The 144,179-nt window shown below is 37.3% G+C and overlaps 3 protein-coding genes across 3 annotated transcripts; 1 reads left to right on the top strand and 2 right to left on the bottom strand.

The window, feature by feature from the left end:
- Window positions 1–13,160: 13,160 nt before the first annotated feature.
- Window positions 13,161–39,583, bottom strand: Epdr1 (ependymin related 1). Its single transcript, XM_026387611.2, has 3 exons — window positions 39,113–39,583; window positions 15,837–16,045; window positions 13,161–14,775 (listed from the first exon to the last, which is right to left on the bottom strand). Exons 1-3 carry the CDS (start codon window positions 39,385–39,387, stop codon window positions 14,579–14,581), a joined length of 681 nt encoding a protein of 226 aa, XP_026243396.1. The 5' UTR covers window positions 39,388–39,583; the 3' UTR covers window positions 13,161–14,578.
- A 3,356-nt stretch (window positions 39,584–42,939) lies between these two features.
- Sfrp4 (secreted frizzled related protein 4) lies at window positions 42,940–52,746 on the top strand. The gene is made up of 6 exons (XM_026387610.2): window positions 42,940–43,629; window positions 44,909–44,989; window positions 45,084–45,149; window positions 46,950–47,148; window positions 49,967–50,030; window positions 51,909–52,746. The coding sequence occupies exons 1-6, from the start codon at window positions 43,185–43,187 to the stop codon at window positions 52,092–52,094; spliced, it is 1,041 nt and encodes a 346-aa protein (XP_026243395.1). The 5' UTR covers window positions 42,940–43,184; the 3' UTR covers window positions 52,095–52,746.
- Window positions 52,747–65,606: 12,860 nt separating this feature from the next.
- On the bottom strand, window positions 65,607–130,557 carry Nme8 (NME/NM23 family member 8). Its single transcript, XM_026387641.2, has 15 exons — window positions 130,525–130,557; window positions 130,384–130,441; window positions 130,097–130,203; window positions 126,518–126,589; window positions 121,318–121,434; window positions 120,883–120,949; window positions 119,721–119,794; window positions 116,925–117,017; window positions 115,445–115,686; window positions 104,592–104,767; window positions 81,424–81,568; window positions 80,507–80,614; window positions 75,877–76,028; window positions 66,875–67,019; window positions 65,607–65,838 (listed from the first exon to the last, which is right to left on the bottom strand). The coding sequence occupies exons 1-15, from the start codon at window positions 130,555–130,557 to the stop codon at window positions 65,607–65,609; spliced, it is 1,821 nt and encodes a 606-aa protein (XP_026243426.2).
- Between the last annotated feature and the right edge of the window lie 13,622 nt (window positions 130,558–144,179).

Here is a 144,179-nt window from a genome sequence, read left to right as displayed (position 1 = left end):
TGTAAGCTTGGAGCCCTCACCAAGGCTTGTCTCACTTGCAGGTGGTGGTGGACTGGTAGAGACTCAGTCTAGAGACATGCATCTGGATCTTGACACCACATACTTCTTGTTTTTGCAGATTTTAATAAGCTTATAATATTTTGGTTTTTCCTCAGTGAGGCCTATCGAAAATAAGACAGTGCCTTGTTTTGAAGTATTATCGGTTGAGGGCTTCCCTCTTGTATCCTTCAGGTGCAATCTCACAGATTATTCCCCATGCTTGTGAGCATGAGTGACAGCTGTTCCACACTTGAAATGCCCTGGGACCTGGGAGATGTTCTTATCACCAGCCATCGTGTCTCTAAGAATGGAGATGAGTCTACAGATGAGAAAACATGCTCTTTTTGTTGTGAGGATTTCTTCCATTAAGTATAGAAACCCATGTGTGCTAGTTAAGCACCATGCTCAGGGAACTATTGTAGTTGTTAGTTCATGTGCTGACATTTTCCTTAAAAAGACCAGTGAAGTAATTAGTGAGATTTTCTTTTATCTAGCTATGAAAAATGGGACTTAGGTCTAAAGATGGGACCAAGATATCGCAGGTGAGCTTTGACTCAAAGCTCTGGTTTCTTGGGACATCCTTGCTATTCAGCTCCATTGATTTGCCCCCTCCACTCAGTATAATGATTACAACCTGTGTGAATCTCTAGACCACTTCCCAGTTCTGTGACCTTGGACAAGCTACTTAATCTTGATCCAGATTCCTTAACTATAAAATGGACACTAAGAGTATTTGCCTGATAATACTGTTATGAATTAAAAGGATGTACTTGTAAAACACTTCGGACATGGCAAGTGTAAGTGCTATAAACAAGTTAGCCTTTATTATTATCATTTGAAAGAAGAGTAAAGTCCCAATTTCATCAGGGGAATATAGGATATTGTCTAGGGTCTCTGGTATAAAAGGAGATATGTTTATAACCAAGTAAATAATTTTTAAAAGAGCAAAGCAAAAAATAAAATAAATAAAATTAAATTTAAAAAAGGAAAGATAGAAAAGAAATAAACTTCTGAGGCAGATACATGAGATATGTTGGTTTTAAAAAAACGTTTTCCAGTAAGAACTAATTGCTTTATTTTTGTCTCTGACACCCCTCCTATATCTCCATAATATCATTAAGGACCTGGATGGACTGAAGAATACTGTGTCTTTGTCCCATGATTACCTACCATCATTATTGGAATCCTGACACAGATCCCATCCAGAGACTGAGCTTGGCAGTCATTAAAATCTTCAACCTCAAAGTTTATTCAGCTTGTCCTTGGCTACAACTGGGATAATGGAAAGATATGGATTTCATGATATTCCTCAACCAGGCTGAGTACGAAATTCCCAAATTTTAGCTGTGCATCTGGGCCCAGAACTTTCTATATAGTCTCCCTCTTCTCAGACTATGTTTGTCTTATGCATTCAGTTTAACTAGCAAAACTACGCCGATCACTTACTTGTGCAGATAACCATGGGGAATGTAAGAAAGGTTTAAGGTGGGGACTTGCCCCTGAGGAAAACAAATTCTATTTGGGAAATCATGATCTAGTCTCACATTAACAAGTGGTAGGTGGTTGTTGGAATCTGGCTGTGATATTAAGTTGTCCCCAAATCTCTCTCCCTCCCACACCGGTTGAAATCTGATCAAAATCATACTATAGTATTCTCATTTTTTTTTTTAACTCAAGGTTTTGCCCTCTTCCCGCAAATCTCAAATGACTACTTCTCCTGCTCACCTTAGACATAATTTCTTCCAGGTGGAGGTTTTCCAACAGCATCCGTATCACCTAGGAGCTTGTTTAAAATGAGATGCTCAGGCTGACCCCATCTCTACTGAATCTGCTACTCCGGGGAAAGGGACCAGTCTCTTAACAACTCTTTCATGTGATTCTAGTTTATGCTACAGTTCAAGATGCTCTAAGAATTTTACTCTAACATCCACCTCAAATGGGGTTCAAAGCTTGCGCTTTTACCTATGTACATCTTGAAGGAAAGGGGATCCAAAATTCCATGGAGATTAAAAAGGAATTCTCAAGATTTTGTTAGCTCATCAGGTTGAATTAACAGCTTTGATGAAAGATTAAAAACTGTTGGAGAGAAGATTTCCCTAATTCTCAAAGATGAACCAAGGAAGGACCAGGAAATTCTTTAAAAGTTACATGGAATTGAGTTTGAGAAACGGTCAAATGAGGTCGGATGTAGTGGCGCACCACCATCTGTAATCTCTGTGGCTCCGGAGGCTGAGGCAAGAGGATATGGAGTTCAAAGCCAGCTCAGCAAAAGCGAGCCTCTAAGCAACTCAGTGAGGCCCTATATGTAAATAAAAAACAAAATAGGGCTGTGAATGTGGCTCAGTGGTCAATTGCCCCTGAGTTCAATCCCTGGTACCCTCCCCCCCCCAATAAAATGGCCAAATGATTCATTAAAACAAAATTTTCACAGCATACAGTCAGGCTGAAAGTATTTAGGTGGAAATATGTTTAGAGGTGATGATGCCAAATGCCCATTTCAATAATTTGATGACAATGGAGGGATGGTGGCATAAGAAATTTTATGACTCTCAGTTTCATATCACCAATGCTTTCCAGGACTCTTCCTAAGTATAGGCTGCAAGTTATTCATGAGAAGATTTATCAAACCTTTCACACTCTGGGGATTGTACACTTTCTAATATTTATAAATACCAGAAGTGAAAATGGCATTATATTATTGTTCAGCCTGTATTTTTAAAATTATTACTGAACTTGACGATTTAAAAAATGCCCTTCATCTAATTTTATGAATGTCTACTCACGTCCTTTATTTTTAATGAGCTGTAGAAATTTTTGATTAGTAAGATGTCATAGGAAATACACTGTAACACAGTTTTCTCCACTTGTCCTTTGTCTTTTAGTCTTCTTTATTACCTACATGATAATATGTATTATGTAGACAGCTTTATATAATCAGCTCTCTTTTTCCTGTGTGGTTTCTTTCAGTGATTTTGTTTTTCTGAAATGTTTTCAAACCAAGATCACGATGCTTGCTTATGTTTTATTTTTATAACCTTTAAAAAAATCCTAGAGAGGTTTTATACTGTTTTTAAGTTCCTTTCATTGTGTACTACAATTTATTCCAGTGCATAATATGGGTGAAATACCAATGAGGCTTTGCCTGTAACCGAAATGGCTGATTTCCTCAGTACTTTTTGATAAGAAATATCATCCCTTGCATACACTTTTTTTTTTTAATTAGTGTCTTGTGGATGTACATGATGGTGAGATGCACTGTGGTACATTCAGTTAGGTACCTAGGAATGTTAGATCAGATTTATTCCAATGTCTTTCCCTATCGCATCCCTCCTCCTCTCCTTCATTCCTTTTTTGTCTACTCCACCGACCTTTCTTCTATTCTTTTACTTCCTGATGCTTCATTATGAAATGCTAAATTTGTGTGTCTGTGTTTCAAGACTATTGTTCTCCACGGCTTATTTGTGAATCGAATTCCAGGGTCTGTCCAATTTTTTATTCAACACTTCATTTTACACCTTTTACAGATAAAATCCATAGCTATCATTTTCTTTTCTTCTTTAATCCCAACTGGTTATTTTCCAAGAAGGACTTTATTTTGTTAAATTTCAAAGGAAATCCTTTTGGGATTGGAATTAGATATTTATTTATTTATGTATTTGTTTGTTTATTTATTTATTTATTTATTTATTTTGGAATTATTCTAATCCTTACATTAACTTGAAAACTTAAATCTCTATGAAAGATCTACTAGCTAAATTGAGAAACTGATGAAAATAATGGTATACTGCTAATCATTTACGGAAGCTATGCATTTATTTTTTTTAAAAAACAGAGATTCCACAAAATTTTTTACAAAGATTCTTTCTAGAAGTTCCAGTTTTTCCAATGCTTAACATAATAATGTTCTTTCATTTTATTTCTGATTATTTCTAGTAGTTTGTAACTATTGATTTGTTAAATAGTTATCTTCAAATTCTCTTCTGCTTAAACAGATGTACAACTGAGTGACAAGATGCCCGTCTCCCCAGGAGGCAGAGATGTTCAGCTTGGGGAGAAGAGTAGAGACAGCAAGACACAGTTGTCATTCAGAACGGCAGGCTTTCAAGTGGGCTCCTCCCTCCGCAGTCCTTGGTTTAGATTGAGGAGGAGGAATTAATATGGGGCCCCACTGTTCATTAGTATGTCTCAGTCAAAGAAGGAGATGGCTGGGCTCTCTAAACTTTGTCTTCATCTTTGAACCTCAACATAGTTCTTTGAGAACAAGAAAAACTCTATTGATATCTCATTACACATTCTCTCCCTCTCTCTCTCTCTCTCTCTCTCTCTCTCTCTCTCTCACACACACACACACACACACACACACACAAACACAAACACACACACACACACACACACACACACAGAGTTGTTCTACTAGGTAATAGACTGAGGAAAGATTTCCCCCTGCTACCATTAGCTAATTCTCTGAATATGAGGTAAATTTCATAGTGACTAACCCTTGACTGAATTTCTTTGATTCCTCCTTCCTCCCTCACCTTCCAAAGAGAATCCATCAACACATCCCACTGACGACTTCCAAACCAACTCTGACCCTGTCCGCTTCTCCTCACTCCACGGCAGCCACCTCATGCAAGCCACCATCATCTCTGCCCTGGGCTACCTTAACAGCCTCCTCCCTGGTCTCCTTGCTTGCTTCTCACTTCTGCCCCACCCATTTCTAGGCAGCAGACAGAAGGATCTTGATAATAGAAATAAGATTTTGTGACTCATCTGCTGAAAATACTCCTACTTCCCCTGGGCCTTATCCTGAGCTCCAGCCTCCTTGCTCTGCCACTCCAGCATTAGGATCTGGCCTCACCTACCTCTTCAGCCTCATCTAGACTGACTCTTAGGGAAGACCTCACTCACAAAGCTCCATCTCCACAGGCCTGCATGTTGTTTCCACCAAAAGGGACTCACTGAGCTGAGGCCTTTGATTTAATTGTTCTCTCTATCTAGAGTGCTACCCTAGGATCTTCTCCTGCTCCACTTCTTGATGTTGGAATTTCTAGTTAAAAGGAAACTTCTCTGATCATCCTCATGTAGAGGAGCTATTTATTCACTCTATTCTATCATCTTCTTTCCAATCTCTGTGTAGTTCTTCTCATTCTCTGGCTTTTAAAACTATCCATGTATTGTTGACATCTCCTTCGCCAGAATGCCCCTGAGGTCAGGATCTTGTCCTTGACTGTATCCCCACTGCCTAGGTGAAAGTCCAATACAGAGAAGGGTACCATATTTTGGATATGGCTTATGTTCCCCAAGGTTCACATTGCTGGAAGCTTGGTCCCCCAGTGTGGCAGTGATGAGATAATGAAATCTTTAAGAGATGGGATCGTCTGTAGGGTAATAGGTCATGGGGGCACAACATATGGAAAGGATTAATGCCGTTTGCATGGAGTGAATTATTTCTCATGAGATTGGACTGTTATAAAACAATCCTACCCCATTTCCTTGGCCTCTTCTGCACATAGCCATCTCCCTTTATGTTTCTATCATGTTGTGATACATATGGGGGATGGCAGTTGTCAGTATTCTGGCACTGTATAATTGAACCTCAAGAACTGTGAACAAAATAATGCTTTTTTTCTTTATAAAGTATATATCTTCAGGTATTTTGTTACAGTGACACAAAATGACCTAAATCAGAGGGTTCAGTAAGGCTTAATGAGTAGAACAAGCAATAGAAAACTACAATCCCCAAGATCTTTTCTCTCTTTGAGGTAGTTCATGTGCTACTAATAATGGCCCATTACCTAACCTTATTTCTTGTTTGTTGCTAGGCATCATATTACCTGGAATTAATTCATGAAAAAATATTCTATTGGGGAAGAGTCGAATGTAATAAAGGATGAAAGGATAGCTTCCATTAGCACTGATACAGCTCTGTCCTAGTAAGGGAGATGGCTGTTGGCTTTCTGACTGGACCAGACTTTTGGAAGAAGTGGTAAGAGTGGATGGAAATATCTTCCTACTTTATTTCTGCTGCCCTGTCACTTTTCAAGCCTAGGAATGGAATGGCCATGATCTTTGCTGAGCAGGGAGCTCTGATGCCTAGTTTGTGATGACTCTCACACAGGCTGGCAAATGGCTAATGAATACTGCTTGTTTCCAGTGCCACTGTGACTTGGGACTTTTCACTGTGTGTTCAAACAGATATTTGACTATAAAGTCTGGGAAAAGATAAGAAAGTGTCACTACAACCCAGAAGTCCATAACTTCTGGCAATCAAAGCTGATTTAGAAATACCTGGTTTTCTTTTTAGATAATATTCAAAATCATCTGCATAGAATTGTGTTTGAATGTATCTGTTCAGTCTTTTTTTCACTTAATAAATATGACTTCTATAAGTAATGCATTAATAGCATTTAGTAAATAAAATCATACCTGAAAATAATCCATTAAATAATGGATGCCCAAGTCAAAGGCATTTGATAAAGCCTGCATTCTTCTAGTCTATGAGATAAACTTAATAATATTAGCATCTAAAAGTGTTTGAAGAGTTTAAGTGAAATATTTGTTATGAAACTCTTGAGAGCTGACACAAAACAAGTGCTCATTGTTTTTATCCAGGATTGAAGTTGATAATAATTTATTTTTCTGTTTTTATTACATCATATGCTCATGAGAGACACATTTATTAGTAGAAAGTTGCTGTTACTTTTTAAACTGGATATTTATTCTATGTGATGATGCTTGAGTGTGGCTAGGGGTTGGCGCACATTTTTGCATGGGAGTGTGAAGCAATGAAGGAGAGAGATACTCAGAGATACCTAGGGAGAGGCCAGCTGATAAATGAAGGTGAGCCCACGGAGGGCACTGTCTGTGTGGAACTCTGTAACCCAGATTTACTCCTTAGAATTTTTACAGTTGTAGAGGTTTGATATTATTGGTCCATGGAGGATAAGTCAAACTCTCAGGGGAAAGAAGTCAGGGAGGTGTCTAACATTTTGAGTGCCTATTATTTGCAAAGCCAGGCACTACACATTTTGTGAATGTTATCTCAATTAATCATAACCAAAAAAAATAAAAGTGTGTTTGTAGGCAGTGGAGAGTTCATAGAGAGTTTAAAAAAATTGTTCCCAGTCACACAGAGGGAATAAGTGAATCAGCATTGGAGCTCAGGCATGTGTGATTTCATATCCTTGACTTTCTTTTCTCTGCACAGTCTCCCTCAGTCAGTGACATATATATACTAAGAAACTTAGTTAAAAGATCGATATATAAACTAAGACAGCATCTTGTTATTTTATAATTGTGTTTTCAACTTTCCCAACTTAAATCTACCATTTTGGATATCCAATTGTGATTTTAAAATTACTTAAAATTCCTAATCAGAAGGGAATCCACCAAGGCTAGAGGAATCATTCTGAGTTTATCGAGTTCTGTCTCACCCCTAAACCTGGCCAGATCTGTTTTGGGTCTTTCTTTTCATGCACGTGGGCTATTGCTCTGAGCAGCCAGGGTCTGAGGAAGGCAGAATTAGGCAGTGAGGAAGACACTTTTTTCTTGTCCTTATTCATCTTTCTTTGTTGCACTGAGTCTACACTCCATGTACTTTTGTTGAACTGGGAATGGAAAGGCCCACTTGGTTGGAACTCTTGGTATGGACAAACCTGATAGTTTAGCCTGATTTGGGCAATGGCTGCTTTAATCTCTCCTTCTTCCACCTGGTCTAGTCTTATTCACCAGCATCTACAGAAGCACCTGGAGCCAAAACTCCAGCTAAGTAACAGGGACTCTTAGCTTGGCCCTGCCTTCTGAGCTTACTCCTCTATGGATCTTTGACAAGGAGAGTGAAGTAAAATCTGAATATTCCTGAATCATATCCAAACTAACAACACATGACTTTAATCTCATAATTGTCCCCAACGTTCTGTCTGTGTCTGCCAGATTCTGTATTTTTCTCTCCTGGATACAGTGAGATAAACACTGCCAAATCCTTGGTTTTAGATTCCCTAACTAAACGCCATGTAAACCAATCTCCTTCTGCTAAAACACTTTGTCTTCAGAAAAAAAAAAAAAAAAAAAAAGATGATAATGTCTCAGTATTCTTTCACATCAGCCCAATTCTGACTGAGCCTTGATGAGACTGCATTCCAGTGGCAATCATCTTTAATTGGACATCATGATTTCTCCAACTTTTAGATCTACACTTTCCATGATTTTCATCTCTAAATAGCTAGTCCAACCATTCGTTAGGCATTAGACCTCTGCTTTCAATCATGGAGAATAATCTTATTTCCAGGTTTGGAACATCTAAGCTCATCCTATTTATGGGTGGCTTTGTTAAGTAAATATACACTGACCACTCTTCAAGATACATATAGATTCATCTAAATAAAAAATACATGAGCAAACTTATTTTTAAATGGCTTCATTAAACTGAATGATAATTTATGGCAGGAATCTGAGGGTGGGGGTAGTTTGCTCATCTCCATTCCAGGAGCATCACTGGCAAACACCATAATACACTTGATTATTTGTTCCTTAGCTGAACTATTTGAATTATCTGAATAAGTCTGTTTCCCTCTATTCCTAGTCCTAAACCCAGGAAATATAGAGTTCACATGCCTATACAGAAGAAGCAATGTGTCTAGGAATAATGAGATGGACTAGGAAGTTCTAAAAAATCACATGGAAACCCATTATTGTCCAAGGACCAAGTGCATAATAATAAAATTTTCAGTTAAACTGAAAAGCATCCTTTAAGGTTCAATTTTTCACACTTGAACACCTCATAACACTGAACTTTAATTGTTGGCAGTAGTCAAAAATAAAAATCACTTTTAAATTATTGAACTAACAAAAGCAGGAACACTATGCCTGAAGCCAATATCATTGTTCTTGGAGGCGATGATTTTCCTTCCTTATTAAATGGCTACATCTACTGTGAGTTGCACAGACATACAGACATAGAACCAATTCTGAATTTCTAATAGAAGAGGCCTATGGGTCATGGAGATGATGATCAGTTTGGAAGTGTTCTTTGTTAGGGTAACTTAAGAGAGAAATATGTGAATTGAACATCTCTGAGTCCTGTTCCAGTGTGGCTTTTGCTAGTCTCATGCTTATTCATCAATATGCAGCAACCCCTTTGACCTGAGAAGTTATGGTGTTAATCCAAATGCCTCCTCCTGCTCCCTGTCTTCCTCCCCTCCACTTCCTCATTCTAATCTCTCACCTCTCTTAGCTGTTTGGGATACAGTTTGAGCCAGAATTCATGGGAGGACTATAACCATGGCATTTATTGATATTATTGAGGTAGGATACATAAAGATCTTAGTCAAATCTTTAGGGCCAAGACATCTGGAAACCTTTGCAGTGCTACTGGTTGCTTTTTATGTGGTATGAGTTATAGTGATGGAAGCACGCATGTGGTTGCTGAACTGGGAGAAAATTATGTTAAATGAAGAAAGTTTTAACCTATAAGAAACTTCATGAAGCATATGCCTTTCCTGGGCTTGGTCATCATTCTTAACTCGCATGATGTAAATGCGCATCATAAAAATCACTAAAATCTCCTAAGATCATGCAAAACAGACCAGGTTATGTCTTCACTTTATTATCCCCAAGTCCTCATGGAGGCCAGAACTATTGAAAGTGAACACTTAATGCTTTCAAATCAGAAAGTTCGGCAAAAGCAAAGTGCTTTCCTCAAAAGAGATTAAATTCCATATGGAATTTAATGAATGCCATCAACTATGGTGATCACAGAATGTTTTAGAAAATCACCTTTATTCTTGCCTTCAGGTTTACATTTTTAAAAATTTTTTCTAAAAATCAATCTTCTCAGTTTGTCATGGAATTTACTGGGAACCTGGCCTTTGTAAGGTTGTATTTATTTCATAAGATCAGATAAAGATACGCTGAGCAAACCATATATTTGTGTGTATGTATTATAGCACTGGAAGTGAAACAAAACCAAGAGATCCTAAATTACTGATATGTACATAATCACTCACTTGTCCAGCCCATTACTACACTGTTAATTAAGCATCTTTGTGTATGTACCTAGCTGGGAGCTTTCCAAGAGTGTTGGTAGTTGACTTTTTGTTAAGAAGCTCATGCCAGTGTTTTCCAATAACCACCTTCCTCCAGGCTGAGAAAATTAATTCACTGCTATAGTATGAGTAGGTTTGAGTGTTCCAAGGCTTTATGCATTAAAATTTAATCTCCACTGAGAGATAGTACAAGGGAGGAAACTCTGATGCTTAGAGGTGGTAATTTTGAGAAGTGATTAGTATTAGTATTAGATAGAGCCTCATTATTGAAGCCTGGTTACTTTAGAGGGACAGAGACCAAACAGATACACACTATACTTATACTCTCTGTCTCTTGCATCATGATACCATCTGAGGACTCTGTTAGCAAGAAGACCATCAGCAGATGTGGACCTTTGTCCTCATATCTCCAGAACTGTAAACCAAACAAAGTCTCTTTATTTATAAGAAGCTTGCCTCAGGTATTTTGTTATAGTAACAAAAGGTACTATTACACCAAATATGCCTGAGAAGTTATTAAATAGCACATTAGGTTTGAAAAACATTTCACACAATAACAGATAACGCTTGATTTATTATTTGTTTTTGTGATAATTCTCTTTATTGAAACTATGAGCTTAAATGAAAATTGCCATGATAGCTATCAAATTTTACTAAGAAGAGTGCTTTGTCATTAAATATTATCTTGATGGAGAAAAAGAACACTTAGCAATGTGATTTGAATAATGATATGTTAAATATGTAACATACCTTTGGGAATAATATAACTAAAACCACAGCATGGCACACACATACATAACTCAGATTACTTAAGTACCATGTATGTTGTATTCAATGAAAATTACTCCTAAGTTATAGGATAATTATGGTTCTCCTTAACTACTGGGGTTATCTTTTCCAACTTTAAATATGATATAGATATCGAAAATATTGTGTTAATTTTTGTTCTGATGAAAACAATATGTATTTTAGAACTGGAATGTCATAAGAGTAAACATCATTCTCCCTGCATAAAATACACAGTAAATTCTAGGTCAAACTTTTTCCATCCATGTAACGGAGCTAATAATTGAACTTTAAAACAAATAAAAAATCTATTCCTGTTGTTACTGCCCTGGCATAGTTCTTGAAAGAGATGATTATGAATACTAGGCTATCCATACAGTTAAATTTGTCTTTTTAAGAAGTGGTCATAAATTACTCCCAAGTCGTTGGCTGAGGAGTCCCATTTGCTCCAATTCGATGAGTTTTAAGTCATCAAGTTCTTTTGACCCAGTAAGAATGACAATAACAGCATTCCTGCATTTAAGGTGCTTTCTGTAGAGAGAGAAGGCGGAATCTATGTATCCGGAAAAGCTGGAAAACACCCTTATGGGGTTCAAGCCAATATGTGGGCACAATAATTGACAGCAACAGAAAGAACATTGAAGGTGGGGCTAGCAGGGGAGGTCTAGCAACAGGTGATTACTCATCTTTCAAGTGATGTAGAATTTAGCTTGGTAAGGGATTATGTATTTTTCATGAAAAGCCTTCTCAGAAACCTGAACTTTTTAACCTTCTTTAAATATTTAGATATCTTTAAAATATGTTCCAGTTTTCAGAAAGCTCAATTAGAAAATCTCCTGATAGGAAATTCATCCTGCAAGAGAGGAAATGAAGGCAGAAAGGCCAAGCCTCCTTGACTCTATATGGCCAAGTGGGAGAGGCAGTGAAAGCCATGCCCTAGAGCTGGGCCTTCTTCAGCCTGGCAGACTGAAAGTAGGAGAAGGGGTGAGCACTCCCCAGTGCTTGCATGGCTCCTGGCAGTTTGGAAGCAATAAGACTGCCTGGGAGAGGTGGAAGCAAATTTTTCCAATGTAGCATATGGAGTCAAAGATATAGGAGGCAAAGTATCCACAACATGGTAACTAACCCAAGTTCATGCCCATTGTCAGTAATGCCACATTAGCAGATGTGTCTAACCCTGGGATGCTCCTCTTCATTATGAGATGCCAATCCCTATTATATTTAATAGCCCTCTTCATTTCCACTATGATGGCCACTAGCAAGGTTTTACACAAGATTTCTGACTATGGAAATTCTCCTGCACTCAGGGGTAACCCAGCCATTATTTCTCAAAGAAGGAACTGTACCAGTGTCGGAGAACCACAGGTCTGATCAAAAGGACTTGCCCACTGTGTTCAGGGGGTTCTGCTTTACTTGAAGGCAGCAGAAAATCAAGGGACAGGGCATTATCAGATCCATATTGCGCTTCTCAGCAGATCTAAAATCCTTCTGGACTTTTTATTCATTTCTGTAAAGTGGCTTAACTACTAAGATAGAACAATTGGATAAAAAGGAGTCACCCACTTCATGTGCTCCTGAATAAAATAAAAGGGGTCTTCTTCCTTTCCCTTTTGAATAGGGATGTGGCCTTGGTGGGCAAAGACAGAGGCTCGGGGATAAGTGAAAATGTGTGGTTTGGAGAGGAAAGGGCCATTCTGTGGGTGGGGAGATGGGAAGTGGGGCAAACACAAAGGCTTTATAGGCTGACCCATGGAACACAGCTGTGACATTCTTCCTGGTCTGTGCGATCTGGATAACTACCTCAACTGAGCTTTGCCATTTTTTGTGACTCCAGGAAACAACATGGGCACTGGAGAGAGCAGATGCTCAGTATTGGCTGATGTGGATGGATGAGTGAAGTGTGAATGAGCATAGGATAGTTTCTAGAAGAAAAGACCAGGATGAGGACAGAGGGTGCAAGGATCCCCCAAAGGCCAAGGATGGTGAGATCCAAGACCTGGTGGTAGCTGAAGAGATGGATAAAAACAGTCGCTTTAAAAACTGTTTTGATGGGGACTCGGGTATTGATTGGTAGTGGGAACTGAAGCAGACATGGGTCAAAATTGACCCTGAAGCTTCTGACCTAAGCCACTTCAAACTAGACTTGAGAGGACTTGCAGGCTTTTGCAAGAGGATAAGCAATTTGGTTTTGATCACATTAAACTGTTTATTAGAGAAGAGTTTTAACTTTTTTTATAATCACATTCACCCATATTTATTAGAAAAGCAAATATATCAAAGAGTGCTTTGGGATCTGCTTAAATTAGTTTATTAATATAGATAAACTGTGAGTAGTACAGATTGTTTATGAACATAACATGGGTATCACACATTTATTTTGGTAACTAAAATTGATGGCCAAATGAAATACAAGAGGAAAATTATATAGAATAATAAATTGTATTACTGAAGGTCTACCCAGTGATCAGCAAACCCAACCCCACTTAAAAGATGAGGAAACTGAGAACCAGAGGCTAGTATTCTGAACTCTACAAATGTTGAGGGCACTGATCATGTGCCAGGCACTTGCTTGGTACTGGGATTAAAAAAAGTAAACAGAACAGTAATACCCGTACTCAAGGGACTCTTAGCCAGGACAGTGGGACATAGCATCCAGGAGGCAGGAAATTGTCACACAGCATAAGTATTGTCAGAAAAGCATGCTCAACCTGCAAGATGCAACTAATCCAGGCTTGGGAGCAGCTCTCAGAGAAGGTCATGTGTGAACTGACCTGGGAAGGATGAGCAGATGTCAGATAGACAACAGAGACTGTGAAACAGTCCCAGGAAGGCCAAGGCAAGGGCAAGTCTAGTTTAGTTAATAACCAAAGGAGCTGGAGTACAAAGGAGTTCTAATTCTGCATTTGGAGGATTAGAGGTATCAGTCTCCTGATAAGGGGTGCAGCACTGCTTTAGAACACCAGCTGTCCATTGAGAAGAATGTGAACATTCCGCACATAAATCAATACTCTTGCATAAAAAACAGGAAGCATACATGGCTCGTGCTTCATTAAGTATAAACATTATGATTGTCCAAACCCTCTTGCTTCAAACTTCTTTCTGTTTCTCTTTTTCTTTTCCCTTTCAAAGAATTAATACTTCATAATAATAGCCTTTCATTTCCTTCCAAATATTTCTGTCCATGGGTCATGTCAGAGAGCTCTTATGTCTGGAAGAAATTTAGGAGGTCATTTTGTGCATTGTAGCGGCAGGGTGGGGGTGAGCATCAGTGGGAACAGATGCCTCCTGGTACAGTGATGCAGGGGGTTTCCCTTGTAGGGAACTTAACAATAAACACTGACCAAAATCACCCTGCATTTTATTATCACCATCAGTTCTTAAAATATTCATCCCTGCCAAGGCAAACTGCTCCTGCTAACCTTTCACCCCTTCATATGCCACGACACTGAATAGACACCTATGCACACAGAAAACCAAGTATGCGTTAGCAATAACTGAAGTGGCCATGCTAGTGGTCATCTCAGAAGGCCACATGTTCTCCATTCAATTTCCTTCTGTATTCATAGCTGAGCAGTCAAAGTCAGACACAGGGAAAAATTTATATCAGTGTTTAGCATCCTAAAACTATCCCCAGTGTAGATTCTCATCCCCAGCAGTCTCCAATCTGTTTCCAGCTGATGTTCGAGGCAGTCACTTCTGCATTCACAGGCTCACCAGGTGCAGTCCTCACTCATCTTCTCGGGCTGGGCCGTCTGGCACGTGCTCGGAGGGGTAAACACGGAGGGGTCTTTAATGCCTAGTTGTACATCAAAAAATCGCGTGGACAGTATTACACTATAATTTCTAATGAAGGTTTCCTGGACGGGATAACAATCCTTGGCTGTATAAATGCCGATCCAGGTTTCGTCTATAGGAAGAAGAAAGTTGACTTTTAATAGAGAAGACAAGCAAAATGCTACACTTTTTCCTTATTGTAGTAAAATGCACACAAGATAAAAGGTGTTTTTAGCCATGATGAAGCACACAGTTGCACGCCTTCAGTACATTCATATCATCAGTACAACCATCATCACCATCCATCTCCATGTTTTCATCCTCCCCAACTGAAAACTCTGACCGGTTAAACAATAACTTCCCATTTTCTTTTTCTTCATAGTCCCTGCCAACATCCAGGCTGCTGGTTGCCTGCAGGAATTTGGGTACCTAACATAAGTGAAATCATGCAATGTTTGCCCCTTTTGACTGGTTTATTTCTCTTAATATAATATTCTCAAGGATTATTCATGTGGTAGCAGATATTTTTTTCCTTTTTAGGTCTAATGTTCTGCTGTATCGAACGCCCTATTTTGTTTATCCATTTATCTGCTGATGGACATCTGGGTTAGTTCTACCTTTTGACTATTGGGAATCATGCTTCTCTAGACCTGGGCATATACAGGTATGTGTAGTTCATGCCTTTATTTCTTTTAGGAATGCATTGAGAACTGTAATAGCTGAATCACATGAGTCTGTGTTTACTTCTTTGAAGAACTACCACATTGGTCCTCATGGCATGAATGCACTCAGTGTTTAAAACAAACTTGGAATTACAGTGAATACCTTCAAATAAAAGCAGGCCACTTGACACTCAGAATACTGGAGTAGGTATGGCCAGGCAACTTTAAGAAGTGATGAGAGGAAAGGAAAAGGAGGCACATGATTCGAGTGTGTGCCTTAGAAAAGCACCTCCATGTCACATACCTCTGGGTGCTCCCAAAACATCAAAAACCAATGTAGTTCATAAGAGCCAAAGTGGAAGAAAAGTGCATGTGGCTCTAGAAGGCCAACATGTTTCAAATGACATGCTTAGAACCTAGTGTCCCATAATTTGCAAAGTACATATGGGGACTTACATAGGCTTTAAACAACATAATTTGCCATACGTTTCCCTAACAGCTACCTTTATTAAGGGACCCTTTTAATTCTTACAGGATCGAGCTGACTTTCTGTTGGACCACTCCTGGACGGTGATCTGCTCCTGAGGCCCCCCAATGGAGTACTGGTCTTCAAAGGTGGAGTTCTGAGGTATGTCAAGAGGATCCCAGGGTTCTGTCAGGGTGATTTTTGAGCACTGCTTAGTGGCTTGATCAATCTGAAACATGACTCCATCCTTATAGAGCAAAATATATTCAAATAATCTGAAATATAAATGAAAAGAAAATAGAACTTTTATGCTTTTACAATCATCATATTTTATGAGTATAAAGTCCAAAGGCTTTCTTTGATATAAAGTACTTTCAACATAGAAAAAAAAATTTTTTTGCTTGCTAAGCCATCATTTCCTTATTTATAAACACTTTACACCAATCAGCCTGAATATTAAATCACTAAAATTTCAGGTCAAAATTGAATATTCACTGAACAAATTCTTATCAATGACTTCTTATATACCTGACCCTGATCCTACAAACACAGAGAAGATATGACCCTAGCTTACAGCTAGTTTGTGATTTAGCCCCAGGAGGGTTTGACCCTTGGCTTAGCTGGATTCTTACAACACTAAGCCAAGCAATTACAGGAGTATACTGAATGTAAAACAAGAACCTGCTGAGGACCAGATGGACCAAATACCCATATCTCACTGCCTCAAAGCCTATTTGTCACAAATAAAAGATTTAATTGAACAGAGCTGCATCAAACTTCAGCACTCCCACATACACTAAGACAGCAAGGACAAAAACTGAGGGGTCCCCAGCCAGAAAGTGTTCCCTAAACTGTCTTCTACATGCTCTTGACCTTCTCTCATGACTCTTTGTGGTAAGAGAGAGGGAAGTATTCCCAAGTGGTGCCAGAAGTTACGTGCATGCTATGTTGTATCTCCCTTAAATTTAAGCAATCTTGGTGATCTGTAAAGGCCACCATGTTTCCATACATTTCAGTATCAATCCAAAACTCTGACCACTGCAGCTAGTGGGGCAGAGTGGCACTCACTGCCGCCTACATCTGAGAAACTGAAATTCACATTTGAGTGCATTTCACGAGTAAATGAAGTTGGCAGAGATGCAGCTCAGTGGTAAAGCATTTGCTTAAACATGCACAGGCCCTAGTTTTAATCCCAGCACTGCAAAAAAGTAAAAATAAAAAAATAAAGGACACAGATCCAAGAATGGATCTGTGCTTTGTGTGACTCACACTACTAGAAGAACGCTCATGGAGGATATATGTTCTCTTCCAAAGTCTGAGCTCAAAGATTACTTTCTTTATTAAAAAAAATGCAAACAATAACTGCCTATGTGGTCAAAATGATGCTTTGAGCTAGTATGGAAATATGAACATAACCTCATTCTAAACATTTAGATATAACTTGCTTATTCCAGAGAAGATATGAAATGGCTTACCCGAATAAGACAAAAAAATAAAAATAAAATAACAAATTTTTAAAATTTTTTTATTCTACTTTGTTATAAACAAGAGCAGAATGCATTATGAGTCATAGTACACATATAGAGCACAATTTTTCATATCTCTGGTTGTATACAAAGTATATTCACATATCTTTAGAAGTGGGAGTAAATATAGAAAAATGTGGATTTTTGTGAGATAATGCTCCAAAATGAAGTAATATCTTATAATATGCATTTAGTGTCCACACAAAACCATTACCTCTTTGAAGAGCTGGGGGTTAAAAAGTAACTATTGCCTCACAACCAGTTAAGCACCATAAATATTCATATAAAAATATTAATATCAACTTTCAGAGCATAATCCATTTCTAAATATGTGAACCTCTGTCCAGATACAATCCAGTACTCAAACACTTTTAATGACCAGTGCACCACCCACAAAACCCCTACAATGTGCACCTTCAGGGGCATAAAGCTGCCTTTGTTGTTTTTCTCCTCACCTTAGCATCTCTATCCTGTGTTATCCCCAGTACAGGCTGAAAGTCATTCCTAGTTTTTGCTACTAGTCTTGTGTTTCTCAAATTCTGACAATTGCCCCTAAAGGATGTGTAGTATGATGCAAGAAAGAGTGTTCTTGAAACTACTGTTCTCATGTCCTAAAGGCACAGGATGTCAGAAGTACCCGCCTGAGCAGCACATTGGTCACATATGACCTTTCCATTCTCATCACAGCTTACAGAACCTGGGGTGGACCAGTGACCCAGGGCAACACAATCAGATCCCCCCACACCTGGACATGTGGAATTGTAGCCAGAGCCTACTATTCAACCTCTTTAGGCAAATGGGCATGTCATATGTAAACTCAGGAGCTGTGTTGGTGGCTATTTTCCAACATGTGAACTAAGAGTAAAGAAGAAGAAGGCAGCAGGAAGCACTAGCAAACTGCTATTCCAACAACTATTTCTTTCTTGGATGTGTTTTATTTTCTGAGATACTCCTGCAGAGTTATAAAAACCTCCTATTGTTCTCATAAAACTTCCTTTCCAGCTTGCAACTTTGGGTCCTTCTCATAACCAGGGTTCATGTCAGAAAGAGTTGAGGACTCCAGGCCTCCAAGAAGAAGAGCCCCTAGTAAGAGCTCTATGTTAGTCAGTTTCTGCCACTTGGACAAAATACTTGAGATAAATAATTCATAAGGAGAAAGCTTTATTTTGGCTAATGGTTTCAGAGATTTCAGCCCATGGTCATTTGACCTGTTTCTCTGGGGCCTGTGTTTGTCAGAATTTCATCTCTGTGACCAAAATAACTGACAAGAACAACTTAGAAGAAGAAAAATTTATTTTGGGCTCATGGTATCAGCAATTCATGGTCATCTGCAGAGAGAGCAGAGGAGCTAAGGAGAAGATGTATAATCCCCAATGACATACCCCCAGTGATCTATTTCCTCTAGCCATGCCCAACCTGCCTCCAGTTACCACCCAGGAATCTATTCAAATCCATCAAAAGGATTAACCCATCAAATGAATTAGTCTGCTGATTAGGTTACAGCTCTCCTAATCTAATCTTTTCACCTTTGAACATTTCTGCATTATATATCACATGAGTTTACTCAGGGACATCTTACAACCAAACCATAATAGGGCCTGTGGCAAGACAGCGCATCATGGCATGAGCACAAGGTTAAGTGGACTGCTCACCTCATTGCAGACAGAAAACAAAATGAGAGAAGAAGAGGGTGAGGTTCCAATATCCCTAACTTCTACCAACTAGACCCTATGTCTTAAACGTTCCACCACCTCCCAATGGTGGTGTGGCCTGGAAACCAAGTCTTTATTACATGAGCCTTTGGGGGACATTCATGACCCAAACCATAGCAAGCTGTCAGACAGCTATTCTGTGAGAGGCATGCAAGGCCTGATGTAGAATCAAGGGCCACCGGCATGTAGTCAGTCACATGTAACAGAAAGGACAAAGACGGCAAGAAAAGTTATCTGCAAATTTCCCTTTCCCCTAGGCCAGCTCTGCCCATACACAGAAGTATAATTTAACTTTAAACTCAAAATTCTGGGCCTGAAACTATCATTACAAAATATTAATGTGTTAAATCTGGGTAATCCACACACAGGTGTTATGATGTTCCCTGTAATTTTCTGTTTTTGAAATATTTATTTTTTTTAAACTGAGGGCACCATCAAGAGTGAATGTGACTTTGTTATGATGACTGTTCTTTAAGTAAAACTGAAAATAATCACATAATGGGAAACAAAGTAGAACTGTATAATTCATTGTATTTTTCAAAATCCCATGTGACTATGAATAATAATACTGTTCCATGATAAATTTTAGGAAAGAACATTTTAACGATGCTCCCACGTCGTTTAGGTGAATGTATTAACAGGTCAGATGTAAGTTTCTCCTTCAGACACAGGGCCTGAAGTTTGATAGGAAGGGACAGAAGGTCAAACGCAGCCATCAGCTCAGGTGGAAATGAGTCATCATTGTGGGGACCGCTGTGCGGGTTGTAACCCACAGACCGGTAGGACTGTCAGACTTCAACAGAAATTGCATCCCTGGAGGCAGGATCAAAGCCTGGCTCTGACAGGGAGGCCGTTGTGAGGATGGAAGTCATCAACTGCACCTCCAGGATACAGTCCAGGAAGGTAAGGTGCATGGAGGACAGACAGGCAGACAGCCCTGGGTCAACAACAGCAGGCAGACTTCACCTCCTTGCTGGCCAGACACCAAGCAAACCATGGTTCTCTGGGAGCAACTGTGAGAGTTCCCACAGAGGCCGGCCACCCACTGCTGGGCCTTAGCTGTAAGCAAGGTCATAGCTGGTCAGGCCCGGCCAAGGAGTAAGAAGGCCGAGCTTTCCAAGGCAGCCACAATGCAGAGGAGTGGCCTGCCACCTGTTTTGCCTCTCACCATATGGAACAAAAGATTTATGTTCCTTTAACAAAACTCTCAGGCTCACTAACAGTAACTTCCATTTCCTAAAAGTTCATTTTCCTAAATATTAGACCTCTATTCTCAAACTTCCAAAATACTGATAATATTCACAAGTTTTATTTCTTCTGGAAACTGGTTGATGGTTTTTGTAAAACTGATTCATGTTCATGTATAAAAAATTTCAAACAATACATAAATAAAAAGTAAAAGTTGCCTAGAAACTTGAACTTATAGACACAGTAACTCTGTGCATGTGCCTAAATATATGTTCTTCTAGATACATTTTTATACTTATATCTATTCTTTAAATTATAAGTATTTAGTTGTTATAAAATACCTATATATGCAAGATTTATCACCTCAACTGTTTCTAAGTGAATGGTTAAATAGTGTTAAGCACATTCACATTGTTGTGTAACCAGCCTCCAAATTGCAAAGTTGACACTATATTCTCATTAAAAAATTTTTTCCAATCTCCTATTCTCCTCTGACTCTGGCAACTACTGTTCTACTTTCTGTCTCTATGAATCTGTCTGCTCTAGGTACCCTCCCATAAGTGAATTCAGGCAGTATCTATGTTTTGTTGACTAGTATAGTTCACTTGGCATATAGTCCTCTAGGTTCTTCCATGTGGTAGCATGCATCCATCAGCTTTTCATTGCTGTAACCAAAATGCTTTCTAAGAACAACTGGAAAGAGTAAAACTTTATTTTAGCTCATGGTTTCAGAGGTTCAGACAATGGTCAGGCTATTCAACTCCATTGCCCTGGCTCCAGGGATGGCCGAACATCATAGCAGAAGAGAGTGGCAGAGGAAAGCTACTCAGCTCAAGGCATCTGAGAAGCAGAGGATATGGGAGAAGCCAGGGAAAATATAAGGTATATAATCCCCAAGGGCACACCCCCTGGAAACTATTTCTTCCAGCTATGCCTCCCACCAGCTTACAGTTATTACCCAGTAAACCAGTCAATAATTAACTTATTAAGTGGACTAGTTTACTGATTAGGTTACAGCTCTCCTAATCTAATAATTTCAACTCTGAGCATGCCTGCATTATCTATCACATGAGCTTAGTGGGGGACACCTTATATCTAAACCATAACAACATATGTCAGAATCTCATTTCTCTTTATGGCTGAATAGTAGCCCTTTGCACATATATACTGCATTTTGTTTATTCATTCATATTTGATAGATACTGGGGTTGTACTCACCCTTTGGCTATTATTAATGAATGTCACTATGAACATGGTTGTACAAATATCATGCTGACTCTGTCTGTGTATGAACATATACATTGGGATACCACTGCTTTGAGGTCCACTCAGTGGTCAGCAATTACTGAATGGTTATAAAATCATGAATTCATATTGATATTTCCAACAAAATTTAACATTATAGGTTTTCCACCATTATTTTTTCATACTTAAATAACTTTTCTCTTAAAATAAAAGTGATGCTTCCAAAAACATCAATAAAATTTCCTTATTTGCTTTATATTAAGTCAAATCTACTACACAAAAGTTGAGTTGCTAAATGACTTTAAAATTTCATGGTAGCTCTTATTATCCTCAAAGTATAACTCAGATTTAGAGTCAGTACTGTGCTAAAAGTTCACTTGGAATAAGCCTATTTGGTGTGTGGTTATGCTCATAGGTAGAATGTTAGGTTCATTTGTTTCAGTTTTTTCCCTCAGTTTAGTGATTTACACCTCCCCTCTTTGACTTAATTTTATTATCTGCATATGGAACATTTTTCACATTTCAAATGCAAAATAATATCAAAAGACACATTGAGAGAAGTCTCCCTCCCATCCCAATCCTCTCCCATCCCCACATGCCCTATATATAACACTATTCATCAGTGTTAATTGAACTTCTCCTGCATGTCTTTTTACCAAAATAAAAAAAATAAACAAATGCATGCATGGATTATTGTTTATCCTCCTTTCTGGGAGGGGGCAGGGTGGTACTGGGCATTGAACCTGGGGGAGCTGAGTCATATCCCCACACCTTTATTATTTTTTATTTTGAGGTCTCACTAAATTGTTTAGGGCCTCACTAAATTGCTGAGGCTGGTGTTGAACTTGAGATCCTCCTGCCTCAGCCATCCAAGCCACTGGGATTACAGGTGTACATATCTTCCTTTTTCATGGAAAAGGTGGCATGCTGTATATTTTTCTGCCCTTGTTATGTCTACTCTCTATTATAGATTTCTTTCTTCTTTATCACTGTGGAATAGGTTATTTATGTAAATACCATTGATTATTTAGGCAGAATCCTGCTAATGAACAGTGGATTGTTTCCATACTTCTGATATTAACAAAACACCACAATGAATGCCTATATGCTGTTTTATTTTGGAAGAATGTATTTAAGGTAATCCTAAATGGAACTGCTAGGTCAAAAAGGTGAAACATTTGTGATTGTGTTGAATATTACCAAATTTCTGTCCTTAGGACAGGACTATTTGGCACTCCTATCAAAATATATGAGAGTGCCTATTTTCTTTATAATACTGCCAATAGAGCATGTAGTCAAACTTGGATTTCAGCCCATCTGATAAGGAGGACCTGGAATTTGACTATCAAGGTTTTTATGTGTTTTTTGGAACTTTAAAAAATATGTATAACATCCTATAATAGACTGCACAAATATAAAGTTCAGAGCTTGAAAATTTTTGCAAAGTGAACAACCTGTGGATCCCCTACTTAGATCAAAATAAGGCATCCCAGAGGCCTTCCTCCTGATATCTCCCAGTCACTATCCTTCCAAAGAGAAGACTAGGGGTTTTTTTTGTTGTTGTTGTTTGTTTGTTTGTTTTGTTTTTTGTTTATTTGTTTTGAAACAGGGTCTCAGTAGGTTGTTTACAGTCTCAGTAAATTGCTGTTGCTGGTTTTGAACCTGCAATTCTCCTGCCTTAGCCTCCCAAACCACTGGGATTATAGATATGCTCCACTGCACCTGGCTTGACTAGTTTTAATTCTCCTTCACTCATGATAGTTGGTTGAGCAAATTTTCATATGTTGAGGCATTGATCTGGCCTCATTTTTCTATGAACTGACTCTTTATTCTCTGTACCTTAGGGTTTTTTTTTTCTTCCCAATTTTCTATACCTTGTAAATGAGTCTTTTGTGTCTGATAAAAGTTGCAAGTTTTTTTCCTCTGTCATTTTCTGACTACTAAAAATTTTCTACAATGCAAAGAATTTTACACTCTTCTTATATTACTTCTGAATTTTGTCATACTTAGAAAAAAATTCTTACTCTTGAGTTACAAAGACATGTACCCATATTTTCTGTTATGTCTGTGTGGCTTTGTTTTGTTTATATTTTGATCTTTAACTCATTTAGAGTTTATTATTATGCATGATGTGAGATGGAGCCAATTTTATCTTTTTTCCAGTTGTTCCAACACCATTTATTAAGAATTCCATCTCTCTCCAGTGATTTGAGATTCCACCCTTATCAGATACTGAATTTCCAGATGTATGTGGATCTCTTCCAGGACTCTATTTTATTCTATTGGATTGGCACTTCATGCACTGGTATCATATTGCTTTATTTAGAGAAACTTAATAGTGTGCTTCAATATCAGGCCAAATTTACTGGGACTCTGATTGTTTTCATCTTTTGTAAGGTTGATAGAATTAATACCTGCATTATGGTGAGTGATCATCCTGCCCTTCCTCCCAAAATCTGCCCATTTTTTTTTTTTGGTGTCATTTTGTATATTTTAGGAATATTTAAAATATTTTCTGTACAGTTTTGCACAGTTCTTTAAATTTACTCTTGAGTAGTTTATGTCTTTGTTGCTATTAGTATTTTTAATGGAAGTTTCCTTTCCATTACAGTTTCTTGTTTAAATGGAAGGTTCCTTGCACCGTAATGTCTAGCAGGTCATCATTTGTATATGTGAAGACTATAGGTTTTTCATGTCAATTTTATGTTCAACTATCTTACCTAATTCTTTTGTTTTAATTTTGTTTGATTTGGGGGTGTTTTGTGTCTTCAAGGCTCACTACATCCACACCATTGAAAAAGACAGTGATTGCTAAAAATTCAATGCAATATTAAGTACAGTAGAGGTAATGGATATCCTTCTCTTTTCCTGAGATTAACAGGAAGAGGATTCTGATTTCAATATAAACCTATAAAGTTTGCATCATGTTAAGTAGCACCTATCGGTTCCTATTAAGTCCTTTGATCAGTAATGTTTGTTGAATTTTGTAAACTGCCTTTCCAGCAGACTAAGGACATAATCATGTGATTATTTCCCTAGATGTTTTGGATTTCCTAAAATCAAACTATCCTTGCATTTCTGAAATAGACTTTCCTTGATCATAATGTATTATTATTTTTATTTATTTATTTTCAGTTTGCTGGTTGGGAGTATCAAAATTCCTAAGTGAGACTGCTTTATAATAATCCTACCAAATTCCCATATTGTACCCAAATACCATGATTTGCAATTCACTCATTACTTCCCTATTCATGACTGCTTAGATTATTCCTATTTTTGTTAATGTTAATGCTGACTATAATTTGGAGATTAAACTTTTTACCTTCCTGTGTTTATTATCCTATGAAATATTTATAGACTGGATTTTTGGATTAAAGAAATTCTCATTTAATATAAAATATTACTGTTTCCCATAAAGGGACACTAGAATTTTAAACTGGACTTGGAGCTTCATTAATATCTTTGCCTTAGAAAAAGTACTGAAAGATTGCTCTCTTAGGAGACAGGGATACGACATTTCTGTCTTGTTTTCAAACTTCAGCATAAGGTTTACAAACAATGTGAAAAGCATCATAAGGAAGTCTTAGGTCAAAGGACATGGTTTATTGCTTGTAGTCTGTATGCTTATAATTTTGATGTTCCAATTTCTCCAAATAAAGAGGGACCAAAATTCTGAAGCTCAGAGAATTTTTTGAAGAAAATAGAAATAAAATTTTTATAAAAATGCAATGCATCCTTTAGTATGATAGAAAAAATTTGACCCTTTTCATTTACCAAGGAAACTAATCATTTAACTTGTACACAAAAGACTTAATCTGATATATAACTAAGAAGCATTACTTCCTGCAAGTGGGATGGAGAGAGGAAAAAGAGCCTATTACTGATTACTGTGGTGGATACTTTCATACAAGACCCAAAGGCATTTTTGCCCCTTCCTCCTTGAATGCCTCTCAATATGTAGCTGAAAAAAAAAAAAGTCATATAACTCATTTTATTCATCTCCCTTAGAAGCAGGATTATAATTGGTTCTCTCCTTGGAAATCTAAAGGGTGGTCTGCAGGGAGAAGGAATCCTCTGGAGATTTCTCCTTTATCAAAAAGAAGAGCTTGTCTTTTGTCCCATTCTGCTTCCTTCAGTTGCTGCCTTTGAACGTTGTTGGGTAAGGGTAGAATGCCTGGAGCAGAGACAGCCATCTTGAAGCCATGAGGCAACAAGTCAACACACCATCTGCAACCCTGAGACAGCATCCTAAGAATGGCAGAACAAAGGGTAGAGAAAAGCCTGGAGCCTTGATGAAACTGTTGGGTGAAACCTGGAAATACGTATCATGGCAGTTCTGTAATAAACAACACAAATCCTAAACAACTGTTAGTGAGGTATTTTTGCATCTGTACATATAAGTATCCTTAATGAAATAAGTAAATACTACTTCTTTACAGGTATTATCTACCTGATTCCTTACAACCACACAATGAGGACCTTCTCTTCCAGAATGGGCAGGACCCAAGAACTTGGCTAATCTTGGAATTCCAAATATTGGTGCTTTGGCAGGGGTGTAGATGACCCCAATAGTCAACAAGCACTTGTTTTACTCTCCTAAATTGGGATAGTCAGGGAAAAAAAAAAGAAATAAAAAAAATCTAAGAGTTTGCTGCAGGCAAATTCAGCTGGATGACATGTTACCAGCAATTTTTTTTTTAACAGATGACTGTAAGGCTCCGAGCATAACTCAGTTGTAAATGATGAGGTTGGGATTGGACCCAAGATCTGATCTCTTACCAGAATCACTCTAATTCTCTAATACCATCCTATTCGCTGCCTCCACATAGGGAAGGAATGATTCTTCCCATCTATGTAGAACATTTGGCTCTCCAATATACACTAAATTACAGAAAAGGGAGTGGACAAATATTATATTGTGATTACAAAAGGACTTTAGCTTTAATGGAAGATACTGGTCAAATTTTGGATTTGTTTAATATGCAATATAATAGATTAGTAATGCATGCTGGTCCTCTGACTCTCAGGAGGAAAAATTGAGCTGCAGCTACTTGCCATTTCTGGCAACTGCTAAGTTTGAGTTACACCCTACAGTAATTATGAGACATAAAAAAGAAAAACACTTTCAGAATTGTGATGCTAGACACAAACTCATTGTGCATTTTCATGCCAATCATACATAACTAAAGGAAAATTAAATTACCTAAGAATGTAGCCTAAGGAAAAGGAAAAATTACGTGTGCAATTTAAGAAGCTGTAAGGTGATGGACCTCCAATACTTGGATTCTACTTCAAAACTTGAAAAGAGTGCTCAAGAAATTAAAGAAGTCCCCCCCCCCGCCTAAAAAAATATCTGGATGAATATTGGCAATGTGTAGGTATATCTTCTTTCTACTGATGAAAGATAATAATAAAAAACATATTTCATGAGACAGTAACTCAAACTGTCTTAATTTTCTGACTTAATTTTCCCCATTACTAAAAGGAACAGCCTCATCAGTACTGAGATACCCAGGAGGTTGCCATGGTGCACAATGGTTTCTAGACTACACATCAAGGGGCATTAAGGAGAATGAGTCAAGGAGTACATAGTCAGCACTACGCTTTTCAGTAGAAATGCTTCAATTCCCACCATACTGAAATATAAACTGTCACACCCTTCCAGCTAATGAAACTCTAACAAAGAAATCTGATCTTTCTACTTTCCCTGGGATTTAGGATAGACATTGTTCATGATAGAAGGAATAATGGTGAACACAAGAGTAGTTTTCTGATGAAAAAAAAACATGAGAATCAAAATAAGAAATGCAGTAGAGGCAGAATAAAATAAACCAAAAGTAAATAAATAAATTAATTAATGAAACCCAGAAGCTGGTGACTTGAGAGGTATTATTCTAGAACTCAATATTGGTGCTTTGGCAGGGTGTAGGTGAACCTGACCAGCCCCTGCCCCAATATGATTATTTTACTGAAATTGGATAGAAGATTTACTTTCCTGTCTATAATGGGTTAACCTAACATTAAAGAATTTTTCAACATGAAAAAAAAAAGAGAGAGACAAAAAAACCTTGAAGGACAGATGTAAGAGAACCAAATGTGTAAGTAGAAAGAGATCCACAAAGAAAGAAAGCAAAAAAAGAAAGTAAAAAAATTCCAGAAACAGTAGATGAAGAGTTGGGGATGTCACTCAGTGGTAAAGTGATTGCCTAGCTTATTCAAGGCTCTGGGTTTGATCCTGACACCAACAGAAAAACAAACAGTAGATGAAATTTCTTTAGAGGTAGACATACCCTAATAAAGTTCAAGGACAATAGAAATGACCTACAAAAACTTGCATTTACACACACACACACACACACACACACACACAAAGTAAACCAAACTTAGCTGAGTATCAGACCTCTGCTCTAGAGGTCTGAAAGATATAAAAATGTTTAAGCAAAAGGACTTTTTATACCCACTGAATTGTACATATCCCCCCCGCAAATAAACTATTATTAGGTAAAACAATAATAAGTAGATATCCACAGACATTAAAAATCTTTGAAAGTATACAACTCAGGTATCTTTTCTGATGAAGAGTGATTGCATAAGTTCTTTAGCTGACTAGAACATGAATCAAAAGAAAGAATTTAGGCAAGTGAGGAAAATTGTTCTAAAAAAGAAATTTCAGTGAAAGGAGGAAAATGGCTTATGTTTTGAATTTTTTTTAAATAGCAGACTGTGTGGCAAAGTTCCTCAGAAGTTTGTGCAAACACACACATTATAAAAATTCCTGTGTTATACCAAGAGAAGGAGCTGACCTTTCAAGGGTTTGAGTCAGGATAATAGAAAGAGGAAAGACTATAAACCACCAAAACACTTGAAATTCTTTTCAACATGCTATGTAGGACCTAAATAAACACTTGTGTGCAAAAGGTTTTGAGGTCAGGAATGTAGATTACTGGGCTTTATTTTTGAACACCTTAAGGAGAGTTGAGATTTCTCTCATCAGGGTGCCTTTTCTGGGGTCTCAAGCTTCAACCAAAACATACTTGGAGTTGGGCTGGGAGAATCATCAGTGTCCATAAGTACTGAGTGTGTGACAAAGGGGACAGGTAAAAGGCTTGATACTGAGATGGAGGAACTCCCTGGTCCTGCTGTGGCACTCTAGTGGATAATAAGTCTTTTCCCAGAATCCTTTGCTACCAAGGGTGCGGACTGGTGCAATGTCCACTGGTCCATTGCTCTCTTTCTCCTGTAGTGGGAGATTCCATCTTCTCATGTTTTCTCTACTTTCGCTGCCTCTGCCTCAACACTTCAAGTAGGAACCCTGTGCAAAAAGTTGTCCTAGGGACTCTGATAGCTTCAGTGTGACCTGGACAACTTCTTCAGAGGCACATATCTGCCTTTCTCAGTCTGAACATCCTGATTCATCAGCATCTTGGTGACGCACTCTCCCTAATGGGCCTTGAGACTCCAGAGGATCTGGAGGGGTTTCAGTAAGGGGCTTAAAGGGAATGTTTTGGAAGCTGTGGAGTCAATGAAGATAACTTGCCTCATTGCAGTCTTGCCTGCAAATGTTTTTGTTTTGGTTTGGTTTGGGTGCTAGGACTTAAACCCAGGGCCTCCAGCATGCTGGGTAAAAATTTTCCTACTCATCCAAACTCCTACTCCAAATATTTTAAAACAACTATGGAGGACCTTGCATTCACTATGCCACTTAGTTTGGGGTCCATGATGCTACATGTATATTCTTCATAAGTTATAGTATACCTATAACTTGCAATACTACATCCAGAACAAGAAGCTGGCATGTGCCTTGGCCCTGAGCCGCCTCCTCCTTCCCATCTGTCATCATTTTCCCTGGCAACTTCTGATATTCTCCAAAGCAGAGTGTTCTCTGGGAGAGTTTAGAAGGTTAATTTTTTTTGTCTTTTATGATGCAAAGTTTTAGGCTCTTACTCATCAGCAAAGCCCACATTCTGGAATGCTCACAGTAGACCTCACTTTAGCCACAACAAAAGCAGCCTTCTGTGAAGGGGCAGGGCTCATCCAACTTTTTTTTTTTCTTTTTCTTTTCTCCAGGGCAGCTGCCTTCTTCTTTTGGGGGCCATCTGTCACAAGATTTTCTCTTTCTTTGGTGGTATGAGGGTGACATAAGTACCCTGGTAGGGGACTAGTGCTTCTTTAGAAAGCTTCTCAGTTCAAAGATGCATTGCCTTTGAAGAAAACCAATGGTGCCTGGGAAACCTCCACATCCATATGGATGGAAAGTCTCCAAAAATTGAGGTGAAGGAAGAAAAGAGACATTGAGAACAGTGTTTGATGAGAGATGAGCTTGGGAGTGGCTCATGGATGAAATGAAAATGAGGAAATCCATTCCCCAAAGATTGGGATATGCCCTTCTGCTCGGGTTCCACTATAGACCTATGTAAAAACTTTTAAAAACATAGGTAAGGTAGACAATGCAATTTGATATAAAAGTTATCTTTCTTTAATCAAGCAGATATATGGTATAAAATACAATGAATAATAAGCTATAAAAACCTTTGCATAAATCTGTGAGTTTGTTGTTTTAGAAAACATAATCGTGAGAAAAAAAAGGATAGAAAAAGAAGCAAAGATGACTTAACACTTGGCAGTCTATTAGTACAATTTGCTAGGCTGATGAAGTTTCATCCATCTTAATTAAAATACATTCTTTATAAAATGAGATCAGAGATATATTTATTAGACCTGAAAGAGTATTGTGTTAAGCCAGCAACCTGTGAAAGGTAACTGGGAAACATTAGAGGTACTCACACTAGAAGAGGACTCTGATTGCCTTAATTTGGGTTAAGGAAGACAGGACAGATGAGGAAACAAATTTAGGATTATTAAATCATATGTTAGATAGTAGTGGGAGCCTGGAACATACAAAGCATTTGAGTTGGGCATGTGAGAGTGTTGAGAGGAGATCTAGCACAATTTGACAGTGGCCATACAGTTTCTCAGGGGAAAGGCTTTGTAGATAAAGAGAACCACAGCTAAGGCTGTGGGTTGGTGATGAGGTTGTGAAAATAAGATATGAAGAGGGGAGGGAGCAGATCCCATAAGTTCAGTAGGCTCTTGTAAGGACATTTTACAAGAAAGGACATTTACTCCAAGATAGATAGAAAGCACTGGACTATTTTGAGCCAAGGAATAACATGATACAATGTTTTTTGACAGAATTACCTGGTCTACTCTGTTGAGAATAGACTAAAGGAGGCCAGGGCAGAAGTAGAGGGCAGGGGGGCAAAGAAATAGATGATAGCAGACTGTTACAAAACTCCAGGCCAAGAGATAGTGAAGGTGGGACCAGAATAATATTGGAAGCATGATCAGATTCTGGGTATCTATTCAAAATTAGAATCAACTGGATTGGTTTATAGAATATTTTTTGGCAAATGGGAGAAAAAGAAATCAAGGATGAGTCCAAGAGTTTCACGCTGAGCAAGTGGATTTGCTAGTGCCAAAGAAAAAGAAAACTGCACGAGGAGTAAGTTTGGTTAGTTTGGTTAGATTCTGGCTTTTATTTGTTGTTTGTTTGTTTATATGCAGGGGAAACATTTTGGTCATGCTGAGTTCCACGTGACTATTGGATTCCAAAATGAAGATATCAACTAAGCAGCTGGATCCATGAGTGCAAAGGTCAGGGGAGATCTACGGCTTGGAGAGGGACAGGCGAGAGTCTTCCACTGGGGAGAGGGCACTCCGAGCCATGACCTAGATGAGATCATCAAGACAGCAGGTTTAGACAAAAAGTAAAGAAATGGAAAGTCTGAGCCCTTGGACGGTCCATCACCAACAGCCCTGAGAAGAGGAGGAAGGGCAAAGGAGACTAAGAAGAAAAGGAAAAGAGGCAGAAGGAAGGAAAGGAGAGAGTGGCATGTGGAAAATCAAAGGAGAAAATGTGTCAAGATGGAGAAGAGCAAAGTAAAACCAGGATTGATAAAAGATCAGCTGATTAGTAATGTGCTGCTTAGTGCCCTTGCCCAGAGCATTCTCAACAGAGTTGTGGTGATGAAAGTTTTATTGGAGGGGGTTCAAGAGAGCCTGGGAGTACAGAAATTGGAGTTAGCCTGAGATTTGCTTTAAACAGAAGGGAAAAATGAGGTTTCAGCTAGTAGCCTTCAAGAAAAGTTTTTTTTTTTTTTTAACTGTAAAAGACGGGTAAAATAAAAGAAATTTTAAAGGGGAAAATAGAAGATTTTTACTGGAATAGGGAATATAAGACTATCACATTTTTTCCAGGAAAAATAAACCACTAATTGGTGGAATATTTTCAGATCTTTGGGCACTCTGCCTCTGACCACCTTCTTTAAGGTCAGAATCAGGAAGAAATAGCTCAAAGTTATGGGAGAGAAAAAAAAAAAAAGATCTTTCCAGAACAGTATGGTGACCACCTCTGGCTTCCATTTATAAGACAGTCTTATCTTCTACCAGCTTTCTTATCTTTTTTGGCTGTAGTTTCTCCTCCCTCCCTCCCTCACTGCCCAGTCCTCCCTCCTTATCCTGAAAGCCAATGGGAAACAGTCCTGCTGAATTAAGCCCCTTAAAGCATGTTCTTCCATGAAAATCTCTTTGGAGAAAGAAATCTCTTCTGAAGAAAAAACTGTGCAAATAGCACAGTTTATTCTTTGAGGAGCAAGAGGCCATGAACAGTCAGACTCCCTGAGCTAATAAAAGAAAATATTGTCTCCTGCCATCAGAGATCAAGAGGAGTGAGTAACAGCCAAAAGAGAAGTCATTATTCTGAAATTCTCAAAGTCATAACTTCTTAAAACTCAAAAGTCCAGTCCATGCAAAACAGAGTTCATGATCAAATAAATTTGTTGAACACTTTATACTAATCTACCTCTTCCAGACACAGACACCCTCTGAGGATTTGCAATGGTGATATGATATGCTGAGAAACACAAAAGAAAACAAACATACGTTTAAAAAAAGTAACCTAACCTTCCCCTTCTTGTTGTTGAACAGTTTAGACTAAATAAAACCATTAGGTAAGACCAAGCAAAGTAGGTTTCTACAGGGACTTGGCTGGGGGTGCAGAGTCCATTGTGGGGTGAGGTGGGTGTTCATGTGCAGAGGACCTATCCTAAGAATGCATGATTGGTTATACTTCAACTAAATATAGGGTACAGTTTTCTCACTGAGAAGGTAACCTCAAAAGTGATATTGAGAAGCTGGGTTCAGTGCTGCATGCCTGTAATCCCAGTGGTCAGGAGACGGAGGCAGGAAAATCGTGAGTTCAAAGCCAGCCTCAGCAAAAGTGAGGTGCTAAGCAACTTAGTGGGACCCTGTCTCTAAATAAAATAAAAAACTAGGCCGGGGATGTGGCTCAGTGGTCGAGTGTCCCTGAGTTCAATTCCCATTACCAAAAAAAAAAAAAAAAAAAAGTGATACACAGAAAACTAGAAAGAACCATGAAGTATTAGAATAGGAGGTATTGGTGTAAATAGCCCTATGCATTAGAATTGGAGGCCTACAGATAAATACAGGCTTACCTGTGTGTAATCTACATATGAGTATATGTAAGTGTGTGTGTGAATTTAAACCTACACACCCTTGTTTAATCCACCATGAAGGACTGGGAACAGGGCCACACAGTAGCAATGACCACAAACAGAGTTTGACTTCCAAGTATTCTTCTCTAGCAGGCTTCTTGAGAAATGGCTTCTCAAGGTGGAAACAAGGGAAATACAGATGATCTTGAAATATCTTGTTTTGCCAAAAAGAAAGGGAATGCTCAAAGAATAAGAAGATATGTCTAAAGGACATTGAAGCCAATGAGAGCTAATAAAAGAAAATATTATTTTCTGCCATCAGAGATCAAGAGGAGTGAGTGATCTCTGGGCAACCTAGTGAGAAACTCTCTCTCAAAAAAAAAAAAAAAAAAAAAAAGAGCTGGTTGGTGATATAATTCAGTGTGGTAGAGCAACCCTGGGTTCAATCTCTAGTGCCATTTCGGGGGGAAGGGGGGGGAGAAAAAAAAAAGAGGCTCCCACAGGCCAAATCCAGGAAAGCCAAATAAACAATGAGAGCAGTGGAATAAAAGGAGATCCTTGAGTCCATATTGAGACAAATACATGAACGGGTTGAAAGTTTAATGAAGAAGGAGATATGTACACGGTTTAAAAATACCTCCCTACAAAATAGGTATTAATGCAAAGGAAAGAATTATCACTTTGCAGTGAAGAAGAAACCTGGAAGAGAACAGTCAACCAAATGATCCGAGTGAACATCAGGATGCCAAAAATACGGAGTATTACCTCTGAGCTATTCCTGCCAAAGGTAAGCAACTTGAATCTAATATGAGGAAACACAAGACAAACCCAGGTGGAGGGACAATCTACAAAACAACTGGTTTGCAATCTTTAAAAGTACTAAAGTGCAAAAAAGATCTTAGGAACTGTTTGAGATCATGAGAGACTACAGAGACACAACCCCTAAATATTATGCTGGAATTTAAACTGTGTCCCTTTCCTACGAAGAACACATAAGGAAAACTAGTAAAACCTGAATGACAACTGAATTTCAGATGAGAGAAATAAAACATTGTTAACTTCCTGATTTTTAAGTTTGAAGTTATACAGGAGAATGCCCTTTCTTGTTGGAAATACACCCTAGGTATTGGGGGATCATCGGTATATGAGGTTGGAAACTCCCTCTCAAATGGTTCAAAGATTTAAGGGAGAAAGAAGCCCTTTGCATTATATTTGCAACTTTTCTATAAGTGTGAGATAGTTTTTCAAAACAAAATAAAATCACGCATTTGAAAAGAATCTTAGCCAGGTATGGTGGTGCATTCCTGTAATCCCAGCTACTCAGGAGGTTGAGGCAGAAAGGATCACAAGTATGAGGCCAGCCTGGGCAACCTAGTGAGAAACTCTCTCAAAAAAAAAAAAAATTAAAAAGGGCTGGTGATATAATTCAGTGGTAAAGCAACCCTGGGTTCAATTTCTAGTGCCATAGAGAGGAAAAGAAAAAAAAAAAAAAAACACAGGAAAAGGATCCTTATCTTCATTCACAAACACATTAGATCATTGAAGTTACTTAACATAATTGCATATGCTGGAACTAATCTTCTATAGCAGACACTTGGATGAAACTTCCTGTAGGATCCTTTTTGATTCTTAGTATAAAGGGATGCTCAGGAGAGATAACAGCTCTGTGAGTTTAAGACCAAAGCATTGAAAGACAACATCTTATTCTTTGGCCACAAGCACAAGTGTAAGTGAAAAGAAGAAGAAAGAGAAAGCACAGGGAAACTGGAGATGTGGCTCAGGGGCACAGAGCTTGACCTGCATGCATTTGAGGCCCTGGGTTCAATCCCTAGAACTGCAAAATAAATAAATACATAAATGAACACATGAATAAAAGGAAACTTGACTTTATTGACACAAAGAGACAAGTTGAGAAAAACTGAAAATCCGTGCCAAGTTCATTGCATCCTGGTAGCAACAACCAATCAGCTTGATAAGATAAAGCACAATTTGGTGCTTTCATGATATCCATTAATCCTATCTCTTCCTAGCTTTTAAGAATAAGGGCCTGGTATTTAGTATCAACACTGTAGGCATCATTGAAATTAAAAGATAAAAGATACCAAGGTCCTGAGAAGTTAAGGACCTTATTGTGGAAAAGTCAGGATTAGAAGCCATGATTGATATTTCATGGGTCTAAAATGGATGCTTATGCTCTCTGCAGTACAGATGACTTGTTTACTTTAAAAATAGAAAAAAAATTCTATTTTGTTCTTCAGGAAATAAAGTTCCCTGGGAAAATTGGAACAGAATTAGTCAGAACTTGAATGAGAATGACTAGCCCCTCCATTTTTGACATGTTTTTCATCATTTACAAATAAAAATCACCACCAATGGAACATATTAGATTGGTAACTGAATAGTCTAAGATTTTGCCTCTATGCATATTCATCCAATGCCTCTGCAACCCACTAACATTCATAGCTTTATTAAACCCAACACCCAAGCCACCATTTAGTAAGTAGCAGTAAATCACTCCAGGTCCCTCAGCATTCATTCAATATCAACACTGTTTTTCTCATAAAGTTCAACATATTGACTGAAATACAAAAATGAATGTTTTGCTTTTCTATCAGTCTTCCAAACATAATTCTTGTGAGTTTAATCAAGGAGTGAAGACAGACCATTGGAACCAGAAAACCAAATAGTATCAATTACTAATATTTCCCATTCTCTATTCAGACTTGTCTTATCTAAAGCTTGTAAAGTTGTTTAATCTCTTCCCTCATCTCAGGGAATAGAGAGTCTGGAAAATCCTGATCATTCCACATTAACTATCAGTGGGATTTTCCATAACTATCTGGATGAAAAATGAAAATCTTAAAAAGTTGATCCAATTCTAAAACTTACTTCTCAACTTACTAATAAATACAAAGAGACAACCTATCCACTTTTCTTCAAATAACATCTGCTCTCTTGGCCAGACTGCTGATACCTGGAAAAAAATTTTTTTGAGTTCATTTCAACAAATCTACATTTAAATAGTTCAAAATGTATTTATGCACCAAATCTTCTCCTCTACATCTGACTTACAGCCAGCAATGGGACTATAAGACAGAACCTTGCCAAGAACTCTGGAAAGAAAAGGAATACAGTTGTCCTTTAAAAGTTAAACTATAAAACCAACACTTAACTAATAAGGGCAAAGAAATTGGGAATTACCATGAGGGAACACACACACACACACAAAAGAAGAGTGAGATTTGGCCATGATTGCACTAAAGGTAAAACACAAAAATCTGAAGACTATACTAATTAATCATGAAATCACAAAAGGAGAGCTACTAATACAGATTTCAGCATTATCCACTTACACCCTATTCAGACTAGGTAGAGTCTAGCCCAGCAGAGTAGAGACAAGGCATCTCAACTGTGAAAATGAATGTATCGCTTCATCTTCACCTGATTACCATGAAAACCTACTCTGGGCTGGCCTCTTTTATTCATGATGGAAAACCAAATGTTGAGTATTAGGCCTAGGCTAGCACAGGCAATCAATCATGTTTGTTCAATGTATTTGTTCCAATTCTGTGCTCACAACATCTTGATTATAATTGGCAACACACATACATACATACACACACGCACACACACACACACACACACACACACACACACACACACCTAGTTTTGAGTACAGGAAGATAATGACCTAGTCTTAGAATTTGAGAATTCCAGCCTCCAGGCCAACAATAAAACTCATTGAAACATACGGTTTAACATTTGACTTTGCATACTCTGAGTCTGATCCCTAAAGGAAGGAAACGTAGGTGTGCTGCTGAGTCAAATATCTGAGTCCACAGCTGGAAGCATGTTTCTGGCAGATGGGAAATTCACAAGGATGATGATGGTAGTGGTGATGGGATCATCCACAGCTTTGCGTTGATCTTTAGAGTGCTATCAGATGCTGTACTATGCTCTACATACCTAAACTCAATCCCCACAATGTTCTAACAAATTTGTCATAAATATTCTTATGTTTTAAATGAAGAATCTGAGGCTCAGCAAATGACAGTAATTTATCCAAAGACCCACCTTCAGAAAGTGGATTCAAAACTAGGTTTGTCTGACTTTATACCTGAATTTCTTAAATTGCAAAAATTGCTATCTTGCAGGATGGGGGGGCATAAAGCTTTATCCTTCTGATGGCCACACTCCTCTGCATCAGCAGGGAGTTTCAAGTCACTCTAATCCATCTTCAAGAAGACCACTCATCAATACACTTCTATTATACCAGACTTCACATAAATGTGCACAATGAGTAATGGTTCACCATTACCTGGCTTTCTTGAGTCTTGGTTCTGTGGTAGTGAGAAAGTTCTTTTAATCTTCCTAGACCTCAGAGTCTTTCTATAAAATGGAGGTCATAAAACCTGCACTGTGAATTGTTGTGAGATTTAAACTAAATCATATAATATGTGCAAAGTTGGCAGCATCATGGCTGGCATATAATAAGCGCTCAAATATTGGTGATTGTTATTACCACTTCTTTCAAGACCCAACCCAAAACATCCATGTTTTGAAAGGTTTTGCACATATATACCATAAAGATTCTTCTGTTCCATGCTTCCACAGAATTCATATACAGTGGTTCCTAGGTCTCCAAGGAGGATTGGTTCCAGGGCCCCTGTGGATATCAAACTTTGTGGATGCCAGAGACCCTAGTACAAAATGTTGTAGTACTCGCAAATAACCTATGGATATCTTCCCATACACATTAAGTCATCTGTGGATAACTTATAAAACCTAATGCAGTTTAAATGCTATGTAAATAGGTATCACACCTCATCATTTAGGGAATAAGGACAAGACAAAATCTGCATGGTCCAATTCAGATGCAATTTGTTTCAAACAATTTTGATGTGTGGTTGTTTGAATCCTCAAATGCAGAACCAAAAAATACAGAAGGCCTACTATGTTTTCTAATGTATTATCTTCCTCTGAATAGATCACTTGAAATGGTCAGTCCTTCCCCTAGTTTCCTCAAAAAGCCCAACACTTCAACAAATGTTTTAAGGGAAAATGATATTATTATCAAGATTTGTTTTGTCCCAGAAACAAATAAGGGAACAAAAAGTACCCCTTGGTCACTGTTCTTACTGCTCACTGAAGCCTTAAATGATGGACATTTATATCACACCTCCTAATGATGCAAGAGAGGCCAAAGTGACCCTTGGAAGAACAGGAAGGTTGTGGTAAGAAGACAGGTGGTAATCCCAAATTAGAAATCAGGTCTTAAAGGAGCCAGAGGCAAGGTGACCACTCAGGAGAGCACCTTCTGTCATAACTGTGGAAAGGTGAATTATTAGGCCAGTTATATTTTTTATATTGAATCCTTCCTTTATGGAGTATTGTGTACCCATGAAAACTAGATAAAGGCCAAGCAATAAAATGGCAAATAACATGTAAGAGACAATGTTAAGAAAAAAGGATACAGATAATAGTATACAATTTCTGATGGTAGTACAGAAAACTAGCTTTAAAAAGCAAGCAACAAAACACCTTATGGGAGTGAACTAAAGTTTTGACAGTTGTAACAAGGTGATGATTTATCAGAATCCTGCACATTTTAGTGTTATTATATTCCTTTAAGATGAAAAAAAAAAAGAAGAGAAAAATAGAAAAAAAGAATGAAAAGAAGAAAACAAAGAAAGAAAGAAAAATCTTGAAGGTATTATATATGTATGTGTGTACGTATGTGAATGTGTCCCTAGCAGCTGGCTTCTGAAAGAAATGAGCTAGTGCAGAAGCCACGCCCTAGGTTACAGGGGGCTGTGGTCGCCTGGGGTCTGACTCAGCAACTTGGAGACTGGAGGGAACTTGAGTCTGGGGCCCCTGGCGGTTCGATCTTGCTAGGGCTTTTATTTTCCTAACATCCTAGGAATGTTAGGATGCGAAGCAATATTGAGAGCCTGCGGGCAGGCCGCACTTGGTGAGCCCAGCCCCAGACTATGCTGTCCCTATGCGACCCTCCTTGCGAAAGTTTTTTTTTTTTTTTTTTTTTTTTTTTTTAGGGAAGGGAGGAGCCACAAGGGGCTGGAAACCGGGCAGGCTTGAGCGCTGGGCCCCGCGACCTCGCCCTCCCCAGCCCTTCCGACTGCCGACCCCACGTCCCGTACCTCTTGCAAGGGATCAGCGCCTTCCTCTCGTCCAGCACCCTGACGCGCTGGTTGAGCCCATCGTAGGACAGCAGGGCACGACTGTTGCGCCCACTGCTCTGTTGATAAAGAACCTGGCGTCCCTCCCACTGCTGCGGCGCCTGGCACGGGTGCGGCGACCCCGGGGAGCCCGCTGTCCCCAGGCCGCACAGGCCGCCCAGCGCCCAAACCCAGAGGCCACCCAGCAGCCAGGCGCCCAGGGGGCTGGCCGCGCGGAGAGGAACGCGTCCTGACATCGCTGTCTGCCGCCCCCCGGGAGTAAGCCCGAACCCAGGGGCCGCTGAGGGCTCCAGGCGCAGAGTGGTTTCCAAGGGTTCTCTGGGCACTGGGCCCGCCGAGGTGCTTCCTGCCCTAGCTGTGGCCTTTATCAGCTGTTGAGATCAGGAGCTAGACTTTGGGCCTGGGAAGGCTTGGGTGAATCGCGCGGGAGCTATTTCTGCCTTGGCCACTGCCTACTGCAGCTTCTGTTTTCACTGCTCACTGCTGCCAACAGGAAATGCAGAGGCAGCGGTGCCACTAGCACCCTGAAGGGCATCGCAATTTAAAGGGGTTGGGGAGGAGAATGAGACTTGACTGGGAAGGAATATGCTTCTCCACTAGCTGCAGTGTTTAACAAGTAATCACACACTGGGGGCAATTTCAAGGTCAAATGGGAGAGAACTGCTGCATTTGCTGTTCTCTGATTTATCATGCCTCTTGGCAAATTGTAACCTTTCCTCTACAAATTAAAAGTGAAAAGACAGGTCCCTTCCTGAAGAAATGATACCAGTTTACTCATTAGGGCCACTTCCCAGCCTCCACTCCCAGGCCCTCATTAGTAAAGCCTTGGGCTCAAGGACTTTACCTCAAGGTCACATTTGCACTGAGACTGATCCCCTCAAGAACAAAGTTCATTAGGGTTATGTTTAAGCACTGTTAGGATCTGTCATATGACATCAAGAAAAAAAAAGAAAAAGAAAAAGAAACTAAGAAATAACCCTTACTTTCCAAGTTTATACCTTCTTCTCATTTGATATCAAGGATGAGGAAGAGTGAGCCAAGTGAGAGTGGGAGAGAACATTCCTGAATGAAGGACACAGAAGCAAGTGAAAATTGGTATAGCATTGAGTTTCAAGCACTAAACTGAAGGACAATCTGGAGCCAGATCACTGAGGGCCTTAAAAATTATTTTAAGAATTTTGTTAGTAATAATTGGGGGAACTTGGGAGCCTTTAATTCATTTAAAGCTAGAGGGGCATCATCTGGTATGTTCCTTAGAAAGCTCATTCAGATGTCAGTGTTGTGAAGAATGAGTAGGGTCACAGAAAATGCAGGAGGACCAAGCAGGAAACTCTTATTATTCAGGCAAGAGATCTTAGCTGAGCTAACATGGTGGTCGTGGGAATGGAAAGGGTGAAATGGTATTGGGAATTATAGAGAAAAAAATAGATTAAAAGGAAGAGCTTTCTGGCTTGAGTCACTGGGAGTTTAGCTCTGCGCAGGGAGAGAAGATAAATTTCAGTTAGATCTTCTCCCCCCCCCCATACCAGGGGACATTTGGCAAGGAATTCTCCAGCCCCAGATATCAAAAGTGCCCAAACTGGCAACCCCTGGAGCAGAGGGGAGTGTTGAGAATGAGAAGAGAACTGAGGATGAAATCCTAGAGAACTCCAGCCACTTAGAGGATGAGCAGAAAATCAGGCACTTCGGGATCCTGAAATGGAATCACCTGGAGAGAAGCCATGGTCTAGGGGAACTTTCTCAGCTTAGGAATATTGGATTGAGTGCTGAAATACGGATTCTAGAATCACAGGCTCCTTGGGGGGACATGATGAGGAAAGGAAGTTGACCAGTTCTCCTGATGAATCCCTCCTCTGCTGTAGAAACATAAGAGACAGAGTTTGATGGGCTGATGGGATAAGCAAAGAACTTTATGAAAAGGGACTTTTCACCTCTACTCACCTTTTCTTAAAGGACATGAATTCCAAGAACATCAAGGAAACCCATGAAATGTTGGGACATGGTCCTTATATATTTTAGAAAAACAGCAAGTTCAAACTCACTGCAGAAGTTCGAGCCCTCTTCATGTTCCCCCTCCTCAAACAACTGATAGGAAAATGGTAGGTCATTCTGCTCTTTCTCTTGCTCCTCCAGTAGAAACTGAAGCTATTTTTTTTTTTCACTCAGGGAGTGGTTTAGATTCAGAATTTCACTGCTGGAAATGGCTTGAAATATTATGTAGTTATCTCTTTTGCTTTATGTTTTACTGGTCTAGTTTGGCATCTTTGGAGCTTGAGATCTAGCTACATGTCAAGGTTGGCTTTGCTGTTTTAGGACACCCTGACCTGTACCTAAAAAGACTAAATAGGACTTGACTCCTCTGGTGAATATTGAAATGTATCTGTCTCATTTATCCTTTTAACTTACCATGTTTAATTCATGTTCCTAGAGAAATAAGAAAATGAATTTAAAGCTTTTACTTCACATTGGGCCCACTATAGAGGCCCAATAAATGTCAGTTGTTACTTGTTTAGTCAGCAATTTTAATCCTCAGTCTTGGTCAGGGTCAAAACTAAACTAACTTTGTGGGTCTAAGATTAGGAAAGAAAACAAAAATAACTGCCTTAAATTTAGATTTCAAATTAAATTACGTTTTTAAAGATTAAAGAGAGAGCCCGCGCCACTCCTAGAGCTGCCAGAACATGTTTCCATTTTACTAAGGCTATAGGAAAACATATTCTAGAGGCTGTACTGCCTAAAAACTGATGTACACTCACAACAATAAAGCCTCCCTTTCCTGTGAGTAATGGGGCCAGTAGTTGGTTTTGCTGCCTCTTCCTAATCAAGTAAGAGAAAAGAGAAAATAAAGCAGACCTACTTGCTTCCCAGAGAAACAGCTTCTTATTGAACTCAAGTAACAGTCTTGAAGTACATCAAAGATCAAGATTTTAGGCTGCTGGAATGGAAAGGGGGGAAAAATCAGATTGTGGCGTCCAGAAGTTTCTTTGTTTTCTCCCGGATTCCATTCATGCTCGAAAGGGGACTAACCATTTAGAAGAAGGAAGAGGGAATGTTGATGGTGACTAGACATTTCTCAAACTAGAAGATGCTCTTATACTTCTGGGCAGTCTTGTTTATTTCCTGGAGAAGGCACAAGCCAAGTACTCCCCTGGGAAAACTTGAGCTAGAGATAATGTCCAGTAGCCACAATAACAACAATAATAACAACAACAACAACAAACTTCACACAGCTAGGAAGGACTGGGGTGGGGTGGTTTATATAAAGTGTGCACATCCTGTTTCCACATTTACTGTACCATCCCTTGGTCAGACACCACTCACTACTCAGCGCTTCTCATGCCCCCTGCTGGAGAAAGCAAATGCGCTTCAGAATTTAAAGGTAACCAAGCTTCCCATTTCCCTCCAACTCCTATCAGTCCGGAAAACCGTAAGGCAGAAGGAGCAAAGAGCCTTTTCTTTCTCTTGAATTTCTCTCCTGTAGCCTCCTCTATGCGGTGTCCAAAAGGACTGCCAGATGCTCTTGATTCGAAGGAAAAGGATTAGGCCAGACTGAAAATGAGGGACTTTGAAGCAAATGCAGGATTCCAGCCCTTGGCTTCAGCCTGGGGAGGTGATGTCACCGCTTCTGCTCGGAGGGGACGGGGGTGGGGCTGCAGAGAGAGAGAGAGCCGGCGCCGCTCCTCCAGCTGCCAAGGGAGCGTTCTGAGCCCACGTCAGGGGAGGTGTCGAGATAAATAGGGTGCCGAAATGGCCGTGGCTGGCTGCGCTGGGAGCTGTGGGGTCCGGGACTGGAGCAGCCTGAGCGAGTTTGTGTCTTGGAGGCTGAGCGCTGGCTCTGCTGGTGCTTTTTTAGCTGGACGGCGGAGATTCGCAGCCAGACCCCAGAGCCGCCTGTTGCTGCTGACTGGAGTTTGGGGAGGAAAACTCTCAGTAACCCGAAGGATTTCCTCTTCGGAGAAGCAACAACGAAAGACTAGCAGGAAGAAAAGGGCACTTTCTGCCTATCTGGATCGCAGTGCAGGAGGGCAGTGCCATGCTCCTCTCCATCCTCGTGGCGTTGTGCCTGTGGCTGCGCCTGGCGCTCGGCGTGCGCGGCGCGCCCTGCGAGGCGGTGCGCATCCCCATGTGCAGGCACATGCCCTGGAACATCACGCGGATGCCCAACCACCTGCACCACAGCACGCAGGAGAATGCCATCCTGGCCATCGAGCAATACGAGGAGCTCGTGGATGTGAACTGCAGCGCCGTGCTGCGCTTCTTCCTCTGTGCCATGTATGCGCCCATCTGCACCCTGGAGTTCCTGCATGACCCTATCAAGCCGTGCAAGTCCGTGTGCCAGCGCGCGCGCGACGACTGTGAACCCCTCATGAAGATGTATAACCACAGCTGGCCCGAGAGCCTGGCTTGCGACGAGTTACCAGTCTATGACCGTGGGGTGTGCATCTCGCCAGAGGCCATAGTCACCGACCTCCCAGATGGTGAGGCACTGGGAAAGATGGAGGGAGGCCAGGAAGTGCCTGGGGCGTCACTGCCACTTGAGAACTAGGCGGACCATATCTACAGCTGCCAGGGGGTGTTCAACATAGCACCCTCCTTTGCAGCACCAGCCTCACTTCCCAGGCTTGGAAGAGGTGGGAAGGAATGGCAGAAGACTTAACAAGAATTTCGCGAGACTGGCAAAGAGCAATTGGACCTCCATGAAGGGAGGGCGAGGGGAAGATTTTGCTTACAAGGGAAACATTGGCAATGTTTTTATTTACAGTAATAGCAGAAATAATAATAGTAGTAAACAGATATTTCTGAGAGTGTGAGTCAGTGTTAAACACAGTGCCTGTAGCTAGTTTAATGCTTTTACAAGTCCCATTGGGCATTTGGTGCTACTTTTTTAAACTTCTTTCTGAAAGAGCAATAATGGTCTTTGCTCCCCACCAGGAGTAGGGTTTGTAATGTAGGCTGTTCCTTGCCAAATACTGACCTTTGTTTCATATTAAAAATGCTACCTAGTGTGGCATCAATTTAGTTAATCCCTTTTCAGCTTCTTTTCTCAATTTGCTGATTGCTTGCTGCTTTTCTTTCTTTCTTTTTTTATTTTTATTTTTGGAAGGAGAAGGTCTAAATTCACTTCTTAAAAGGAAACCTAAGAATAACTTTGCCTTCTTGTATCCAGGCTTCCCCTAAGCTAGGTTACACCACATTAAAAGAGATTATGGTGTCACTTTAGAGTCACCTCTGAAGTTACACTTTAGTGGATTGCTTTGAACACAAAGTAGGCATGGTTAAGTGGAGGGATAAATTAGAAGTCCTCTCTAACTCAGAGTTTTAGAGAAAACACTTGTATTGTTTGCATCATTTTAGTGATGCTTGATTTTGGTTGTGCAACTCTGCACTGTTGCTGCACTGCAAAATGTGAGGTGAGGATTTGAAAATGTTCTGATTATTTTGATTAAAGTGTTAGCTTGGAAAATAAATGTCTTACTATCACTTTCAGAGGAAGAGAACTCATTTTTTTTCCTGGTTGGTTACATAGGTGTTCATTCACATCTATTTGTGTGTGGATAGGCAAAGTCTCACCTGAGAGAGTTCTTACCTAAGCCTGGGGATGTCATTAGTGAGAAGTAGCTGACACCTGCCATTTTTATTACTAGTAGTAATCTTTTGCAATACTGTATTAGTTTGTCTTTTCAAATCCTCTCGTATTCCAGTAGGGGGAATACACTCAGTCACTGACCACCTATCATGGCCCTGTTTATGTTTCAGACGTGAAGTGGATAGACATCACACCAGACATGATGGTGCAGGAACGGCCCCTTGATGTGGACTGTAAACGCCTAAGCCCTGGTAAGTTCTTTCCCCATTGGCTCCCTCTCCTTCTCAGAGTGATTTCTGTATCCCTTCTCCCACTTTTTAAAGTTCTCTCTTTTGCCTTTTTTAGATCGGTGCAAGTGCAAAAAGGTGAAGCCAACTTTGGCAACATATCTGAGCAAAAACTACAGCTATGGTAAGTCATCTGCTAAAGCCAGTTACTTTTGAGACTTGGCAAACTACAAAATTGAAAAGGCCTGATCTGCTAGTCACAAAGTAAAAAGAGGCGGCTTGATGATTTTTCTAGATGATTATGTCGATTCTGAACAGCAAGATAATTGTTGTAAAACCTCTTGCCTTTCTGGGTAGATCAAAACAAACAAAATAAATTACCCAGGTGAGAACATTGTTTAAATCATACATTGATCTTGGTGAGAAATGCTGCTCAGCAAATGACCTGTTCCCTTATTCTCATCCTAAGATTTTATTGCTACAGGAAGGATGGAGATGTGGTCCATGGATTTGACTGAGGCCCAGAAAATTGAGATCCAGAGGCAAGAGAATTAAGACCAGCCCATCTATCTTTTTACTTATAGTTACCAATATTTAAAATCTTAAAAAAAATTGTGGTGAAATATGTTGTTGAATATTATTAGACGAAACTCTATGACTACAGCATTGAAATACTTTAAATGCCCTCCTCTTTTTTATTTGAAAGTACCATTCAGCAGTCTCTTCAAAGAAAAAAAAGTCAGTCATGATATTTTAAGTGTTTCAAGTAACTAACTCTACTAGCATAATTGGAAAGTAAATTTAACTAAAAACATTTTTTTTTCAAAATGCCTACTTGGGCTATTTTATACTTTATTGCATATCTTAAGTTATTTTTACTGAAGTAACAGGAAACTAAGGAAAGATATTCAAGTCACTCCCTAATTTAGTTTTCATATTTCAAATTTAAATTTTATAGCAAGCTTAGATTATATAGCATTCACAAAGGTAGGAAAATCATGACTGTTTTAGAAAGCTGAAAAAATAATCATAACTTTAGATATCAGATTTGAGAATCATACATAACCAACATGGATAATTCAACATTCATACACAACAACAACAAAAAATACATTATTTTTTTCCAGTAGACTTTTTTCTTGAAAACTGTTGTGTGTAGATGTTGTCTTACTCCGACCTACTTAGTCCCTCATCTGCCAAAATCCAGGTGCTAATCAGTTTCTCTGCCAAGCTGTTCTCTGGGGTGTCACAGCCTTGGAACCACCTTGATGATGGAACATTTTCTTTTCAACTACTTTTGGCTCCATCTAAGCCAGCTTTCTAGGAAGGAATCCAAGAATGACCCATATTAGGTTGATTACAACTCCATAGGAGGCAGTGATAATAGTAAGGAACCAAAGAAGTCAGAATTTAAAACTTGATCAAAGACAGTGACATTAGCAGCCATCTGTAATAACAGTTCTATCTCTGCTCACCCTGGGCCTTACTTTGTCGATCTGTGAAATTAAAGGATGGAGAACCACAGTCCTCAGAGATTCCTTGCAGTTGTTATGACTCTAATAAATTCTCTCTGTAAAACAGAAGAAGTTGAAGCATCAGATGGGTGATGGAAGGAATACAGACTTTAAAAGTGACTTCGGAGCCTGAGAATGTATGATACTCACTTCAAATCATCACAGGGGAATAAAAACACATAAATATGTTTCTGTGAAATTTTTTGCTGACCTAAGGCAGAACCCAAACTAAAGACTGCCTTTGGCTTGCTTTTCCATCTGGCAGCATGATTCAGAACTTTGTAGACAATGTTGGCAGCATGGGATGCCTTGCATTTAGCATATGGGCTTTTGCCTGCATCAGGGCTGCTTGGACATGACCATAATTATAGGAGTGATTATTTAAGAGAGGCTCAGGATTTGGCATGAAGGCTCCATCCCTAGTTTTAACCCAAGGCTTCAATGACTCTTTTTCAATTTTTAAATTTTAGTTATTCATGCCAAAATAAAAGCCGTGCAGAGGAGTGGCTGCAACGAAGTAACAACAGTGGTGGACGTAAAAGAGATCTTCAAGTCCTTGTCACCCATCCCTCGAACACAAGTCCCGCTCATTACAAATTCCTCCTGCCAGTGTCCACACATCCTGCCCCACCAAGATGTTCTTATCATGTGTTACGAGTGGCGCTCAAGGTAAGCTCAACAGCTGAAGAATATGCACACTGCGCACAGACATATGAAATGCATTTAGCAGTTGTGGCTTTAAAAACAACAACAGGACAGCACTAGTAGTTCTGAAAAAGTAGTTTTGAACAGATGAAGGGTTTTTTTTTTACCCCATTTCATTTCATTTCTTTCCTGGCATTTTATATATTTATGTGTGTGTGTGTGTCAAATTAAATCCTTAGAAAATGAAAGAAAGTAGAAATGTATTTAAATAAAATTTTGGAAAATCAATTTCAGAATTCATTAAGTGATTTCAAAATCATATAAGTAATTTAATTACTTTGAGGAAGAACAGTTATTCTCTAAACCATTCAATCTTAGCATAAAAAATACTGATTTTGGTTTATTTAATAACTTAAAAGTCAACTCTGGGACTATGGCTTCATAAATTTTTTTTGTACACTTCACAGTGTTTGTTTTATAGAATATTGGATATATATGCACAGATTTTTAAAGGACTCTTTTTTTTTCTGGATACTGGGGATTTAATCTAGGAGTAATTTGCCACTGAGCTACATCCTCAGTACTTTTTTAGTTTTATTTTGAGACAAGGTCTCACTAAGTTGCTTAGGGCCTTGCTAAATTGATGAGGCTGGCCTCAAATTTGTGATCCTCCTGTCTCAGCCTCCTGACTTTCTGGGATTACACACATGCTCCCATGCTCCACTGCACTCAAGTTTTTAAGGTGACTTCTGAATCTAGGAATACATGATTGCCAACTCAAGTCATCATAAGGCAAAGTATAAGTAAATAAATGTTACAGCCCAGTTTCTAAGGTGTGTCCCATAATATCCTGCAAATACTTTCTAGCAAAATCACTTATTTGTATATAATAAGCAATCCCTTTGATTCTCTACCATCCATGATTCTCTGTTTCTTCTTGGTGTAGCCCAAGATTCCATTCCTCCAAACAGGAAATAAACATTTCCTTCAAAACTGAGTTCACTTGAATGATTTCTCATTCCATATTCTATCAATACCAGTGTACCTCCTCATTCGCTGCCTTACATTCTTGGCTTTCAGGCCGTCCTTCCACTTACATGTTGTCTCTGATAGGAAGTCAGCTGTGTTTCTGGGTTTGTGTCTGTTTGCACCTACTATTGCTAGATGCTAGTCATTAAATTCTATTTGAACAGACAAAGGGGTTTATTACCCCATTTCATTCCAAATTTTTTGGATGGTTGGGATGTATGCCTTCACAAATGGTATTCATGATCATTTGGAAAAAGAATTTGGTAAGGGCATGTAAAGGGGATTTTGGAAATAAAAGTGATGAGAGGAGATCTGTCTTAAAAACTTACAAAACTAGTATAAAGCTACACTTGTTGAAACCATGTGGTTGCTAGAGTAGATGTATAGATAAATTTTTAAAAAATCTCAAGAGATTTCAAGGCATAAAATGACTTTTTATTATGAAAGAAATGTGGTAAATTGGTAGGAAACGAATGTTATTTAGTAAATGCTGCAAATAAGCTTATTTGCAAAATTAGTGTTTTTCACTTTATACTGTACTATAAATTTCAAATAGACTCAATTGATAAATATTTCACAAACTTAATCAAAGATGATGAAATTAGGTGATTAAATATGTGAGATCTGAAAGGCAAGAACTTTGTAAACAAAAAAGTAATATAAGAAATTGCAGGGAAAAATATCAATGCACATAATGGACTACATAACACTGTATACTCAAAATAACAAAAATAGACTGGTAAAAGTTGAGAAAAATTCTTGAGGAGGATATGACAAGTTTTGTGACCTTGCTTTATAAAAAGTTCACACAACATTTAAAATGTTGAGAACACAATATAGAAATATGCATACATAAATCCATGCAGCCAAGACCTTGAAGAAATGCAAATAGTAAATAAAGTTTGGGGTGGGATGTTTTCTCTCCCATGTGGAAGCTAGAGAGAAAAAGGGAATTAAAAAGGGGGCTCATGAAAATGGAAGAGAGAACAACAGAATACAGGAAGAGGATGGAAGGGGTGGGAGGAGGGGAGGAAAAGGAAAAGTACTAAGGAGTGAAACTGAGAAAATTATGTTAATTGCATGGACAACATGTCACAGTGAATCAACTATCATGTATAATTATAATGCATTGATAAAAAATACCTTTTTTAAAAAAATAGTTTTTCCTAGCTGTCAATGGATCTTTATTTTATTTATATGTGATGCTGAGAATCAAACCCAATGCCTCACACATGCTAGGCAAGTGCTCTACCACTGAGCCATAACTCCAGCAAATGCATTTTTACCTAATTCTTAATGTTAGTGAGTTGGATGGAAGTACAACCATTTTGAAAACAGTTTGGTACAATGTATGTAAATCTTAAAAAAAAAATCAAAATCCTTTGATCTAGTTATTCTACTTTCAGAAATCTGTCTTAAGGAAATAATAATCCAGAGCACACTACTATATATAAGGATATTCAACACAATCCTGGTAATAATAGCTAAACAAAAGGAAGAATTCAATAGTAAAGAAATGGCTAAATGAATAACCAAAGTTGTAATATTATATTATTTAAAATTAATCTTTGAATTTTCCTAATTATATCAGAAAATGAATATAATGATGAAAGGAAATATACAGTAGTTTATGAAATACAATGTGCTCTAAAATACATATACATATGTATATATGTGTACATATATATTCTGTGTGTGTATTTGAAAAGAATGGATTATAGGGATAAGGTTATTGAAACGAATTTTAAATAATTTTTTGCATTTTTAAGCTTTTTACTTTTATAAAGTACTGAGATAAATTTCTTTCTTTCAGGATGATGCTTCTTGAAAATTGCTTAGTTGAAAAATGGAGAGATCAACTTAGTAAAAGATCCATAGTAAGTATAATTAGCAATACTCTGAATATGTATGCAAATGCATGTAATTAAAATCAATACAATTTGAGAATTCTTCACATTCTTTATGTCCAAGCTCTCATGGGAACTGGTAACAGTATCTGTCTTTTGAATAAGTAATTAAGTATAGGTATTAATACTTGGAATTTTTATCAGAAGTCTATCATTCAGCTTCAGAGTTGGTTTTTGTGTTCAATTATAATGTACTTTTATTTCTAAATTAAATTATTCTTTGGTTTTCTTATTGTATTACAATTTAATTGTTTTATCAAATAAGATATTGAGTAGAGTTAATACCTACTGGGATTAAAACCAACATTTAGGGATGCAAACATCTAGTTCAAAAATTTATACCATCACTATACTATACTATTTATACCATCACTAAGCAACTCAGTGAGACCCTGTCTCTAAATAATTATACATAGCAAAATCTTTCTCTATTTAAAATATTGTAAGGTTATTATAAAAAAAAACACAGATAACCAAATCCATGATTTTAGTGGTAACACCATAGAGATACCAATAGTTCAGTTAAAGGAATAAGCATAGATTTTTTGCCTCAAGATGAGAAATTAGGTAATTGGTTTGAAACTTTCAAAGCATCCCCTCTCTTGAAGGTAAGCTTAGACATATTTAGGAGAATTCATGTTTTCCAATTCACAGAAGAGACAGCTCCTGCCCATATTCTTTTAATTTGAATGAATAAGAATTCTCAGGAAAGGCAAGAATATATATTAATTGACTTACGGAGAATGTAGTTACAACACAGCATCCCCTGCTCAGAACATGTCTGAATAAGAGCATGCTCAGTGCTACTAGAAAGAAATTGCTCTATTAACAGAATTGATTTCCTGATTTCCAAGACAACAGTAATCTAAAGATATCAATGGAAAAGGCAAGTTGGCCAAAGGACCTAATGTTGCTGACAGAGAGAGAATAAAAAAAAAAAAGTTCAAGAATCACAGTTTGGGTGGCAAGTATTCCAATATACTTCCCCATGTGAAAGCAACATGCAGTAATGAGTTTGGTATTCTAGAACATACTAGAATTATGCCCTAGGAAAGTAGGAAGACTATTTTCCTTTTTCATTACATTTCCAGTGCCTGCTCAAATTTTTGCTGAATGAAATATACTCTAACAAGAAAGGAACAGGAAAATATGTATTATAATATAAAGCAGTGTCTATTCAAGTGGATTGATTTTCAGTTGTCACTGTGTAGAAATGTTGCATTATAGGGTTGGTGGTCAAAACATATGGGTGCAGGTCTGGGGCCCTGGAGACAGTGGGTGAACTTGAATCCTGGTTTAAGTATTTACCAACTATATGGCCTTCTGCAGATAGTCTCTATGTGCTTATTTTCTGTTCATGACAGTGTTGCCAACTTTGTAAGTTTCAAAGAAATGAACACATGTTGACTTCTCCATATATTGGGCACGTTCCAATTCACCTGGTATTTGACAAGTGTTTAACACTTAAATCCAGTGGCTATTATAATTGTCATTGTCATGATATTATGGTGAAACCTTTGCACTGACAAAAAAAAAAAATTGCACTTGTAAATGCTAATACTAGTTTGACATCAAAAGAGGTGTGATTTTGGGCACAGTGCAGTCGCGCATGCCTTTAATCCCAGCAGCTCGGGAGGCTGAGGCAGGAGGATCTTGAGTTCAAAGCCAGGCTCAGCAAGAGTGAAGCGCTAAGCAACTCAGTGAGACCCTGTCTCTAAATAAAATACAAAATAGGCCTGGGGATGTGGCTCAGTAGTTAAGCGATCCTGAGTTCAATCCCCTGTACCAAAAAAAAAAAAAAGAGGTGCGATATATTTCACAGTCAACTTTGCAAATTTTGCCTCCCAGCAGTGGGAAGAGAGGCTGCAGGAACAGCAGAGAACACTTCAGGATAAGAAGCGAACTGCCGGACGCACCAGTCGTAGTAATCCACCAAAACCAAAGGGAAAACCACCTGCTCCCAAACCAGCCAGCCCTAAGAAGAATATTAAAGCTAGAAGTGCCCAGAAGAAAACAAACCCCAAAAGAGTGTGAGCTGACTGCTGTCCTAAATGGAGACTTCCTTACTGACGAGGCCAGGCCTTGCCTGGGACAGCCTGTGTAAGGCCACGTGCCCCTTGCCTTAACGACTCACTGCAGTGCTCTACATAGACACATCTTGCAGCATTTTTTTCTTCATGATAGGCTTCAATTTCTATTTCTAAGGCACCACAAGCCATACTGATAGGTTTGCCCTTTGGTATGGAAGGTGTAATAAATAAAGTTGGTTGAAAGCGTTTTGCATTCAGAGTAGTCTGTGTGCATATTCTATGTGATTTCCATGTGGAGGAAATATGCTTTTGTTCTTAGAATCTGACCTAATATGAGTGTTGTAAAACTAATGCCGTATTTCAAGCGAAGTGCTGATTTTTTGGACAAAATATTTGGTTTCTGCTAAAATGTTAACAATATTTGAAAATGTGATGGAAAACATAATGCTTCTGAGGAAAGCAAGAGAAATGGATGTTTAAAAAATCTTTATGTGTTTAATGTCTGCACAAAGATTTTTGTGATGAAGGCGGATTTTTGAAATATCTAGAGAAGGAAGACATGGAAAATGGTAATGTGTATTTGTAAGACTTCCAGCTCTGTTTTTTAGGTAAAAGCTCTTTAAAAAATCTAAAGTAATAACAAACAAATAAATAAAAAGGAGAGGCAGAGAGACAATGCCTGGATTCTTGTTTTTACCTGCTGTGTTGAAGATGCTCTGATCGCAGAGTCATGATGCTTCTTGTCAGTACCCTCCAAGCAGCACCAGAAACAGTGGGTTGGTTTGTTCCGTTACGATTTAGGTCCCAATGAGTGGGTCAATCCTCAAATATTTTACACCCACCAGAGGTGTAATGCTCATCCCCCTTCCCAATATATCCATGGATCATGATTGCCAAACCAGGGAAAATGTTCTCCCTGCAATTGCTGGTGCTCACTGCAGGGCCTGTGGGTTCTCAACCTGCTGATTCTCAGCCTGCTATGGCATGGCCACCACAGTTCTGTGTTTGGGGAAGAGGACAGAGGCCACTCGCCCACTTGTTCCACTACGTATGGAACTAGTGGAAAAATCTGAAATCTTAAGACTGATTTCTCCTTTAGATTGGCCATGGTCCTTACTTCTCAGGAGATGGGTAAGTTAAATGAGTTTTTACAAGATCTTTAATGAGATGATTTAATCTCTGTACTCTGTGTGTTTGATTAACCCCTAAAGATTAACCAGGCCACTGTGTGTTTTTTATGAAAAGGTTGAACATAAGCATAGTCACTGAGGGTGACTTCACACTTCTAAGTACCCTTGACCTACATGATAGTACTTAATTATTCACCAGACCCATGCTTACTACAGAGTCAGTTCTGACCTCTGACCACTTGAAGGAATATCATCAGCTCTATTCATAATACGATTTCACTTTAATTTAACTATTCTACTATCCATACTTTTATTAATATATTAACAGTACATTGTTGATAATGAAGTATTTTCTGAGAAAGCATATTTCAAGGCTACACACATTGATTGTTCAAAATGGTCTATAGTAAGTGTATTGTTTAATGAACATGTGCTACTTTCTTTCTTTCTTTATTTTTGTATCAGAGATTGAACCCTGGAGCACTTAACCACTGAGCCGCATCCCCAGCCCATTTTTTATTTTATTTTGAGACAAGGTCTTGCTAAGTTGCCTAGGGCCTCACTAAATTGCAATCTTTCTATCTCAGCCTCAAGAGCCACTGGGATTACAGGAATGTACCACTGTGTCTGACCATGTGTTACTTTTATAATTACAGGATGCCTCAAAAATAACATCAAAGATGCAGAATGTAGTATGGTTTAAAGTCACGCAGACACGCAAACCTGAAAACTATTATATTGATCATGTGTGTTAGTCTGGGTCCTGGGAGAAGCAGGTGCCAAAACAGAATTAAATGCAAAAGAATTCTAGTAGAGGAAATGCCTGAGGGAGAGAAAGGGAAGGGAACCAGATAGGGCTGGGAGCACAATGCATGGCCACCTTGACTAAATGAGATGGGAAACTTTGGGTGGAAACATTCCAGATTGCAGTCATCTCCAAGGACGGTTTGGCAAGGCTACTCTTGAACCAAAGTTACCCGTTAAGGAGTCCCTCATCTTCCAGGGACAGCTCTTCCTAGGCAGCCTCCTGTTATGTCATCACTGAGGGAACAAAATATAGTACTACAATCCTGGATTTCAGAATGCTGCGGTTGGACACTTGGGCTATGGCCCATGTGGATGGTCCTGTGATTCCGATTCTCATGATCATCACAATATGATAATCATAAAAATCTTAAAAGTTTACCACCATGTTTTCCATCATAATCTCTAAAGCAGTGGTGTCAACAAAATGTCCCTGTTGATGTCAGTAATTGACTTCTACACTATTTGAATCCTTAGATGTTAAAGATGCTTGTCTTGAAGCTTTTTAATGTATTTTTGGTTCGAGTTTATTGAAGAGTGAATAGGCTGATCAAAACTACAGAGCTCCCAGTACTTCTACCTAAGAGATTTCTCTTTCTACTAAAATGTAAGGAAATATGTTTAAGAGACAACTAATGGCAGTAACAAAGTCCATGAAATGTGCAGTTTTGCCTTTATAGGTCCAGGCAGCACAAGCATGAGCCTAATATCTTTAGTGGTGATATTTACACGAGAGAACAGTTTTACAACTAGATAATTCTAAAATACACTATAGTGACACGTAGATGAAAATTATTTTATAATGGTAATCTCAGGTCTCTTTGGTGATACACTTTGAAAAGAGAAAAGCTCATATTAGCAATTAAATTTAGCTAAAAGAAAAGCCTCAAACCCAGAGGCCCGATACCAAATCTTACAAAACCGTTAAGAACTTGGATAACATAACGAGGTGTAAAGAACTGAGGTTAAACAAGAAATGGAATTATTAATAAAATCCCATCGTGGTTCCAAAGGAAATGTAAAATACCATTGATGAATCAAACTGGTGGATTTTTAAAATTCATTAACATACTTAAGCTTCTAATAATTTTGAATATTTATTATGTCACTGAAGTATCTCAGCAGCTGAAAATTACATGGATGATTGCTGAGTCAATTTTCTGCCTTTACTAAAAGCATAATTTTTTTTTTTTTTTTTTGGTGGTACTGGGTAGGGATTGAACCCAAGGCCTTGTGCAAGCTATAACCTCGGCCTCTAAAAGCATAAAAATCTGAACACATTTTCATTAAACAATACACTTCTAATGAATGAACAAGTTTAAACAGTTCAGGCAGGCATCAGTGTCAGCGAATCCAACCCAGTGGGCAGAAAAGGCACCAGGAGACCTAGCCTAAGTGCCTTCAAATTTAGGATAGTATGTTTTACAAATATGTCCATTTTATGCAGTTCCTTACAGGGAACTGGATCCAAGGAAGTCCAGAGTTAGGTTCCAACCAAGAATGCTTCAGGTATTCTGTCTTGGAAAGGGGTTGGAGAAACTGAAAGGGTAAAGTTTCTAAGCTGGAAAGCTTGAATGTAAAAGATTAGGTATTATTAAATTCCTCTGTTACACCCAGATTCCTGAGATAGTTAAGACAACACCCTACTGGCCATTTAGCCTAGGGCCCTGTGCAGTTCCTCACAGGGCCCAAACCAATCAGTTTGAATGTGTAACCTGCTTACGAATGACCAATCACCCTCGCCCGCCAATGAATGTGCCAATCATGTCTCAGAGTTGTTGTTCAATTTCCCCGCGCCTCATGATGATTTGTTCTGATGTATGCAAAGCCTCCCGCCCTCCCCAAAAAGTGTACTTAAGCTCTGCTTGACCTTTGCTCTGGGCTCTGGGCTGCTCTCCCTTCTTGAGTAAGCATGGAGCCCCAGCGCGCTGGAATGGATCCCCAATAAATCCCCTTTTGCCAATTGCATGGAGTAAGTCTCTTGTGTGGTCTCTCCCTCCGACGCTCCGCCGGACCCCCCTTACAAAACTACAATTTTGGGGGATCTTAAATGTCTCTCAAGGGCCCATGTGTTTAAGGCCTGGTCCCTGGCCTCCAGTCCATGGTGTTACTGGGAAGTGGTGGAGTCATCAGGAGGTGGGGCCTACTGGAATAAACTTAGATTGTTGGGAATGTTCCTTCTAAGTGTGTGTTGGGATTCCCACCTGTTTGTTTGTTTATTTATTTATTTAAGCAGCTTGTTCTTCCATGTGCTCCCCATCATAATTTGCTCCCTTGCCACAAGCTTAAGCAATGGGGCCAATAGACCAAGGACTCATACCTCTGAAACCCTGAACCAAAATAAACCTTTTCTCTTTTAAAGTTGATTATCTCTAGTATTTTCTTATAGTAATAGAAATCTGACTAACCCAGGGATTTAGTACAGTCATCAAAGGGACTCTGGGTTCAGGATCAAGGCACATGGCTAAGCAAAGACTCAAGGATGGGGATCATTTTACCTAAAGGAATTTGTAAGATTCCAGGACCCAACTCTGTTTGGCAGTTGGGGATCGAGGTACTTCCTGCATAGGCACCCCCTTTCCTTTCTCAGTCTGTCCCTGCATTTGAATCCACTTCCGATCCTCACTCTCCTGTGTCCTTCCTCATGCTGACAAGTCTCAGTTCAAAGCTCCCACAGGTTCCCACCTATTCTGCAGTCCTCACTTCTTCAGCCACAATAACTTCTTTGTTGTATTTTCTGCCTAAAGACCAGCTAAAATTCAAGCCCAGGCTGCTGAGTGGTGGCTCTGAGAACTTTTCAGCCTTTTCTAACATTTTTCTCACAGGGGCATATTTATAGGTATTGCAAACAGAAGATATTTACAGGTATTGCAAATCCCATCCCCATAGGTCTGCCTCACAGCACCGTATCCCACTCACTAACTTCAATCCCCTCAAGATTCAGAATAACACGAGTTTCGGCTGAATTGAACAAGTCTCTATTTGGGCATTATTGGATTTCTGATTATTCACCTCTATCCAAAAGAAGTGACCTTTCTCTGTCTTGTATATAAAATCTTCATTCTGAAGGAGTCACCCATGTACACAACTGAGTGTAGAGTGCCATCTGCTGGTGAAGTGTAATATTACTGTTATAGAAGTTTTCAAAGTTCTGCACCATGCTTGATGAAGTAACAGTGTGCCGCATAATGCAATCACCTGAGGATCATCCGGATATGAGCAGGCCATGTGAAACAGCAGATGACAGTACTCAATTTGAAGGAGGCAGAGAGGTGAAGAAAATTAAGAAGGTGGAGATTCCTTTTTTTTAAAGAGAGAGAAAGAGAATTTTTTTTAATTTTTATTTTTTATTAGTTGCTGGAGACAATACAATGATCTTGACATATCATACATTTGATTCAAATGGGGTATGAATCCTCATTTTTCCACGTGTACAGATTGCAGGATCACATTGGTTATACAGCCAGGTATATACATACAGCAATACTAGTGTCTGTTGTATTCTGCTCCCCTCCCTATCCCCCGCTCCCCTCCCCTCCCCTACCATCACCTCTCTCTACCCAATCTACTGTGACACATTTCTCTCTCTAAGACAGAGAAATTTTAATATTTAATTTTAGTTTTCGGTGGACACAACATCTTTATTTTTTTATTTTTATGTGGTGCTGAGGATTGAACCCAGCGCCCCGTGCATGCCAGGCAAGCGTGCTACCGCTTGAGCCACATCCCCAGCCCATGTGGTGGAGATTTCTTACTATGCTTATTTCTCTGCATAAGTTAAAGGAAGCCAATGATTGATTTGACTTTTTAAAAAAAATGCATGAAGTGAGTAATCTATTACTAATATTAGATGGCCAAAGATTGTATCTCAATTTTGTTAATATTAGGATTTAGAAGGTAGGATGGAATGTTAATCATACAACGTGACCTTCACTCACTTGATGTCCACTGTGTTCTCTTGAGTGGAATGAAAAGCAGCTGTTCCAGCAGTCCTAGCTAGCATACTGGGAAGTGCACACAACACTGTACATAAGCTTAAGAGTGGACCTCTGCAGCAAACATCCAGACTACATCCCCAGATGGGGGAAAATCAAGATTAATAAAAACTTATTTTTTTAAACATTTTCTATTCCTGGAGATATTTTCATCATCTTACCCTCACGATCCTGTAGTGAGATCAAAAATTATGTAAATCTCTATCTATAAGTCATCTTCTCAGAAATGAGCCAAATTCTGACCAACTGCTAAATCTATCCTAGGGCTTTGTGTTATGCATTTCACATGTAACGCCTCCCTAGCCTTCATTTGATTTATGCTATTCTCTTTTACCCCCTATTCCATACTCCTCTCAAGTTATTATGTCATGAGCATTTATATATTATAAGCTACCTTATCCATTCTGGAAGATAAGATAAAAATAAACATCCAGATTTGTTTGGGGAGGCTAAAGTTTTATTGTTCATAACCATGCATTTTTTTCATCTTGAGATGAGGATTTCCTCCAAACAAGGGCTTTCTTATTATTCCTCCCAGGAAGCTGTGACACACAATTATATGATGATGTGAACCTAGGCATTATCTTCTTACAGTTCTATGAAAAGAAAGAATACATTTAATAAAGTCAATGTCAACGCTTTATGCTATTTGTAAAACAGCTAGGAGTTTCCATACTGAACAAAAATTCCCTGACATGTGGTATAATCACAGAACTTAGGAGGTGGGTCCTTTTATCTTATTTATTGATTTAAAAAAATGACAGCAGAAAGCATTACAATTCTTATTACAATATATACCACAATTTTTCATATCTCTGTATATAAAGTATGTTGACACCCAATTCGTGTCTTCATACATGTACTTTGGATAACGATATCCATCACATTCCACCATCCTTGCTAATCCCCTGCCTCTTCCCTTTCCATCCCACCCCTCTGCCCTATCTAGAATTCATCTATTCCTCCCATATCCCCCACCCTACTCCACTATGAGTCAGCCTCCTTATATCAGAGAAAACATTTGGTTTTTGGGGGGATTGGCTAACTTCACTTAGCATTATTTTCTCCAATGCCATCCATTTATCTGCAAATGCCATGATTTTATTCTCTTTTATAGCTGAGTAATATTCCATTGTGTATATATGCTACATTTTTTTTATCCATTCATCCACTGAAGGGCATCTAGGTTGGCTCCAAAGTTTAGCTATTGTGAATTGTGCTGCTATAAACATTGATGTGGCTGTGTCCCTGTAGTATGCTGTTTTGAAGTCCTTTGGGTATAGTCTGAGGAGAGGGACAGCTGGGTCAAATGGTGGATCCATTCCCAGATTTCCAAGGAATCTCCATCCTGCTTTCCATATTGGCTGCACCAATTTGCAGTCCCACCAGCAATGTATGAGTGTGCCTTTTCCCCCACATCCTCACCAACACTTATTGTTGTTTGTATGCATAATAGCTGCCATTCTGACTGGAGTGAGATGACATCTTAGAGTAATTTTAATTTGCATTTCTCTAATTGCTAGAGATGCTGAGAATTTTTTCATATATTTGTTGATTAGTTGTATATCCTCTTCTGAGAAGAAGTGTCTGTTTAGGTCCTTGGCCCATTTGTTTATTGTTTTTTTTTTTCTTAGATCTTTATGTAGAGATGAGTGCTCTATCTGATGTGTGAAAGGTAAACATTTGCTCCCAGGATGTAGGCTTCTGTTCACCTCAAAGATTATTATTATTATTTTTTTGCTGAGAAAAAAAATTTTTAGTTCTATTCCATCCCATTTATTGATTCTTGGTTTTAATTCTTGTGCTACAGGAGTCTTATTAAGGAAGTTGGAACCTAATTCCACATGATGAAGATTAGGGCCTACTTTTTCTTCTATTAGACATAGAGTCTCTGGTTTAATTCCTAAGTCCTTGATCCATTTTGAGTTAAGTTTTGTGCATGGTGAGAGATAGGGGTTTAATTTCATTTTGTTGCACATGGATTTCTGGTTTCCCCAGCACCATTTGTTGAAGAGGCTATCTTTTATCCAGTGCATGTTTTTGGCACCTTTGTCTAATATAAGATAATTGTTATTTTGTGGGTTGGTCTCTGTGTCCTCTATTTTGTACCATTGGTCTACCAGTCTGTTTTGATGCCAATACCAAGCTGTTTTTGTTTTAAACCTATACATCATTCCGTTCATCATCAAGGATTTAAAAAGCAAATAGTGGCCATTTCCTGCTCCCCCTGGCTGCTGTGTCTTGGAATCTGCCATGATGAAGACCTCTGTGCTCTTCGGCGGGTCCTTCCTCCTTTCTCTGATATTTTAGAATTCTTCTGGACTCAAACCAGCAGGGACCTCCATCTGTTCTGATGATTGACTGACCGAATGAAAAGAAGGCCCTTTGATAATGACACAGAAGTTAAAATTGGTGACATTAGCCTGGGAGATGATTGTCCTGTAACAAGGATGCTCTCATTCAACTATGAGTTTTCTTATCCTATCATTTACTGTGGGATCAATAAATTTGTGTTCCAAGGGAATGATGTCTTCCTATCATTTAAGGTCAATCACAGATCAACACTGAATATCACCTATACCTTTCAGGTGGTTTGCTTTGTGAAGAGGCTTCAGTTCTCATCTCTGATGCCTTTTGGAATGAATGGGTATGATGCCAAATATGTTGGGTAATAGCTTTGAAGTGACAAAAGAAGGGCAACCATTGTCAGCCCCCTTGACAAGCAAAGCATGTTAACCTAATTTTAGTGTTACAGTAAGGTTTTGAATATTCATGAATTTCTGGACCAATAATGCCTGTATAATGACTTCCTCTCTTCCCTGAGTTCTAGGAGCAAGTGCACCCTCATCTGGGATTCAGTTTCGGTATTACTGTTGTTCTGTCTTCCCAAGATGAGTACCAATATGTGCTCTCTTTTAAAAAACACTTCTGGAAGTTTTGGATAGTCTACATCTCTAAAATGTGATGTTTAAACATTTTAAATGAGTTAACTGGAAGTGGCATTACCATCGCAACTTTGTATGTGAAGTCAAGTTCATAATAAAGCTGCTACCATATGAAAAATAAATAAAAACTAGTAAGGTAGTGATCAAATTTTTGCAACAGGGTTAAAAAAAATACGAACTTGTCAGTAAGCACAGCATTCTACCCCCATCAATTCAAGGACTCGGGGTTGACCCACAGGTCCAGCAGTGAATTGGAAGGAGCTGAGTAATACAGCAGGACTGATCATGTGGCTATTCACTGGACACGTGGAGAGGCTGGAGTGGGAAGGATGGGGCATGGACTGGGGAAGCAGCTCCAGTTTCAGGGGGTCCAAACGACTCTAGGAGCAAAGAAGCCCATGAAGAGTGTGACAGATTTATTGTTAGTGTCACTATATTCTATATGAAAGAAAAATTTGCTCTATTTTTATCTCTTGAAGAACATTATTGAAGACTTACTTTTAAGAGTCATGGCTACGTGAAGTTAGCCAATCCCTAAAAAACAAATGCCAAATGTCTTCTCTGATGTAAGGGGGTGACCCAAAATGGGGTAGGGAGGAAGAGCATGAGAAGAAGACTACCACTAAATAGGGAAGACAGGTGGGAGGGAAAGGGAGGGAGAAGGGGAATTGCACGGAAGATGGAAGGAGACCCTCATCGTTATACAAAATACATGTATGATGATGTGAGGGGGAAAAAACAGAAATGTGTCACATTAGTTGGGTAGAGAGAAGTGATGAGAGGGCAGGGGAACGGGGGGAGGGAAGGACAGCAGAATAAAATAGACATTATTATTGCTATATATATATATATATATATATATATATATATATATATATATATATGTGACTGTATGACCAATATGATTCTGCAACCTGTACACTCAGAAAAATAAGAAATTATACCCCATCTGATTCAAATGTATGATATGTCAAGATCATTGTACTGTTATATGTAACTAATTAAAACACATAATAAAAAAAGAGTCATGAAGTAGTAATCACATGCATCTTCCTTTAAAAAAAGTCATAAGAATAGCCTAATTTTCCATCATTTGGGGAAGCATTTTTAGGTGCTATTGCAAGGGATTCTTGTGTTTCTCTAAGGCACCATTCTTCCTTATTTTACTTTATTTTTTACCATTTTAATCATATACATATATGCATGTATGTACATTATGTATGAAAAAAAATTTGCCATTGCAACCACTTATATGTATAAATAAGTGGTGTTAATTACATTCACATTTTTTGTAACTATTACCATAATCTATTTCCAAAATTTTTCATCACCCTAAAAAGAAACTTTGCTTCTCATCAAGAAATTTTTTTTCCTTCGCTCCAGGAAATAACCTACAATCTTACTTCCTATCTCTCTGGTTGCCTTTTCTAAGTAACTCACAAGGCTGAAATGATTCCGTTTCTGTCCTTCATTCCTCTCTTAATGCCTCAATTTGGGGTTTAGTTGATTTATTTTTGTCATACAACATTTTATTTCTCTTTTCTGTACATTTTTAAAGTTATTTTCTTCATGGTCACCTTGGGAATTACCACTCATATTCCTAAGTTTATATTAATCTAGTTTGAATAATACCAACTTAATTTCAAAATTAGATCCCCCTTATCAGGGTTTGCTCTTGCTGAAGTGTGAAGACTGAGTTTGTGTTCAACAAACTTTGACAAAGTTCCTTAAAAACCAGCTTAGAAAAGCACCACCATCAAATACCTCTCTGAGTCTCTGTGACTGTCTATGCTGGCCCACTTCTTTAATGCTTAGGCCATTGACAATTCTAAATACATCTTCACTTACTGCTGTACTGAGTCTGTCCATGGACCAGCAGTGAAAACTTAGGGTCTTTTTCAGAGCACACATCTAGTTTTGGGTATGAGCATAGCCTTCCAAATTCTTCAGTGTGCCCTAGTATTCCTGAATGCCCTATTCCCAAGAATACTCTCTCCCCAGCTTTTCTTCCCTAAAGGTAGGTGATCAATTAATGCCTCAGTCATCTTTGACCCCAGGTAGTTGTGGGGTTTTCAGTCTCTATAGTGTTTTCGAGCATTGCCCACTTGCTTTTCCACCTGAGTGATTTTCCAGTGAACTGATTTCTGATTGAAGTCAAGAGGAGTGCCTTGCTCAGACAGTTTCTGGAAAGGGTACAGAAATGCCACAATTGTTGGTGAGTGAGATCTGCTCTTTGGAACCAGAGAGTAGGGGGAATTCAGGCCGCCATCTTTAGGACTGCCGGCTGGTGACACGGTGAGACAGGTCAAGTACAAAGGCCACAGAGCATTCGTGTCAATTTAAGTTGCCTTTACATTGACTACCCACTCTCTTGGTTTCTGGAGATCTTTAGTGTCTGGAGTCCTGAAAAAAAGTTGTTTCTAAAAGCCTCTTATTTCTTCAGTGTTCCTAGAAGGAGGGAAGCTTGGAGCTGCCTTTCTACCATTTTGGTGTCAACCACTCCAACAGATCAATTCAGATATCCTCTACCAAACATGACCAAATCACAACTCATGGTAGTCCCTTCTAATCTGCCCCTGTCTTCTGAATCCTTTCTCTGGGATTGATTAGATTATTTTCTCAGTTACTTAAATTGGGAAGCTTCATCCTTTTTTCCCCTCAGTTCTTTAATGAGGTCATAGTCAATCATCAAGTCCTCTCTACAGTGCAGGTTTCTAAGAATTATCTGATCAGCCCACCTCTCCGAAACTCTCTTGTTTCTATATTGATTCAATCTTCTGTAATCTTTCCCATTGACATTGCCATGCATCCTGCCTGCTTAGTGTGATCTCATTCTCCTTTCTGTTTCTTATATGCATCTGAACCAAGCACTCATGCTTATCCCTAGCAGCCCTAGAACACACACTTATTTTCTATCTCTTGCTCTTGAATATCCTAGTTTGTTTAGCAAAAGGACTGTGTATATTCAGTCCTGCAACTGTATCCTGCAGACAGCAACACTGAACACTGACCAAAATCCTAACCCTCTGAGTGATATGACAGAGTAGAGGATGCATATTAAGACAAACCAGCAGCAAGATACACACACACACACACACACACACACACACACACACACAAAGCATCAAAAAAAAAATAAAGATGTTAGCCGAAAGACACTGCTAACAGAAGCTATAAACAAAATGTAGCTCTACCGAAAGCCCCCACAGCTGCCAATCATTTGTCACTTGTCATCCCATCAAGTTTGCATTTCCATGGAGGAAACAACCTTTATTCAACTGATTTTGTATATTAACTGAACCCACAGTTCAAGCCAGATATAGGACACATATCAATTGAATGTTTACTCATGGTGTGATCATGCCTTGGTCTTTATTAGAGTGATAGTTATGGAAGAAGCTATACCTTGTTATGTTATATATATTTTATATAAAAATACTTTGTTTCAGTATTCTAATATCTGGATAAATCATAGCCTAAATTACAATACTAAGGAAACAATAGGCTCTTCTCTCCCGAGGAATCTTGTTGAGTATGAAAGGGTTTCTCCATTTCATAGTTGTTACAGTTTAGAGATAAGATATCTTCCAAAAGCTCATATGTGAGAAAATGCATGAAATTTTAGAGCAAAATGATTGGGTTATGCGATTTTTAGCTTAATCATTGCATTAATCCCCTGAGAGGGATTAATTGGGTGGTAACTGTAAGGTAGGTAGGGTGTGGCTGGAGGAGGTGGGTCATTGGGAATGTGCCTTTGGGGTTTATATCTGCTTCTTGGTGGGATATCCTGAGCTGTTTCCCTCTACCACACCCCTCTGTCAGGATGTCCTTCCTCACCTTGGGCCCAGAGCAATGGAGCTAGCCTTCTAAGGATTGGGGTCTTTTGTTCACAGCAATGAAAAAGCTGACTCAAACAATAGTGCTTCTTGTTTTGCTTTGGATGCACCTCAGTTTGGCCCATGCAGGGGAGGATAGCACAACACTCAGGAAAAGGCTGCCAGCCACATATGAGTCAGCAGCCAGAGCCATTACGGTGGAAACTTATGAACTTGGCCTCTAAAAATAAAGAAGCTTTGATGAAAGAAGTCATGCATCTCACACTCCATCTCCCATGTGGCCTACGCTGCTTAGTAAAGAAGGGGACTTAATGCACATACCTATTAGGTAGCTACCTCCACCCAACAAGTACTTATGATCTTTACTCTTCTGTTACATCACCATATGTCACCCACAGTTAGTTAGTAGGTTCTGCATTTCAAAATACTTAAGAGAACAGAGCTCCGGCTGCTGAATGAGACTCAGGATAGTCAAAGTAAAGGAAAGTGAAGTACAGGGACTTCATGAGACTCCCAAGGCTTGCAAACTCAGGGGTGCCTCATCCCACTGTCTCCATCTTGTCCCTTGACTGTAGATGCCCCAGCCTGGCTACATGCAACTGAACTTCCCAAGTCACTGGCATTATGAAGCTTGGAACTGTGAGGCTGCTGTGAAACAGCCTAGTATGTCTGGTAGTAAATATACTTTGTTTCAGAAATATGGGAATGGTTCTGATCTTCCCAGGACAGTCTTGTCTTAGACTTAGTCCCAGCAGCAGAGGGGAGAAAATCAAAATTAAAGTGGTATATACTTCATAGTACTTACTTTAATTGTTCTCTGGATTCTCATCGTCTCCAAACACTCTACTAATGGCCTCTGATGCCTCGAGGGTATTTGATGCTCCATGGACAGCATTTTTCAAAATATTTATTCCAAATCTGGCTCGGATGGATTCTGGGGATAGTAGTCTTGCTTCCTCTGGGTCAACTGTACCTATCAATCTTCTCCATTCTGCAATAGCATTCCACCTTGTCAGAACCATGATCAAAGATGGGCCCCTGCAAATAACAACACTTTAGGAAGATATGGGCTGCTTGCCACAGAGCAGATGACATACATGGCTAAAGTCGGAATGTCACAGGCCCAGAACAGCTGGGCCTCTATCCTGTCAGCAGAGGCTGCGTCAGTCTGCACTGTACCTTGACTTTTCTTCTGCTTTTTTTTTTTTTTTTGCATCCTGTTTCTTTCTAGCCCCACCTACATGATGCCCTTAATAAACAACCTGAACTCTGCTGCTTCCAGGAAATAGAACCTGCAACAGAATTCAAAGTTAGTTTTGTTTTCTAAACTGTGATGGTATAGGTACTCAAAGTCTCTAGGTTTCTGTTTATTATTTGTATCTAATGACAACTTACATATTGGCCAACCTTTTGTTGGAACTCTGTAAATTTTGTCTTTCTATATCAACAAAATGACAGTCACTGACAAATGTTCAGGGGAGATAATGCATTTAAAACTGAGAGAGCATTCTGAACTGTAAAGCCTAATAAGTATGTGCATATGTGTGCATGTGTGTAGGTGTTTCTCCAATTTTTTTTTTAACTCAAGGTGAATGGACATGGTTTTTCAGATAATTATGAGCTCTGTGTAAAAGGGACTTCTGTAGAACATCATTATGGAGTAGAGATTCCCTGGGGCCTATCCAAACTCTAGTTTTGTGATTGTGAACAAACGCAGCCCTGGGCCTCTGTTCTCTCATAATCAAAGTAGAAATTCTAGTAAAATTATGACATAGAGTTGTCATAGAATCTAATGAGATATTAAATATAAGTAGGTTAGAAGTAGGCCTGGAATTAAGTAAACACTCAAAAAATGTTAACCTTTAATTCTTGTGGAATGCCTAATGAAGCTGTGTGTTGCCAGAAACAGATCCACCACGTGGAAGAAGGATATTACAAAGCAACATATTTAGTCTTATAATATTTACATATATATAACATTATTAATTATATATATAATATTATATATAATATTACATATAATTATATATATATATATATATATATATATATATACTACATATCATAAACTTACTCAGCTAATACTGCCAACACATCTTTATAAAACTCTTTTTTTTCTATTCGGAAATAAACTTTTTTTGCCTCTTCTGGAGTTAGGACTATTTCCTTCAACTGAGTCAGTTCAAATCCTGAATCCTTGATGATCTTCAGGATGATCTCTAGGGAAAGCAAATATTTGGTTATATTGCAGATTGTTCCACTATTGCTCCATAGATCGAAATAACAGAGGAAAATAAATTTCACTTGCATATTGTGGTTTAAGAAATCAAATCTGAGCCAAACTAAATTAGACTTTAAAGTCAACAAATTGTTACTCAGGAGAGTGTTAAGACATGAATGTATATGTTTAGTCCAGAAACCATCTGGGGCCCTAGAGAACTAACAAAAAGGAGAAGGAGGAACCCTGCCAGACTGCTAAGAATAAAGATGTGTTTTCATCTCCGTGGTATAAATCCCCATGAATTTCACCCTGGAATTGTGTTGAAGTGATGTCTCCTGAAAAGTTAGGTGGTCAGTGTAGGAAGTAAAGTGAATCTTATTAAAATTTCACAATGGCCTTAATATTGAGGACTGCATTCTGGAGACAAAGGACAGAAAGGCACAGTTAAAGTATTCTAAGCAGGACTAAGTTCTGATTTATTCTCCAGGAAGTCAATTTTCTTTGCAGTATGGAGGATGAATTAGGGTGGCAGAGGTGGATGTGGCCTTGTGTGTTCAAGGCATCCGTTCTCTGAAAAAAAAAGCAGCATATTGGAAAATAAAAGTTGATTTCTATACTTGGTAATAAGCAGAAAGGAAGAAGGTGGCTGAGGTAAAATGATCCTAGATAAATAGGGAATATTGAAAGAGACATAGATCCACCCGCTGCCAAGGCCTACCTGATACAAAAACTACTCATCATACAAATCTGAGAGAACATTCTGAACTGAGAAGCTAAGAAAGATAAACCCAAAGTCTCTTTAACTCTTAGTGAACCACATAAAGGAGATTGTGCAGGCAGGTCCAACATGCAATAATAAATGCTACCATGCACCCTGAATCTTACCTAAACTCCCCAAAGAGATCCAATTAAAATCACTTTTGTGATTAACAATATTTTTCTTCCCCCAGCAAAGAAAGGAAGAAGGAAGGAAGGTAGGTAGGTAGCAGGCAGCAGCAAAAGGTCAACAAAACAAAAGACATCATAACACAACACTTTAACATGGATCAAGAAGTTTGCACATGAAAACACCATGAATCAAAACTTTGAAACTGTTAATCAAAAAGTAGATGTAAAATAAAAGCTAACTGCATTCGATAAAGAAATCAAAGGAAAAGATAAAACCATTATGGAAATAGAGACCAAATTAAATGAGGTCTAGTGGATATGTGACAGAGAGAATGGGAATAAAATTAGCTAAAAGAGAGAAAATGGAATGAAGAATGAAAAGATGATAAAAGGGAAAGTAATGGGTATAGAGGTTAGAGGTTGGGCAAAAATAAGCTTATATACTTGTGTGTGTGTGTGTGTGTGTGTGTGTACATATGTGCATGCATGTGTATGTGTGTGTACAAAATTAAATATTACGTATTTATTTTTAAAATTTTATCTTGTCATACTAAAAGAAAAGAAAATTAAAGTTATGACAGGGAATCTCCTGTTATTTCCAGTGAAGTCCTTAAGGAAAAAAAAATCAGAACAAAGAAAGAAAGCTGACATTTGAAACTGTAAGTCATGGTAGATTTAGGACAGCAGTTTAGAGGAAGGCTGAATTCCTAGTTGCTCCATTGATAACAATTCAACCATCAGAAGTACTACTCCTCAGTGAGGTGGGTAAAGATGGATTTTATTAAAATCTGTATTAGACAGTCAGAATGTCTTAGAGACTCAGACTCAGACTCTTTTCTTCTCCTTCTAACAACCAAATTATATCATTATCTCTTTCTCTCTTGCTTTACCTTGTTCTTCCTATTTTTTTCTCTTCCTTCCTTATAACTCTCACCTGCTATATCTCCTCTGAATTCTCTGTTCACTTTTTTGAAAATCTAAACTCTTTTCTACCTTCCTACCACATTTTCTCTTCTTCTAATTAGCTGTATTTTATCATCTTTTAGAATTGGTTTACATAACTCCTGCCTCTACTATTAATATTAATGAAATTATTACGGTGGTGGATGACCTACTTGATACCTGCTAGTTGCTTTAAAGCCAGATCTAGTTTTTTTTTTTCACTATTGAAAAATAGTTAATCCCATCATTCCTGCTTTTTTTTTTCTTTCTTTTTTTGTGTGTGGTAATTAGTGTTGTAGATGTCATGGTAGAATCTGGATATTTATTTTAATGCTATATGGTGTTTGCACCATATAGTTTGTCTTGCCCTTTTCTAGGTACTGGGAACCTACAGGGACACTACAAATTCACCAGGTAGAGACTCTGCTGTTGAACTAAACCAATTTTCATACACAAATTAATGATACTCAATCTTCAGCTATGTGTTAATACAAATAGAAGAGATAAAAACATAAACAAATGACCAGGTCCCAAGTGGAGGCAGACAGGGGTGGGCCCCCAGGTCCCACTATGGACATCTACTGCTACAACACAAACAGAGAATTAATGAAAAGGCTGTGGATATCAAGGGTTCTAAACCTAGATCACTCTAGGACTTTGGCAAGGGCAGATTGTGCCCTAAAAAGGCCTACACATAAGAGCAGAAGACAAATACCTCACAACAGATGCATAAAACCCAACATAGGAATACAAGAAATATGGAAAAGCAAGCTAACACAACATCCAGTAAAGCTCATATTTCACCAGTAACTGACCCCAAAGATATTGATTGAAGTAGATGAAACATCAAATAAGGAATTCAAAAGAATCATTACAAAGATGATCAATGAATTCCAAGAGAATACTGAAAAACAACTTAATGAATTAAGGAAGTCAATACAGAACATGGAGGAGAAATTCCTATCAGGAGATAGAAATATTGAAAAAGGACAGAAATCCTGGAAATGAAACACACTAAAAATAAAAAGTTCAGCTGAAAATCTCTCTAATCGAGTAGACCATGCTGAAGGCAGAATCTCAGAGCTGTAAGAAAAAGTAATCAGCCTTGAATATTCAGACACTATTAAAGAAAACGAGTAATCATGATCAGAATTTACAGGAACTTTGAGTCAACATTGAGAGACCAAATTTAAGAGCCACTGGACTTGAGAAGTGTTCTGAGATTCAAGCTAAGGGAACTGATAACCTCTTCAGGTAAATAATGGCAGAGAATTCTCCAAAAACTTGAGAATGAGATGGAAATCCAGATACAGGAGGCATTCAGAATCCCAAATAGGCAAGATCACTAAAGAACCTCTCCACAACATATTGTAATTAAAATGCCTAACATACAAAACAAGGATAGAATTTTAAAATCCCCAAGACAAAAATGTCAGGTTACATTTAGAGGCAAGCCTATCAGTATCACTTCCAATTTCTCTGCACAACCTCTAAAAGCCAGAAGGGCTTGAAATGATGTGCTCCAAATCCTGAAAGAAAATAACTGTCAAACAAGACTGCCATATCCAGCAAAGCTATCCTTCAAGATCAAAATGGAAATAAAAACCTACCCAGATAAGCAGAAACTAGAATTTATGACACCTAAACTTGCACTACCAAACTTATATAACAAAATGCTTCACACAGAAGAAATCAAAAACAAACCCCAGAGTGTAAAAATGAACAAATCATATTTGAGGAGTAGCAAAGCAAATGAGAAATAAGACCAAATTAAACATTACAAATAAATCAAAATGGCAGTAATTAATGACTAGCTCTGTAATAACATTGAACATAAACAGTCTCAACTCTCCAATTGAAAGACACAGGCTGTCAGAATGGATTAAAGAAACAAGACCCAACTGTATGTTATTTGCAAGAAGTACACCTTAGGGGCACATACAATCACAGGCTAAAAGTAAAAAGGTGGAAATGGATATACAAGGCGAGTAGAACCTAAAAAAAAAAAAAAAAAAAAAAAAAAAGAACAAAACAAAACAAACAAAAAACCAGAAGTAGCAACTCTCCAATTTGACAAAGCAGACTACAAACCAAAATTAAATTAATCAGAAGAGATAAAGAAAGTCACTTCAGCTAGGTAAATGTAGAAATCAAAAAATATGTAGCTAATTACACAGCAGACATTACTCAAACTGAAGCCTCACGGAGACTCCAGTACAATAATACTGGTGATTTCAACATACCTCTCTCACATTAGATAGATCATCCAGATTTAAAACCTCAGTAAAGACTCTTTGGACATGGTAAATATTACAACTAAATGTACTTAACAAATATCTGTAGAATGTTTCATCCAACAACAAATGAATACATTTTTTCTCAGAAACTCACGAAACCTTCTCCAAAATAGACCATATTTCAAGTCTCAAAGAACTCTGAGCAAATACATGAAAAACTGATATAATTCCTTGTATATTATCAGATCATAATGGAATAAAATTAGAAATCAAACAATACCTGCAGAAACTATGTAAACACATGGAGATTGAACACTTTGGAATGATGAATAGAAATCAAGGGAGAAATTTAAAAATCTTAGACTCTAATAAGAATAATGATACAATATATCAGAATCATTGAAACACTATAAAGGCAGTTCTAAGAGGAATGTTTATAGCTATGAGTTCCTACATAAAAAATCAGAAAGATTCCATATAAACAACCTAATGATACATCTCAAGACCCTCAAAAGGAAAGAACAAACCAATTCCAAAAGCCGTAAAAAGAAGGAAATAATTAAGATCTGAGATGAAATTGAGAATAAAAAAAAAACAATATGAAGGATCAAAATGAAACAGAGTTGACTCTTTGAAAATATAAACAAGATTGTTAAGCCCTTAACCAAACTAGCCAACAGAAAAAGAGAGAAAGTCCAAAGTAATAAAGTTAGAGATGAAAATGGAGAAATGACCACAGACATCACAGAAATCAAGAGGAGTATTAGGGACAACTTTGAAAAATTATACTTCAAAAATTGGAAAACCTAGAGGAAATGGATACATTCTATCAAATCTTTAAAGAAGAATGAATGCCAATGCACCTCAAATTATTCCATAAAATTGAAAGGTATGAAACATTTCCAAATTTATTCTATGAAGCTAATATCACACTCTTACCAAAACCAGATAAGAACACATTAAGGAAAGAAAACTACCGAAGAATATTCCTTATTAACTTACATGCAAAAAATAGATAATAAAATATTAGCAAGTTATGTTCAACAAAATGTTAAGAAGATTGTGTGCTTGACCATGTTGGTTTTATTCCTGAAATGCAAGGATGGTTTAACATATACAAATCAAGAAATGTAATTCATCACATAAATAGAACTAAGGACAAAAAGCAATTAGTTATTTTGGTAGATGCAAATACAAAAAAAGGTCTTTGACCAAATTCAGCACCTATTCATGATAAAATACTGAAGAAATGATGGACATATATGGACATAAAGGACATATATGAAAAACCTAAAGCCAGCCTCATAGCAAATGGGGAAAAACTCAAAGTATTTCCTTTAAAATCTGGGACAAGACAAGGATGTACATTTTTTTTTTTGAGAGAGAGAGAGAGAGAGACAGACAGACAGACCAGACAGACAGACAGAGACAGAGAGATAAAGAGAGAGAAAATTTTTTTATTATTTATTTTTTAGTTTTCGGCAGATACAACATCTTTGTATGTGGTACTGAGGATCGAACCCGGGCCGCACGCTTGCCAGGCGAGCGCACTACCGCTTGAGCCACATCCCCAGCCCAAGGATGTCCATTTTAAATACTTCCATTTAATATTACACTAGAAATTCTATCCAAAAGAATTAGGCAAGAAAAAGCAATAAAAAGGATAAAAATAGGAAAGGAAGAAGTCAAATTATCATGATTACAGGTGATATAATCCTATACCTTGATGATAAAAAAAGACTCCATCAAAAGACTACAGCTAATAAACCATTTGGCAAAGTAGCAGTTTATAAAATCAGCATACAAAAATCAGTAGCATTCCTGTATACCAAGAACAAATCTTTTGAGAAAGAAATCAGATAAATAATACTATTCCATTCACAATAGCTTCAAAAAATTACACAGGAAGAAATATAACGAAGAAGCTGAAAGATCTCTACAATAAAAAAAAAAACTATAGAAAATTGAAGAAAGAAATTTAAAAAGACCTCAGAAGATGGAAAGACCTCCCATGTTCATTGTTAGGCAGAATTAAATTATTAAAATGTCCATAAAACAAAAAGCAATATACAGGTTCAAATACAATTCCCATCAAAATACCAATGAAATTATCCACAGAACTAGAAAATATAGTCCTAAAATTCATTTGGAAGAATAAAAGACTCAGAAGAGCCAAAGCAATTCTAGACCCAGAAGGCAATGCTGGAAGCATCACAATACCTGTCTTCACACCATACTAAAAAGCTATAATATCAAAAAGTTCATGGTACTGGTATAAAAACAGACATAGAGACAAACCCACACATCTACACTCATCTGATCCTTGAAAAAGGTGCCCCAAACATACATTGGAGAAATGACAAGTGGTACTGAGAAAGCTGGTTATCCATATGTAGAATAATGAAACTAGACCCTTATTTCTCATCCTGTGCAAAAATAAACTCAAAATGAAGCAAAGACCTAGGTTTTAGACATAAACTTTGCAACTCCTAGAAGAAAACATAAGGTCAACACTCCAGCATAATGGCACAGGCAATGATTTCTCAACAGGACACCCAAAGCTCAGGAAATAATGCTTAGAGTTAAAAATGGGATGGCATCAAATTTAAAAGCTTCTGCACAGCAAAAGAAAATATTAGAAATGTAAAGAGAGAACCTACAGAATGGGAGAAAATCTTTGCTAGCTACTCTTCTGACAGAGGCTTAATATGTATAATACACAAGGAACTCAAAAAATGTTACATCAAGTATGTCAATTAAAAAAATGGACCAAAAAATTAAACATTCAAAAGAAGAAATACAAATGGCCAATAAATATATTTAAAAAATGCTCAATATCAGCAGTCACCATTATGAATCAGAACTAGAGGAGAAATAGAAACATACTAAAAATAGGTAACTAGGGGCTGGGGTAGTGGCTCAGTGGTAGAGCATACACCTAGCAAGTGCAAGGCCCTGGGTTCTATCCTCAGCATCACATAAAATAAATAAATAAATAAGCAAATAAAATAAAGGTATTGTGTCTAACTACAACTAAAAAATAAATATTAAAAAAATAAGTAATTAATGTATTGCCAACAGATCTAGACAGATAAAGGTGGGGAAAAATAAAGTAAGGGTATCAAACATGAATCAAACAGCCAGTAAAGTAGGGATTATATTCAAACTTTGCACCATGAAAATAGAGAACATCCCCTCTCACACATACAGAAGATTCACAAGCATTTACCAGATGGCAATTAAATGAAACCACAACAATTTCAGTAAAGAAATAAGGGGAAAAATTCTCTAATCACAACACACTGAAGTATGACACTAATAAAAGATAGAATTTCTCTTTCATTAGAATAATTTGGTTAAAACATCTATTTTCAAAAAGTAAACTGATTTATTGAATGACTTGAAGATCCAAAGGAAAACTCAAGCCAAAATTGAAAAATTTCTAAAATCTAATAATAATGAAAATACTGTGCCATCAGAAACTGTGGCTTTAATTCAGTAACAGGAAAATGTATAACCTAAAAAACTTACATTGGGCTGGCGATGTGGCTCAAGCGGTAGCGTGCTCGCCTGGTATGCACGGGGCACTGGGTTCGATCCTCAGCACCACATAAAAATAAAATAAAGATGTTGTGTCCACCAAAAACTAAAAAATAAACATTAAAAAATTCTCTCTCTCTTAAAAAATTATTTAAAAAATCATTAAAAATAAAGGGATAAAAGTGAATGAATTATATATTTAACTTAAAAAAACTAGAAGAACATAAAATTTTAAATAATACTAAGAAATAAAAGAAAGGAAATAATGAAGATAAGATAAAAAGAGAACTCATAAATAAATCAAATTCTTGTTTGAAAGACAACAAAAATGTAAGAAATGGCAAGGTAAACAGTCTTTTAAACAGAGGAAATAGGAGAAGAAGAAATTACTCAGCAAACTTGATAAGGATGGAATAGATAATTTCCTAGGAAAATTCAATTTTGTGAAATTAATTCCAGGGGAGATAGAAAGTTTAACTAGATCAATTTCCATAAAATGGAGAAAAACAACAGGTCAAAATGTCCACAGGAAAATTCTAACAACCCTTCAAATGTCAATTCCAGTGCTGCTTAAACTCTTTCAGAATACTGAAAATATGTTCATTTATGAAGCATTCCACTGTTACCTAAATTTGATAAAACTTGCACAAAAAAAATTTTAAAAGAAATACCAAGCTCACTTTTAAGTTTCAGTGCAAAAAAAAATATCAAATGAAATGTAAGCAAATATAACAGAAAAGCATATCTGAAAATGCATCATGACTTAGGTGAGATTTATAAGGAATGAAAAGATAGCTCAATATTAGGAATACCCTTACTATCATCTTCAGTGTGAATATACATATGGAGAGGGAAATCATCATTTAGGTCGACTCTGCAATGAAATTCAACAAAATTTGTTGTTGTTTTTGTTTGTTCATTTGTTCTTTTGGTGCTGGGAATCAAATCCAGGGGCCTCATATATTCTAAACACATGTTCTACCAGTCCAGTGTAATTTTTGACTACAAGAGAGACAGAGAGAAGAATGGGGGGGGACAGAAGAGACAAAGAGAAACAGAAAATGAGAGAAATACAGAGCTGAAATTATGATCAAGTGCACATGCAAACATGACAAAGTCAATTGCTGAACCTAGACGGAGGGATTTGTATAGTAATTGCATTATTCTTATAACTTTTCTATAGTTACAAAATTTTCACAAATTCTGGAAGAAAAATGCATGCATTCACTTTTATTTTAAAATGCTTACCTCTTTGTTCATGTGTTACATGAGGCTTAATCAATGCTAAAGTGCTCTGAAGAGGAAAGAAATACTCTATATCCCTTTGAGCAATTTCGCTGGAATTGCTTCCATACAACTGGTTGAAAGGTAGTCCATCCATTGCAAACCGAGCACATAAACTTTGAAAAAAGAAGTCAAGTTAAAAAAAAAACTAATATAACAATGCCACATGATTTAACACCATTTATGTAAGTTGTTCAAAAGCTATCAAGAAATAGCAACACATCTGGATCTAGGTACTCTGACATAGGAAGTCATTATACAGTGGCATGGGCCATGCTATTTCCTTTCAAATATAGAACAATCATTAGGAATAAAGGAGGTAATCACTTAAATCATCATGGTAATGGATATTGCTAGATAAATATGAAAGAAGAAATGGATACTCTGCCTAGTGAAAAAGCTCAGATCCTATAGAATCCTGGTTGCATTATTTTTTAACTGTGTGATACTGGGCAGTGAGTAAACTACTCTGTGCTTCATTGTCTCAAAACTTTTAGAAGGTGGTTTTGGGGATGCAGTCAAATGGTGATTTGAAACATATGGTGCATACATTCATGCATATGGTGCATGAATTCTTAATATTTCTTCCCCTGCTCTCCAGGAAATATTATTAAGAGTTAGATGGCATCTGACTTTATGCCAAAGATAACAAATTATTAACATTGAATCCAGGAGATACTATAATAGAATCCTCCAGGTAAGTAAGCACAGCATTAAAAGAGGAGCATATGGTACAGCTTTGTAGAAAGAAGCTGAGAGATGTCAACTACACTGGAGAATCCATGTTGGGTTGCAGCATTTATTCTGCTTTTGCTTCCATTCCTAAGGAAGATTATGGGTCTCACAAATCAATTATTGTTCCTGAATTCCGTCAGTTGTCTTCGTTATCTGTCTCTCTATTGATGCTTAGTTCAGGAAAGGAGACCCTTTCTGCCCATCTAAATTTCTGCCCTTAAAAAATCAGTCCTGAGCAGCCAACCCAACAAAATCCAGCTCTGCTGAATAATATCCTTTCCTGCTCAGAATGATGTATTGTCGCATATTGGCTTTCTTTAATAACTTTTTGTCTTTTTTGTTTCAGTAACCCAGTCATATTTCCTTTTTGCCATATCCACTTGACCATTCCATGTGGCCCTTGGCTATTCCCACACCTCTGGTTTGAAGATAATTCTTTTCCAAGTCCCCTGAAGCCTGTGATTGCTGGGAATGGGGAATTTTCACAGTGAATGACAATGTAAGCCGTTCTACAACCAGCCCCGCTGTTCAGCCATTAACCATGATTACTGGCAAAAGAGTCCTTAGGGGTAAAAGTTACTGAAGGATAAACTACAGGGAAGAAAGGTTGAGAATGAGTGGTTGCAAGTGACATCTTTCAGATAAACCAGTACACAGAAAAAAATCTGATGACCAAGTGAAGGAAAGGGGCAGAGCTCTCTCAAAGAGTTATTTCTAAAGTTGTCCATGAGAGCTAAATAGAGCCAAGGAAACTGGAAATGGAGATACCAAAGAATAATAATGGCCATGAACTTAGGGTATTCCCACATAATATTAGTCAAAACCTTGAGAGGGGCAGTCACTGAGCATCTGTGCTTAGCATAAAGGTCTCTGTACTGATGTGCAATCTCCATCTTTAGAACCACATGTCTAGACCAGTTTGCCTGTGGGCATAAGCCTGTGACAACAGGAGTTTCTCTGTGGCACCATGCCTTGCATTCTATGGTACAGGTGATTGAGAGGGTCTATGGCCCTCTGCTCACACCATTTGCAGAGTGATCAATCTGTATTATCTTTGCAGTAACTGGCACTGAGGCTGATTAAGTGGTAAAATGTGCCGTGCAGGAAAAGTAAGATTCAATTATATCCTACCCCAGATAAATCATTTCACTTTCAAGTGATGCTTCATATGTACCTTTATTTACTATGTCAACACATAGGTCAAGTTTGCTGTGCCTTATGAAGCATCCTTTCTCATGTACACTGGAAAGAAGAGCCTTTCTTCTCCTCAGTTAAATCCTAGCTTGAAATCAGTATGAAAAATTCAAGTGAATTGTAATTCTCTTTGTTTCCCCAAGTTACACACCAAGCATGAAGTGGCAAGAGTTATTATTCCTATCTTCCGGATTTTACCAAGCCCAATAGCTAAGATCAATTAATATTGAAATACTGCCTGCTCTGTGCCAGGTATCATGCCATATGTCAACCTGATAACAGAGTTTTGTTGACTTCTAAGATTCATCAGTCAACTAACTCAGTAAATTAGAGTACATACTCAGTTAGTCATCATTATCTTGAAACTCTGTGATCATGTAAAGAGGCTGCAGTTGCCATCATATCCCTTTCTCAGAAGAACTTTCTCCTAAATAGCAAGTGAAATGGATATTTCTTCCAAAAGATGACCTGTTGGTTCGGTTTTTACCTATTAGTTCCCAGTCCCAAGTCAAGCATCTCACAACCTTCTCTTGCAAAACATTGTCCAACTTCAAGCTTCTTGTGGTATAGATATTAGGTGTCCCCCAAAAGTTCATGTGTGAGACAATGCAAGAAGGTCTGGAAGTGACATGTTTGAGTTGTGAAAGCCTTAACTTAATCAGTGCATTAATATCCTGATAGGGATTAACTGAGTAGTAATTGTAGGCAGGTAGGGTGTGGCTAAAGGAGGAGGGTCACTGGGGTTGTGTCTTGAAGTTTGCATTTGTCCTGGTGATGAGAGTTGGTGCCATGTCCCCACCTGCTTTTCTCTGCTATGTATGTCCTCTGAGTTTTCCCTCATCTTGGGCCCCAAGGAATAAATCAGCCATCTATGAATTTAGATTTGTGAAACCATGAGCCTCAAAATAAAATTTTCTTCCTCTAAAATTTTTCTTGTCAGGTCTTTTGGTCAGAAGAGAAAAAAAAACTGACTAAAACAGACATTGGTACCAAAAAGTCACAGCTGCTACTATGACTAACCTGACCATATAGTTCAGAGGATTTTGGAGCTTTTTTAAATTTGTGAGAGGATTTTTGGAAAGTTTAATGATGCAAGATGAAAAAGGTTTAGAATGTTGTTAGTAGAGCTTAATGGGTGATGGTGATTATGATGGAAATTCATAAGACCATAATACCAACAGGACTGTGGACAATAAAGATGGGGCTCATGAGGTTTCAGAGGAGGAATCTATTGGAAGTTGGACCAAAGTTATTCATGTTATATTCTGGCTAAGAAGTCGCCTATGTTTTGGCTGTGTCCTAAGGCTTTCTGTGAGGCTTCATTTAAAGATGATGGGCTGGTGGAGGAAATTTCAAGGCGGCACAGCCTTTGGTGTGGGGGCTGTTACGGATGTTGCTGGCAGTGTTTAGTGAAGTTTGCCATGCTAATCAAGAGCAGAAAGATTTGAAAAGCTTGCAGTTTGGTCAGAAAATTAGGAGTCAAATTGAAGCTAGCTAGTTGTGAGAAGGAAGCTGAAGTGGCAGTAGATATCTCTATAATTTAGAAATGCCAGTAACAGGGGACATTGACCTAGCAAAGGTGCAGAAATTGAACAGAGACAAGCCAACAGAGAGGCCATGTGGACTGCAACCAGCAAAGCCTAATGTTTTCTCAGAAGGGGCAGAGCTACAAATACCCTTTGTAGAAAACATTAGGATGCCATGTGCCCTAGGTGCTGGGCATGGAGCTTCAGGACTTGTTTGCCTAGTTAGATTTTGGCATTGCTTTGGTCCCATCTCTTCTTTCTATGCACATATTTCTCCCTTTTGGAATGGAAATATTGACTCTGTGCCTTTATATATCAGATATAGATATAATTATATATACTATATATATAACTAGATATAATTTTTACAGGGGCTCATGCTAAGAGTTTGCGTCTCAGAGGAGACTTTGGACTTGTACTTTTGGGTGATCCTGAACTGTTGAGAATATGGGAAACCACATGGGAAACCTTGAAAATGGACTAAATATATTTTGCATTGTGTGATGATCATAAGCTTTGAGGAGCCAGGGATAATATGTTATGATTTTGATATTAGGTGTTCCACAAAAGCTCAAAAGGAGGTTTAGAGGTGAAATACTTGGATTATGAGATCATCCGTCTAATCAGTACATTAATCTCACGATAGGTATTAACTGACTGGTCACTGTAGTCAGGTAGGGTGTGACTGGAGGTAGGTCACTGGGGACATGCCTTTGGGGTTTATATTTTGTCCTCTTGAGGAAAACTCACCCCTACCCCTTTTTTCCTGGTGCCATGTTCCCAGGGGGCTTTTCTCCTCCACACCCTTCAGCCGTGATGTTCTACCTCACTTCCTCAAGCCCTGAAAAATTGAGTCAGCCATCTATGAACTAAGATGTCTGAAATTGTCACCCTCAAAACAAACTTTTTTTCCTCTAATTGTTCTTGTCAGGTCTTTGGGTCACAGCAACTAAAACAGCTGTCAAAAACAGAGCTGGTTTTGGACAAGACATCCATCATAATCTGTTTACTACTTCTTAAGGAATAGAAGGTTTTCTGAGAAGCTTCTTTTCACCAAATCTGTTCCTTTACCCTACACTAAAGTGAAATCAAATGGACCCATGAAAAAAAATCTAAGGAACCCATGATATGAATCCTACCTCTCTGGAAAATCTTCATTGACTTCATTAACATTTGTTGGTCCCAGTAGCTTTTTCCAGTATTGTAAACCATTTTCTCTCAATAAAACAAGGAGAAGAGATGGACCACTGTTAGAAAAGAAACAACAATTAAATAAAGTGTGGTTCAGTGTCCAATGACATGTACATAATACAAATATATGTTGTTAAACAGACTAAAAAACAAGTCAAAATAATTCTTGAAGTGTCTGAATTTCTATTGATAGCCTTTCTTTTTTTTCCCAAATATTTATTTTTTACTTGTAGTTGGACACAATATCTTTATTTTATTTATTTATTTTTATGTGGTGCTTACGATAGAACCCAGGGTCTTGCACATGCAAAGCAAGCGCTCTGCTGCTGAGCCACAACCCCAGCCCTATTGATAGCCTTTCAAGAGCATGTTTTAAAAAGGTAAGTAGAGAAAGAAAATGAAGAGAAGACCTGTGGTTCTTTGGGAGCAGTTCTTTTGAGGCTCCTGTGCTCCTGCTGGCTTATGTACCCTTGCTGTATATCTGCTTCTGCTGCTATTTCAGTTACTCTTCTAGGTATCTCAAAATTTTCTAGCATACAATTCATTTCCTAGGACTGCTGATTTGTAGGATTAAGAAAGCCCAGATCAATAGTCAATTCAGACTAACCCAGAGCCAGTGCTCTGTCTGTACCTGAATTTCTGGCATCAATTCAACTAGATGCCAGTAACATCTCAATGCTCTAGTAAAATCCCAGGAAAACCAGAGAAGACAAGGAGCTGAGTAGAAAACTGGGATAGTGTAAGTATTTTCAAAAAAAGTAGACTCAGAGCATGTTTGCAAAAAGAATAGAAAGCAGGGTTAAGAGAAGGCTTAAATGACTTAAAAATAAGTCACATATTTTTATAAACATGGATTCTACTTTACCTCATCATATTTTCTATAAGTTTGTCATAGTAGTCTTCATTTTCATATTCCTCACACAGCATTTGAGCTTCTTCTTCGGACAATTCTGTTTGTCTGTGATACAGTATTTTAAAGCCTTCAGCTTCAATAACATCCCAAACCTCATCTAAATAAAAGTAATCACATAATAAGTTTCAACCTGTGTCATAGGAACAACACAGAATATCATGAGGGCAAATAATACATTTCTTTCTCAAAGGAAATATAAAAGTTCACAAAAATAACTTCTTAGGTTTCAATTTCAGGTGAATGATGCTTCTTTTCTAAAAAAATTTTATTTGTTCTAATTAGTTATACATGGTAGCATTTTGATTCATTGGACACAAATGGAACACAACTTTTCATTTCTCTGGTTGTACATGATGTAGAGTCACACCACACGTGCAGTCATACATGTACCAAGGTTAATGATGTTCATCTCATTCCACCATCTTTCCTGCCCCCATTCCCCCTCCCTTTCCCTCCCTCATCTTTGTGTAATCAAAGTTCCTTCATTCTCCCTACACTACACACACACACACACACACACACACACACTATTATAGATTAGCATTCACTTATCAGAGAGAATATTTGGCCTTTGGTTTTTTGGAATTGGCTTACTTAGCTTAGAATGATATTCTCCAAATCCATCCATTTACCTGCAAATGCCATAATTTTATTTTCTTTTAATGCTGAGTAATATTCCATTGTGTATATGTACCACAGTTTCTTTATCCATTCATCTGTTGAAGGACATTGAGGTTGGTTCCACATTTTAGCTATTATGAACTGAGCTTCTATTGAACATTGATGTGATTATGTCAGTATAGTATGCTGATTTTAAGTCCTTTGAGTACAGACCTAGGAGTGGGATAGCTGGGTCAAAAGGTGGTTATATTTTAAGTTTTCCAAGGAATCTCCATACTCTTTTTCCATATAGATTATACCAATTAACAGTCCCACCAGCAATGTATGACTGTACCTTTTTCTTCACATCCTCACCAATTATTCTTGATAATTGACATTATTACTGGAGTGAGATAAAATCTTAGTTTTGATTTGCATTTCTCTAATTATTAGAGAAGTTGAAATTTTTTTCATATATTTGTTGAATGATTGTATATCTTCTTCTGAGAAGTATCTGTTCAATTCCTTAGCCCATTTATTGGTTGGGGTTTTTTTTTTTTGGTGTTAAGTTTTTGAGTTCTTTACATATCCTGAGATTAGTGCTCTATCTGATGTGTGTGTGGTAAAAATGTGCTCCCATTCTGTAGGCTCTCTCTTCACTTAATTAGTTGTTTCTTTTGCTGAGAAGAAGCTATTTAGTTTGAATCCACCACATTTATTAATTCTTGATTTTATTTCTTGCACTTTAGGAGTCTGGCTAAGGAAGTCAGAACCTAATTCAACATGATGAAGAGGGTGTCTGGTCCAATTCCTAGGTCCTGGATCCAATTTGAGTGGAGTTTTGTGCAAGGTGAGATATAGGGGTTCAATTTCATTCTGCTACATATGAATTTCCAGTTTTCCCAGCATCATTTGCCACTGTGTGTTTTTGGTGTCTTTGTCTAGTGTAATATAACTGCATTTATGTGAGTTTGTCTCAGTGTGTTCTATTCTGTATCGTTGGTCTTCATGTCTATTTTGGTGCCAATACCATGCCATTTTTGTTACCATAGCTCTGTACGACAGTTTAAGTTCTAGTATTGTGATGCCTCCTGCTTTACTCTTCTTGCTAAGGATTGTTTTGGCTATTCTGGGCTTCTTATTTTCTCAAATGAATTTCATAATTGCTTTTTCTATTTCTATGAGGAATTTTGTTGGAATTTTAATTGGAATTGCATTAAATCTGTATAATGTTTTTGGTAGTATGGCCATTTTGACAATATTAATTCTGCCTATCCAAGAACATGGGAGATCTTTCCATCTTCTTTAGTGTTCTGTGGTTTTCATTGTGTAAGTCTCTTACCTCTTTTGTTAGATTGATTCTCAAGTACTTTATTTTATTTTTTTAGGCTATTGTGAATGGGGTAGTTTTTCTAATTTCTCTTTCTGGGGGTTCATTACTGATGCATTTGAAATTTGTTTATTATGGAAGGTTTCTATTATTCATCAAATCTGAAGCTTAATTTTGCTGTATATAAGATTCTTGGTTGGCATCCATTTTCTTTTAGAGCTTTGTATGTGTTGTTCCAGGATCTCCTAGGTTTGAGGGTCTAGATTGGGAAATCTCCTGAGACCTGGATTGATTTCCCCTCCCCCTATATGTAATCTGAAACTTTTCTCTTGCAGTATTTAAAATTCTATCCTTATTCTGTATGCTAGGCATTTTCATTATAATGTGCATTGGTGTAGAGCTGTTGTAATTTTATACATTTGGTGTCCTGTAGGTCTCTTGTATTTGGGTTTCCAATCATTCTTCATATTTGGGAAACTTTCTGATATTATTTCATTGAAGAGATTGTGCATTCCTTTCATTTGTATCTCTTTGCATTCCTCTTTCCTGAAAAATCTTAGATTTGGTATTTTGGTGTTATCCCATAATTCTTGGAAATTCTGTTCATGGTTTCTTACCATCTTCACTGTGTGGTCAACTATATTTTCAAGAGTGTATATTTCATCTTCATTGTCTGAAGTTCTATCTTCCAAGTGATCTAGTCTGTTGTTGATGTTTTCTATTGAGTTTTTTGTTTGTTTCCTTTGTTTCAATTATTTCTGGTTTTTTATTTTAATTTTAATTTTTCAGAATCTCTGTCTCTTTCTTGAAGTAATCTTTTGCTACCTGTATGGTCTCTTTTATCCCTTTGTTGGAGTGATCAATTGTTGCCTATATTTGCTCTCTTATGTCATTGTTTGATTTGCAGATTATTTTAATTATGTACATACTGAATTCCTTCTCTGACTCTGACATTTCATCTACTGTACTGTTAATGGATTCTATTATTGTATCATCTTGGTTTGTTTGAGGAACTTTCTTCTTTTGTCTTTTCATTCTTTCTGTGGGTCTTCCCTTCTAGCAGTGCAGATCCTAGGTATTATAGTTTCTACCCTATAATCTTATAGTGTCCCTGCAGGTTAGCAATGTTTCATTACTAAAAGTGAGATCCATATTAACAGCACCCAATGCAAACAATATACAGCCTTAAACCAAAGAGTTCCTATTTAGACAATTATATTTTTGTCACAATAAACAGGAATGTGTTCAATTTTTATATGCAATATAAACAGTAGGTTTGAAAAAAGCATCTACAGATTCCAATGGTGGACAAAGAGAGAAACAGGGGTGGGTGTAAGGTATGATGTTTGTAATAGTGTGGATAGTTTATGAAAGTAGAAGGTAAACATATAGAGGTATTAGATCACAGGAAGAGTAAAAATGAATCAAAAGAAGTTAGCTGTTAACGGGAGAAAAGTGAGAAAAAAGTGACCCAGTGCAAGGCTCTCTCCTGCCTCTGTAACAAGATGGTGGCTATTAGCACACCTAGCAGGGATACCTCTGGGATAACCAAGCCTGCAGCGACCTTGATGATGATCTTCTGGATCCTGGCTGTTGTCCCTAGATGGAAGCGGCCATTCTCGTTCTTGGTGGCGGGGAAGCATCAAACCTGTGAGTACCTTGGTGTTGGGCTTCCAGTCCCCTGCCAGTGTCTGAAGATAGGAGCTGCTACAACTAAAGATGGTGGTTGCAGCAGTGGGGGTAACCTGAGATGATGTAGAAGGTGTCCCAAGATGTCAACGAACACTTTTAGAGATGGGGCTGAAATGGGAGACCAAACGATGGCTTTAGGTGGCCTGTTTGGAGATGTAGCGCTGTGGTGTGTGGGCATGGTCCTTGGCATGGTGAGAAGTACTGTGCCTGGATCTGCCTGGTCTCCCCAAGGGTCCACAAGTCTGTAATGGGCCTGCCTGGGCTCTGCAAAGATCAGATATGCATGGCTAACCTGAGCCTGCCTGGGCTCCTGAATGATACTTCTTAACATTCCAAATTATAATATTGTTTTCAACTTCTTCACCACATAGGATTTATATATATACACACATACACAGAGGTATCTTCCTATTTTCTTATGCTGTACATGCACATTTGTGTGTGTGTGCGTGTGTGTGTGTGTGTGTGTGTGTGTGTACAGTATTTGGGTTACTACCCAAATACTCAAACCAACTCAATTTTCTTAACAGTTAAATAGTTTTGTTTTTAGTTTTTAAAAAATTTTTGTATTGAGGAGCTCTTACTTTTATTTGTTAACTTGAGGATAAACAAGTTTGCTAAATAGCCAAATGGATTTATCAAACTCCTCTCTTGCCTGCTTCCACTAAAATATTCATTTCCCTATGGCAATGTGATCCACACATGATCAATCACATATCAGAGAATGTGCTGGGATGCTTCTGAGAAGGCACCCAGGGAAAACCTCTCTGCCTTGCTCTACCTTCTGCTGCCTGCTTTTCTATATTTGAGGACGTGATGCTTGGAACTATGGAGACCTTCTTGCAGCAAAGAAGTAGAAAGTACAAAGGTGGACTCAGAGCCCAGAAAGCACGGTGCCTGGCTTGTAATTATTTTAGGATCATCCAGTTCAGAGAGTAGAAAGTAGGGAAAGCATCTGAAGGACAGTCAATCCACTGGCTCTGCCATTCTCTAGTTTCATTAGCCTTATCAGGATTTACCTTCCTGGATCAGAATGAATTGGACATAACTTCTCTATGTTCATATCTGAATATATGACCCATGAAGCTCCACATCATGTACAATCACAAAATAGAATTCTAATTAGAATAAGTTATACTCCATGTATGTGTCAAAATATACTCTTGCCTATATATATATAACAAAATAAATTTTTTAAAAAAGATTTACCTTCCTTAAATGCTTTCCCTTAGCCTTTATCACAAGTCATTATAAGAAGCCACAATATGCTAACTGCTTGCAGATTAGTTGTCACATTTTAAACAGTTGACATGGGGTACCCTCATATGAGAAATCTTTTTTAAAACACAGTAATGGAAAAAAACACAACAATCTCCTCCAAGAATTAATATAATTCCATCTTTTCGAATTTTAAGAATTATATAAACATTCATATTTTTCTTATCTATAGTTCTGAAGCAAATTATGACTTAAACTGCTTTAATGTGCCTGGTACTTTGCTTGTTTTACTCTTTTCTTACAATTGCTTGGTTAGTTCTAGAATTTTTTTTAAACTTTATTTCCAGTCTAGCAGGAAGGACTAACATATGTCAGGATGCACTTTTTTTTTGGCCTTGGTCTCAGGCTTAATTCTTAATGTCAGGAAAAAAATGAGGAATGACCCTTAAAAAAAATATGTGCATAAAAAACTACAAATGACTGACCACATATTTTGAAGCAAAGTAATTTGCATCTAATTTAGTACTGTATTCTAATAAAAAGAAGATAAGAACTGCAAAAGGAAAACTATCGTATTCAAATAAAAATATACTGAATGAACCAAATAGAAGTATATTACATTTTTTTAAATAAGAATATGATGAAAATATTTGTTTTGCCTAAGTTAAATAATCCACATGGACTTGGTTTTGGAATTTCTTGAAGTGAATCAAAACCATAAATTCTCAATAATAACTAAAACATTATTGAAAAAGAATAATGAGTTGTCTCTTATTACTAAATGGGAAACATATGTAAACCAGAAATTATAAAAATGGGGGCTACAACCAAGCAATGGATCAGTGGGAGATTGATATCTAATAATCAGTTTTAAGTTTTGTTCCCCCCCCTTTCTTATCTTCACAATATCTTTAAGCATCAGTAAGATTTGTGTATCATGGTTACAATGTTATTATATTAGGTCATCAAAATTCTTCATAAGAGAAAATTCTATTTGTTTGAGCAAAAATTCTTTGGAAAACTATTAAGAGTATAAGGCGAGATTTGATGTACTTGGTAGAGGGTGAATTCATTTGTTTAGGAGGATGGAAAGATGTGTTTGTTGTCCAGAACAGGCCTCAGGAGGTCTATGGCCATACAACCCCAGGAGACCACTTTGAGCACAGAAACTGCTCTATACCCTGGAGAGCAGAGAATAAGGGACCATTTGAAACTTGGATTTGGCAATCTGGAGGTCACTGGTGAGCTTGACTAGGCTAGTCCAGCAGAAGCAAAATTGGAGGAGGTGCAGAAGAGCATGAGTCAATTCCATGAGTATAGATAATCCCTTGAAAAGCTGACCCTTGTGGGGGTCAGAGAAACATGATATCATCTAGGGTGCATTGGAATACGATGAAGTTTTCTGGTTTTATTTTTATTTCATTAAACTTGCTTATTAACATCTCGGAGCATGTCTCTGTACTAAAAGGAAAAACTCAGACTTGAAAGCAATGTTGCAATAGAAAGAGGGGAATTTGCCGGTATAGAGTCCTTGGCAAAGTGGGAATCACAGATAGAACAAGAAAATGGGCCTGGTCTTTAGTAGATAATATATATAACGGGTGTCTTCCCCTCCCTCAATCACAGTGCCTCTTCCTTTATAGAGAAACAAGGTATAGGTAGATTAAAACTCCATATTCCTGACACCAAACGCACAAATCAAAACTCTGTCTCTCTGGCCCTCCTTTCCTCTTGCTATATAAAAGGTCAGTGTCTGTCCTCTCTAAGGTCAACCCTGAATGTCAGCTATAAAAAATGCTTCTGCCTGGCTCTCCTTGGTCTAGGTCTGTCCTTGCCTTCCCTTTGTTTCTTATATCTTCAACTGTCCCATTTCTACTAGTTGGTTCTTTCCTATAAGCTTTTGTCTATGATCAGATCTTTCCAACATCAAATAAAGTACATTGAATCTGTGAAATATCACTTCTTTATCTACAGACTGTTCTTATTTCATTGACTATAATCTCTCACCTCAGTCTGTAGTCTAACTTCTTTGGCAAGTACTCCACTGAGACTGCTCTAGGTTTTCCTCTTTCTACCTAACTCTGATTGGGCTTTTCAATCTTAGCATGAGCAATGCTTCCTCTAAGAAGCTGCATGACCCCTTCACTTTCCTTGGCTAAGCCATACTCATCCTATACTCACACTAAGTGCCATGTCTTATAGTCCTTGCCACATTCTTCTGTGACAGCCTGTTTACCTAGGGTCTTTTATAGCAGACTTTTGTATTAGTTAAGATAAACTTTATGCAGATTAAACCTAAAATCCTAATGGTGTAATACAATACTTACTCCCTATGTTCCACATCCATATTAAAGCTGCAGAGGGGTTGTGCTCATCATTTACTCATCATTTACACTGTCATCAATGGGAATGCAAGTCTTTCTTGGTATCCACCAGAGAGAGAGATGCAATATTACTTGTAATATAGATGTTTTATAGCCTTAGCCCACAAGTGACAGTTAGCACTTCCTCTTATAGTTAATTGGCTAAAACTAATCACGTGTCACTATTCAAATGTAAAGGACTGAAGAATGCAATCTTCCATTTGCAGGAGATGGGGTGGGGAGAATACTGGTAATGACTACCACAGCAATGATCTCACCATGTGTAGCAACTTTTATTAGCATACTTCTTTTTTTTTTTAAATGTTGGGTTCCTTGACATATCTTTATTTTATTTTTATGTGGTGCTGAGGATCGAACCCAGTGCCTCACGCATGCCAGGCTAGCGCGCTACCACTTGAGCCACATCCCCAGCCCCTTATTAGCATATTTCTAATACCTAAGTCAGCACTTTTGGCCAAATGGCAAGTATAGTTGGCCCCATCGCCAAAGATTTCATATCTGTGGATTTAACCAACCACAAGTCCAAAAAGTATCTAGGTCTATGATGGCTGAGTCTGTACTGAATACGTATACACATTTTTTTCTTGTCATTATTCCTTAAACAATACAATATAACAACTATTTACCTAGCATTTATGTTGTGTTAGGTATTAGAAGTCATCTACAGATAATTTAAAGTATAGGAGAGGGTGTGCTTAGATGATGTGCAAATATACCATTTTATATAATGAACTCAAGTACCCATGGGTGTTGATATCTACGGGAGGTCCTGAAGTCAATCCCCTCAAGATAACAACAGACAACTATATTTGACATATATTAACAAATGAATGAGCAAAGATTTTGTAAGCATAAAAAATTAGAACTATAGGAACTGGGTGTAGATCACACACCTGTGATCTCCACTACATGGGAGTACTAAGTGAAAGGATAGAGAGCTTGAGGTCCCAGCCTAAACAATACAGTAAGATGCTGCCTAAATAAAAATTAAGCAAGGAAACAAAAATAATTAGATTTTGAAATGGATGAACTGTGTGAAATGTAAACTGTATTTCAAAACATATATTATAAAAATAATTATAAAAATAGAACAATGAAGACTAGACAAATTTAAGTAAATAAATTTTAAATTTAAATGAAAAAGTGAAATATTAAACATACTAAAAATAGCAAGATAAGTACACTTAAAATATATATATTTTTTAAAAAACTTGTTCAAAACTATGAGAAACATATTGTGAATAATAGGACATTATTAGCAAACACATATAAAAATGATTTTAAATTGCATGGAAAGATGTCTGATTTCATTTTTAATCAAGACACACATATTTAAGCAAGGCAATTCAATTTTCTAATTAAATTTTTAATAATTTTGAAAATAAAATTGCATAATGTTAACAAGATCATGATAAGATAGATACTCTCAGTATCTTTGAGGAAAGAATAGTAAAGAGCAACACACTTTCGGAAAGCAAGGTAATATTATATATAAAGGCTTTCATAAATGGTTGTATTCACCCAGAAATCTCCCTCTGGGAGTAGATTAGAGGCAGTGTTTTAGTCAGCTTTTTGTTCCTGTGTCCAAAATACCTGACAAGAACAACTTAGAAAATGATGAGTATATTTTAGCTTATGGTTTCAGAGGTTCAGTCCATAATTGGCCAAGTCTATTGCTCTGGGCCCAAGATGAGGCAGAACATCATAGTGGAATAGCAAGGAAGAGAGAAGCTGCTGTGCTCATGATAGCCAGAAAGCAGAGAGGGTGGCAGGGGGAATCGAGGGGACCACAGTGAGATGCATACTCCCAGTGACTTACTTCCTCCCCCCAACCCCCACTGGCCTACAGGTACCACCCAGTCCATTCAAACCGGGATGGAATGTTTAGGTAACAGCTCTAACAATCTAATCATTTCACCTCTGAGCATTCTGCATGAACATGGGAGCCTCTGGGGACACCTCATATTCCAAACCATAATAGCGCAAAAACATTTGCAGATACAGTCATTGTAGAATTAATTCTAAAAGTAAAAATGTGAAAACAAAACTTAAATGGCAAGTAATAGGAAATGATTATTAAAGAACTTGAAATACATAGAATCTTATAACAATGCAAAGATTAAATCTTATTTTAAAAGAATAAAGACATGAATAAATGTTAAAGATATGCTAGACTGAGAAAAGCAGTATATTAAAATCTGTATCTATAAAAATATGTAAAACCTAAAAGGAAATAATGAAATGTCAAAATGGCAGGGAAGCAGAATGAAAACTGTGGTCGATCTTAAATTTATTTTTCCAACATTATTCAATAATGATATTTTAGTATTGTTAATAAAAGGTCATTTAAATGACTTCTCAAAAAAAGTCTATAAAGGTTTCTTAATAATACAGAAAATGTCCTTTTAATTTTATTAAGTGACTAAAGCATGATGCAAATTGTATAAGCAAAGCTTTTCTAATCTATTAAGACTATAATAATCATATTATATGTAACATTTAAACATTTATGTTTAAAGTACATAAAATATTACTATTTTTATATATATATATATTTTATTTTTATATATATTTTTATATATATTATTTTCTGGGAGGTATATAAAAACTGTAATGAGACTTTTTTATTTTTCTTTTTTAATTCAATTAATTCACTTTATTAATAATATTCATCTTAAATATTTTAGCATATACATAAAAACACAAAAATTATACATATTTCTGGGGTACCATGTGATATTTCAATATGTGTATACACTGTGTCCTCATATCAAACCTATCTAACTCTTCCATTTATCACTTCTTTATGGTGCAAACAATCAAAATTCTCTCTTCTAGCTTTTGAAATGTACAATACATAACATCTATCCACAGTTTACTGTGCAATCACACACTAAAACTTCTTATTTCTATCCAACCATAACTTACTTAGTATCCATAAATCAACCTTTCCTCATCCAACCCCTCTGCCCAATTCTCTCTAATCTTTGGAAACTACCATTCTTCTTTCAATTCCTATGAGATCTTCTTTTTCAGATTCCATATATGAGTGAGATCCTGCAGTACTTGTCTTTGCATGCCTGGCCTGTTAACACTTCACATAATCAACATCAGTTCCATTCATGCTGTTGCAAACGATAGGGTTTAATTATTTTTTATGTTTGAACAGTATTCCATTCTGTTATGTACCACATTTTATTTAGCCATTCATCAACTGATGGGCATTTACATTGTTTCCATTTCGTGGTTATTGTGAATAGTGCTACAAAAAAACTTGGAGTTACAGATGTCTTTGTCATATACTGATTTCACTTCCTCTGAATATATACCCAGAAGTGGGATTTCAGTTTCTGAGGAACTTCCATACTGTTTTCAGTAACAGTTATGCTAATATACATTCCCAACAACAGTCTGCCAGGGTTCCTTTTTCTCCATGTCCTTGTCAGCACTTGTGATTTTTCACATACTATTTACTGTTCAAATCAGAAAACAAGCCCCAGTCTTTATTATTTCAAACAAGAGTGTTTAGAAAGTCCATCTAAGATAATAAATGTGTCCTAGTAATTGTAACTAAAAAAATATGAACTGAATGCATATAGTAACTATCTAAGGTCACTGAAAATTGAATAATTGCAGGTCGACTGGGGAGAGAAATAAAAAGCAAAGAAAATTCAATGCAAGGTGAGTTTTCTGAGATCTTTTCTCCCATATTTCTGAGACTACACCTAGGGAAGATCAAATCCCAAATCTATGCAGAGGCTATGGACAAAAGAAGATGCAAAAGTCCTTTCTTTTGACTAAAGACCAGAAAATGGGGCCTGCATTGGAGACTTTGAGGGTGGTCTTATTTTTTACTCTCTAGGCCCTGCCCTGAGGCAGACCTCAGCCAGAACCCTGCTCCAGAGGTCCCATACTCTTAGGCCTTTGTGGCCTAAGAGTATGGGAGAAATCTTATTCCACTTTGCTGGACACTGGCCCAAATGAAACAGCAGCACAGGGAGACTGAAGCCCAGATTTCCAGCCAGGGGACCCACGATAAAGATCCAGAAAAAACAGGGCTGGAGAAAATCATTCCAGAAATCTGTTATTGAGGTAGTGGGTCCATCTCTGAGCTGTGCATAACAAAACTTGAAAAGTGAACTGCAGAGTAGACTCTCACGTGGGGTGGGGGGTGGGTGTCCTGATCACTACAGTTTGCACAATGTCCATAAAGCATTGCAAAAACTTGAGAACAGAACTGACACTGCCAACAGTCCACAGAGAATAGGCTGGAATATGCAGTTATGAACCTAACCTGGCTAGTTTAGTGCCAAAACAAACACCCACACAAACAAGAAATCGAAATTCTCCAGAAGATCTTAGCAAGACTCAGAGTCCAAATTACATAACATCCAAAATGTCTAGGGAGCAGGATACAATTCAAAATTAAGCCATCTATAAAGAATTAAACAAATCTTAACAACTCTACAGTGAAAATTCAATCAACAGACAGCAGTTCCCAGGGAACACAAGTGCTGGAATTCACAGATTAAGAACTTCAAGCAGCCCTTACAGCCATGTTCCATGCAGTGAGTTCAAAGTGATTGAAAGATAAGTTCTCAGCAGAGAAATCAAAGCTGTAGAAATGAGCCAAACAAAATGAAGAGAACTAAACATAAAACAACTAAATAAGAATTTCACTGTACGGTCTAAATGTCTAAAAGGAGATGATGGAACTTGAACTTTAAATAAAAATTATACAATTAGAACTATGTAGAAAAAAAAAAACATTAAAAGTGACCAAAGCCTCAGGAACTTATGAGACATCAAAAAAAAAATCTAAGTTATGTATCTTTTGAAACATAGACGGAGTGAAGAAAAGTTTGAAACAGAAAAAAAAATTGAATAAGCAATGGCAGGAGGAAAAAACAAATTTTGCAAAAGACATAATTTATAGATTCAAGAAGCTCAGTGAACCCCAAACTCAAAGCAAAGTATGCTCAGATGCATGGTAGTATAGTTACTGAAAAGCAGAAACAAAGAAAAAGATCTTAAAAGCAGCCAATCTTGGCCAACTTAAAAAACAACAAAAAGATGGAGCACATTACATGCTTCGAATAATTGTGGATTTCTCAGTAGAACCCGTGAGATCAGAGGCCATAGCACAGAATTTTTAGCATGCTGTGAGAGAAGAAATTGTCAACCTAGAATGCTATGTCAGTACAAATATCCTTAAGGAGGGAAGGTAAAATAAAGACATTCTTAGGTGAAAGAGAACTGTTGTCAGCAGATCTTCTTGAAAAGAAATGCTCAAGTTCTTCAGGTAGAAGGGAAATGACATCAAGCAATACAAAACAAGGAAGGAGAAAAGGAGGGAAAGAAAGAAAAGGTAAGTATCTGGGTGAACATAAAAATGTCCCCGTGTTAAGTTCTATAAAATATTTCCACTGCTATAAAAGCAAAAATTGCAACATAGCTTGGTGGAATATTCAATATATGTAGATGTGATACTCATGGCAACTACCATAGATGGAAAAAGGTAAAATGACATATAAGGTTTTAAATTTATTACATTTCATTTGAAGTGGTAAGATATTATCCCCAAGTAGTTTTAAAGTTGTATTGTATGTAATCTATAGAACAATCACTAAAACAAATATTCAAAGTGTAGATATATATAAAAAGCCAATAGGTAGATTACAATGGAGTGCTAAAAAATGTAATTAAATTCCTAAAGAAGTCAGAAAAAAAACAGAATAAAATAACAAAAGTTATCAAAAATGACATTTATGTAAGTGGCATAAAACACAGCATTTAAGAGATTGTCGCAATATATATTTTAAAGGCTACATTCTAGGTTCTTTGACTAGAAGAAAAGAGATTTTAAATTATAATGGCAATTATCCTGAAAAGCTAGGCTCAAAATGGAGAGAAGCGCTTCTGTAGTCCCAGAGGAAATAAAAACAATGACAAAGACATGGGGATTTTTATATTTTTGTTAATACACTAGTCCCCATATATCCTTGGAAGATAGGTTTTGACACTCTCAGTGGATGCCTGAAATCTTGGATAGGACTGAATCATATATGTAGCATGTTGTTTTCAATACATATGATAAAGCTTAATTAATAAACTAGGCACAGTGAGAGATAAACAATAACTGATGAAAATTGTATGATTATAACAATATATAGTTATAAAAGTTATGTGAATGTTGACTATTTTGCTCTTTTTTTGTTTCTGTAATATTTTTTATTTATTTTTTATTAGTTGTTCATGACAATACAATGATCTTGACATACCATACATTTGATTCAAATGGGGTATGAATTCTCATTTTTCCACGTGTACAGATTGCAGGATCACATTGGTTATACAGCCACGTGTACACATACAGCAATCCTAGTAAATATACTAGTAAAGTATCTTACTGTGATGTACTCACTACAGTGTTGATCTGATAGCTGAAATGGCTGCAAAGTGACTAACTGGTGAGTAGTACATGTAGGTACTCTGGACAAAGGAAAAAGTAAACATCTTAAAACACACCCAGGGGAAGGATAACGACTTTGAAATACATTCATAGACTTCTTCAGAATAAGTTTTTACAGAAAATTACTTTGCCAAAGCCTGATGTGATCTAAGGAAAGGGTAACCAGACTACTGCAGCCCTCTCCAGGCTTCCTGTGTCACATGAGGGGGAAAATTACAAGGGCTAAGTATTGCTTCTGAATTTCTCAGCCCAGGTATTCAGGCCTGCTACCACCTTAGATTTAATCATAAGATTATACTGTGCTTCTCCATCTAACACCTTACCAGAACATCAACAGGAAACCAGTAAAATAACGTGGATTGCAATGGAGAGGGTTATAAGAAACAAACTCTATCTAAAGAAGAGTCCTTTCAAGAAACCCAAACATGACATGGAGTTTGGGGACAAGATATTAGCCACTTCCATGTTTATAGCAGCACAATTCACAATAACTAAACTATGGAATCAACCTAGATGCCCGTCAATAAATGAATGGATAAAAAAAATGTGGCATATATACACACAATGGAATATTACTCAGCAACAAAAGAGAATAAAATCATGGCATTTGCAGGTAAATGGATGGAGTTAGAGAAGATAATGCTAAGTGAAGTTAGCCAAACCAAAAAACCAAATGCTGAATGTTTTATTTGATATAAGGAGGCTGATTCATAGTGGGATAGGGAGAGGGAGCATGGGAGGAATAGACGAACTTTAGATAGGGCACAGGGGTAGGTGGGGAAGGGAGGGGGCATGGGGTTATAAATGATGATGGAATGTAATAAACATTATTATCCAAAGTACATGTATAAAGATATGAATTGGTGTGGATATACTTTGTATACCACCAGAGATATGAAAAATTGTGCTCTCTAAGTGTAATAAGAATTGTAATGCATTCCACTGTCATATATGAATAAAAAATAAATAAATAAAAATAAAAAGCAAAAAAATGCAAGTACATGTACTGTCAAAAAAATAGATATTAAACTAAAAGAAGCTGAAGCCTCTGGCAACTACAGCAACAGAAAACATTAAACACTCCTAAACAGATTAACAGAAAACCTCACGATAAAATCCTAATTGCCTCAGTTCCCATTATCTGTTCCATCATGTCTGACTTTCAAAAACAACCACAAAAATTCAAAATATGCAACAAAAAAGGAAAAGAAAAGAAGGAAAGAAAGAAAAATTTGTTAAAAAGATTAGTATAAAGAAACAAAAACAAACTCTGATGCAATAGAGACTTTGGAAATGCCAGACAGAGAATTCAAAATTACTATGATTTGTATGTTTAGGACTATAGAAGAAAAAGCAAACATGCACATAGATGAGCAATGTAAGCAAAGAGATGGAAACTCTAAGAATCAAAAGGAAATGCTATAAAACAAAGAACACTATAATAGAAATGAAGAATGTTTTTAAAGGACTCACCAGTAATTTCTGATACAACCAAGGAAATAAATCAGTGAGAATTAGGATATATTAATGAAAACTTGCCAAACAGAAATGCAAAAGAGAAAAAAAGAATGGAGGAAAAATAAAACAAAAAAAGAAGAGAAGACTATCTAAGGGCAATTCTGAAGATGTAGCAAACACATAATGGCAATTCCAGGAAAAAGAAGAAAAAAACAGAAGAAATCGTTGAAATTATAATGACTGAGAATTTTTCAAAATGAATGAAAGACACCAAACCATATATTCAGGGACCTCATAGAACACTGAGCATGATGAAAAAAATCAAAACATTTGTATTTATGAACAATTTTTTCAAACTTAAGAAAAAGAAAGAAAATCCTGAAGGAAACATTAAAAAAAAAAAAAAAAACCTTACTCATAGGTTAGGTAAGTAAAGCAGAGTAATAATTACACTGAACTTCACATCAGAGATAATACAAGTAAGAGCACAGTGGAATGAGGTATTTAAAGTCCTGAAACCCAAAATCCACCAACCTGGAATTCTTTATCCAGTGAAAGTATCTTTCAAAACTAAGAAGAAACAATGAAAGGTATACAAATAGGAAAATAACTCAAACCATCTCTATTTGCTGACAACATGATTCTATATTTAGAAGACCCAAAAATTTCACCAGAAAACTCCTAGAACTCATACATGAATTCAGCAAAGTAGTAGCAGGATACAAAATTAACACACATGTATCAATTGTGTTCCAGTGTACACCAGTGATGAATCAACTGAAAGAGAAATTAGGAAAACTGCTCCATTTACAATAGCCTTAAAGAAAATAAAATATTTAGGAATCAACAAAACAAAAGAGGTGAAAGATCTCTACAGTGAAAACTACAGAACACTAGAAAAAAAAAAAGACCTTAGAAGATGGAAAGATAAAGATCTTCTCCCATGTTCTAGGATAGGCAGATAAAATATTGTCAAAATGGCCATACTACCAAAAGCACTATATACATTTTATGCAATTCTTATTGAGCTTCCAATGACATCCTTCATAGAAACAAAAAAAAAAGTAGTCATGAAATTCATTTGGGAAAATAAGAGACTCAGAATAGCAAAAGCAATCCTTAGCAAGAAAAGTGAAGCAGGAGGCATCACAATAACAGACCTTAAATTATACGACAGAGCTAAAGTAACAAAAATGGTATGGTATTGGCACCAAAATAGATATGTAGACCAATGGTAAAGAATAGAAGACACAGAGAGAAACCCACATAAATACAGTTATCTCATATTAGATAAAGGTGCCAAAAACATATATTGGAGAAAAGATAGTCTCTTCAACAAATGGTGCTGGGAAAACTGGAAATCCATATGCAGCAAAATGAAATTAAGCCCCTATCTTTCACCATGCACAAAACTCAACTCAAAGTGGATCAAGGACCTAGTGATTAAACCAAAGACCCTGTGCCTAATAAAAAAAAGAAAATAGGCCCAAATCTTCATCATGTCAGATTAGGCCTCAACTTCTTAAACCAGACTCCTATAGCACAAGAAATAAAATCAAGAATCAATAAATGGAATGGATTCAAACTAAAAAGCTTCTTCTCAGCAAAAGAAACAATCAGTCAGGTAAATAGAAAGCCTACAGAATGGGAGCAAATTTTACCACATGCACATCATATTGAGTACTAATCTCTAGGATATATAAAGAATTCAAAAATTTTAACACCCCCCCAAAAAATGACCCAATCAAGAAATGGGGCAAGGAACTGAACCAGACACTTTTCAGAAGATGATATACAATCAATCATCAAATATATGAAAAAATGTTCAACATCTCTAGCAATTAGAGAAATGCAACTCAAAACTACACTATGATTTCATCTTACTCCAGTTAGAATGGCAGCTATTAAGAATACAAACAAGGGTTGGGTTGTAGCTCAGTGGTAGACCACTTGCTTAACATGTGTGAGGCACTGGGTTCGATTATCAAAACCACATGTAAATAAATAAAATAAAGGTCCAATGACAACTAATATATATATATATATATATATATATATATATATATATTTTTTTTTTTTTTTTTAAAGAATACAACAATAAGTGTTGGCGAGAATGTCAGGGAAAGGGCATACTAATACATTGCTGGTGGGACTACAAATTGGTTCAACCTATATGGAAAGCAGTATGGAGATTCCTTGGAAAACTTAGAATGGAAACACCATTTGACCCAGCTATCTCACTCCTTGGTTTATACCCAAAGGACTTAAAAACAGCATACTACAGGGAAACAGTAACATCAATGTTTATAGCAGCTCAATTCACAATAGCTAAATTGTGAAACCAACCTAGATGCCCTTCAGTAGATGAATGGATAAAGAATCTGTGGTATATATACACAATATTACTCAGCATTAAAAGAGAATAAAAACATGGCAATTGCAGGTAAATGGATGGAGTTGGAGAATATTATGCTACTTGAAGTAAGCCTATCCCCAAAAAAAACAAAGACCAAATGTTTTCTTTGATATGTAGATGCGGATCCATAATGGGGATGGGGTGGGGAGCATGGGAGGAACGGAGGAATTTTAGATAGGGCAAAGGGAAGGGCATGAAAGGGAAGGGCGATGGGAGTAGGAAAGATGGTAGAATGAGATGGACATCATTAAATACATGTATGAAGACACGAATGGAATAGTGTGGCTCTACTTTGTGTAAAACTAGAGAAATGAAAAATTGTGCTGTAAATGTTTACTATTAATTGAAATGCATTCTGCTGTCATGTATAACAAATTAGAATAAATAAATAAATTAAAGATGAAAAATTGTGCTCTATATGAATAATAAGAATTGTAATGCATTTCGCTGTCATATATAAATTAAAAAAAAAAATGAAAATTTCCTTAAAAAAACTAGAAAGGATGAGTTTCAAAGAAAGAAAAGGTAAAGGGAAAATTACAGATTTTGTGTTTCACACTCTTAGTTAATAGATAGCTACTTGCTGAAAGTAATATTAGCATTAATGTCCTATATCGGGCAATTATGGCTTATGGATAAGTGAAATGAATCATCTCCAGGATCAAAGGGACAGTATGAAAGAATTGGGAACACTCTATGATAATTTTCTGTGATAAGGCAACCTCATTATCCAGAAAGTACATGTAATTTGAAAGTGGACTTAGATTAATTGTAAATATATATTGAAAACTACAAGGCAACCAAGATTTTTAATTAAGTATATTTGATATGTATATTATTCAGCTTGGGTTTTTCTAATAAAATACCACAGCCTGAATTAATTCCACAATAGAAATTTGGTTTTGAACAGTTCTAGAACCTGGAATCCAAGATAACGGTATCAGAAAATCAGGTTTCTGGTGAGGCCTCCCTCCCTGGCCTGGAGAGAGCTACCTCTTACCTGCATCCTGGTATTTTGCAGTGAGTGAGGGTGAGCAGTAAAAAATACAAGAATTCCAATGTCTCTCCTTACAATGACAAAATGTGCTATGGAGACACATTTTGTCATTTTCTATAAAGACCCTTTTTTTACAGCCTCAATTAATCAATTCAAATACATTCACATGGAGAAGGGATCAAGACTTAAACATGTAAACTTGGTATTAGGGATGCCCAATTCAGTTCACAGCAACATGCTGAGAGAAGAGAGAACCAGAATTTTAAAATGCTCAATTAAAATCAGAGAAGGCAGAGAAATAGAAGATTTTTAGAATAGAAAGAAACAAAAATAATTGCAGTGAATAGAAACCAACTACAAACATGGCATATATTAATACAACTCTATTTATATTCACTTTAAGTGTGAATGGTCTTAATATGTCACTTACAGGAGATTTTCAGAAGGTAATAAGATAATAAATATATATTTAAATGGGTTCACAAGAAACTCTCTTTAAATATAAAGATAATTTTAAAAGTAAAGGGATAAAGAACAATATATACATACTAACACTAATTTTCTAAAAAGCTGAGCAGTTATATGAATCAGACAAAAGAAAATTATTAGAGATAATAAAAGGGTCAATTACCTAAGGCATAACCATCCATAATGTATATATACCTCACAAAACAGCATATGAGGCCCAAACTGATAAACTACAAGATTAATAGATAAACCCAATATTATAATTGGAGACTTCAATGCTCCTCTATCAGTAAATGATCATAGAGCAAGGGAAAAATGTGTGAGGAGATAGTCATCAATCAACTTGATGCAACTGATATTTATAGAACACTTCATCCTACAACAGCAAAAATACATGTTCTTCTTAAGTTCACATGACACACTCACCAAGATACCCTGCATACTTGGTGATAAAATACACTTAACAATTTAGGACTAGAAATTATACAAAGTACATTTTTAGTCCACAGATTAATTAAAATGGAAATCATAGATCAATGAAACAGAATAGAAAGTACAGAAAAAAGACCCACACTATATACTTACCTGACTTGTGACAAAGGACCAAAGGTGAAAAATGTAAAAAGGGTAGTCTGTCTATAAATAGAGCTGGGACTATTCGATATCCACATTTAAGACATCCAACCTGGAGGTAGATCTTACTCTATTCAAAAATTAACTCAAAAAGAATGACAGACTGAAAGGTAAACAAAAGTTATGGATTTTGTTGAAGACAGCATAGAAGAAAATCTAGGGGATCTTGGATTTGGTGATGAGTTTTTAGATACAACACACACACACACACACACACACACACAAAGTTCCAAAAAGAGTGATTTGGACTACATTAAAAACACAAACTTTCCTGTGAAAGACACTGTAGGATTCCACTGATATGACATTTTAGAAGATAAAAACTGCCAAGACAGCAAAAAGTCACAGAATCAAAAACACAGAACATACTTGTAAACCACATATATAATAAAGAACTAGTATTCAAAATATAAAAATAAAGTTACCACTCAGTAACAAAACAAACATCACAATTAGGATATGGACAAAAGGTCCTGTGAAATAAATAGGGTAATTATCACGTCCATCACATTCATCATTTCTTTGTGGTCAAACACTCAATGTCCTCTTTTCTAGGTATTTCATAATCCCAGCAGCTTGGGAGGCTGAGGCAGGATCACAAGTTCAAAGCCAGCCTCAGCAACTTAGCAAGACACTAAACAACTCAGTGAGACCCTGTCTCTACATATAACACAAAAAAGGGCTGAGGATGTGGCTCGGTGGATAAGTGTTCCTTTATTCAAGCCTTGATCAAAAAAAAAAAAAAAAAAAAAAAAGATCTTTATCTCTTTATCTTCTTTGGCGAAGATACAGATATGACCAGTAAGCATATGAAAAGATGCTTGGCCTCCTATGTCAATGTCAAGATGCTCCCTCATATTAGGGAATTGTAAATAAAAACAACAATAAGATATTTTTATGTTCCTATTGATATAGATAAACTCCAAAAACTGACAAAATCAAATGCTGACAAAGATGCAGAACAATAGGAACTTTTGCTCATTGATGAGGGGGAAGGAAATGGAACAATTACTGCAAAACACATTCTGGCAGTTTCTTACAAAGCTAAACATAGTTTTATATATGATACAATAATCATGCTCCTAGCTATTTACCCAATGAAGTTGAAAGCTTATTCTACACAAAAACCCACACAGGAATGTCTAAGGCACTTTTGTTCACGATCATCAAAAAACGGAAGCAGGCAAGTTGTCTCTTAATAAGAAATTTAATAAACATACTTTGTTACAGACATAGAGAGGAATGTTAGATACAACACACACACACACACACACACACACACACACACATACACAAATAAATAAATAAATAAGAAATGAGCTATCAAGCTGTCAAAAAGACCTGAAGGAACCCTAACTGCACATTGATAAGTGAAAGAAATCCATCTGAAGAGCCTACATACTGTATGATTCCAAAGGTATTCACATTGTGGAAAGTACAAACTGTTGAGATAGAAAATAGATCAGTGGTTGCCAGGGGTTGAGAGGGAGAAGGGATTAGTAGGTGAACACAGGAGTTCTAAGGCAGTAATTTCTTCTGTATGAGTCTGTAGTGGGGACACATGACCTTGTGTCACCTTAAAATGTACACAACAAAAAGGGAACCTTAATGTAAATTTTGAAACTTAAGTTAATAAATTGTAACCACATGGGTTGATTAAATGTAACAATGTATAACAAGAATATAAGTTGTTAACAGGAGACACTGGGGTTGGGCACACTTATGGGGAACTGCATTATGTTAATTTTTCTACAAACCTAAAACTGTTCCAAAAAATAAAGTCTACTAAAAATAATATGCACATAATTGAAAAAAATTCAAAAGGGCAGAAAGGCAAAAATGAAAACAAACCAAGCCTTCAAAACAAAGACAACTCCAGGCCCAGATAATTTTACTGGTATATTTTAATAAACATTTAAGGAAGATAAAAATGCTGATGCCACACTATTTCTTCCAGTAAGTGAAGAGGTGTGACTACTTCTTATCTCATTTTATGAGGCCTGCATTACTCTGACACCAAAACCAGATAAAGACATTAAAGAGAACCACATATCTATCTTGTGAATAGCAACACTAAAGCCCTCAGTTAGGGATGTGATTAGCATATGTAAAACTGACTCTACCCAACAATCAAGTGGCATTTATCTGGAGAATATAAGGCTGTTCAACACTCAAAAATTAATGTGTTAAACCTAAGAAAAAGCACACAATTATGTCAATAAACAGAAAAAAAATACTTGAGCAAATACAACATCCATTCAAGATTAAAAAAAAAAAATTCTCCCCAAAGGAGAAAAAGGTTGAAATTTCCATAGTCTGATGAGGGTAGCTGATGCATAATGTAAGAGTTGACTCCTTAAAGACCAGGTGGCTCCTATCCAGCAGCACACAGGAAGTTTGGCTGGTCCAGTGAGGCAAGCAGAGGGAATAAAAGCCCTACAGAACAGCAAGGGGATAAGTATATGGCATTGCCACTGACACAGCTGTTCACAGCAATGGTCAGAGAGGATCTGTCCCTCGAGGAGCATTTGACATTGTCTGGAGACATTTTGTTGTCATATCTGGGGCTTTGAGGACTGTTCCTGGCATCTGGTATCAGGAGGCTAAGGATGCCAGGGAGCACTTCACAGTACCCATGTCTCAGTTCCCAACCCACCAGAAATACCCGAAAATGTAAGTGGACCTGAGGGGAAGACATCCCATTCTACATAAATACCACACCATCAAAGCTCCTAGAACTGAATTCAGCAAGTCAGGGAATAAAAGATCAATATCAATGGTGTTTCTGTACACTAGTTACATACTTTGTATACAACCCGAGATATGAAAAATTGAGCTCTATATGTGTAACATAAATTCTAATGCATTCTGCTGTCATATATAACAAATTAGAATAAAAAAGAAAAAAAGTTACAAATGAATTTTTAATTTATACTTCCTCTTCTTATCCTGTGGTATTTACTCTGCTATGGGATTGTAAAATGTGGTTAAAAATAACTTGTACTTATTTATTTATGCATTTGCATTTTAATCTTCTGAATTTTACAAATAAAGAAAAAGACTTGGTGAAATATTTTCTTCAAGTCATGCTGTTCAAACTTTGGTGTGTGTGTGTGTGTGTGTGTGTGTGTGTGTGTGGCGAGCACTAGGGATGGAATCCTAAGCTTCCCAACATGCTTGGAGAGCATTCTCCCACTGAGCTACATTCCCAGCCCTCCAGTCACACTTAATTAGGGTTGACCCAAACTGAACTGAGGCATTTCAAACATGAAAGCTTCTTATCTCACCTATATAATAATTACAGCAATGATAACATCAACCGACAAGTCATAGTTTAAAAAAATTGTCCATAAACTCTTTTAAAAATGTTTTATTCATTATCACTAAGAAATTAGCAAGTTAATATCCATCCCTCTAAAAAGTACTTAAACAGTTTATGCTTTATTTCCTACCTTTCCTTTCATGAACAAGATCTGGTCGCAGCAGTGCCATAGTCTTTCCTTCGTTCCTGCTTTTCATTAATTTAAAATCAGGAAAGAAAACATCAAGGAGCCTCGCAACATTAGTTGCATCATCTTCAATATCACAATACTGAGATATGTGTTGTCGATCCAGAAGTGCTTGTAAACTGTTGAAATACAAAACATTATTTTAGATTATTATAAACTAAACGAAGGAAGATGGTAGAATGTAGAAAGGTCTGTCACCCCACCCTAAAAGAAGAACTCTTTGGGTATTATAGAAACCCAGATTCCCAGCTGAGATCAACATCAACCCAGCCCTAAATGTGCAAGGATTTAATCACTTGAAAATACCTACTCCAAATAAAAGTCCAAAGTTCCATTTAGAGCTCGAACCCAGCACCCAGAACTTCCCAAATAGATCCATGCACCACTTCCAACCAGGAAGAGCAGTGATCTGAGATGGCTAGCCAAAATCCCAATAAAAGGTTCCAGTTCCATCCCCCTGCCCTGGAGAACAGAGAAGCTGAGAGCCATCTCAACCAGCTATACTTCCAAACTTCTCCAGCAAGAGGAGAGACTAAGATCAAAAAAGAAGGTTGGGTTTAACATCATCCAGTATTGGCTCTCACAAAGAGGCACACAGCCCAAGAAGTAAAGGACTGGAAGACAGACAGTCTGGAATAGGATGTAGATACTCAACTTCAGCTACTTTATCGGAAAAGTTTATACATTTTTAATTAAGAATTTTTCTTTAATCTTTTCCTTTTATTATTAATTATCATTATTAGTATTTTGATTGTTCTGACTGTATTTGCTGATAGATTCAAGTATATACAATATACATGTGTATACTTTTTTATTTTCCCTTTTTCTATTTTATCATTTCTTTTCCTTTTATTCATCTTTTGCTATTTCATTATATTTGGTGTTTTGTTTTGAGGTAATTTTGGTTGAAATGGGGGGGAGCAATGACGTTCTTCTGCTCTTCTTGTTTCTTTGCTTTATTATGCCTCTTCTCCTCACCTTTCCCTCTAATAGCAATATAACTTCTCTCTTTACTATTTCTCACTTCTTCCCTTTTTAGGGCCTCAGGCACTCCCTTGCTTCCACTTCCTTTCCTCCCACCCTTTGAATATTTCAACCTTCTAGTTGACTTCATTTCCCAACTTCTTTACTCCTAGTGAACTATATTTTTAACATTGTTATGGTTTGGGTGTCAAGTATTTCCTACACTAATGTGTGAGACAATGTAGGAATGTTCAGAGGTGAAATGATTGTCAGAGCCTTACCCCAATCAGTGATTTGATCTCCATATGGGAATAACTGAGTAGTCACCAAAGGCAGGTAGGGTTGTGGCTGGAGGAGGTGGGTCACTGGACACATGCCTTTGGGATATGCATTTGGTGAGCTGAGCTTAGACTCTCTGCTTCCTAATTATCATGTGAGCTGCTCCCCTCTGCCACACTCTTCCACCATGAAGGATGTTCTGCCTCACCATAAGCCCCAAGGAATGGAGCCAGCCGTCTATGGACTGGGAACTTTGAAACCGTGAGCCCCAAAATAAACTAAAATTTTCTTGTCAGGTCTTTTAGTCACAGCAGCAAAAAAGATGACAAAAGCAAACATCCTTTAAATCCATATGGTTTATCCCTTTGGAGAATGGAATAACATCTTCAGAGGAAGCCACATGTTTTTTCCTATCACAGCAGCTTCCCAAGAGTGAATAAAAACAGAACCAGCAAATTGAATCCACAAAGCGGAGAAGAGCAAAGAACTCTTTCACTTGAAACCTGTGATCTGAGTTCTGGGATGAGGAGCCTGTCTCCTGGTTGACCCTTGGGAGATGCAAAGCAAAAATAACTAAAATGGTTTCAGCACCATTATGGAAGCACAGATACTGGGGTTGGAAGCAGACCTCACATGGATCAGCAAGCTTTCCTTTATTCCACAGCGGGAGTCAATCAGTCAAGCTCTGGAGAGATACACTTTCTAGATAGAAAATGACAGCCAGTTATAGAGGGACTCTGAATTTTATAGGTTACAATGAGAGTGAATTAATTATTGAAGACTGAAGCAGAATATGTTAGTTTGGATAATCAGGGGGAAAAAAAAACTGTAAAAAGTCCAAAACGTATTGTTACTGGAAAGGGATGAAAGCTCAGAACTGTTTATCTTCTTCCTCTGGGACCCACTGTTACCCAGAGCTTCACTATTTGCTTTTCTCCTTCCAGAACTCATCGGCCATGAGAAAGGGCATTTCAGTATCCCCCTTCTCCCTTCAGGACCCATTGTGCTCGGGAAAGGATGAATGTTTGCTTTTGGTAGAGATGCTCAGGAAGGGATGAATGTTTGCTTCCTTCACCTCCCACCTCCCACCCTAGTGGGGGGCATTGTTACTGGGAAAGGATTTACTGGGATTGACTTCTTCCTCCCTCTTCTTCTAGGACAGACGGTTTTGTGTGGGGGGGTGTCATTTCCCTGTCCCAAGGTTGTCATTTTCCATATTCTTCAGGGTGGGGGATAAGAACTGAGACCAATTAAAAGTAGACCAACTTTGGTGAGCCCTGAATCATCTCTTACAAGTCTAAAAAGCATTGGAGGCTAGGCTGACACCTTCCAGTCCATTCCAGTCTCCTGTCCTCAGAACTTGCTTTGTGACTCCCAGAAACAGGAGGGCATCAGGGCCCTCCAGCCAAGAACGGAGTGAAACCCTTCAGTGAAACTCTGCTTACACTTCTCCAACAATGTCGACTGCTTAAGGTCAGATCTATGAATAAACAGATGGCATAGTAATTGACACCCTCAAAATAAATCACCTCATTTTAAAAACCTGACCAAGAAACGTGCATACATACATACATAAATCAACTCCCAGAAAATGGTGGTGGTGGTGGGGGGGGGGGAATTAGTCCGCACTGTTCCACAGCCCAGAATGGAAGCAGTGGGAAATGAGCTGACCAAAGAACCAAATATAGTTTAAAAACAATTTTTCCTTTCCATATCATCGAATTGCTTAACCAATTCAAGAAAATCACTCCAATTTACCTCAGATTAGTGGACTACTGAAGAACATTGTTAACAAGCTTTTGAAAAAAAAATATTTATTAGTATAAGGCATTGTTCTGAAGTGGCTGTAATTACTGGGATTAATCTTTTCTCAATGTGGTGTTAGAGACCAGACATAGTAGCAAGCTCAAATTGAGTGAAACTGTTGACAAGAAAAGGGAAGAACTGTGGAATGAAAATGCCCAAATAATGCTACGTACATATATGAGTATACCACAGCGAATCCGTCTTTATATTTATCTATAAAGCATCAATTTAAAAATAAATAAATAGAAGGAAAACCAGTAGAATAGAGGGAGTAGAGAAGGAGAGGGGAAAAGGAAGTACTAGGGACTGACGTGGAGCAAATTATATCCCATGATTATGTCAAAATGAGCCCCACTATTATTTATAACTATAATGCACTAATAAAACCATTTAAAACTATTGTTTAGAAATTACTTTTAAACTTAAAAAAATTAAAGTTCAAAAACTTTGCCAAAACTAAATGAAATTAAATAAAACAAAAATTGAATTTCATGTCAAGATAAGTTGTCTTTCCCTATTATATCCAAAAATATGGTATTTGTTCAACTTTGGATTGAATTACTCCAAAAACCAGTTATAACAACATCGTCTATCTTTGACTTTATGAGATGATAAGCATGGCTCAAGATAAAACGTTAAGAAAAAAATTATATAAAAAGCATTTTAAAATTCTTTTTTATGAAGAGCTTTTCAGAAAGTTTCTACTTTTCCTTTTAAGTTTGTCTTTGAAACAGGGGTTTTTTAAAATATTTATTCTTAAGTTTTAGGTGGACCTAATATCTTTATTTTACATTTATGTGTTGCTGAGGATCATCCTCTGCATGCTAGGCGAGCACTCTACCACTGAACCACAACCCCAGCCCCAAAGCAAGGGTTATTTAGAAACAAGATTTATACTTTCACATAGACATTTTTGATCATTTTTCCATTGTATATTTCCAATTTCAATAGGTTATGATCAGCTAGAATGTATGGTAGAAATTTAAAATAATTTTTTTCTTAAAATTTTCTTTGTGAACAGAGAAAATTTATTTGAGGTAGGTAAGGTTATTCTATTTCACATTCCATATACTAAAGATCCTCTATTGTATATTGCTTGTAGAATGTGTGTTATTTGTTCTTCTCTGTCACTACCTCTTTCCAGCTACTAGCAGGTGTTTTTTATCAAGTTCTCCTTACTTTTCTGCTACTTTTTTTCTTATATACTTAGTAGTTATGTTGGCTGAGCTAAATTGTTTTGGTTACTATATCTTCACCAATTTTGTCTTCTCCATCATGTTAGTTTTTTTAAAACAAGTTGAAGCACTTTTAATAATCAACTTTAAAATTATTCCTAGCTATTTTTTTACATCCTTTTATGTTCATTTTCCTTTGTATGTTTCTTCTAAATAGAACGTGATAGATGAGTGAGGTTGTTTATATTTTTAATTTTGAAAAAATTCAAATTGACCAAAATTTGCAAGTATAGAACAATGAACTTGCATTTATACTCAGTGTCTTATTCACCAACTGTTAACCTTTGCCACATCTGTTCTCTCTTTCCTTTCCCCATCCCAGCCAGATGTGTGTGTCTGCAGTCCAGGAACTGGTTGTGACTGTGAGGGTTGCAGAGCCTTGGAGAGCAAGCTGCAGGTTCTCTAACCAAATACTTCAGGGAATTTATCACTGATATAAATGCATTATCTCACAAACAGTCCATCTTCAAGTTTCATTAATTCCCCAATTTACTACCTTAACGATAATAATGGTTTTTCTACTCCAGAATCATGCATTGTATGTAGCTATCCTATCTCCTTCTTCTCCTTTAATCTTGAACAATGCCTCAGCCTTTTTTGTTTCATGATATTGACATTTTGAAGAATCCAGGCCTGTCCTTCCTTTTGTATGGCTTCAAACTATAAGATGACCCAGTAGTTTGCAATTATATTCAGGTTATGAGTATCTGGCAGGGGTGAAACCCAAGTGATCCTGTGACCTTCCTTGTGCATCACAATAGGTATTACATGATGTTAGTTTTTACCATCATTGGTGATATTTGCATGGTTAATATGGCCTCACCAACCCCTGAAGCTACAATTTCCTCTTTTAATTAATAAGTAATCTATAAGGATAATATATGAAACTATGCATATAGTTTTTTACAATTGCTTAATACCCACTGATGATTCTTATCTGTATCATTATCAGGGTGGTTTATAATTTATCTCTTGTCTATTTACCTTAGCCTGGTTATCTCTGTACTAAATGGAAGAATTAACCTTTTCATATTTAGTATAATAGCTCTAGTCTAGACTTCACTCCTTCCATATTACTTTATATGCACTGTTTATTTTGAATATTAGTTTGTTTTTCTTTCCCTTATTTTGCTGGTCTGATCAAGTTGCTACTCATTCTGCTATTCAAGTCTTTCCCTTGTTAACATGGAAGTTCTGTAGTTATCCAAAGCACTAATGCCAGCCATCTTTTTCCTGTTCCCAACATCAGATACATACATTCTGAATATGTCTTGCCTCTGGCACACCATTTCCCACCTTTCACACTCCATTCATGCCCCTTTCTGCAACATGACCTTACAACATGCTCAGCTGCCTTCTTTATCTCCTCCTTCCTCTACCCTCTGAGACCTTTGAACCATCTGGCCACACACACCCAGCAACTTTATACGTTTTGTTGAGATAATTTAGAATCTGTCAGCACACATCTACCTCAAGAGTTCTTTATTAGCGCTTATATAATTGAGAATCATGCAATGCGTGTATTCAGTGTGTGTGCATATAGATTCCAGGGTTTACTAACAACTGTTTTGCTTCTTTTTCCCTATAGTTTTTGTTTGACTAAGTCTCCAAATATCTTCCATGAGAGCAGTATGTAACTTTGCTGTACAGGCAACTTGTTGAATGAAGAGGTTGTAGTCTTTTTCTTAGTATTCTGATGACAGGTTCCATGTCAGTCAGATATTTCTCCCTTATAAGTAGCTTCTTCTAAGTTGCTGCCAATTGTGGAATTGGTGGAAGGAAGCCTCTGAAAGTCCAGGGGAAAATGCAAGCCAATAATAAAACAGGCTAAAAGCCAGGCTTCTTTTATCACACCATGCACCTTAATTCTAACCATGTTAGTGATAAAATACTCCTAACAAAAGAAAAATCTTTTCTTTATCTGTATCCTCAATAATTCCTATAATTTGTGTTGAATTTTAATAATATATATTTACCCTTCAAGTTTGCACTTTTTTATGTAAACTTGAAGGGTAAATATATCTTTTAATTTATCTTTTAATTAAAAACATGTCCTCTAATGGGGCCAGGAGTTATAACTCAGTAGTTATCTCATGCATGAGGCCCTGGGTTAGAAGGCAGCACTGAAAAAAATAAAATCTTGTACATTGTATTTCACATGGAAATATCAACCTCAGTAACAAACCTGTGGGCCGTATTTCCATTTCTGGAATTATTCTAAAGTGGGACTTTTACATATCTCTTTATATTAAATATGGCTACAGACAAAGTTCAATATTGATAATATCATTAACACATCTTCAAAAACTGATGTGATGCTTTTTAAAAATAAAAACTCATTCCTGTGGTAGATATAATTCTTTATTTTAAAAACATCATTAAATAAATCTAAGCAGCATTAATCCATCACTTTTTTCACTTTAGACACTGTAATATTTTTAATTTTTATTTATATGCTCATCTATACATATTCCATAAAAAGACCTTTTAATGTCTATGTTTATTTTCTAGCATTGCTGATGACTTATTCAATAATTAGTAGTTAAAAATATTTTTGTCATACATAGGAGGGGAATGTGAAGAAAATGACCTGCTCCTGATTATAAACATAAAATATACTACTGGGTGCTTTATTCTGTCTCAAAATAGTGTGCATAGTTTCTTCCCATGATATTCCTGTATTTGTGTTTATTCATTGTAGGGCATGTTTTTTTCTATTATTTGTTGAATTACAGCGTGTCCATCTGCTCTTCTCTGCATAAAATTTCTCTTATTAGCATATTGGTTCCTCAGGATATTCTCCAGATTGCTTATTTCTGCTCTCATATTTTCAGTTTAGTATTTCTTCTTTCTCTTTGTACTTTGAGCTATTTCTTGTATCTGATTCCCACGACATGAATTCAAGTCTCAGATAACTATCACACCTTCTGATTCTCCACTGAATTTATAGTTCATATCATGATTTTTATCATTCAAATGTGAAGTTTTTTTAATGTATATGTAGTACTTAGATCTCAAGCACTATGATTATTATTATATATATTTTTATGACTTTTCTGCCTCTAGTAGGTCCTTTCCGTGAGTTTCAGGTATGAGTTGTATGTAGCTCTTCCTTTCTCTGGCTGCTGGGCTTCTGTAGGTTGCTGTCATTTTTCTTGATTGGATCACTGGGACATAGGTCTGGTTTGTGGTGTGTTAGAGTGGTGGAAGATTTACAGCAAAGGAGTCTCTAGGCCACAAGCTTGTGCTATAGAAGCCAGAAGGCTGTCATGCTCCTGTAAGAACAATTAGAGAAGAGAGTCCCCTTGGATTTCAAGGGTAGGGAATTCAATAATTCTAACAGCCCCATCATGTGTCCTTTCGGGGCTCAGGAAGAGCCTGTGAAATCCAATATCACCCTTCCTTGAGTCTGTTTATTTTTCTCAAGGCCTGATACTGTCTCCAGGTTCCTGCTTCCTAAGTCTTAGGTGAGGCATTGCCCAAGCCCTCAGTGGAGACTACCACCCCGTCCTCACTTTGTCTCTAGTTGAGGGCCTAAGAAGAATTCCAGGCCTCACCAGCAGCCAGCTGCTCATTAGTGCAATTCCATTCGATTCCAGAGACTCAAGAAAGTTGTGGCAACGGGAGTGGAGAGTCAATGTACAGAATGTGAAATGTCCTCATCCCAGAAACATGTTAGAGATTGCTTTAGGAAAGGTGTCTATTACCTTTAATTAAAATGAGAATTTCACTAAAGGAAAAAAAATCAAACTCTCTATAGCTATGACATGTATAAGAACAAATAGAGAACTCACCGAGAATAGAAGAGACACCTTCTATGGACAGAGAAATATAATCGAGTTGGTTCCTGACAAAGGATGATTCAACTTATGATTTTTTCTGACTTTAATGACAGAAATTGATGTACATTTCATAGAAACAACATTTTTCATTTTGAATTGTGATCTTTTCCCAGCTAGCAATATGCAGTAGGATCGCTCTTGAAGCTGAGCAGCAGCAGTGAGCTCTAAGATCACCAGGAAATACTGATCCTCTACAGTGGGCTGCATGGCTTATCCTGTGACTATGGGTAGCTTAGGTGTGTTAAGTGCATTTCTATTTATGATACTTTCAAATTATGAGTTTATTGGGATATAACTGGACAGTACATCAAAGAACATCTTCATATTATCGTAGATAGGAAATGTCACTTACATTCGATTTAAAGATTTAAAGCTGAAAGGGACCTCAGGGGTCATCTAATTATTCTCCATTTTTTACCTCCAGGACATAACATATAGTAGGACGTTAATAAATATCAGATAAATGAATGATGCATGAAGACTCTGCCAGTAACTACTTGTGTGACTCCAGGAAGTGTGACTAACAGAACCACATCTTCCTCATTTATAGGAAGACTGGAAAACAAGTAAATGACATTGTCCTCTGACTTCTTAACACATGACATGTTACATAGGTAGTGTAAATCATGTGGAAAAAGCCCTCCAGTGGGAATCTGAAATGTGGGTGCCCATGCTGTGTGCTTCCCGTTCTCCCTCCCTCCCCTTTCAGCCAGCCATTATAGCAGGCACTACATCACTGGCATGGAGGATGTTTTCCCAATAACATATGGTGTCACAAGCTGTGTTTGTCTATGCAGGAATAACCAACCTGGCATAGCCCTTGGCCTCTGCTGCCCTGGCTGTCCTGGACATAGCTCATGTTCATGGAAGGGATCATCAATCATTCCCAGTCTGATTGTGCTGCTTTTAACTTCCCTTCTGCCTCCCCCTGCATCCCCACTATTCAAAGAGGAGCATGAGGAGGCTCTTAGATGGGGGAAAAGAGCAGTAAAAAGTAAAAGTGAACAAATGTGCAAATTACTCATGAGAGGTATTTGTCCTTAATCTTTTAGGTTCTGGGTCTACTAAAAGATGTCAGATGGGAGCTTGGCAAAGTGGCCACACCTTTGACTCAGGAGGGCTGAGGCAGGGGGATAGCAAGTTGGAGGTCTCCTCAGCAACTTATCAAGAGTCTGACTCACCATAAAAAAATAAAAAGGGCTGGTGATATAGTTCAGTGGTAAAGTGCTCCTGGGCTCAAGTATTTTTTTTAAAAAAATGGTATAAAAAGGAAGTGACACCAATGGAGTCAAATGTATGAAAGATGATTTATCAAGAGCTCTGTAATGTTTTGAACAATCAATAAAAAAAAAAAAAGGAAGTGACAGCACCTATTAGGCCCTTCCTCCAGAACAAGCTATGGAAACCAGAATAAGTACGAGACAAGCATGCTCCACACCATCCCATGCTCCCTACTTGTGGCGATTGCTCAAGGTAAACACAGGCCACATACAAATAGGATCCCTAAGTTTAGTAAGAAAATACTGCAGACTTTTCTGAAGCAAGGTTATACCAACCTCATTCCACTCCCATCCTGCCAATTAAAATGCTGACTTTGTGCTATTATGTGGGGGTTGAACAACTGGAGACAAGTTTGATGTAATGGAAACTTATTGCAGGGGAAGAGTACCAATGGAATGTGGACTTATACCAAGTGCATGGAGCATTTTTCAAGATGCTAGTTTTTGAATGGCTCAAAAATTCTGGTATAAAATCCGGTATATTTTTAAGCCCATTACTTCCAACCAAAATCTTCCCTTATTTACCCTGAAAAAAAAAAAAAAAACAGAAAATAACCACTACCATTTACAAAGTCCTTTGTCAGCTATTGATTTACCTTATCAGCTCCTCTATCCTGCTAAAAACTTAGAAGTAATGATATTAGAATTGTCCCCTATCTAAAAAATATAACATTGATGGGAACCAGCTGATGTAGCTACTCAAGAAATCACCACAGATCATTATTAAGACAACAAGGAAAGTTCTGGAGATTCTCGAGCAGAAAATGCAATTAAGTGGGCTGCTGAGCAGCAGGGAAACACACACCATGAAGCTTCAAGAATCAGATACTCTATATACATTCCTGTTCACCCCACTTTCTTTTAGGCATAGCTTTCACAACTGTTAAATGCTAGATTCTCTTGAGTCTTCACAAGAGCAAAAGGTACACATACAGCATATAAAACCAGTATTCTGAAAACCTTTTATATGCACTTTCAAAAACTTTTAAATTCACTGACAAAAATGTACAACCATTTTGTTGTCAGCAATTTATAACCAGCCTTAAATAAAACAGCATGCCTGATGTCTTCAGGGCTCAGGGAAGGTGGAAGCAGAATGTGGAGAGATGGAAAGAATATCGGGTTGGGAGGGATTATACACGACGTCAGGCTGGCCATGATGTCAGGCTGGCCATGATGTCAGGCTGATGTTTCCCAGGTTTAGAAAAACAAGCTGGAATAATTCTTCCTTTTCTAATGTTCTTGGCGTAAACATTAAACATTTTAGGCTGACTGGAAGAAAGCCTATGGCTTCAAAATAAAAACATTTGCCCTTAAGTTTTGAGATTTTGGACATTACACTTTTATTATTTAATGACAAAAATAAATGATAATTTAATTGTCTTTGCTACCTGTCCTGCTTCTTCACTGTGTCCAATGTGTCCAATGTGTCATTAACTTCAGCCTCAGGTAGGTTCTTCCTTGTGTCTAATGCGTCATTAACTTCAGCCTCGGGTAGGTCTTCAGGTGGTTCGTTAGATTCTATATCCAGTTGAGCTTCTTCTAGGGAATCTGGTTTTTCATTTCCTGGAGATACAACTAGCACATAGCTTAATCCAGTTGTCATTAAAGACACAAAATCTTCAAAGTCAGGCTGCAAAATAAAATGATAAAAATAAAATAATTCAGCCTCCTGAAATAGGTAGAGTAAAATGGCAGCCATGAAGACCAATGGAATCTTCTCCTTCATGATCACTGAGCATGGGAATTAAACCTCCTGTTTGTAATGACTTTTTTTTTCCAACACAGGAAATTAAGCCCAGAGGTACTTTCCACTAAGCTATATTTTATTTTGAGATAAGGTCTCATTAAATTTCCCAGGTTGATCTCAAACTTTCCATTCTCCTGCCTCAGCCTCCCGAGTTCTTGGGATTAAAAATGTAAAGACATTTTTGAAGGATAAAAATCCACAGCTAGCAGGAATTGACTATAAAGGCAGTCTAACAATTATTTTCAAACTTTAGGATGTTTCCATGTCATGTGCAGGGATTATTAAAGCACAGCATTCTGGAACTCAATCCCATTGGTTTTGATTCAGTAGCCTGCTGGTGAAATCCATGAATTGAATTTACTCAATAGTTCACAGTTGCCACTGATACAGCTGCTTCAACCCTTTCATTTTATAAATCTTTATACATGTGGAACCAGGAGGGGTGGTTCTTCAAATTGTAGCCAGTTCTGCAAGTTGCTATCAGATGGAACTTTCTGTGATGAGGAACATGTTCTTCTGCACTCTCCAACAGAGTAGCTGCATGTGGCTACTGAGCACTTGACATGTGATTAGTGCAACTGAGTCTCTGAATTTTTAACATTATTTGCTTTTAATGAATTTAAATTCAAATGACCACAGTTGTCTAGCACCCACCATATTGGACAGTGGGTTTCTAGAAGATAGGTCTCCTGACTTGTAAGACAGTGCACTTTTCAATATTTTCCAGCACAGTTTTCATCATATTTGTCTAGGCAAAATATAACCTAAATGAACACAACATGCAAGAAAGAACTTTAGGTAAAGAATGGTTTAAAACCATTCCTGTGGAGCTGAAGATAAGGAGAGACTTCACTGGAGGTACACGTCTAGTGGACATAATAAAAAAGAGATATTCATTCCAAGGAAACAACCAGACCATTCTGCTTTGCTGGAGTATAACTATTTCTATCTTTGGAGAGATTTCCCCACTGTCTTTGGCCTGACCAAGATATGGACACTATCAAGGACACCTGCAGTTTAATTGACTAGACCTACCCATTTGCTTTTCTGTAATGAAGTTCATAGGAATCACTGTATTTGAATGTATTTAAATACACAGTGGCTTTTTAAAAATTTCTTACCTCGTCTTCTATTTGACCGTAGAAGTCCCTCACTTGTCCTTCAGTGAGCATCATTGCTTCCTCTACTTCTATGACATATCCCTCCTTGATAATCTTCAATGAAATAGAGCAGAACAAGGCATGATGCAGATTAAAGGTAAATCAAGTTAAGGACATTTACTTCCTGGGTTTGAAGCACCCAGATTTTAATGCATTTCATGTAAAGACCTTAGCAACATCCATAGGGCTCTAGGTTTGAAGTAGCTCTGAAATATGTGAGAAGGTTCTTTTTTGCCTCCTAGATATCTAAGTTTTCAAAGCCTGAACCAGGGCTGCAAAATATTTCTATTAAAATGAAACTGGCTCAAAGGATCATGAGTTCAAAGCCAGCCTCATCAATTTAGTGAGGTTCTAAGCAATTTAGCAAGACTATGTCTCTTAATAAATTAAAAAAAGGGGAAGGATGCTGGGGATGTTGCTCAGTGGTTAAGTACCCCTGAGTTCAATCTCTAGTACGAAAATGGGGGAGGGGAGGGAGAGAAATGCCTCAAAATGCAAAAAAAAAAAAAAAAAAACAAAAAAAAAAAACGACTTAATTTCAAGTGACAACATTACAGCTTTCTGGATCACTCATAAAAACATACTTACAAGCACTTCTTGAGCATATTAAAAGTTGTTTGAACTTTATATCTTAATTTTTGAAGGTCATAACTCCTAATCTGTTTTTAGACAACATACTCTTTGGCAAAAAAAAATATCTATGATATTAGGAATTAAGAATTACCATGTTTTACTTGTTTGAGTAAAAATTTTATTTGATGACAAAATTCGGTTTCATTGTCATATTCACATGTGATAAAATGTAACAAAGAAAAGCTTCGAGGCAAATATGACAAGCCCAAAGAGTCCTATGTGATCAAATAAAATTGCATTAATTGTTACCAATAATGTCACCTCAATTTTATTTGGGAACATCCAGGACCAGGTGCATCCTGCTTCAGTTATGGACATAAAAATTCTACTGGTTCCATTATCTTCGTTGACACTGTAGAAAGTTACTTACATCTTAGTGACCCCCTCTTCATTGACCCCCATTTAAAAACTGAAATAATGTTTTGTCAAGTCACATAGTAACTGACAACAGAAAATTGAATCCAAGCAACATTTAGGCTTGATAAAATGTCCCTTACTATAGTTTTAAACTGTTGCATGTTCATTTGCTTTTATTCACAATATTCCTTACATTTTTTTTCTGTCCTGTTACATAGCTTTCACTGTACCGAAGAGAGGAGGGGTTTTTAGCAGACATTTATTACATCTCTGAAATATGTTCATCATGCCAGAAACAAAAAATTCAGATATAATAATGACTAATAAGACTGCCTTAACTGAAAGAACCAGGCAGTTTTGGAAATCTTCACAATGGTGGCTATTAAAACATAAGGAACAGTAAACCACTGATGTGAGATACTATTTTTGAAACACTTGATGAAGAACAGCTAATGTATAAAGGAATAGGGTAGTTAGGTGCCACTCCAGTCCCCCACATACATACCAAAATCTGGAGAAAAAGTGCTCACCTTAGAGAGTGCTATTAATTAAACTGATATAAAAATGGAACAAATAGTATATGTCCTGTCACCTGCATGATAGGATGTTCATCAAGAAATGTCCAATCCCACCTTACATAACTCCCCATGTGACCTCTTCTATTGCACATGCAACTTTCCTTCAAATTGCAATATAATTTTGTTGTCTCGACACCATGTCCTTATTCAGGGCTCAGGAAACCACAGGCTGCTGTCAAAATATAGCCCATTGCCCTTTTTTGTAAATATAGTTTACAACATAGCCATACCCATTCACTTACATATTATTTATTGCTGTTATTGGAGACATTATGCAGCCCAAAATGAAAATAGTTACTATTTGGTCCATTATAGAAACAGTTAGCTGATCTCAGAATTATATATATACACATATACATACATACATATAACATATGGATATACATTTATATATATTATTACATTATATGATATTATATATTAATATAATTATTTGCATAATTATATTTACATATTAATATGTGTACATATATTATATATATATTTTATATATATGCATGGAATTCAGGGAAGGCATAGAATGATTAAATGCAAAGGAAACCAAGGCATTGTCATTAATGAGGACCAGGGATTAAACTAGGGGTGCCTAACCACTGAGCCACATCCCCAGCCATTTTTTATACTTTTTGAGACAAGGTCTCAATGAGTTCTTTAGTGCCTCACTAAGATGCTGAGGCTAGGTCTTAACTTGCAATCCTGCCTCAGCCTCCCAAGCTCTTGGGATTATAGGTGTGTGTCACTGTGTCCAGCTATTTATATATTTTATGAAAGATTTATTTTGGCTCTAAAACAAAACATTAATCATTTCTTAAGTTATTGTTTATTGAAAAGAATCATATATTGGTAACAACATACAAGGAATAAAGCAAGTTAATGTAAATTTATAACAGAACTGCATTGCTGATAATTAAATAACAAGAGTATTTGTTACAATCCAATATAAGAAAGACAATTTTTACAATTTAATAATAGAGTAGCCTTTTTAAAAGGAGGATGCATGATTAAATGGAGACTTTGTTATGACAGAATGCTCAAAGCCTTTAGAGGAAACTAATACCAGGAAGCAGTTCATTGGGTTTTATTCTAAATGACAAGCTTCTCTCCAAATTGACAATTAATATATTATTATTGTGCAATTAATTTAAATGGTTGTTGGTAAATACTACTTACTTTTCCAAATAGCACTTACTTTTTTTTTAATTTCCAAAGCTTTATTATTAACCACAGCATCAGGTCTGATAAGAATAATAGAGTAATGTTCCTCTAGAAATGAAAAAAAAATAGAATTTAATTTTCTTGGAACCAAATCAGGATAATGAAGCATCAGGCAATTAGAAATGCAAATTCCTAATGCCCTGTGAATTTCTGACCATTGATAGCTTTGCATCTTATTTTGGCACTTCAACTCCCATCAGTAGTTTTGATGGTGCTTCAACTAATAAGATAGTTGATATCTTATTGAGGGGCACTTGGAATCAAAGCACAGATCTTATCTTTACATGCAAGGAAAACATTCATGAGAGTTCTTAAAAAGGAGACAAAAATCGATTGAGTGGAATCTAGTGGTTTTAATGTAATTCACATGTATTAAAAACACATCTACAATCTATCTAGTTCAGTATCACCAGTGAGTAAAGATTCAACAATGCACTATGCAGCAGAAAGTGGACAGAATCACCACCCATGAATTTATCTGCATTCTTATGACTTTTACTGCAAACCCACTCAATGAGGGTAGCAATTTGCTCTTGCTGCCTCCAGAGAATGAATACACACACACACACACACACACACACACACACACACACACACATATGCATGGAATTCAGGGAAGGCATAGAATGATTAAATGCAAAGGAAACCAAGGCATTGTCATCAAGGAATAAGTTATTTTTGCAAGTTTTTGGAAGATGATGAAGGATGAAGTATAGAGCCAGGTGTAGTGACATGCACTTGTAATCCCAGCAACTAGGAAGGCTGAGACAGGAGGATCAGGATCGCTAAGTTTGAGGCTAGTCTCAGCAACTTAGCAAGGCCCTCAGAAACTGAATGAGACCCTATCTCAGAAACTGAATGAGACCCTGTCTCAAAGTAACAATTAAAAAAAAAAAAAGAAATAGTACACTGCTGTCCACATTGGTTAAAGGAGATAAAATCTAATTGTTCTGCAGAACCTTTGAGGCAAGGGAAACAGAAGATGGTGCCTTTTAACAACTAAGTCTTTCAAGGCATTCATCATTATTTATCTGCCCTTACTGAGTAACATTGATGTTGGTACCAAATATCGTTGCTACAAAATAAGCACCCTGGTACGGAAAACCCTTCCCATTACTTAAAGTAAATTTACTTACCTACATTATCGCCATGTGCTTCCTCATTCTCTTCTGAATCTAAATCCATGAGCAAAATTTCATTATACTGTGAAGGAGAAATGCAAGTAAGACACAGTTCTTTTAATCTGATGGTGAAAGAGTGTTTAGAAATTATTTTTTGTTGTTGTTTCTAACAAATATTTTGCTAATAAGAAAAAGGTAGAGTGAAAAGGTGCCTTGATTCACATTGCCCAAATGCTTCCCAGAAAGGCTATAACATTTAGGCACCTAGATACTTATAAAGCACTACAGTTTGGATAGTGACTCCCAAAGGCCCACGTGTTCAGGGCTTGGTCCCCAGCCCTTGTCCTTTAAAAGGTGGTGATGGGCAGTTAGCTAACACATGAAGTTAGGAAAACAAGAGAAAGGTAATGCATTTTAAAAATTAAATTAGACATTCATTCATAGTGTTACCTCAGGGCGTTCCATTTCCCCTGCTATAATCTTCCTCTCTTCATTGATCAAGTTAGTTACCTTTCTATTAATAAGAGGTGCATTTGCACCCTCAATTTTTGCAATGATTTTTCCATTCTATAAGGGAAAAGAAAACATGGAAGAAACTCTCATTTTCAGAATACATCAAGAATTAACTTATAATCTGAACCAGGTCACCCCTCCCTGCCCCTCATCCTCATTAATCTTTCCCGTGATCATAATCAGCCATTTTTTAGGGTAAGATATCAATGATGTGAAGGCTTTATTAATTTGACAAACCAAACTCTTTGGGTTCTGCCTCCAATTTGCCTGTCCTTCCACCACCCAGGGCATGCCAGTACCCTCCTGCACTGTGCCATCACTCAATAGGAGAACTCACTTGCACTCTCTCCTGGGGAACCCTTGCTTTAAATATGAAAGATCCTGGACAAGCCTCCCAACATTACCCTCCCAAGTTATTTCCCCTTTTGTCTGTCTTTCAACTCATAGATACTAAACATCTATTTCCTGGCCTGGTAGCCGGCATGATGGCATGGAATAAGAGGCCTCATAAATTAATTGCAAAACAAAACAAAACAAATGCAACCCATAAAACCACAAACACATGTGGAATAGCAACCATGATGGGTGCCACTGAGGGTTGCAAAGCACTTCAGAGCACCTACCAGAATATGTCCTGGTCAAGCAGATCTGGAAAAGTACCTCTCAATCTCAACAAGTGATTCTTGGTTTAAAATATGACAGGTAAGAGACAACAAGGTAAAAAAGAAGAAGGAATAGCATGCTATGAAGAAGGAATAGCAGATGCAAGGGTAAGCTTGAAGGAAAGACCTGCCAAAGGTGAAGCCCAGCACTTGTGAGGAGCCAGACATGAAGAGCCTTGGAGCCTCAGAAGGCTGCAGCCTTCATCCTAAATACAGGTGGAAACTACTGGAGCATGTATTTAAGCAGACTGTGACCACAAGTAGAATTGTTTTTTGTAAAGATTATGTTATCCATTGTATGGAAAAAGGGAAGAAGCAGAGCAAGAGAAGATGTGTGTATACATTTTAGAAACTACTCTAGAGATTGCTCAGCTTATGGCAGAAGTGGTGGAGAGGCAAACAGTGGAAAGAGGTAAATGGGTGTGGGAGACTTGATCAGTGAAATGGACAGGTCCAAGGTATAGTTTGGATTGGGTGGAATATAAAGAGAATCTTTTAAAAATTGATAAATTATGAATTATAATGTCATTTTCCAAGTGAGGAGAGCCTGGGAGAAGAACACATTTGCAGGGATGAAGACCTGGTGTTAGATAATTTCATTGTAAGATGACTTTGAGAAAGCCAAGAAGAGATGTCAAGGCACCGGTTGGGCCCTCAAGTCAAGAATTCACAGTATAGCATTTATCTGAGGATGAAAACTTGAGTTATTGATAGATAATGATAACTGCAAGTGTGTACAGAGGGAATTTTTCTGAGATGAGTATCAATATCTAATAGATGAATAAGGAAGGGTGAACCTGCAAAAGAGGAGGAGAACAGCATCCAGGAAAGTGAAAGAAAAACCAAGTCACACCAATAAAAAGAAGTACCTATGGCATTTGCAGGAAAATGGATGGCATTAAAGCAGATTTTGCTGAGTGAATTAGCCAATACCCCCCCCCAAAAAAAATGCTGAATGTCTTCTCTGATATTAGGGGGGTGACTCAAAATGGGGAAGAGAGGAAGAGCATGGGAAGAAGATTACCTCTACATAGGGAAGAGGGATGAGAGGGAAAGGGAGGGAGAAAGGGAATTGCATGGATGGTGGAAGGAGACCCTCATTGTTATACAAAATACAAGTATGAAGATGTGAGAAAAAAAAAGAATAGGGTTACCCTAGATTAGGTAGAGAGAAGTGATGGGAGGGGAGGGGAGGTGTTGGAGAGATAGGAAGGATAGTAGAATGAAACAGACATTATTATTACTGGGTGTATATATGTGAATGCATGACCAATGTGATTCTGCAACCTGTACACTCAGAAAAATGAGATATTATATCCCATCTGATTCAAATGTATGATATGTCAAGGTCATTGTACTGTCATGTGTAACTAATTAAAACAAATAAATAAAAAAAGAAGTACTTGTATTCAAAAGGAGGGCATGATCACCATGGAAAGACATTTGAGAGGTACAGTGAGGAACACCTAAGTGTGCCCATTTTATTTAGCCACAGGCCAGTGACTGGATCCATCAGCAGCAGTCATTTGGTGGAATAACCAGACAGAAGTCAGAATGAGTGAACTGAGGATTTAATGGGGACAGAAGACATAAAGTAAATATAAATATTTAAATTTTTGGAGAAATTTAGGTACGGCATAAAATGGGTGGTAGGTGGAAAAATGTATGACATGGCATCCAAAAGGGCTATTATCTTCAACTGAAAAGATGTAATCATACTGAAAAGTCAGTGAGAAAGATCCAGTTGAGAAATGCTTAAAGGCAAGCTGAAACTCTAATTACCATGTCCCATTAAAAGAAACCTTTCAACAGTTCTGTTGGGAAAATGAGATTTTTAAATTAGTGGCTATGGATGTGGAAGAAGAGTGATAAAGATGACAGAGAAATAAATACAGAAATGAGTACATGAAAATGAACTTTCAGGAGGAATGTCCATTGGTAGAAAGGAGGTCAAGAATGGAAAGGCCAGGGTGTAGCTTGGGTTGCCAGTGCAGACACTGAGGTCACCAGGAAGCTGAAAGGATTTGGGTTTGAGAATAAGACTTTGAGCCACATGCCGAAGTCTTCCATCAACAGCAAAAATTGTTTGAATCTGGAAAAAGACAAAGACGTCCATTCTCACTACTCCTATTTAATATAGTGCTAGAAATTCTAGCCAGAATAATTAGGCAAGAAAAGGAAATAAAAGGGATGAAAATAGGAAAGAAAGAAGTCAAATTATTACTGTAAACAGATGATGATATGATCCTATTTACAGAAGATCCAAAAACTCACCAAAAGGCTGCTGGAGCTAATAAACAAATTTGGCAAAGTAGCAGGTTCCAAAGAAAAAAATGAAATTACGGCATCTGCAAGAAAATGGATGTAAGTAGAGACCATCATGTTAAGTGAAATAAGTCAAACTTAGAAGGTTAAGAGATGTATGTTTTCTCATATGCGGAAGCTGGAGAGGAAAAAGGAAAAGAAAGGCAGGGGTGGATCTCCTAAAAATCAACGGTTGATCAGTAAAGGAAAGGGACCAAGGGGTAGGAGGAAGGAAGAAAGGTGGAGTGATATTGGCCAATATCATTATATTGCATGCATTTAAAAATATACAGCAACAAATCCCATCAATAAGTACAACTATAATGTACCAATGAAAATGTAGGAAAAAGTCAGGGCAGAGGTGCACACCTATAATCCCAGCTACTCAGGAGGCTGAGGCAGAAAGATTGTGAGTTCAAAGCCAGCCTCAGCACCTTAGTGAGGCTCTAAGCAACTTAGCAAGACCCTGTCTCAAAATATAAATAAATAAACAAACAAACAAATAAACAAATAAAGGGCTGGAGATGTGGCTCAAGGGTTAAGCACCGGTGGGTTCAGTCCCTGGTAACAAAAATAAAAAATGTTGGAAGGTCAGAAACTGAAAGGAGTCAGATGGAGAGAAAGGAGAATTAGTTAAACATAATAAGAAAGAAAAGAAAGTAATTGAAGAAGTGAGTGTAAGCAACAGAAACATTTCACTACTAGATTTGACAGCCTGTGAGCTGCAGGTAAAATGTCCTAAGGAAGGAGCTAAGTTTAAGGTAATTCAAGGAATGAAAACAAAAGGTTGGAGACAAAGATCTTGGGAAGTTTGCTAATTGCGTAAATGGATTCCAGATGCCCTGCAGTGGAACCATTTTTATCACAGGAGGAGAACTGGAGACCTGGGTCAGGAGAAGCATGAGTATGGGGAGGGTGAGCTACATGTGGCTGAGAGAGGACACGTGCTTACACTTTGGGCACTGATTACAGGCAGTAGAGAATATGGCCTGACCATCTATTTCGGGAGAGGGTATAGGGTATACTGATCAGACCTGATTCAGATGGCCAAGTGATGGTCACCCCAGAGCTCTAAACTCTGCTTGGGACCTATCTTCCCCGTTTTTCTTGCTTGGTACCAGGCTTCTAACTGCTACCTGCTGCTAGAGTGTCCTCATGTGACCAGGATCCACCAAGTTCATCCCTTTCTTTGTGTAGTCACTCATTCTGTTTGCAGGCCCCTCAACTACATCTAGGCCAGGGGCCTGCAAACTGTGACTCAGAACAAAGACTATATTTCAGAAATACAGTCTTTTACAGGAAAGGTGATTGATTTGTTATCTAAGTCATCTCCTATATATTCAACTTAGAAGGGTCTGGGGATATAGCTCAGTTACAATTTTTTTTTCATTCAATCAACCTAGTAATTCCCTTCCTAGAAAGTTGCAAAAGCATTGTTTAAAAGAATCAAAAAGTCCATCCGAGAAATATTTTTAATAATTATTTTGATATGGAAAGTAACTATCCCACACTATCCCAGGTCCCATCCATCTCCTTTAGAAGACAACAATCTGGGTTCTTTGACTGTAGCAATGGTACACAACTTAGCACCTACAGATTCCACTTTTATAAAATAGTAATTATGTTTTTCTGATGGTAAAAGTTGTGTGTTCATCACAGAATATTTGGAAAATTCAGAAAAAAAATAAAGAAGGAAAAATATTCATTTTCTCTCCAAACATAGAAAATTACTATGACATTTTCTCCTGTCTCCTTTCTATGTATTTGTAAATACAGAGATAAAAGTAATATGTGTTACAAAATAGTATTATACAATACTTTCTAGGATGGGTACGCATGAATATTTATAGCCAATTTTCTCCTACTAGGTTATCTGAGTAATTTCTAGTTTTCATTTCTGTAAATACTTCATCATACAAATCTGATGATTTATTTAGTGAAGGTTAACATCATTTTGTTTTTCTTTTCTCTGATCAGTGTGGCATTGTCTAAGCTCTTCAATCCATTATAGCTCCCAGAGGTCAAATTATAAAAAGCATTAATAGACAAGCAGAGATAAGGCAAACATGGTGCAATTACTATCATCAGCAAATATTTCCAGGGCAATTTCACTATGCCTGTTGCTCCTACACTGCAAACTGGTAAACTGAGAAAATAAATGTTATACTCACAAGACTTAAGAGAAAAACAGGTTCACATTTATCCTTAAATGAATGCAAAGTTACAATGCTGTCAGCTTCTGCCTGAAAAAGAAAAGTAAATGTTTTACATAATGAAAAACTATATCCAAGTCATTTGCTACATTCTGGTAAAACAATGTAGAGATACTTACAATTTTTATGTTTACTGTGACATTTTCTGGGTATGTTATAGTTGCATTAAGGATCAAATTGCATATACTAGCAATTCAAGCCCTGCATCATTTGTCATCAACGTCACTCTCACTGTTCCCCTTTATGGTACCCAGCCTTCAGTCAAACTCATTTCTTGGTCTTTTCCTTCCTCCTTGCCTGGTCCCATCCTTAATTTTCAACCCAGTTCAAGTTTACTTCCTCCAATGGGTCTCTCTTACTCTTCCTGCTACAAATCACTTCTCACTCTACACTGCAGTTGATTCCCCTCTGCTGGGCACCTATTGTCCTTTTCCATGGTGTACTATGGATGCAGTCCTCTCTCACCCACTGAGTAAGGAAAGCCCCGTGTGTGGATAGAGCGTATTCCATATCCACGTTATCTCAGCTCTCCCCTGCTATCAGTCGCAGGACCATACCACAAGGAACTCACCAAATGCTTCTTGAATGAACTGGCAGTCAAATTGTGAAGTCTTTCATTTTTATGTTTGCAATTTTCTCGCAAACTTCAAGTTGTCCTAAGCTGTACAACTATATATTAAGTAACTGTCTTCCTCCATACTAACAGCACCTGCTGATACAGCCACCACAGTGAGGGCATGTTAGACATTTCAGACTGCTATATCAAACTGCCGTGGACTAAATGGCTTAAAAACAAGCAAGTATTTCTCACAGTTCTAGAAGCTGGAAATCCAAGACCAGAGTGCCAGATGATCAGATTTCTGGTGAAGGACTTTATTCTAGGAAGGTCTACACTTGGGTAGCTATGTTAATGGATATATTGACTTCTATGGAGCAAGCTGAGGGAGTCTGTGTTCCCAGGTGCTAATGGGTAGACACAGCCTGAGGCCTTCAGGAAGCACTGTCTCTATTATGATCTCTATTATCAGCCCTCCTCTCCTGAAGATGTTGAATTGTGCTGAAACGGAAGCCTAAATGGTCTAACTGTTCTTCCACACATACCACCTCAGCCTTCACATAGTGTGCAGTGCACCTACACACCCCTGCTCTGTTCCTATTCAGACTCTATAAACAGCAGGAATTTAATAACTCTAACCTCTTTGACCACAGCAACAAATTCTGCTTCCTGCTTATCTAAAGATTCCTAAATTTTTATGCTCAAAGTTTCTTTCCAGATAACTTTTAACAGGTGGGCTTCCAGATGGACTGGCAGGGGAGCAGGGAACCTGCCTGTTGTCAGCCTCTCCCCATTGGACTCAATTTCCCCCTGGACACTGAAGTTTCCCTCAACTTTTAGCCTGTGAACTTACACTCCTACTTCTTTCAGACAGACTTCCCTCATTCCAACCCCCAGGATGCCCAAGAGTTTTTTTTTATTTTAAAGACAGGGGGGAAAAACACAGAATATTTATTACATAATAAAGACATGGGAATGTTAGGTGCCCTAAAGAATTTTCTGCTCCTCAGTTCTCTTGTGATTCCATCTGCCAACTGCTGGACTCTTCCAATATTGACCTTAATTTATGTCCACCCTGCTGAATCACATGTAAAATCCACTTCAGTCTCTGTTTTCTGCTCTCTGAACTTTGTTTCTCCTCTTTGCCAAGAATCAGATCTAGATTTGAGTCAAATCTAGATTTAGATTTCAAACCTAAACAAATCACATCCTAGCTTTTTAAAAGAACGTGGCCTGATTTTTGAGTGAAGAGTGAAGCAGGTTGTTAAAAAAGCTTGCCTTTTAAAAAACCTGCAAAGCCCAGAGAATGAAAACACAGCCTATAAGAAAATATTTGCAAGAGACATGTTTAACAAAGGACTGTTAATCAAAATGCACAAAGGAAGTTTCAACGTTAATAGTAAGAAAACAAACAAAAAAAATGGATGAAGAAAAAAATGAGCCAAAGACATTATCAGACACCTGTTTTAAGAAAAAAGAATATGCAGGTGTCAAATAAGCATATGAAAAGATGTTCCAAATCATGTCTTCAGAGAAGTGAGAGTTAAAACAACAAGGAGCCAGGCAGGGTGTCATATGCCAATAATACCAGGGATTCAGCAGGCTGAAGCAGGAGGATTTCAAGTTCCAGGCAAGCATTGACAGCTTAGTGGGACTCTGTCTCAAAAAAAAAAAAAAAAAAAAAATTAAAAGGGCTGGGATTTAGTCAGTGGACAAAGCACTCCTGGGTTTAATCCCAGTATGAGAGAGAGACAGACAAACAGAGAGACAGAGAGACACAGAGAGCTAGATCACCACATACTTATTAGAATGCCCCAAATCTGGAACCCTGATATCACCAAATGCTGATGAGGATGTGGAGCAGGAAGACCCACTGCTCATTGCTGGTGGGAATATAAACAATTCAGTCCCTCGGGAGGAAAGTTTGGTAGTTTCTTATGAAACGAAATATAGTTTTACCATATGGTCCAGCAATCACTCTCTTTGGGATTTACCCAAATTAGGTTAAAAACATGTCAACACAAAAAAACATGAAGTTTATAGCAACTTAATTCAAAAAGGCCAAAACTTGGAAAAAGCCAAGACATTCTTCTGAGGTGAATAGATAAACTAAAGTATATCCAGTCAATGGAAGGTTTTCCAATACTGGGAAGAAATGATATCAAACTAGGAAGACATGGAAAAAGCTTCACTGCATATTACAAAGTGAAGAATGCCCATCTGAAAAGGCCTCCTAACTGCATGATTGCAACTATATGATATTCTGAAAAAGAGAAATCAGGGGTTTCCAGGGACTTGGTGAAAAAGAGGACTGAATAGTTAGAGCCTGAGTACTGTTGGACCAGTGAAGCTGTTCTATATGATACTATAATGATGGACACCTGTCAGGACCCATCTGCTAAGTCCCACAGATGAATCAACACCAAGAAGAAACCCTAATGCAAACCATGGACTTTGGCAGATAATGTTGTTTTAAGGTAGGTTTGCTGATTGTAATAAATGTACCACTCTGGTACCAGACTTTGATAGTGGGGGAGGCTGTGGGTGTGTAGAAATAAGGGAAGTGTGTACTTTCTGCCAATTTTTCTGTGAACCAAAAACTGCTGCAAAATAACACCAATATAAATTTAAATTGTTTTAATGAAAGAAAAAAATGACAATTATCATACTATTCCATGATACCCAACAAACAGCTTTTGTAGGCCTTGTTCTAAGGGCACACACTGAACATGAGGTATCCATTGTTGCACTTTTCCAGTGTTTACAGTCATGGCATGTAACCTCAACATTATAGGAATCAGATAAAAACCACATTCATTTTCAGATATGGTAGAACCAAATTGGAAAACTGCAAAGTAAACATTGTCTATTTTGAAAAATGGACAGGTTTTTAAATTAAGACTACATTTAAACGATTAGAGGGTACTTAAAACACTCACGATAACAAGAGGACAATAGTTCAGTGAACAAGAAATCCTTACAACAACAAAATGCAGAATTTCGTCTTCGTTGAGCTCATTTTTCAGTTTCCTGAATAAAGCCTGCACTGCTTTGCAAGGTCCACACCAGGCTTGGTAAACATCAATTACTAGAAGATGATAATAATTATGAAAGAACAGAGTCAAAGAATCTAGAATTAGCATATCCCCATGCTGGATCCCCCACCAGGGCAAAGACGGCAGAACTTCAGTGGAGAAAGGACTCTGCACACTGCTATGAAGTGCACTGGGACAAACCCTGATGGCCAGAGAACCGGGTAGCCCTGTACCTGTTAAGCCTTTGTTCTGCAACATCTCATCCCACTGGCTTTGACTATTGATGACTGTCTGCAAAAAGCAAGGCACTGTCAAAGGTCTCTGAATGACTGTCAGGGCATCAGGGAAATGGGCTGCTGACGCATCATACCCACCTGTAACTGGACTTCTCGCTTTTTGCTGGCCATTGATCTACTTTCACATGGCAAAGGAAGAAAAATACAAAACATTAAGGGAAAATTTAAATACTGTGCTCTATATACATTCAAACAGCATCTTAGCATACATACAATGTTCCCTATACCCAATATCAGATTACATAGTCTCACCTGTTTTGAGAGAAAGGAGCTAATCTCACAGATGGACTACTGCAGACTGGACTCTATGAGACATACTTAAAGCTGCCATACTATCTTATCCTTCCCCAAATCCTGAAACAAAATAAGAACGAGGTTAGCAGTAATGAATTACTTGAAATTATTTTTCACAGGGTTTTGTTTTGCTTTGTTTTGAAGTATTATGGAAGATTTTCTACGTTTTTATTTGCATGCAAGTTTTCTATGAACATTTTCATGGGTCCTTCTCCAGCTCTTCCCACTCCAAGGATATTTAATTTTTAGAGAAAAATCACTAGTGCTCTCTGATCCATAGCATAACATTTCAAGGGTGTTAAATCAATGGAGCAAAAATTCCCTATTCAACATTATTAGGGTGTTTTGGAATGGCCACAAACAAGAAAACTTCTGAACAAAAGTGTTAGATGCTCTGACAAAATGGATCCTCGTTTAAGACAGACCGGGATAATCAAAGAAAAGAAAGTATTTAAATCAGCTCCCTTGCTGAGTACTGTGACCATTTTTAGAGCAAGCTAGACAAAGTCCAAGTACCTGGGATGCTGGGCAGAGCGGGGTCTCTTACGGTGGCCAGGCTACCTGCTGCCTTTTCTTCCCAGTCTGGTCCAGTTAAAGAACATGGGCATGGATGCAGGTTTAGACCCCCACTGCCAAGGGCGCCAACGTTTCCGCCCTCGAGGTCAGGCCCGCCCTTCCCGTGGGCAGTGTCTCGAGGCTCCGCCTCTTCCCCCACTGCTACCCCATCGGTAGGCCTGGGTCGCTGTCCAAGAACAGCTGGCCCCTAAATTCTTCCACCTTTTCGGTGGCTACAGGAAGCGACAACGGAGTGTTTGCACTTTCACAAAGCTCGCCGCTCCTTCAACTGCGCCCTCCTAACACTACCCACCAGTTGGTTCCTTCCTTCAGCTATTCTGGCTTCTAGTATATACTTCCCAAATGCAGATGGATGATCTCACCTTGGCTTTGAAGCTCTCGGAACTACTCAAGCTTTACAGTAAATAGAATACATACTCCTCAGACCAGAACAAAGGTACTCTGAATTCCAGCCTTGGCCTGACTCTGGAGCCTGGCTGCATCTACCCTGGTAGTGGTGCTTCCCTCATCCCCCGCCCCCACTCTCCTCTCCCCTAGGAGATGGACTCCAGTACCTCTTCCTTTTTAACTTTAGAGTTTTAGATTTTCAAATATGTTGCAAAATGGTACACGTGCCCTTCCCTCTGTTTCCCCTAACGTTAGCATACTTCCTAACCATAATACAATCATCATGGAAACCGAGATAAATTGGTACACACTTAATTACTCTACAGATCTTATACAAATTTGCAGTTTTCCCACCAATACCCTTAGCTAGTCCAGGATCCTGTCAAGTCCTCCTTGCATTTAGTTCCAAGGAGCTAAGTCAGTCTTTGTTTTTGTAATTTTCACAGGAATGTTTTTGTTGTTGTTGTTGTTGAATCATTATGTCATTTGTAGAATTTGCACCAAGTTTTTTGTTTGTTTGTTTTTTGTACTAGGAATTGAACTCAGGGAGGCACATGATCACAGAGCCACATCCGTAGTGCTATTTTGTATTTTATTTAGAGACAGGGTCTCACCAAGTTGCTTAACACCTCGCTTTTGCTGAGGCTGCTTTGAACTTGAGATCCTCCTGCCAAGAATATTTTTAAGGCAACTGTTAAAGCATGTTTTAGTTGTGCTAAAACACATACACGCACAACAAAACATTAACAATTTTAACAATTTCTAAGTGTACAGTTTATTAGTGTTAAGTATGTTCGTATTGTCATGCTAACAATCTCCATAAAGTTTTCATCTCCCCAGATTGAAACTGTACCTATTAAAACACAGGTCCCTATTTCTCCTGTACCTGGACCCTGGCAATCACCAATAGACCTTCATTTTCTATGAAGTAACATGCCATATGAATTCTACCCTTTACACTGACATGGACATGTCATTCCACTTGCTCTATTTTCTCTCATTCCTGGGATGCAAGTCCTCCCATTTACTGTGTCAGCAGACTCTCCTTCATGGCTATTACTTTCCCTTTGGATGTTGGTAAATTTGAACTATGAGCTACTCTATAGCAGGGATTGTTTTTGTGTGAGTTCCTGCAACAGGACTGTGGAGACCTATCTATGTTCTGTACCTTTGCCTGGCTCCATCAATGTTAGGGTGCTGGACCACTTAGATATGATAAAGGATAAAGATGAAAAATCCCTAGGACTGGAGCTTTGGTTCCCGTGGAATTTGGGTGTGTCATGCTCCTGGTACATAAATGCTGTTTTAGTCAGAGTTTTTGTCAGTGTGACCAAAAGATCTGACAATAACAACATAGAGGAGAGAAAGTTTAAATTAACAGAAAGGATAAAGGGAGAAATTTTTGGCCTCTATTCATTGGACAGAGCATTAATATTCAGAATTCATAAAGAACTCAAAAAGTTCAACAACAAAATCCCAAATATTTCAATTAATAACTGGGCAAAAGAGCTCAGCAGACACTTCTCAAAGAGAGTACAAATGGCCAATAAATACATGAAAAGCTGCTCAGTATCTTTAGCCATCATGGAAATGCAAATCAAAACTACATTAAGATTCCATCTCACTCCCTGTCAGAATGGCTATCACCAAGAAAATAAAACATAGCAAATACTGGAAAAGAAGCAGGAAGAAATGAACACTTGCACATTGCTGGTGAGTATATAAATTAGTGCAACCACTATGGAAATAAGTATGGAGATTCCTCAAAAACCTAAAAATAGAACTACCCATATACCATTGTTGGATATATACAAAGTCAGAAAATGTCAAACACACCCCCCCCAACACACACACACGTGCACACACACACACAATTCAGCTATAACGAACAAGACCATGGAACTGGAGATCATCATATTAAGTGAAATTAGTTAGACCCAGAAAGATAATTATCATATGTTCTCTTATTTGGAATCTAGGGGAGGGAAATATAAAGGGGTCAACTAAGGAAAGGAAAGGGGATTAGGAAGGATGGATACCATCAAGTACGTTTTATTCATATGTGAAATTATCACAATGAATCATTACTTTGTACAATTAATATGAAATGATAATTATGATAAGTAAAATAAAACAACAGATGGCAAAGTGAAGAGGTAATCATACACTTTATTGATATGATGAGACTCTCATCAAATATCCTTTTAAAGGTAATTCTGCTCACTCTAAAGATGGGGATCTTGTCTATAAAGGTTTGTTGTGTTCCTTTACCTTATGTGCCGCAGTCTGGCTGGGCACAAAATCAGGAGCCACTCACAGCCTTGTAGATTCAAACAGCAATTCTTTATTCCCGAACTCACACTGGCACTCTACCCACGTTCTTGGGAAATCGACATTCTGTGCAAAATCCACATATTCCACCAGGCTCTGAATTCCAAGTACTCTCTGAATCCCAGGAGAACTCAACAGGAACTCAAGGCACCTGAGGCAGCAGGACACGCCCTATTCCCAGCAGGGTACACCTTAAACCTGGAACCGCCCTAAACCTAAGGAGCGGGATACTCCCTAATCCCAGCAGGATACACCCTAAACCTGGATCCGCCCTGGTCCTTGAGCAAGGTCACTTTACGTGCAATGTCACTGCAAATGACCTGAGTCTAAGACAAGCCCATTTCCACAATGGAGAGTCCTTCCTCTAAGCAACATGGGGTAGGCTGACAAAGAAATTGCTATGCGTCATTTCTACTTGGCAATGGCTCTCAGCACTTATGATCATTTCCTGTTTCTTTTTCTTTTTTTTTTTTTTTTTTTGTACCAGGGATTGAACCCAGGAGCATTTAACAACTGAGTGAGTCACACCTTCAGCCCTTTTGTATTTATTATTTTGAGACAGAGTCTCACCAAGTTGTTTAGGGCCTCACTAAATTGCTGAGGCTGGCTTTGAACTTGTGATACTCTTATCTCAGCCTCCTAATCCACTGGGATTGCAGAGTACACCACTGTGCCTGGCTTGTTTTCTGTATCGTAACTCATGTGCAGTATCTGAAAATGTTTTTAATAAAATTTTTCTTGTTAATCCACAAAGATTATAGGCACTTATAAGAAGAGTTTGGCCAATGCCACAAAGATTCATGCAATTATTCCAGGCAAATTTTTCACATAATTCTTTTCAATTTTAAGGGAAAACTGCACTGACACACACAAAAATATTTCAATCTATTATAAAACAAGAACAAATATTAATTGCTATTGGTTGAATAGTGCATGACTCCTCAAAGGTCCATGTGTTAAAGCCTGATCTCCAGAGTGGTATTGTTGGGAGGTGCCATATTCTGAGTCCAATTTTCAAAATCACATAGATAATAATATTAAACTATATACTACCTTTTTCCTTTGAAGGATTGTGGGGTCCCAGCTTCTACCTCTTTCTCTTTTGCTTTCTGCCTATGAGGTAAGTAGTTTGCTCTGTCATTCACTCCCTGCCATTGCCAACAGATATGCAAACACTTCACCAAAAAAAAAAAAAAAGAAAGAAAGAAAATCCTTTTTATCTTCCTCTGTCTACTGACATTTGCATTTTCTCAGGACCTCTAAATATATGTGAAGTCCCATACAAGAGGAAGTGGCCTGCAGAAATGTTTACCTCATTCTACTCTCTGGCACTTACCATCACCATTGTAAATAAATACTAAAAAATCAGTTAGCATATTAGTGCATTTGGTATTAGCAGATATCCTTGACACACTTTTGAACTCTTTAATTAGAATAAACAAAGCTTCTATTTTAAAGTCAAGCAATCTTGTCCAAGGAATTAAGTAGATTGCAATGAAAATAAGTGATTCAGAATAGAGACTTAAAGTTTATTAATTCTGTAAGAGATAGAAGCAAAACAATCGCTGTCTGGAAGAAGTGTATACAACTTTTTGTTAATTTCTCCTATCCTGTACATAAATATGTCATATTCTGAGTCTAATACTCAAAATCACATAGATAGTGATACTAAACTATATACTATCTTTTTCCATCAAATAAAAAATGAAGATGCTAATAATAATGAAAAGTCACAATATTAAAATCTCTGACAGAAAGAAACTATTACTACTGCATTTTATTGGGCACTGAAAAACTAATGGGTCTGGGTTGGGAAATAATTCTGGACAGTCCCTAAACCTGAGCAAACCTGCTGACTTGCAATTAATCGGGAAGAGGCTTTGAACATTCTTCTCTGCCTCCTGTCTGAGAGATTCATAGAGACTTGGCAATAAAACAAAATAGTGGCCATCTCTCTGTAGACAATGTATTGACTTGTGAAACAGTTGGAGTATTGTTTTCCTCCCATCATTATATTGCTTGATGTATTTATTGAACATCACAATTCTTGAAAAATAAGAAAGGCAGGTATGGGAGAATAGAAGAACTAGCTTGAGACATCCTTAGAGTCAGAATCAGTGATGTGCTGATAAATGTTAACAGCCAACGCTCCTGAGAAAATGTATAAATTTAATTGATCTAAATAATGTCACACAAAAGTAACACCCATAGAATATAAAATACTCTTTATTGAAAATTCCATATAGCCAATTGATTTTTACAGAATGTTTTCATTATTTTTGCCTAACTCTTCCATCCATAGCCAAGTTATAGGTGCAATTCAATCAAAACTTGCCAGATTTAGCATATGAATAAATGCTTGCTTATGATCTTGTTCAGCAAACAAATTGCTCGTGTCATTATGAATGTGTATAGCTCCAATAGAAATATTGGTTGATAATTTCATTTATGTTAATAAGCTTAGCAAAGTGATAAAGACATATATTAGAATTTCACGCATACATTTATGACATTAGTGACTTCTTGCTGAATCTACTAACAATTTACAAATACAGGAAGAATATTTCTCAATTTTGGGGTGCTATTTATTTTTTGATGGTGGTGGGTGCTATTTAGAACGCAACCAAACATATACAACATTTTTTCTCATTATCTGCAATAACAATTAATAAAACAATAAATCAAGCCCCTAGTCTGTATCATTTGCTGACTTCTATAGTCTAAGTACTTCCATGATGGCCAATTTCAAGTTACTAACATGAACAAAAAAGATGTGCACTAGCACATAATTATATGGTATATTCACCTAAATATAGGCTGTATAAATATATGTAAACATATAAACCTAAATATAGATATTTACAAATATATAAATATATATGTATCATTAAAAATACTAAATGTATTTTTTTGTAGTAGGGGATAGGAAAGGTAGCAGAATACAACAATTACTAATAGGGCATTATGTAAAATTGTGGATGTGTAACCGACGTGATTCTGCAATCTGCATTTGGGGTGAAATTGGGAGTTCATAACCCACTTCAATCTAATGTATGAAATATGATATGTCAAGAGCTTTGTAATGTTGTGAACAACCAATAAAAAAATACTAAATGTGATAAAGTAGCGAGGGACTGATTATTTTGGGGTATTTTTTACATTTACTTTAATATAATTTATTAGTTTATTCAATTTATAATGGCTGATATTAACAACTAGCTCACATAGTTCATGAAAAAATATGAACAGTAGGTTTTCTTGAGCTGGAATAACCTAGTTCCAAGATATCATGGTATAATAATTTCACAACAAGTCCTTCATGGAGACAGAAAGAGAAAGAGCATGCAATAATAAAAGGCACAAGCATAATTCAATTTACTTTCACAAAGACTTCAATGCATTTTCAACAAGAAAAACAAGTATTTTTAAATATGATATTGAAAAATTTAAAACTCATGTGTTAAAAAATGTACACTGACCATTGATTGCCCTGCTTTAAAAATGCATATTAGTTTAAGATGGATAATAGATTTACATAAAAGTTCAAACTTGAATGCTTCAAAAAATATAGAAAAAAATTTTTTTAAATCTTGGAATCATTTTTAGGAAGAACAGAAAGGGTGACCATAAAATAAAAATTAATAAATTAGACTTCATTAAAATTTAAAACTATATATATGCACAACCTTATTCACTTTCATTCATAATTTTTTAAAGAAACTGAGCAAACTAAGAATCAAGAAATAATTACATGTACAACTTGGTGACTATGATATTTTAAGTTGGAAATATTCTCAATAGGGCTGAAACAAATCAAGAATGTTCATTACTTTCCATGCTCATGAGCTGGAAGACTATATTGTTAAAACATTTCATACTGTCCAAACAAATCTACAGATTAAAGGCAATTTCTTTCAAAATATCAGTGATTTTTTTTGGGGGGTGCTGGAGATTGAACCCTGGATCTCATATATGCTAGGCAAATGTTCTATCACTGAGATGTAGCAAGACTCTTAAAGTGGTGACCCCCATTGACACTGTACAGAATTTTTTAAAAATCCTAAAATTCGTATGGAACCACAATAGATCAAAACTAACCAAAACAATCTGGAGGGAAAAGAAAAAGCCGGAGGCATCATACTTTCTGGTTTTAGACTATATGATACAGGTACAATAATTAAAATAGAATGGCACTATCATAAAGACAGACATATGGACCCAAGGAACAAAAGAGGAAGCCCAGAAATAACCACAAATATATCTTCAAGAAGTGTACCTTGAATACTCAGTAATCTCTTCAACAAATGAGTTTTGGAAAATGAAGTTGTCGCTTATGAAAGAATGAAATTTGATCCTTACACAAAAAATCAACAGAAAATAGACAAAAAATTAAATGGAAGACCTCAAACTGTAAAACTCCAAGGAGAAATTAAAGGGGGAAATTCTTATGACATTGGTCTTGGCAATGATTTCTTGAACATGATACCAAAAGCAGAGGCAAGAAAAGCAAAAATGAAAATGCAGAACTGCATAAAACTAGAAATCTTCGGCAAAGCAAAGGAAAAAAAATCCACAGAATGGACAGGCAGACTATGGAATGGAAGAAAATATTTACCAACTATATATCTGATAAGAGATCAATCCCTATAGTATATTAAGAAATCTTACATCAAAAAGCTACAACAAGGGGCTGGGGATATGGCTCAAGCGGTAGCGCGCTCGCCTGGCATGCGTGCGGCCCGGGTTCGATCCTCAGCACCACATACAAACAAAGATGTTGTGTCCGCCGAGAACTAAAAAAAAAATAAATAAATATTTAAAATTCTCTCTCTCTCTCTCTCTCTCTCTCTCTCTCTCTCTCTCTCTCTCCCTCTCTCACTCTCTCTTTAAAAAAAAAAAAAAAAAAGCTACAACAAAAGCCAGATGTTTTAAATGAACAAAGAAATTGAATTTTCTCCAAAGAAGGCAAGTGAATGGTCAATGTGTAAGTGGAAAGATGTTCAATATAATTGATTATCAGGAAGAAGCAAGTCAAAACCACAGGAAGGTATCACCTTACTCCTGTTAGGATAGCTGTTATCAAAAATTAAGTAAATAATGATAAAAAGAAATATTGCCAAGAGTGTGAATATTTGGAGAGTTTTGCACATTATTGGCAGGAATTTAATGTGGTACACTCTTTATGAACACTACTAGGAAGGTTTTGCTATACCAATTTAATGCAATTCCTATTAAAATTCCAATGACATTCTTCATAGAAATAGGAAAAGTAGTCACAAAATTCATTTGGAAAAATAAGAGGCCAGAATAGCCAAAGCAATGCTTAGTGAGAAAAGTGAAGCAGGAGGAATACTGAAGCAGGAGGTTCAATACTGAACCTTAAATTATACTACAGAGCTATAATAAGAAAAACATGGTATTAAACAAAAACAGTCATGAAGACCAATGGAATAGAAGACACAGAGACACACCCACATACATATAGTCTCTACATCAAATGGTGCTGGGAAAACAGGAAATTCATATGTAGTAGAATGAAATTCAACCTCTGTCTCTCGCCCTAAACAAAACTTAACTCAAAGTGGATCAAGGACCTACACATTAGACCAGTGACCCTGCACCTACTAGAAGAAAATTTAGACCCAACTCTCCATCATGTAATCTTAGGAACTGACTGCCTTAACAAGACCCTTCAAGTGCAAGAAATATAATCAAGAATCAAAAATGGGTTGGTATCAAACTAAAAAGCTTCTTCATAGCAAAGGAAACTATCAAGAATGTGAAAAGGGAATCTACAAAATGGACGAAAACCTTTGCCACCTGCACCTCTAGGATATACATAGAACTCAAAAAACTTAACACCAAAAAAAAAAAAAACAAGCAAAACAAAACAACCCAATCAATAAATGGGCAAAGGAAGTGAACAGATAATTCACAGAAGAAGAAATACAAATGATCAACAAATATATTTAAAAAGTTCAATATCTTAAAAAACAAACTACCAGCAATCCCATTTCTTAGCCTTTATTCAAAAGAAATAAAATTATTATCCTGAAGAGTTATTTGAACTCTTGTGTTCTTTGCAGCATTATCTATGTTAGCGAAGATGTGGAAACAACCTAACTGTCCATAGGTGGACGAAAGTCTAGAGAAAATATGGTACATACATAGAGCTGAATACCATACAGCTGGAAACCAGGAGCAATTTCTGCTGTATGTGACAACATGGATGAACCTGGAGAACATGATGCTAGATGAAATTAGCCATCACAGAAATACAAATCCTACATGGTTCCTCTTATATGAGGGATCTAAAATAGTAAACTCACAGAAGCAAAGAGAAGAAGAGTGGTTCTTTAGAGGTGGATAGGAGGGGGAAATGATGAGCTGCTATGCAACGGGAGGAATGCTCATTTAAGCAAAGCAAGGTGAATAAGGTCTAGAGATCCCCTATTCAAAATTGTACCTATAGTCAATGATACTGTGCTGTACTCTTAAAAGTGTGTTAAATGGTAGTGCTCTCACTGCAATTTTTAAAAAATAAACTATTGAATGTACACTTTTAAAGAAAGTACATTTAAACACACCTCCCACCACATACACACACAGTCTTTCAAGCTGATGCTATGAGGCTTCTTCTAATCCAGGCTTTGAGGTCCCAGGATGAATGTCTGTGGCATTCTTTTGAACCAGTAAGTTGCTAAGGTCAGCTTAGATTGAAGTGGAGAAAAATTAGACTTCCACATCCGTGAGGGTGAATCCTTTAGTCATCGGTTTTCTGCCACTCTTCTTACCACATCAGAAGAGAATGAAATGTAAGTACAGTTATTAAAGGTGACCAAAAAAGCAATGAGTGTGACGATCTCACCTGGTTTACGGTCACCAAAAAATTAATAAATAAATAATTATAACGGTTAAAAAATAATGTTCATTACAATCCTGCTATTTAATATCATGTGGGTAGTTAGTCTTAAGTAATGCAATATGACAATAAGAAGAAATAAGAACTATCCTACTAGAAAAGTACATGACTCTGTAGTTGTTATCTCCCAATAAAATTATTCTTCTGGTTTAATAGTCATTTATATGACTATTAGAGTTGAACTAAAATCTTGGTATCATGATTGGATACAAAAGCATCACACAAAAATCAACTTTTTAGGGCCAGGCATGGTGGCGCACACCTGCAATCCCAGTGGCTCAGTAGGCTGAGGCAGGAGGATCTCAAGTGCAAAGCCAGCCTCAGCAAACAAGAGGTGCTAAGCAACTCGGTGAGACCCTGTCTCTAAATAAAATACAAAATAGAGCTGGGGATGTGGATCACTGGCCAAGTGCCCCTGAGTTCAATCCCTGGTACCAAATTAAATAAATAAATAAACTTTTTTTTCTTCTCCTTAGAACCAAGGATATAATATCCTTATATACTTCTAGAAAACACAATAACATAAAATATTTGCAAGCTGGAAGGTGTATAAGAATAAACTAACAAGAAAGAGTTAGGATCTCCATAGTTAAAAGAATAAAATTTTATTAGCAGACACCATCAAAAACTTGAATAAAAAGAAAATCTACCATGCTCATAGTAGGTATGAAGACTCAATAGTTGTATTTTCCCTATAAATTCATATCATTAAATACATTAGGATCATAAAAAGAGGATCAAGTAACTAAAAATCTGATTTAAAAATTTATTTTGAAGTACAAATGCTTAAGTTTAGAGGTCAATTTTCTTTAGGGGGAATCTATTCATACACATCCACAAACACAAATCTCTTATCACACATCTCAAAAACAAATTATAGATAGATTAAAATTTTCTGTCTCAAGTTAATTAAAAGTAAAAAATTATTGGAAAACTAAAAAGTTTATATTTATGTAATTATGGTATGAGAGACGTGTGTGTGTGTGTGTGTGTGTGTGTGTGTGTGTGTGTATCAGGTATTGAACCCAGGGGCAGTTACCCACTGAACCACATTCCCAGCCATTTTTATTTTTTATTTTGAGAAAGGTCTCTTTAAGATGCTTAGGGTCTTGCTAAGTTGCTGAGACTGACTTCGAACTTTTGATCCTCCTGCCTCTGATCTCCCAAGCTGCTGGGATTATAAGCATGTGCCACTGCACCTGACAAAAGGTCATTTTAAACAATAAATTTTAAAGGCAGAAAAAATATTCTAAATTTTTGTAATAAAAGATAACAATCTTCTATTTTTGAAAGTACATGTGACTGACTAAATGAAAATGTTTATAGTTACCTAACAAAATGCTGATATTCAGTATATAATAGACCTCTTAAAAACCGATAATAAACAACAACCAAATAAAGTACACAAATAAAACCTTTACAGTCATAGAAATTAAAACCTCAAAGAAAAATATCTATATGCACCCAGCCTTACTATAAATCATAGAAACTGTAGTTAATGCAACATGAAATATTGTTTTTCAGCAATTGCATCTATAGAAATTAAGGAGTTCAGTAACATCTGAATTGTAGAAAAGGGATTTTACCTAAAAGTTACACCTAACTGTATGCTCAAGAAGCATGTATAAGATGCTAATTCCTGCATTGTTTGTGAAAGTAAAACACAGAAACCTCTTAAATGTTCAATAAGGAACAGTTAAATAAACCATTTGATCCACATGCTATTGAATATTATATTGATATATATGTATTATTAAATACTGCAGAAAGATCTATAGGTGCAGGCATGGGAATACCATCAAGTTGTATTTTTGAATGAAAAAATAAGCAGGTGACAGAGTGTTATGAGCAATATGAACAAACAAACCCATACATCCCCAAATCTTAAAATATTTCTTTAAAATATTCAAATTTATTTATTTACACATTTATTCACCCAGTATTTATCAAGGGTCTACCAAGTGACAGGCATTTTTAAAAATAGAATGGAAAATGTAAATATTTGTGTTTAAATATACGTATGTATATAGATAGGTAGATAGATAGACCCCCAAATGAAGACATTTAAAATATCAGTCATTTTTATCTGGAACTGTAACAAGATCAGGTTATAGGTCAAATGAATGATAAAGTGTATCTGCAATATTTAGATACTGAAGCTGAAAATAAGCAGGTATTGCTTATTAAAATATATTAGTTCTAAAGAAACAATTATTAATGTTAAGGCAAGATTGGTTATAAGAATGAAATCAAAAGCAATATAAATTGACGTATAAAGTGTAGATTATTATATTAAGGGATACTAAAATTGAAGGATAATTAAAGAATATGATTATGATGGGTGCATTGAAAAAATATTTAGCTTTTATCCTTGGGTGGTGGAATTATTTCTGATCTTTATTTTGTCATATTTATTTTACAAAAAAGCAGCCCAAAAAGTCATAAAAAGCTTACTTACAAAAAAGTAAATATTGTACGCACAATTTTTTTTCTCATTATTCTTACAGTGAGCTTTCTTTGATTGCCCTTGGGTTCTTTTCCAAATATGCTTCAACTATATTGCAAATGAAGATTAATTTTCACTTTATGTGGTTTCCCTTCAGGCTTTAACTTCGTATCTCACGTATTTTCTGAGTATTGCATTTTTTCCCCCTAATTCAACAGGTGGTTTTTCAGAAACATCGGGGTATTATGCTGCCTTTCCTTTACTAAGTAGGCATAGCAGCAAAGTGTTTTTCCCTCTTCAAAAATAAGGGGCACAGACTGTGGAGTCAAGAGATGTGGGTTTAAACCTCAGCAGCACTTGTCCTTCAGTCTGACCTGGAGGATGTTCCGTACAGCCATGTCAAGTTTAGTTTTCTATCTTCAAATGGAGACTATGGAAGCACGTTTGAGGTTGGTAATGCAAAAGACCAACATCGCCTAACCAGGGAGCAATACCGAGTTAGCACATAAATTTACTTTTGCCCTCCTACTTTCCCTTGTTGTTTCCTTTTGAGACAAAACATGATGACAGCCACAAAATTTTATAAGATACAAGATGCCACAACTTGAATGACAACTGAAAGCGAATTTCCTAACAAGAATTGCACAGAAGTTCATGGGTTATATTTTTGTAACATGCTCCTAATTCCTAAAATGCTAAAATTCTTAAGCATAGTCTTCTCGTTATTATTTTATTTCTTCACTGAAATCTAAATTCAGCCTCTTCATTTTAATATAT

The sequence above is a fragment of the Urocitellus parryii genome, chromosome 3 (genome assembly GCF_045843805.1).
Source record: "Urocitellus parryii isolate mUroPar1 chromosome 3, mUroPar1.hap1, whole genome shotgun sequence".
Taxonomy (NCBI): domain Eukaryota; kingdom Metazoa; phylum Chordata; class Mammalia; order Rodentia; family Sciuridae; genus Urocitellus; species Urocitellus parryii.
This window is presented reverse-complemented; position numbering and strand designations above follow the sequence as displayed.

Coding starts and splice junctions, on each gene's coding strand:
- Epdr1 (XM_026387611.2), bottom strand. CDS start 39,387: ATGTCAGGACGCGTTCCTCTCCGCGCGGCCAGCCCCCTGGGCGCCTGG. Junction 16,046..39,112: donor GCGCTGATCCCTTGCAAGAG/GTACGGGACGTG, acceptor TTTATATTTCAG/ATTATTTGAATATATTTTGC. Junction 14,776..15,836: donor CAGAAAGTCAGCTCGATCCT/GTAAGAATTAAA, acceptor TTCTTCCTATAG/ACGAAACCTGGATCGGCATT.
- Nme8 (XM_026387641.2), bottom strand. CDS start 130,557: ATGGCCAGCAAAAAGCGAGAAGTCCAGTTACAG. Junction 126,590..130,096: donor AAATTCTGCATTTTGTTGTT/GTAAGGATTTCT, acceptor TTTCTTTTTCAG/GCAGAAGCTGACAGCATTGT. Junction 120,950..121,317: donor GGGAAATGGAACGCCCTGAG/GTAACACTATGA, acceptor TCTCCTTCACAG/TATAATGAAATTTTGCTCAT.
- Sfrp4 (XM_026387610.2), top strand. CDS start 43,185: ATGCTCCTCTCCATCCTCGTGGCGTTGTGCCTGTGGCTGCGCCTGGCG. Junction 43,630..44,908: donor AGTCACCGACCTCCCAGATG/GTGAGGCACTGG, acceptor TTTATGTTTCAG/ACGTGAAGTGGATAGACATC. Junction 47,149..49,966: donor TGTTACGAGTGGCGCTCAAG/GTAAGCTCAACA, acceptor TCTTTCTTTCAG/GATGATGCTTCTTGAAAATT.